At 38.7% G+C, this 116,573-nt stretch overlaps 2 protein-coding genes across 3 annotated transcripts; both read right to left on the minus strand.

Moving 5' to 3' along the window:
• Positions 1-23,148: 23,148 nt before the first annotated feature.
• LOC139719783 (lengsin-like) lies at positions 23,149-35,186 on the minus strand. Of its 2 annotated transcripts, XM_071631167.1 has the most exons (3): positions 35,042-35,186; positions 31,683-32,131; positions 23,149-26,967 (listed from the first exon to the last, which is right to left on the minus strand). In XM_071631167.1, the coding sequence occupies exon 3, from the start codon at positions 26,951-26,953 to the stop codon at positions 25,610-25,612; it is 1,344 nt and encodes a 447-aa protein (XP_071487268.1). In that variant the 5' UTR covers positions 26,954-26,967; positions 31,683-32,131; positions 35,042-35,186; the 3' UTR covers positions 23,149-25,609. The 2 variants fall into 2 exon arrangements, with proteins under 2 accessions (XP_071487268.1, XP_071487269.1); XM_071631168.1 differs by lacking the exons at positions 31,683-32,131; positions 35,042-35,186 and adding an exon at positions 30,928-31,671.
• Positions 35,187-46,262: 11,076 nt separating this feature from the next.
• LOC139719728 (inositol polyphosphate 5-phosphatase OCRL-like) lies at positions 46,263-91,964 on the minus strand. Its single transcript, XM_071631120.1, has 24 exons — positions 91,600-91,964; positions 84,021-84,118; positions 78,693-78,790; positions 76,336-76,464; positions 71,569-71,786; positions 71,325-71,427; positions 66,249-66,344; positions 65,211-65,391; positions 62,874-62,996; positions 62,130-62,346; positions 60,560-60,676; positions 59,024-59,205; positions 56,347-56,458; positions 55,848-55,957; positions 54,882-55,017; positions 54,130-54,240; positions 53,355-53,520; positions 52,420-52,544; positions 51,589-51,699; positions 50,765-50,872; positions 49,740-49,824; positions 48,251-48,378; positions 47,677-47,788; positions 46,263-46,817 (listed from the first exon to the last, which is right to left on the minus strand). Exons 1-24 carry the CDS (start codon positions 91,660-91,662, stop codon positions 46,663-46,665), a joined length of 3,084 nt encoding a protein of 1,027 aa, XP_071487221.1. The 5' UTR covers positions 91,663-91,964; the 3' UTR covers positions 46,263-46,662.
• Positions 91,965-116,573: the final 24,609 nt, after the last annotated feature.

The raw sequence follows: 116,573 nt of genomic DNA on the forward strand, positions 1-116,573 counted from the left end.
ATAAGGGAGTTTTAGATTTACGGCGCGGACGTTTCGAGACGACGAGTGCGTTGCACGTTCTCCTCTCTCCCTGCGTTGTGCTGAAAAGTAGCTTTAGATTACGCTAGGATGCAACGTATAAAAAATAAAATGGCGCCCCCAGATGATTGGTGCATCAAGTAGCTCTCTGTGTCATAAATTTAGTAGACCTAAAAATAGCCCAGAACGCATAGTGAAAAACTCAGACGACGAGAGCTATAAATAGATCGACTTGAGAGCGCTTTTGGCATGCTCAGAACATTTTTTTTTTCCTCTGTACATTGTACGTCCCCGTCGCGAAAATCTAAAGCTCCCTAATATCATAATTGTCGTCAAAAGCAATTGAAAACTTGGAATTTTGTATCCTGGAGACTGAAAAATAGAGTTTGTTGTATTGGGCATTTTGTTATATCAGGGCTCTATTGCATATAAAGATGCAAGCAATCAAACATAAGCCAGAAAAGCAACCAATCAGAATTGAGTATTCAGAGATTTATGTTTGATTTCTGACTTATGTTTTGATCTCATCTTCTATGCAACAGAGCCCTGGCCCCTTATTGTGTGCCTCCCGTGCATCATGCCCTATGCAGTTCTGATGCCAAGAATGTACAGCATAGTGGAATAAAAGAAGGGGGAGGCTTTTTACGATTGAGATTCAGGTTACAATTGAGATTCAGGTTTTAACTTTGTGTGAGACAATTAGAAACCACTTACATGAAATATTGAAGAGCGTACAATTCTAAGATTAATTAAAGGGTTTATATATTTACTCAAAACAATGAATACCTCTGTTTGCCTCAACCATGTCATGATCACCAACTCTTATATTTCATTGTCAAATCCTAAAGGAAGTGAAATCCTCATTAAGATATTCTTGGGACCAGGGTATGCTGTAGTCATTGGGTTACATGTATATGCCAAATAGTATTACCTTACCAGTTGTCAAAAGCGATCAAAAACTTAGGATTTCTTATTACAAAGACTGAAAAATAAAGTTTGTTGTATTGGGCATTACTGTAAAAGTGGATATTTTTGTGTGAGTAATATTTTGCGCTTGGACGGGTAAGATGAGTTTCGAATGTTTTACATTCCGCTGAATCTATTCACAAATAACTGAGACCTATAGCAAGCAAATATATTGCATGCTTTTATTTTCACGCTGGTTTGTGGTTGTGCAAAATGGGCGAAAATTTCAACACTGCAGAAATTTTCATTTTAACAGTATATCAGGTCCCTAATTGTGTGCCCACCGCCTGCATCATGCCCCTTCTACAGTAGTCTGATGCCAAGAATGAACAGCTGAATGAAGTTGAAAGGGGGGGGGGGGGCTGTCGTTCCTTAGTGACTACTGTTATAGCAATGAATTTTCCTGTACATGGTATAGAATTTTGATCGTTTGTTTGTTTGAAAACTCATCTTGTGAGTTTCAGTCCCCTCACCATTCTTATCATATCAATTCAAAATTTCAATGCTAGGAAAGAAAGCGGTTAAGCAGGAAGTGTAGAATGATGCAAACTCAGAAATGGAAGCACAGTAGTGGATATTGTATAAGACAGGTAAAAAAGGACATGCATCATTTAGTTATCTAAATGAAATCATAAATTTGACTGTGCAACAATGTCTAAAACAGGCAGCAATATGCATCAATGATGTGCAGTGCTAGAATAAATGCCTTCCTCTGCAAGAAAGCAGTGCAATTCAAAGGATAATGCTGTTTTGTGTGCCTGTTTTGTATGTGGATATAGTTCAGGTCGGTTGGCCTCGGGGAGTGAGTCTGGGCAAGATCAAGTCAATGAGAGTGCACCCCGTTCTTTGTGAGAAGTGATGTAGAAGGTTTTCTGTTTGATTGTTTGTTTGTTTGTTTATTTGTTTAGAGTACCTGCGTGAACTTCAGCTCACTCATTCGTGATCGTTTATCCATATGTATGTCTCGTCTGTGGTACAGAGTGCTCTAACGTTTACATGCACTTTAGAGGGGAACTTTCATTCTACAGTGCCTCAGCGTGCCTTTTTGTTGAGTCTTGAACCAGTGATATCTTGTTCATACAACAGACACACATACCAACAGACCCATTGCCCTACCTACTTGCATAAAGCAATGTGTACAACTGTGACGCAAAGTAGGGGTTGTGCTTGTCAGTTTATGAAAAAAAAAATACAAAGGATTCTTGCTACCAGTAAGGATTTTTCCAGTTACTTCTTGAAAGAAGAAATGTTAAGAAATCCTCAGTGAGTATAAGTACATTCATACAGTATTGCAGTGTATTGATATTACTACCAAGATAATGATATAGTGAGAATTTAAAGTGCGATGACTCTTATTAAGAAATTCTAAGGTGAAAATTATCAAGATTCTTTTTTTTTTAAATCTACATGTAAAGAAGCCGGCAAAACAGCATGAATCGTTTGTTGGAGAACTACATTTCAAAGCAACTGTCCTACACACACAAATGCATTGTACATGCTCCCCCCCCCCCCCCCCCCCCCCCCGAGTGATTTTTGATCTAACTGGTATTTCAAGCAAGCCAGGGTTTTATTATTGCCTGATACATCCTATGTGTGCATGCTTCCGTTTGAAGTATGCAATTTCCTGTCTGCCATTAGAGGAATAGGCAAACGTTACCAGATGGCAGAGAGCTGGTCACATGATGTTCAAAGATCACATGATGTTTCCTGCAGAGAGCCGTTGCACAAACATTTTCATAGGTGTTTGTTATTTATTTATTTGTTGCTGTCTTTGTTGACTGGTTCAAGTGTCAGAAATATGGGCTGACTAAGAGGTCCTTAGACAGTGGTTACATTATTTTTTTGCCCTGGCAAAAAAAAAAAAGAAAAAAAAAAAAGGAGTGGGGTGTTGGGTCCACTATTTACTTTGCGTGTCTGTCCATCCACACACCACAAATCACATCACGACAATACCAAAGACAAATGAACAAATGAAAAAGATAAACAAACAAACAAACAATGATCTTTGGTTGATTTACTTGATACTTTGCTGAGGTAAGCTACAGACCATTTGGTGTACAATGTAGATAGGCTAATGAAAATTTGGACAAAAATCTCTCACAATCTAAGGTCACTGAACTTTGGCCCACCACATAGTTTTCCATTCATGACTGCTGGCAAGAACTTTGAATGAAAGAATGATTAGCAGAAAGAGTAGACCATTCCCATTTTCCATGAATATCTCTATTTCCTAACTTTTTTTACTCCTTCGCCATTTGTAACCCGATTTCAATTCCGTTTGCTTTAAGTGATGGCACTAGGTGAGGGCTTCAAAACTTCTACACAGAATTTTGACCTTTGACTTCTTTGACCTTTGACCTTGATTTTTGACCTATATTGTACATTGGCTACAAAATGCTACTCCTTCGCCATTTCTAACCCGATTTCAATTCCGTTTGCTTTATGTGATGGCACTAGGTGAGGGCTTCAAAACTTCTACACAGAATTTTGACCTTTGACTTCTTTGACCTTTGACCTTGATTTTTGACCTATATTGTACATTTTGCTACAAAATGCTACTCCTTTGCCATTTGTAACCCGATTTCAATTCCGTTTGCTTTAAGTGATGGCACTAGGTGAGGGCTTCAAAACTTCTACACAGAATTTTGACCTTTGACTTCTTTGACCTTTGACCTTGATTTTTTTACCTATATTGTACATTGGCTACAAAATGCTACTCCTTCGCCATTTGTAACCCGATTTTTTCATTGAAATTTGTCCAAATGTATCACCAAAAATATGCACAAGATCACTTAAAGAGGAAATCCAGTCCAAATTTACATTAGTCTGATAAAAAAGAGTGAAATCTTGCAAGTTCAACAGTAAAAAAAATTTGACAGAAATCGGATGAAAAATAAGGAAGTTATGATATTTTGAAGTTTTGCTAATTGCTGCAAAACAGTTCTCGTACAGTGGATATAACTGTGCAAATGAGTGAGCTAACCACATGCCATACCCTGCCAATTTTCCATTGATCGTGTACAAAAAAAAAAAAATGACGAAAACGCAATGTTTTTGTCGTTGAAGTCTGAAACATGACATTATTCCTAGTTGAATAACTTCAGAATAGTGATCATTTAGACATACGAGGATTTGAGCCTTGGGCATAATTGCGTTTGAATGAAAAACTGGAAATTTTGAAATTTTATGTACAAACTATATGGTAAGTTGTGAGGGAATGACTGCTCACTTTGCCATTTGCATATTCATATTGACTGTTCAAGAACTATTTCCCCCCGAAACAGCGAAACTTTCAAATGTCATAATAGTCCAGGCTAGAAGGCATCCAACCTTGTTTTTATGCCTCCGCCACGAAGTGGTGCCGGAGGCATTATGTTTTCGGGTTGTCCGTCCGTCCGTCCGTCCGTCCTTCCGTCCGTCCTTCCGTCCGTCCGTAATAAATTTTGTGGACAGGGTAACTATCAAAACCTTTTAAGATATCCTAATGAAACTTGGCATGTATGTGTATGAGGGGGTGAAGTTGTGCCTATCAACTTTTGGGTGCACATGGTCAAGGTCAAAGGTCAAAAGGTCAAGGTCAAATACGTAAAATTTCACTATTTCCTCCATATCTATGCAATGCCTGAAGATATTAAGAAGAAACTTAGTGTATACATGTATTACCCAATTAAGATTCTCTGGTGAAAGTTTTGGGTCATGAGGTCAAAGGTCAAAGGTCAAAAGGTCAAGTTAAAATATTAAAACTTCGCTTTTTTTCTCCGTACCTTGGAAATTGTTCAAGGTATCTTCATGGAACATAGTATATAAACATGTACTGACTGGCAGTTATTATCTAGAGAATCTAGGGTTCATAGGGTCAAAGGTCAGGGGTCAAAGGTCAAGTGCAACACTTCAAATTGTTACTATTTCCCTCACATTTATGTAATGCCAGCAATTTTTTTTTTTTTTACACTTGGTGTATGCATGTATAACCTAGATTATCTGAAAAGTTTCTTTTTCTCTTTTTTTTTTTGGGGGGGGGGGGGGTGGGGGTTTGCCTCAAAGGTCAAAAGATCAAAGATCAAGGGAAAGTGCTGAACTAACTTTTTCCTCCATATCTCAGAAGTGGCTCAAGTTATCTTGAAACTTACTACATATTTATGCATGTTCTGCCTGACAGTGATTATCCTATGAATTTTAGGGTCAAAGGCCAAAAGAAAATGGTAACAGTGTACTTTTCAATACAGAAATTACACTTTTTCTCCATACCTTGAAAATTACAGTATTCATACACTTATGAATGGGTCAAAGTCAAGTTAAAGTCCTTGAATCCCCAAATACATGCTCTCCTATTCATCTAATTAAACCTAGGTAAAGGAAGGTGAACATTCAACACATTTGTGACAATATTGCCAATATTGTGAAAATGTAATTATGCATTGTCCTATAGACCTATTAGGAGAATCATGCATTATGGCGGAGGCATAGCAGTCGCCTTAGCGACATTTCTAGTTTGATATATACAATGTTTTTTGACGGTTTCTTGTCAATTCGAGGGTGCTGATTCCAAATTCGATTGATGCCACTCGCGTAACCTTGAGCATTTTCGGCAAAATGCAGAAATCCAAAATGGCCGCCAGATATGCTAATTCAGCCGTGATAAACACAAAAATGTGCATTATATGACCAATTAATCCACCAAACTTTCTGTTCCTAGAGTTACTCAATCTGCATTTGCAAGAGAATGTGCATTTCATATAGGTTCATTTAGTATTTAAAGCTCATTTTTTATTCAAAATGGCCGCCATTCCTATGCTTATGTACTATATATGAATGGCAAAACATATGCATGGACATATAGAACAAATTTACTGTTGCAGTCCCGTACCTACGCTTTCATAAAGTGTTGCATGTGCAATACTAATGTGTTGGGTGTCACTTACAATATTGAGGGCCTACATGTATATTTGAGCATTTGATATTCATAAACCTTACGATGTTTAACACAATTTCTTATATATTTCACTTTGTCTCTACAACGAATATAAGTTCACTAAACGTCTCGCAAGAAATCAATATACCATCATATTCTACATGCAGGTTGAATATTAAAATGTAATACTAACACTATATATTAAGAAGCCTAGATGCATGGTATTTATCAAATAATATTGAAAATGGAGGGGAAGCTAGAAAGCAAAGTTTCTAATATGCATTCCCCTAAAACCATATTAACAAAGTACAGAAAAATCCTGTACAGTAAATGCAGAGATACATGGTTGCAGACAAAAAAACATTGGACATTAATGACACAGCTAAAAAAACCTTTACATTGTAGATTTGTTTTTTTTTTTCAGCAAGGAGTTGGGGGGGGGGAGGGAGGAGTCCTGAGGCGAGTTTGAAATGGATCATAACCTCCATCACTTTGATATGATATAATTTAAAAGTACCGCCTTGATATTATCGAGCAAACTTGATTTTCTTCTTGAATTAAAACAACAACAAAAACTGGTGAAGGCATAAACGAAACTGTCCAAACGCAATACAGTACAAACTATTCATTAAACATCAATCAAGGAGCAATGTGAGATACCTCTTTCAGTTCTCTCACAGTTCCCAGGTGTTCACTTTGACATCATGATTTCATTCAGTCTTGTCTTAAAACTAAAACTGTCATTTTTATTGTCTTTAAAGAACCCTTTAATTGGATGTTTGGCAGCAGGCGACATCAGCCCCAAATTTGCAGAATTCTCAGGCTAAAGATGCATATTAGTCCTGCAATTGCTTTAATTGCAACCACATCTTATGATGTTCAGCACTTCCTCAGGGGTCAGAGGGCGATTATTTGCCATAGAAACAGAATGAAGACGTGAAGACTGGCTTGATCACCACCAGTTGAAGCCCTATGGCCTGTTGCCAGGCCAGAGACAGTGTTGTAGGTAACTTGGGTGGTATCAGAGATGACATCAGACCAGCATCTGCACCAACCTGTAAAATGTTTTGGAGTCAAAGCTTTCAAGTTACAGGAGGGAAATCTAGGCTTGTGGGATTTCAGACGCATTGATGGCAGGTTGTTCAAGGGGGCATTTCATGAAGCGTTTTGTCTGATCTTTTCTTATTGACAAACTGTTATAAGCTACTAAATCCTTGCATCTGATTGGCTGAGAGCAAAATTGTCAGACAAAACGCTTCATGAAATGCCCCCCCCCCCCCCATGCTATCGTGTTTGGAAGGTCAGGGTATGCGTTGACGGCACTGGTGACACTTGCCATCATTTCCTTCCAGCGTGAGGGAGAGTGATCGAGTGCCAGTGAAGGAGGGTGGACTTCCTTAGCCTATGCTTGGAAGGCTTGCCACAGAGGGCTACCTTGAACATAGCGTTGGCAAAATGGTTACGAAGATGGAAGGCATGGGTCTGATGATAATCTTATAAAGGTTGGGGCAAAGTCTCCAAAGATGGGTCAGTACTCAGCTCATGTCATCCAAGGACTTTCTATGAGACGTAAAGGCAAGATCATGTGCAAACTTCCTACGTGAAGTGAATGTTATATCACCATGTATCTAGTGGAGTTAGTTTACAGCCACCTTAAGGAGGCCATCATTCAGAGTCGTAACACAGCTGGTCTGGTTACCTAGAGCAATCCTGAATCTGCAAGTTCTGTAGATTAAAGACAAGCAGTGTGAAGGGGTGCACGTCACGAGACCGACACCCACGAGTCATACAGCTCACGAGTAATATAGCCCATGAGTTATACAGCTCACGAGTCATACAGCCCATGAGTTCGTCACTAAGCTAACAAGGCCCACGAGACCGACACATTAAGCCCCGTGTTGAGTCTGTCGAACTCGTGAGCTGTTTTTGCCTATTGTCGAACTCATGGGCTTTATTTGCCTAGTGTCGAACTCATGGGCTGTATGACTCATGGACCTGTTTTCAATGTCGAACTCGTGGGTGTCGGTCTTGTGGGATGACCCCGTGTGAAGTTGTTATAACACTGCTTTCAGAATGAGGCAGCACTGTACAGATCTCAGAGTCTCCCTTGACATCATATTATACGCAAACACATTCACTCCGAAAAAAAAAAACTGGTGGTAAAATTAATCTACCATATATAATTCATCTGGGTTAACATGAAAAACTTTTGGCAATTGTTTTCATTTCAGAGATTTGACGACAGGAAGTAAGGTGGTCCCTTTTTTTCCAATTTCCCCTGCCCCTTGTTCTTTCTCGGATGAGGGGACTGAAAAGTTGGTATAATATAGCTTTTAGAAGAACGGGACAGTTAATAGGGAATTTCATTTGTGTCATCATCTAGGATTCAACCTTTTAATTCAGTAAATCAGAGTGAATATTATGATGTTGAACATCTCAAGGCAAGTAAGTATCAAACGTTCATATCTAATAATTCCTGATAAACGATTTTGATGTTGGCGTCAATTCAAGTTTTGGTGGATTTTTCCAAATTCCTAGGGGAAAATTCAGATTGAGGTAGTAAATTTGGATGTTTGCATCAAAAAATAAAACAGCTTTTGTTAGGAACAACCTTCTGATTTATAATCAGTACACAAATTGATAAATAGTGTACCTGAGTGACAGAAAAAAAAGAAGAAAATTTGTTTATTTCCATGTACACTTTGCTGTTCATAATTGTGTAGGGGTATATGAGTGGCATCCATTTTGAAGTTTTGTATTAAGAAGAATATAATAAGCCTAAAAACAATAAATTTTCTGTTTGTTTGTTTGCTTGTTTTGCTAGTGGCACTCATCAGATTTGCATTGCACATGAAAAACTTGATAAAAGCGTAGGTATGTGACTGAAAATTCGTCTTCTATTTCTATGCATATTTTTTGCCATTCATATAGTACATGAGTATAGGAGTGGTGGCCATTTTGAATTGAAAATAAGCTTAAAATACTAAATGTACCTCTTCAAAAGAAAAGTTTCTTGCATGTGCAAGTAGAATTACTCAAGGAACAAACATTTAAAAAACTTTGATGGAATAATTGGTCATAAAATTGACATAACTGGGATTATCATGGCCAAATTAGCATATCTGGCGGCCATTTTGGATTTTTGCATTTTGCCGAAAATGCTCAAGGTTACGCGAGTGGCATCAATCGGATTTGGAATCAGCACCCTCGAATTGACAAGAACCCATCAAAAAACATTGTATATATAAAAAAAAAAAGGTTAGGTGCACTTTCTATGGAGCCTAGCCTGGACTATAACTTCCTTGTTTTTCATCTGATTTCGATCAAATTTTGTTGAACTCGTAATATTTTACTTATATTCAAGCTTATATTTGGCCAGGATTTCCCCTTTAATTTCAATTCTATAAATTATGCGAAAGCTCCCTCGTGTGTAAAGGGGTCATCCCCCTCAACCCCGCTTTGAAAGTTTCTCACTCCTCGCATTTTTGTGTAGTGGGACCTTGCACAGCTGAAACATTGTGAAGGTTGTGATGTCATAATATATCGCTTCATTAATGCATTACTAGTTGTACGAGGAGGAGGAAAAAAACCCAACTGATTGAATGGTGGCTTTTACTGTAAGCACAAACCACAACCTTGCAGTAATGCTATTACAGTGTCAACGGCAATGGAGACCACACATTATTATTATTATTATTATTATTGTTATTATTATTATTATTATTATTATTATTATTATTATTATTATTATTGAACGAGTTCGAGCAGGGGACTATGAAACGGGCTCCGTACGTGTGTGTGTCTGTCCGTCTGTCCGTCTGTCTGTCTGTCCGTGTGTGCGTCCGTGCTTGATCAAAATCTTCAATTTGCTACTTCTCTGTCATTTATGAGCCAATTTTGATTTTGTTTGCTTTATATGATAGCACTACATAGGAGCTTTGAAACTTCTACACAGAATTTCAGTTGTGACCTTTGACCTTGACCTTTGACCTATATTGTACATTTTGCTACAAAATGCTACTCCTTCGCCATTTCTAACATGATTTCGATTCCGTTTGCTTTATGTGATGGCACTAGGTGAGGGCTTCAAAACTTCTACACAGAATTTTGACCTTTGACTTCTTTGACCTATGACCTTGATTTTTGACCTATATTGTACATTTTGCCACAAAATGCTACTCCTTCGCCATTTCTAACCGATTTCGATTCCATTTGTTTTATGTGATGGCACGCACAGAAGTTTCTGACTTCTTTGACCTTTGACCTTGAGTTTTGACCTGTATTGTACATTTTGCCGATTTCGATTCCATTTGTTTTATGTGATGGCACTAGGTGAGGGCTTCAAAACTTCTACACAGAACTTCTACACAGAAGTTTGACCTTTGACTTCTTTGACCTTTGACCTTGAGTTTTGACCTGTATTGTACATTTTGCTACAAAATGCTACTCCTTCGCCATTTCTAACCCGATTTCGATTCCGTTTGCTTTATGTGATGGCACTAGGTGAGGGCTTCAAAACTTCTACACAGAATTTTGACCTTTGACTTCTTTGACCTTTGACCTTGATTTTTGACCTATATTGTATATTTTGCTACAAAATGTTACTTCCGGCGGGGACATATATTACGCATCGCGTAATTTCTACTTTTCCTTGTTATTATTACTATAATTATTATTATTATAATTATTATTATTATTATTATTATTATTATTATTCATTTGGCTTTCAATCACAAACATCAATATTACATAATACAAAATCAAAACATACAATGGAGAGTTATGGGTGCACCATCAGGTTGGGCAGCCCGGGTCTGGAAAGAGCCAACTTAATAACCTGGGCTCTCGCACCATCCTCCCCAACCCACCTGGTGCACCTAAATTAGTAACAATACATTAATTTCACAGTTTACATAATAATCATTACCCAATACGAAAAAAAAATATATATATACATGTATACACAAATTTCATAAGAGTCACATTAAAAAAAAATCAAAAATTTAAACAACTGTTGCAGTATAATTATTAAATTGACATATGTAACTTCCAATCTTTCTAACTCCATTCAAATATCAAAGAGCATTTTGTACATAACAAAACTTTAAAAAAACCTTGCATGTGTATGTCAGCTCTTTAATGCCTTGCTTGCATATAACTTGACTCACTTATAAATGCATACAATTGGTGTACAATGTAGGTTTAGAGATTCCATATAAGCCATATTCCCTTGCAGCATTTAAAGGGGCATTCCGGACGATTTTCATAATTTCACATCATGAAGTACATAAATCAACAGCTCCATGTATAGATTCGTGGTATTTATTGTGGTCCATGAGCAGAGAAACCAATAGATAGAAAATCTTAAACAAATTACACTGAACAGTGTTGATGACATCAGAGCCTCATATATTTCATAAATGTAGCAGTGTAATTCCATTACAATACCACTTGCTCAACAAGTTCACCTGTGAAAAATCTATGCATGCCTTCTTCTTTTGTTCTGCTTCCTTGAGCTCCAACTCATGCATTCTTATCATGCTTATGGTGAGGCTGGCATGTCATCATCCTTGTTCATTGCAATTTGTTATAAATTTTGAAAACATTCTCATTCCTTATCCCAATCACTATAGATTCTGAAACTCTGTACTTAGTTTAACTGATTTATAGCTGTTCAAATGTAAAAGTCTGAAAATCATCCAGATGTCCCCTTTAACATAAACAACTCAATATGTATTGACACAATTAACAAAGCAGACAGCAAAAGCAAAACAAAACAAAACAAACAAAAAATCCGTACAAATTGTGTGAATGATACGCATAGGCCCTACTAGAACAGACATTGCGCCTTCAGTCGTATCACAAGCACAATATCTGTGCGCAAGTCCGTGGGCAGCTGATCTCATAAAATGGGAAAAAGGAACATTGTCTTGAAAAGTCTTTGTGTGCAGGCTTTCAGATGCTGGTACATTCAGCATGTTCAGATACATTCATAACGACAACTTGCCGCCATTGATAAGCTTAGTCTACTGCACCCTCGCCCCCGAATATACATCTGTGTGTGTATCGATACACTATAAATTTGTGTGAAATTGAATCAATGCAACACATTTTGTTGTTGTTGTTGCTGTTATTGTTCTTCCGAAGCTTGAGATTGTGCTACTGTCACACCATTGAGATCAATATTATAGTAACAATAGTTTATGAAAAGCACAATGGGTGTAAAGTTTTAAGCAGACGTGTGAATGCCAATCCGAAATGTACAATTTCAAGGCTACCACTATCAACGATGACAATCCGTCGGGACAGCACTACAAGAACCAAGGGGGTTCGAGAGCTATGTAATTCCAACTGGCTGTAATTACTGGGATTCAAACAGCTGTCAGTTTTGCTTTTCTAACGATAGACAAAGAAATTTCACAGGTGCATTTGTGCATTTGATCTCGACCTTTAATGCCGCCATTTTCCCAACAATCTTGAGTTGAATTTGAACTCTTTAAGGCACTATTTACCATTTGCTGATGAACACAAACACAGCTATAGTGCTTCAATACATGTACTTCTAAAATGTGATATAGGGATAGAACAACCATTGTAAAATGTCAATCAGTATAATTAATATTGAGTATTGTTAAATACATGTATACAAAATGTGAGCAATAGTTTCATTGAAATTGTTTCTAGAATAAACCATCAAAAATAATAATTATGGCTTAATGAGACATGATACTTGCTCCTGCGACAATTGCTCCCATGAAATATCTGCATGCTTAGCCAAACATAAATTCTACCCACAAACACAACCCTTACCCTAATCTTAATCGTCACATCAAATCTAACCTTTAAAAAAAATCTCTTTCAACCCTAACCCTATGTTCGGCGGGAGTTTAAAAATAATTACAATGTATACAGGTGTATAAACAGTCTTCTGACTGTTTTCAGCATCCCGGGGCGTGATTTGCTCTTGATTTTATTCTCGAAAATGTATTTAACGGTTGGTCATAATGTGCACGACATAATAAGTACTCGAGACGTGCGAAGTGTTTGCAAAATCTTCGTAAAATCCGAAATATATCCCGACTGCTTTCGTTTGGAGACTGTCTGGCTTGTGTATTAGTATTGTAATAAGATACAATAGTAGCACACACACACAAACGCGCTGTCGCACACACAAACCATTTCTAGAGAATAAATTTACGTAACGATGATGGCATAATACATTTAAATTACTGTATAGAGAACGCCATACGACCGTATCTTGATGGGTAAGGAAAGCTAGAACGGCAAAGCAAATGCTTGTTGTGGTATAAATAAACGGAAACACACGCACAGAATGTGTGCACCACATACACACAAATACACACAGTAAGAGAGCGTTCACAAACCATCAGAACATCAGGTAGAAATAAAAAAAATCGAGGGAGAAAAAAGAAGTAGACGAAAAAGAACAAGAAAAAGAAACCAGATTTGACATCTATTCTAAACAGGTAGGCTTATCAACTCCCTCGGAAACATTCTGCTCGTGGTTATCGGAACATTTACCATTGCATTTCAAAAGTCGCGTGTTCTTGTTTGCATGCTGATCATACAGTGCATAATTCGCACAAACATGAACGTTGTGACAGCCATGCACAAACTGAATAGCACAAGAATAGTTCAGAGCCTATGGCTCACGACATAAGTCGGGACACATTTGAAAAAAAGGAAAAAAATCACTGAATATTGAACTTTGTACTTTTTTTGAGACATTCGCGTCCAACGGAAATCAATTGCTCGCTCAATGAAAACAGCCTCAAATACAAAACGTTGCATAAAAACATGCAAGTTATGCTCAGTTTGTAGGGGAAGCTGCATTCTAATGCATTTTGTCAATCATATAGGTTTTCCCGTTCATTTTCAAACTTTTTTCTTTCATTCAATAAAATAGATTTGTAGTTCAATTTCGTCCAGAGAAATCTGGAATATGCCAATCCTAGTTTCAAATTCATTTTTGTCTATCATTTTCGAACAAAGTCCATTCAATTTTAATCTTTTGTCCAGTGATCCACGATTTCCAGACACTTGATTAAAGATAGTTTTACATGTGTATAGTGTCAGCCCGTTTTAATGTAAGAGAAAAAAAAAATGAGAACATTAGACCTTTGTTTCCTGCCATTTTCCATGTTGAATAAAGTTTGTGTGTAAGTGTGTACGTAATGTATATGTGTGTCCGTGTGTGATTTTTTTATTTTGTTTTTGTTTCTTTTTTGTTTCTTCTCTTTTTTGGTATGGGGATGGGGTACACGTGTGTAAGTGAACGGTTGCAGGAAAATTGAATAACCAAGAAATCACAACAGAAAAAACATGAGATGAATTTGAAGAAAAACTTGACAAAAATGATCACTAAAAGACGAAATTGCTTTTGCTGTTATGTAAGCAGCGAGTGTAACGGACAAATTTGAATTGTAAATAACGACTGTGTGTGACAAATTATTGAAATGAATAGACTTTGTTCGAAAATAATCCGAAGAGACAAATTTGAAACCAGGATAGTCATATTCCAGATTTCTCGAGACGAAATTGAACTACAAATCTATTAAATTGAATGACAAAAGTTTGAAAATGAACGGGAAAACCTATATTAGGCCGATATACTCTAGCACTGATTCACATATGCATATCATCTGATCAATAGAATAATATGGAAGTTATCTGAAGAAAAATAGAATATTTCTATGAAACATATATAGGACGTACATTCAGATATTTTTTGGAAAAATTATCAGGGTATTATAAATCAACAAGAGTCAACATAGTGATTTGTAATACCTAGGTCGACCTATATACAGTAGATCCTTTACGCAAACTCTTATACAAACCATTCAAGGAACCTTTGTTGCAAACGCACGTTATAATTGATTCGTGATACCCTCAGCATCGTTTATTTTCGAGGATCGTTACTTCAGACCTTGATCCTTAACCTCGAGGATACGCAACTTCTAGGATAAGTTTTCTAGGCGCGCCTAGTGTTGTCGCACGGTCGATTTCGTTACGAAATCGGTCATTTCGTCGACGGAATGACTTATTTCTTTGTCAATGGCCTCGGAAGGACTTTGTTATAACGACAATTTCGCTATAACCGTGTTTATTGTAGGCATTCCTTACATTTAATGGTGGTAATTTTGAGACCTAAGGGCGTTTCATCAACGATTTCATCGGAGGTTTTCACCGACGAATTTGCTATCAGCCAATCAGACGCAAGGATTTCAGTAGCTTTTAACAGTTGTCAGTGTAAATCACTGACAAACAGTTTCATGAAACGGTCCCCTGATCGTTGTGACGAAATTTCGGTTGTTGTTGTTTTTGTGTGTCCTTATCTATAATGACGGCACCGAAACTTTAAACTTCATATCTATGAATCGATTGTCTGATTTCTCTTAAATTTTCACTGAAGTGTTCTACTCAAATTTCTGCTGATTATTCGATCAACACAAATATCTATAGGCTTTGACTGCATTCAAAAGTGACGGGAAACAACAAGCATGCTGCAACAAGCATGCTGTTGTTGCTCTAGCTTTCATTGTCATGTATGCTTCCTACATGCTTTTTTGACATGTAAGTTTCTTGCCTTACGTAAGTCCTCCAACAAATGCTTAGCAAGTCTTTGAAACGACATGACTGATACGCATTCTTTTTATTGACCCAATACCCAGGTTCAATCTTTTTTGTTCCCTGTCCCAGATTTGTTAAGTCTTTTGTTTGGCGATGTCGTAGATTACCGGGTTTACTTGGAGTTGTTCTGCCCATCACACTTAGTTCGGAAGTATGTGGTTCTGCAATTTTAAAATGGTTATTCTTTTCTGGCTATTCATACCCTCGTATCCTACTTGTTGACACCTTCCCTTCTAACATTTTTTTCTCACTCTCTTTTGTTCTGTTTTCCTTTATATTCTTGTCCTGCGTAAGTCCCTGACCCTGAAGTTAAGTAAGTTTTTGAACAGCTGCACACTGATAGAATAATCGTTGATTTATGTCAACACATCGACAGAATATTCAGCTTTACGTGCATTATCACAAAATATATGTACATTTTTTCTCTTTCTTGCTGATGTTTGTCTAGCATTCATTCTACACTTACCACTCGTTTTGATATGCAAGTTTCTTGTCTTACGCAAGTCCTCTGACTAAACGCTAATGCTTAGCAAGTTTTTGAACCGATACACATTCCCTTTAATAGATTCAATGTTCAAGTACAAACGTTTTGTTCCCTGTCACAGGATTTTTTCTCCGATTTTTGTTTGTCTTGTTACAAGTTAGGAACAGATCAAATTCCCTCAGTTCATTATCCTTGTTAAGTCTTTGTCGATGTAGCAGATTACCGGGTTCAATTGGTGTTGTTTTGTCCACACCCAGTTCGGAAGTATGCGGTTCTATACGTTTTACTTGCTGACACCTTCCCTTTACACATTCTTTTCTCTCTTTCTCTTTCTTATTTTTTTTTCTTTCTTCATATTATGTCTTACGTAAGTCCTTGACCCTGATGTTGAGTAAGTTTTTGAACAGCTGCACATTGATAACAAAAATCGCTGATTGATGTCAACACGTCGATAAATTGCTCAGATGTACATGTTTTATTTCATGATATATGCACATCTTTCTTAACCTGATCTTCTGTTTTTATTGAATACGTCAAAGTCTCTCAAATCTTTACCCTTTTGAAGCTCTTGGGTTTATTCGGTTTCATTCTGCATATTTCAAGTCCACTGAGACGAGACTCTCCCCGCCGCACTTATTTCTTTTCAAAATACAAGGTGCTCTGATAATGCTCGCTCACTATTCACCCTCTTGATCGATTATCCCACTCTCTTTTTTATCCTTTTCACAAAGGCCTACCTCATTCCGTGTACCTCGTTATAAATCAGCTGTTGATGTTTTTTTAGCACTTATTGGCGGGAGCTCTACCCGCAACTGGGATTACACCCTCGTTTCATACGAGAAATTTACCTGTACTGTAGTGTATCGTGTAAGATCATTGTCCATTATGTGTATTCTCAACATTTTGTTCTCTTCTTTTCTATGTATGTTGTGTTTTATAACGAAGTGTAAGCCTACAGAGACATTAGTCATGTTTTATGTTTTCTTGATTGTTCACTGTTCCTCTTATTTCCTTGCCTCTAACTACTCTAGTACCCCTGGTTTTGCTGACAGCCAACTAGCCCGAACATTTTGTTTGTATGCCCGTGAGAGGCACTTACCCTTCATTGTCACACATGGCGCCAGCCTACCTTTTCACTTTGCGCAGAATCCGGTGCGGTATCTGCCGCGTCGACTTTGCTGTTATGCCTATGCTGGTTTCTTCCTGTTAGCATCATTTGCGCGCTCAATTGTCAGAGAATTTCTCATTCAAAATGGCTGAGGGGATAAATGCGCCTTTTCGTTCCGTATTGGATGATGAGTTTTTTGATCTATTTAGACCTACTACACCAGAATTTGATTTCCTAGATGATGTTTCTAATTCGCGTACATCTTTTTATGATAAGTTAGTTGCAGATAATATGAACTCAACAGCTGAAGAAATGCAGTATGATTTTGATGATTTAACCCAAGCCCCATTATGTAGTTATGTTACTATGAATCAATTTAAAGAAATTCGTAAGGGTTTATGTAAAGACACATTTTCGTTGATACATTTGAATATAAGGAGTTTAAGTAAGCATTTTGATGAATTACAGTTATTATTGGATAACCCAAATAACCCTTTATTTACTGTGATAGGACTAACTGAAACGTGGTTATCTTCATGCCCCAAACGATCTTTCTCGCTTGAAGGATATAATGTTTTTGTGAATAACAGACCCGATCGTTCTGGTGGTGGGGTTGCCTTGTATGTTTCAAGCAGTTTTGAATGTATTGTTTGTGAAAAGTTGAGTAAAATGAATGACATTGTGGAGTCCCTTTTTGTTCAAATTAATGTTCCTGGTAGTAAAAATATTGTGATAGGTATCATTTATAGACCCCCAAATTCTAATAACAAAGATTTTTTATCATATCTCACCGAGTTGCTCACAGATCCTTTATTTGCTAACTCAGAGTCCTTTATACTCGGTGATTTTAATATAGATTTGTTAAAACATACAACAGACAATATACCGGATGAATTCCTTGATACATTCTTATCCTCTTCTTTTTTACCCCTTATTTCCAAACCAACTCGTGTTTCTAGTCATTCGGCTACTTTGATTGATAATATTTTTTGTAATGTTTTAACTCTCCCAGATTCTTCTATAATTTTGTCTGATATTACTGATCATTTTCCTGTTATGACGCATTTTAAGTATAATCATATTAATGTTAATTCATTTCATCGTCAGGAAAGGCGTAGAGTAACTCAAGAAAATTTGTTTTCTTTTTGTGCTTCTTTAGATAATGCTACTTGGGAATGTGTGTTTGATACAGATGACATTAATTTGTCTTTGAATAATTTTTTTGATGTTTTGAATATTCATTTGGATATATGTATTCCCAAAAGAAAATACAAACGGGGGAATTATAAAACAACACCAAGGCTTCCCTGGATTACAAAGTCCATTTTGCGATCTATTAATAGAAAAATAAATTGTTTTATTCATTTAAGATGAAAAGTACTGAGCAAGCACGTTTGAAATACACATCATATCAAAATACCCTCACAAAAATATTACGTATAGAAAAGAAAAAGTATTATCATAAGCAATTGCAGAGATATAGATATGATATAAAAAGTACGTGGAATGTGTTAAAACAAGCTATGAATACATCTACCGAAATCTCTGGTATATCAAAAATTCGATTTGATGACAAGATTATTGATAATTCTCAAGATATTGTAAATATTTTCAATAAATATTTTACAACTATTGGAGAAGATATTGCTCAAGAAATTCCCAATACTGATAAACATTTTACTGATTTTTTGAATCAGTATAATACACATTCTATATTCTTTACTCCTACCACTAGGTATGAGGTTGTTGATATTGTTTCTGGTTTGAAAAATAAAAAAAGTGCAGGTTATGATGATATAAGCAATATGATTTTAAAAGGAGCAATATATTCTATTGTGGATCCTTTGGTGTATATTTTCAATTTGTCAATGTCAAACGGTCAGTTTCCGGAACAAATGAAAATAGCAAAAGTTATTCCTATATTTAAGAATGGTGACAACCTGGATATTAGTAATTATAGACCTATTTCTTTATTATCTTGTATATCAAAAATCTTAGAGAAAATTATGTATAAAAGAACAATGAATTTTTTGAAGACGCATTGTGTTCTGACAAACTCCCAGTTTGGTTTTCGAGAAAAGCATAGCACCTCTCATGCATTTTTGAATTTTATGGATAAAGTAGCACATGCTTTAGATAATCACTCTCATTTGATCGGTATCTTCCTGGACTTCTCCAAGGCCTTCGACACTATTAATCATAATATATTGCTTTATAAGTTGTCCCACTATGGTATACGTGGGAAGGCCTTGGAGTGGTTCAGGAGTTATCTAACTGATCGTAAACAATATGTTTCAATAAATAATTATAACTCTGATATGAGAGAATTAATGTGTGGCGTGCCACAAGGTAGTATATTGGGGCCGTTGTTGTTTATTGTTTATATTAATGATTTATGTGCTTCCTCCCAAGTGTTATCATTCATACTTTTCGCCGATGACTCAAATGTGTTTTATTCACATGAAGATCCAAATATTCTTGTGCACACAGTAAATGCGGAGTTACAAAATTTACGAGATTGGATACGAGCTAATAAGCTGTCCCTGAATATCAATAAAACCAAGTATATGTTTTTTAGTAACACTTTAGATAATTTGAATATGGATATTTATTTTGATGACACTGTTTTAGAAAGTGTTTCATATACAACATTTCTTGGAATCACAGTAGATGATAAACTTTCTTGGAAATTTCATATAGATTATGTTTGTAAAATTATTTCGCGCAATATAGGCGTCATTAACAGGTTCAAATTGTTTCTTCCCCAACATTCATTATTCATACTGTATTCGTCTTTGATACTACCTTATTTAAATTACGGAATCTTGGCATGGGGAAACACGCATCAAACATTATTAGATAGGGTTTTATTGTTACAAAAGAAGGCACTTCGAATCATTTGTAATGCCGCTCCTTGCTCTCATACAGCTTCTTTGTTTTCTGAAAATAAGATTCTGAAAATTAAGGATTTGTTTTTATTTCATTTAGGACAATTTATGTATAGTTATAATAATAACTGTCTTCCGCTTATATTCGATTCTATGTTTCCTCGTAACCTGACATACCATAGTTACCCAACAAGACAGTCTAATGAATTTCATTTGCCCCTGCTTAGAACGGTTTTAGCTCAGCAGACATTTATATATACAGGCCCAAGATTCTGGAACTCCCTTAGTCCAGACATAAAAAATGCTCCTTCTTTGTTTTCATTCAAAAAAAGATTGAAATCATTCCTTCTTAAGTCTTATAATGTAACAGAAAGAAATTAATTTTGTTTGTTTATTTTTTTCAGTAAGTAGGTTTTGTAAGCACCAGGATGCTATTGATTTTTCATAGGCTTGTTAGGTCGCGTCTTTCGCGGAATTCCGCATCGCATCCCCTGTTTTTCCTATTGCAAACTTACGTGCCTTCACAGAACAGATAATGCGTTCTGCTATCAGCAATTCCATACAATTGTATATATCACTTTCTCGTCGCTTTTAATGCTCTACACTTCTAATATGGCTAATAGTCTCTGTTGGTTTGATCTTGAATGTACCGATTGATCTAGGCTTTTTGTTCTTAGTTGTCTCGTCTCTTTACTTGTATTTATGCTTCTTCCCTTTCCCCTTTTCCACTTCTTTTTTCATCCCGCACACTTGTAGTTAAGTTTTCACCTTTTTTTTTCTTCCTGTGAGGTGCCCACGTTGTACAAGCATAGTCTTTTGAGTGGGTACCTCCACTTTTTTTGGCAGAATGTATAAATATGTCTGTATGAAAAATGCCTAAATTTGTAATGATTATTGACAAATGCTATCCTTTGCTATCTATGTATCATTCCTTCAAACGTATGTCGAATTTATATTTTTTGTACATTCTGTTGAAAGAAGTGAAAATAAAACCTTTGAATTTGAATTTGAATTTGAATAAACATAGCTTCCCCATGAATTTGAATGTGTACAATCACAATGGCCGACCATTGTGTACGGTGCACGTGAAGGGTTCGTGGGACCATGGTGGGACGCACACAAACAGATAATCGTATGCATTTGGCACAGAGCCACGTACACAAGTGTCTGCATGCAACATTTCAATTCGCAGACGTAAAGTCAACAAAACGCTGAGAATTAAACCTCATTTCCGATGATCACGCAGTCATGTCTAGTCTTTGCAAGGAGGTACTAGGCAAGCTCGCCTATAGATAGTAGGCCTACAGTAGGCCTACCTCCTTGTGCTATCAAGTAGCCGCAGCGAGAACACCTCTGACTTGTAATACGCGAGGTACAGTTAACATCAGATTACACAATATTTGGACTACGAAATCGTGTTACATGTAGGCCTACCAATTGCGATTTTTGTCAGTTTATGAAATATGAATTCGACTAACACGACGAATCCACTGAAATAACATGCTCGAAAGCAAAACAGTTGTGACTTAATTTTTGATTTCCGGCAACTAAGGCGATGTCTTATAATTATATCCATCAACCTTAACCCCCCCCCCCCCCACCCCCACCCCTCCCTGACACACACACACATGCATACAGACTTACAAACTACACTGTATACTGGCAATTCACTACCGATTAAACCACCATCCATTATATCACTGAACTTCATTCAGAATATCTCTTCTCTCCGTGTTTGATGTTTTAACATTCAAGGACAAATTTTGATACTTTTGACCACAAAAATAGGAAACTCAATGTTTTTTGTTATGGTAACGGATATGGGTTATATTCTTTATTAGCCACCAGACAGGCAAACAAAATCTTATCTTGCTCCACAGTTCATTACCTGTGATGATAGGTGTTTCTTTTATTATCACAATTCTTACTTCTATTGTCCGGGATCATCGTGGGTTCATTCCTTTTGGATCCAATGAAGTTTTATCTCTATAGGGTTGTACAACTCACCTCATACAGAGTTTGCGGTTGGCGAAAAAAAAAAAGAATCCCCCATACTATCAATACTCCCTGCATGATTGGGCATTTTGTGTATGTGTTGGCGCCTATGCTATTTAATTTTGTTGAATCTCGACTTTACTGTTTGCTCATAATCATCACAATGCATCCTCATCTAACGCTACATGGTATTCATGTCGTTGTAATATATTTCCTTTGTATTCACATTTCCATGCCATCAACCACATAGCAGGGGATTCCTTAACAACACTGTTCATTCCTGCTCTGTAAATTCAGTTATTGGTACATGCGACTTGACAAGGGATTCTGCATTAACCCTAAAAGGGCCGGAATCCGCGAAAAATTTGTGAGGCATGACATCATCGACTCGCTCATTTGAATAATGGTCGAGAAATATTTTCAGAAGAAATGTAAAATTTCCAAATGAATGTCATATACCTTCCTTATTTCTTATCCGATTTTTTTTCTTTTTTTTTGGAGGAGGGGGGGGTGGGGGCGTTCTGTGGGTTTTTTTTCTCGTTCTTGGAGTTCATTTGTTCTGGAATGGATTTCCTCTCTACGGTATAAAATCTGCCAATATCGGTCTTCAAATAATTAAACATGAAGAGAAGATAGAATTGGGAAATGAAGTTCAGAAATGTTGATGGATGGTGCATGGTTCGTAACAATGGATCCCAATTATGCAGTGCATAGTTTGGTGAGTGTGTGAGTGAGTGTGGGTGTGTGTGTGTAGGGGAGTGGTGTTTGGGGGTGGGGCGTGTCTGGTCAATGGATACACACCTTATGAAAATCCAGAAGTGGTCATCATCGCTTGGTTGGGAGATTCAAAACATATGTTACGATGAGGTCTTTCCGCTGGCTCCACGACTATCACATCCGACGATCTCTCCTCATCAGATCACGCCTGTCACGTCTGACTCCGACCAATGATTGGTCGATCGATACAAGACGGATTCATGGGATTGTGATACGATACACATCAGTGGGTTACAAAAAGAATTAAAAAACACAAAACTTCCGACGAGTGACAGAATCTGATGATAAGAAAGCATAATAGGTAGGATGCACTAGGCTAATAAAAGTAAAATTTGAAGAACATGTTAAATCAACAGACATATCGTCTTTATTTTCTCCTCAAAATGATTCAGTATACAAAGATTTAATTTGAGACCATGGACATAAATACACTTTGTACTACACATAGACAATCATCTCTCGTTAAATAATTCATGCATCTGTTCTGTCAAAGGTGTTACAAAAACATTTTTAACGTCCTCTCTTCCTTTAATCTCATCATCACCGCCGACAGCAAGCGCGTATAAAAGCAAGACGGCACTTCCGATAAATCTGAAAAACCAAAGATATTCATTCTCTGAAATCGAGAATATACATGCAGTTGTACTGTATCTTGGGAAATCATCGAACAAGCAATTTAATTTGCAATATGCACAAGCTTACAAGGAACAGCAAATTTTTGGCACCTTGAATTTGATTTGTAATCTCATTTTCCCCATTTTCGCGCATTTTTTCGGTGCTAACGTGAACAGTAACGGTAGACGACATGTAAGTCTGACCATTAAGTAATATAACACGAGTGTCCACTTTAGTAACTACCAATTTTGCAACACAAAATTTGTCACGTTTTCAGGTTTACTCCTAACAATCATTGGTGTCGATTCAAATGCACTCGTTCGAGTCTGAAAAGGCACCTCGGTCAAATAAGACCGAAATGAGGGAAACGGTTCTTTTGTCAATGACGATGCACGATTACGCAACCGCCATTGTCCAAACATACTCGTTAAGGTGCACTTAAAGAACAAGTTCACCTTCATATACATAAGGATTGAGAGAATGCAGCAATATTATTAGAACACATCAGGGAAAGTTTGAGGAAAATTGGACAATCCGTTCAAAAGTTACGAATATTTTAAGTATCTGCGCAGTCACTGCTGGAAGAGAAGACTACTACAGTGTATGATGCCACATGCGTACAACTATACAAGGAAAATAAAAAGAGAATTTCACAAAACTTTACTTTTTGAATAAAGTACACATTTCTTCGACTTACTACTTACATATGTTAAGGGTAATATTATTCCCCCTGCCTTCTTAAAGAGAGAAGTCGAGTGTTCTTTTGTTATGCGAGAAAAATGGAAATATGTTGAATTTTCTTTATTCTTTCTTTATATCGTTGTACTCATGTGACATCACCAACTTTAGTAGTCTTTTCATCCAGCCGTGACTGAACAGAAACTTCAAAAATTCGTAACTTTTCAACGGATTGTCCGATTTTGCTCAAACTCTCACTGATGTGTTCTACTAATATTGCTGCATTTACTCAACCCACATGTCTATAAGATGAAGGTGAACTTGTCCTTTAATAGGTGGCGGCGAAAATGATGGGATCAAAGAAAGCCCTCAGTTCGAAGTCCATTATTATGTATGGTAGTCTAGATCCTTGGCCTAGAAAAGGAACAATGGTATTTTTGCTTTTGTTACAGTTCCTTTGCAGTGAAAGTCATTTATGCTTTGTCTTTCTTTTGTGCTTTCAAACAGCTCTCTTCATTTCTCTCTCCTTGTATTTGCTACCATTCTAGAGCATTCCATCAATTGTTTCCATGTTGACCTAAAATTCTAGATAAAGCTCCACATGTACATTAAGGCCCCTTCCTTCATCCTAGTTTTTACATTCGGATTACTCCTAACGAGGGATCCTAACAAACCCGCAAACCATGCTCAAACCCTTTTCCTATTATTCACAACATTTATTTTCAGAATGTTTGTTATTTAATACAAACTTGAGACATCCCTGAAAATAAAAATCTCTGTATCTCGCCGAATGACCACAATAATCCATCGTCTGTTCCCACTATTCTATCGCAACCTACTCGTAATGTACTATACGCAAAGCAAGGCGTCTTTTTCGACAGAAATTAAAGATTTGATTGCAGTAATATCGCATTTGTAATCATAATAATGATAATAGAAGGGAAAAAATGCCACATCCCTGAAAGAAATATAAATTCTACACGGCCACTACAACTTTTACAAGGCACACAGCGTCTGAATTTCCTGAGAGACAGAGAAAAAAAGAGAGAACATCACTGAAAGAGATAAAAGTGAACATCTATATACCAGCTTGCTCCCACGACTGGGACAGGCATCCCGAGTTTCCATTACCTGTTGCTCTACACGATATGCCGGCATGTGTAAACATATTCATGTATACATACATCATTACACACATCTTTCAATTCAAACAGCTGTGAATACACGGTATACAAGATATATACAATGCGACGTCTACACAATACACAGGTTGTATAAAAAAAAAGGTTTCATATGCTGACATGCTGAAAAATAGTAGAACATTGAAGTCAATATTATCATTTCCTGTTTGTACTTCATACGTTGTGAGGATAAGCCGTTACACGTACATTTGCCTTTATTCTCCATACCATAGGAGGAGTGAAAAAAAGTAAGATGTTCGATAAAACTATGACTTCAGCCTAATACTGTACACCCATACATGCATAGGCTCTTTCACGATGCAAATGATTTGACCCTTACAAATATTCAAAGTAATAATCGAAGTCCCAGTTCTTTTCCCCTTCAGCCAGAGCCTTACGTTCCATCTTTGCCTCATGGATTTTGACGGCCGAGAAGCATTTGATGAAGTCGTTGCCGAGCGCCTCCCGGATGACCTGATCACTCATCAAGGCTTCCAGGGCGTCCTCCATGTTGATTGGTAAGGCTGGAGTCTTCGGAGGGAGGTCGTCTGCAACGTATGCCACTCCGGTAACCTCAGGGGGAAGCTTGTACTCGTTCGCAATGCCGTCCATACCGGCGGCCACCGTCGCAGCTAGAGCCAGGTACGGGTTGCAGCCAGCGGCACCGGCACGATTTTCAAGGTATGTACCCTTGTCGCCGTTGACTTTTACCCGTAGCAGACAGGATCGGTTGTCAATCCCCCAGGTAGCGTTCACAGGACTAAAGGTCCATGGCTTGACACGTTTCATGCAGTTGACCGTAGGTGCCATTAGAACCTGGATGGCACGCGCATGTGCGAGGATACCCGCCATCCAATGCTGCGCTACTTTAGACAGACCGATAGGACTTCCGGCGTCGTGCAGGACGGGCTCTTTCTCCTCCGCGTCCCACAGGGAATGACAGAAATGACAGGAAGACCCTGACTTGTCAAGATAGGGCTTGCTCATGAACGAAGCCATTAAACCATGGCGGAGGGCGATCTCTTTGATGGACGTTTTGTATGTGTGAGCATTATCAGCAGCTCGGATGCCGAAAGCCGGTTTGTAGCTTATCTCTATCTGTCCGGGACCATACTCCGACTCTACAGCCTCAACATCCACGCCAACTTCCGGTAGGTCGTCCATAATCTGCTTCACAAACTTCTCCACCGGAGCCAAGCGGATCGTAGCGCGGATGTTATAATCGTCGTTGAGAGGCTCGCGCGTCTCCTTGTCAACGACGTAGAACTCATGCTCGTGCGCTGAGAGTAAAGAGTACCCCATCTCCTTCAGCTTGTCCAGCTGTCTGCGGGCCAAGACGCGAGGATGCCCCGAGACATACTCCCCTCTGAAGGTCGGCTCAATCAGGATCCGCCCCATGTTTTCGAGCCACGGAATTACCTGGAAAGTATCCGGGTCAGCAAACATCACGCCGTCTGCAAAGCCGACCTCTTCGTTGTATCCACTTCCAGAGATGACAGTTGCTTTAACGTCCATACCAAGATGGCCGAGATAGAAATTGAGTCCGCCTGTAACCTTCTCTTTGAAGTGGCGGGCGGGAATGGTCTTGGAACGAGCCACCCCGTTAATGTCCGTCTGTTCAAATCGGACATACTGTATGTCCTTTTCCCTCATCTGCTCTAAAACTTTGTTGAGATTCATCTTGGAGCCTATACCTGAATAATAAGTGAGAAACGAGATAACCATAATCACACACTTACGACATTCATGAGACAACAGACAAATAAAACGTGAAAAGTAAACACATTCTTCGACGAAAAGAATGAAATTATGCACCATTAAGTATTGTGCTTTGCATCACACTGTGTTAACCCATGCTTAACGTAACATGGCCGCGGAACCGCGAAGGGGGGGGGGGGGGTGCAGCCCCTATACAGTGTCATTTAGATTACAATCTTTGATATTCATAAAGAAGTATGTGACACACAGTTGAATTCACGCCGAAAGGAGTTAATTGTTATAGTAGTGCATTTTCCGTCTTTGTTGGTTTGTATTCCTTTTCCCCAGAACGGAATGAAAGTCTCTTTGAAAATGCGTCATTTTCCTTTCGCTGAGTAATTCCGTCAGCATTTAAAGCGAAACAAAAGGCAAAGTTTGACCAGTTTATGTATTGCACGTCACGATGTATTTCCAATAAATTGCTACCGACAGTGACTATTTACCCTACATATGCATAAAAATAAATGCTGACAGCTGAAGAATTTAAACATGAAATTTAAAGCTGCTATGTATTATACAAAGTTATGTTTTCTCACTTCTCTGCATCACTAAGACAATACGAAATTGTAAAGTGATTATTTTTTTTTCATTTTCTTCAACACAAGGAAATTCAATCGAGGTTTCTATGTGATATGTCAATGAGAGAATAGTGCGGCAGCAACATCATTATTGCTTCTTGTCATTGTACCCAATGTTGCTGTTAAACTCTTGAGATGTATGGATTTCTCATTATTTTTTTCAACATTTCATAAAACTTTACAAATTCTGTGTAAAAGTATCATGTTCCTTAATTTGATGTTATTGTATGAACTGAGGTCAGCTTGATCACGGTCTCCTTTCATGGGGCAGATTTCGCTCGAATTCTCACAGAGCACTGACTTACGTTTGGTTTCCATAATATATCAATCGATGCGAAGAACTCCAATTGCAAATTTGTTGACTATTTTGTACAATTATCTTTCATTGTTCTGTCCAATTTCTGTTATGAACCAATAATCAATTGAATATGAAACACGATATCTAAATACTCGTCGACGAGTTTGAACGCATGCGCAGTGGCACAGACAAAATATGTTTACATCTACAGTGCATGTATAATCAAGGAGGTTCGAGAGATGGAGTTACAACTGACTATAATTATTCAATCAGCTGTCAGTTTTCTATGGATGGACAAAAGAATTCCACAGGTGCATTTGTGCCTTTGATGTTCGATGCTTGAAGCCGCCATCTTTCTGAGCAATCTGAAGATTCATTTTTAACGCTAACATAATAGCGGGTATATGCTGCTCGTTTATATATCAAATGCAATGAAATTTCACCTAATGATAAAGCATATAAAACAAAAGTCAATTCCGTTCGAAAATATGTGCAAAAGTGTAAATCTGAGCTGTATTTTGTGAAAGTGTTTGAAATTTTACCCTCATGGAAATCCGGTTTTATCACTTTTCTCCTTATTTCCGCAAAATGAAACTAATATGGTATCATCTTCAAGTATAGTTCTTTATAAATTGATATGTCAGATTAGCGTACAATCACGTACATTCGAGTAACTTTGATATCTATTTCAGCAATATTTGAGCAATTTTTATTCCTTTACCATTGTCTACCGCCCATCGTCTGTAAGTAGGGATAGCGAAAAGCAATTACCATCACATATCTTCCTTGGAAAGTGGCTGGTGATTATGCAATGAGACACGAGTCAATTGTCTTCGCATCTGAGCGGCAGATCCAGTTTGACACACGTCTTCAAATATTTTTGAGTGGCGGCTTCGAGCATGGGATCAAAGCGAATAACACTGTTGTGACTCCATTTCTCGAACCTCCTTGGTATAATCATTACGTAGAGCTGCATAGGGTCGAATCTAATTAGATATACGTGATCGAGGAGTGATTTCAATTTCTTTGAAAAGAGAATTATAACTATTTTTTAATGTTTCTCACAATTCTTCCATCTTCACATCAAACGTTGAAGTCAAGGCAATTAAGTAATCAACAACCCCATCCACAGCAAACACGTTATTGAACAAATTAATGTGATCCAGATTTATTTAATCCTCTCACACCCACAGTCTCAAGTTTGCAGAGCCGTCACACATGATAGTCTTGCTCGGGTATGATAGGGTTACTCTCTCTCTCTCTCTCTCTCTCTAGAATGTGTGCGACACGCATACAGAAACACACACCCAAACAAGGCCATATGCTCAAACCAACATTCCGCATTTAGATCTATAGGGTATCTATAATCTCTACTTTAACAAACTACTCTTCGCCACGTAACCAAGAAAAGTTTTCAGCTCACCTAAGATAAAGGCTATTGAGCCAGCACCAATTTAAGGAATCTTTAATAATCTTCCTCTCTAAAACCGGAGGTACTTATAAGTACATTATTTCCTGTAGTTTCAAGATTATTCATGGTGGATCAGAGGTGCTCCCTCGGAGCCCAATATAGCCAAATTAAGACTTTTTACGTTTCAGCTTCTCCCTGAAAGCCTCCTGTAGAATTTTCACCAATCTTGGTTGGCAACTCTAGCTTTCCTATAGGGTGGTATAATCTTCATTCGGATGGGCACCGTGCCCTCCCCCGTCCCATCCTACGGGGGGGGGGGGGGGGGGGGGGCAGAAAGAATCTCAAGAATTTTTTTCTTTTGATATTTTCTACAAACTTAACAGGTATTATTGCTTGTGTTATTGAATATACGAATGGACACCATGCCCTCCTGAATGTCTCAAAAAGCTCCCCAAGTTTTCTGTATTCTTCTTGGGTGATAGTCTGCAAGAATGTGTAGAAGGTGAACTTACGATACTCAGGTGCGCACAAGATCGCCGGGTCTCTCTCTCTCTCTCTTTTTATCCCCCTAGCAGAAACGTTTTTAGTTTTGAAAGAACCGTCATACCAGGGTGCTGCGTTATATAAAGAAGCTAGGCAAACAATGTGTTTTTTTTTCTCTCTCTCTCCCACTTCCCAAGACATGATTGAACCTAGCTGAATGCATGCACAAACCTCACATGCCTTTCTTTGTTTATCAGTTCTTACACCAAGAAAATAATTGACATTATTCTCAGCAGTCGTTGACCGTAGCTTAAACCTTGACCACTTGTACACGTGCATATCCTCCATCTAGGACGAGTCTAATTAACGTAATATACGTCCTGGCCTGCCTCCGAGGACAACTAGACAGCATGCGCTTAATTCGCTGTTTGAAGAGAGTAATTCGAAAAGTTTGTATGAAAACAGATCGAAATCGACAAAGCAAAGACAAATATTGATTGCAATGTCTGCATGGCACATGTTGGCAAATAGTGTATACACTGGCGTTTTAATAGGCCGACGAAGGAACAGGATGTAAATCACAGGTTTTAAATGGGTCGAGCTCGGCAACACTATTCATTTACACAGAATCATATCACAGGCCGCCTACAGGAATCAATGTTACAAACACAGTGTAGGCAGTCTAGTGTATAAACACGTATACAAGTAGTAAAGCTTCCATTAAACAATGAGAAGATTCATTTTTATGAAACCGCTTCGGGGAGAATATTCCTATCAGTATGTATTGCATGAATACTACACGCATCCACCACGCACCCGATATTGCACCGGCCTTGGCTATAGCACGTAAAGACGATACAAGTGTATTACAAATTCTCTCTCATAGCCTTCAGAAATACAGTTGAGTAACAGTTTTTGTGTAGGTCAGTCTGGTCAAAGAGGTATGAAATGTGTCCATGGTTTGGTAGTCCGTTATTCATGTAGCCCGACCAGACGCTGTTACGCTATGCGAAAACAGCGTCTGACGAGCGCGGCATGCAGCCTCGAAGTGAGGAACCTCAACACAACTACAAAACTTAGGAAAATGTATAGTACTTTTCTCCTTTAAACAGAATACTTTACTCACGTTAAATGCATGTTTCTATTACAGAAGAATAGTTCGCCACACTGGGTCCATGGAGACCACTTGCGATAAGTCCGTGGAACAAATAAAATGACACTTTCTGGCGCAATTCCTGACCGTCGGGCTTCGTCGTTGCAGGATTCGCGACGTACCATGTACAGCGACTGGGCTGTGTATAGTTATTATTCATGGAGCTATGGGAGCCCCATGGTCAGCGGCCGTGGAGGAGCTTTGTCTCCGCGGTCTAGTTGGTCTGGTGGTCATGGACGGTAGATCCATGGTCTGGTCAAGCAGACACAAATTAGTATACACATCCCAAGCTCCTTGGTCTATGCATCAGCACTTTAATTCTTTTACCCAAGGAAGCGTTTAGGATTTCGAAACGATTGCATAATGCTTGTTGTCCTACTGTACGGCACCGGATTGACAGCCTCCTGTAAAACAGCGGGACCATAATGGTCCTCTTCGCTGAGCGAGGCTATCCAGCCGTATTATTTATGAGTTTTTGTATCACATGATTTGTAATGTTGATTTTTATATTTACGGAAATAAATTACCATACCATACCATAAACTTTATACACACGCACCACAATCACAGCTTCACGCACAGATATATATCGACATCAAAATCGCTCAAAATCAACCACACAAGCTTATAGCTTCAATTAATGGCTCGCAGAGTCTTTTGTAAACACCTATATACGTGGCCTTTGACCACTAATAGATTACAAAGAGCATAACCGTTGTAAAGCTCACCAGCAAGGCACGTTGTCTTGGCCGCCAATTATCAACCCGAGTGTTGTTCTTCCACGAGCAACTGGAAGCGATGATGCAAGCTTCAAGCACCGTATGTGGCGGTTTGACTGAGAAGCGAGGGAGCACAATAACGCGCTCATATGCGATCAAGGCGGTGGCCGCCTTTCCAGACCTTGAGTGCGATTCTTTACCATAGATATGCTTTTGAAACGCATTTAATTCAAAACACAGTTGCGTCTAAGTTCAGTTTGATGGAAAAGCTGCCATCGGGATTATTTTCTTCAAGGTTCAAGGTCCCGACTCATTTGTACATATAAACGGCGTTTCAAAACGCCGATTCAAAACGCATAAAAAGTGCGGTCGCGGATTCTCTCCAAATGCGTGTAACGCGGAAGCATAATTGCAAAATCTCACGTATAAATACATTTATTCTAACGTCGTCTCAGCCACTGGCGTAGCCAGGGGGGGGGGGGGGGGGGCGATGGGGGCGGTCGCCCCCCCTAAGATTTGGACCGGGGATTTGGGAGGCGGAAAAAAAAAATGCGTGTATACTGTATGCATGCACATGAAGCGGGTCTCCTTTGCAACCTTTCATCAAATAAGATATTTTTTTGAATATTTCACTCAAAGTGTGCACCAGATCGTTGAATTTCAATTCAAAATATGCAAAATCTCTCGTGCTTGGGAGGGGGTATGCCCCTCCCAAACCCTCCCCCTCTGTGCCTCTTTCCCTAGCTTAGTACACTTTTTAGATTTACAAAAAAAATTATGAATAATTCTGAGTGCACAAGACTTATCACATACCTTCCAAAAACTCAAGGTTCCCTCATGTATAAGGGGAATTTCCCCTTTTAATCGACCCTTTCCTCCCTCAGTCCCCTCCCCCCATCAGTTTTTTTTTTTTTTTTGATTTCCCAAATGTTGATTCCATCAAATATGCGTATACGAGATATCTCAATATCAACCTTAAAAAGGCAAAAGCTCCATCGGAAGGGAAAGGTGGAGATAACACTCGCCCACGCCTTCTCCCTGCTCACCCGCCTCTCCCCCCCCCCCTCCGCCATGCATATAAGTAGACTGTGGCTATACCCAGATCGCTTTATTTCAATTCTAAAAACGCAAAAGCTCCGCGAGCGGGAGGCGGAATTCCCCTTCCCCTAAGCTCTACCTCACTAGACTTTATACACTGACACACAGATGGTGCTCATTCGGAATAAGAGCTAAATTCCGTGATTTTAACACTTCGATGAAAAAGTATTGCACCAAAAATTTGCACCAGATCGCTGAATTTCAGGTCTGAAAACGCAAAATCCCCTTCGTGTGGGAGGGGATATGCCCCTATCTACAACCTCGTGTGCATGCTTTTTCTGTTTGATTGCTGAACAGACAGCGTTCATGATATTCAGTGGAAGAATTAATACAAGAAGTGTATTTAAATATAGGCAAATTGTTCAATAATAATCTACACTAAAATATACTGCAACCTCAAACAAGTGGGACTGCTTCAACTCGTTAAAACACGCAAAAACATGCATCAAATTGCACCATTTTGCAACATCAATATGCAAAAAGTTCTCACCGTGGGAGGGGGGACACCCCCCTCCCACACCCTCCCCCTCCCCCTTCGCTCGCTCCGCTCGCTCGGGTTCAGTCGCTTTCATGATATTCAGTGAAAAGAATTAATACAAGAAGATTATTCAAAATGATACCATTTTATAGGCAAATTGTTCAATAATAATCTACATCAAAATATACTGCTACCTTACACTAATGTTACTGTTTCACGTCGATAAAACGCGCAAAAACATGTATCAAACTGCATCATTTGCAACATCAAAATGCAAAAAGTTCTCACCGTGGGAGGGGGGACACCCCCTCCCACACGTTTCCCTCTCCCTTCGCTCGCTCCGCTTGCTCGGGTTCAGTCGCGTTCATGATATTCAGTGAAAAGAATTAATACAAGAAGTGTATTTAAATCATACCATATTATAGGCAAATTATTCAATGATAATCTACATCAAAATATACTGCTGCCTTACACTAATGTTACTGTTTCACGTCGATAAAACGCGCAAAAACATGCATCAAATTGCACCATTGCAACATCAAAATGCAAAAAGTTCTCACCGTGGGAGGGGGGACACCCCCTCCCATACCCTCCCCCTCCCCCTTCGCTCGCTCCGCTCACTCGGGTTTAGTCGCGTTCATGATATTCAGTGAAAAGAATTAATACAAGAAGATTATTCAAATTGATACCATTTTATATGCAAATTGTTCAATAATAATCTACATCAAAATATACTGCTACCTTACACTAATGTTACTGTTTCACGTCGATAAAACGCGCAAAAACATACATCAAATTGCATCATTTGCAACATCAAAATGCAAAAAGTTCTCCCCGTGGGAGGGGGGACGCCCCCTCCCACACCCTCCCCTCTCCCTTCGCTCGCTCCGCTTGCTCGGGTTCAGTCGCGTTCATGATATTCAGTGAAAAAAATTAATACAAGAAGTGTATTTAAATCATACCATATTATAGGCAAATTGTTCAATGATAATCTACATCAAAATATACTGCAACCTTAAACAAGTGGGACTGTTTCAACTCGTTAAAACACGCAAAAACATGCATCAAGTTGCACCATTTGCAACATCAAAATGCAAAAAGTTCTCACCGTGGGAGGGGGTACACCCCCTCCCACACCCTCCCCCTCATCCTTCGCTCGCTCCGCTCGCTCGGGTTCAGTCGCGTTCATGATATTCAGTGAAAAGAATTAATACAAGAAGATTATTTTAATGATACCATTTTATAGGCAAATTGTTCAATAATGATCTACATCAAAATATACTGCTACCTTACACTAATGTTACTGTTTCACGTCGATAAAACGCGCAAAAACATGCATGAAATTGCACCATTTGCAACATCAAAATGCAAAAAGTTCTCACCATGGGAGGGGGGACACCCCCTCCCACACCCTCCCCTCCCCCCTCGCTCGCTCCGCTTGCTCGGGTTCAGTCGCGTTCATGATATTCAGTGAAAAGAATTAATACAAGAAGTGTATTTAAATTATACCATTTTATAGGCAAATTGTTCAATAATAATCTACATCAAAATAGTCTGCTACCTTAAACAAGTGGGACTGTTTCACGTCGATAAAACGCGCAAAAGCATGCATCAAATTGCACCATTTACAACATCAAAATGCAAAAAGTTCTTACCGTGGGAGGGGGGACACCCCCCTCCCACACCCTCCCCCCCTCGCTCGCTCCGCTCGCTCGGGCTCGGTCGCTTCGCTCCCTCGCAGACTAACCGCCCCCCTAAGATGAAATCCTGGCTACGCCGTTGGTCTCAGCACCTCTCTGGTTCACGTGAAGTAAACACGTATGCTGAACAGCTTGATACAATAGGGGTTTCTATAGTTTTTCAACAAAGCGCATGCAGTGCGTGTTCGCGAGATCAGCTCTTCGAATAGTCGTTTTCGATTCGGCCTTCTAAACGCTGATTCTGCCTTCGCAAATTGAACATAAAGTTGAACATAAACGCACCCAAAAGCTTCCAGTAAACTTTTCAAAGTCGATGTTCCTACTTGCCAGGGAGTCAAAAGAGGAAAAGATCGAAACACGCCACCTTTCATCACGTGCCGCGTGGAGAAGTTATATGCGTTCTATATAGCAGGTGTTAATCAATTGCTTTGATAACAGACAGCTTGAAGTTATATGCATCAATTCTTTAATCAAACTGAGCGAGCAGCAGTTCGCTGCCTCATCTTCCAGTATTTTTGGCAGCAATTATCAACTAGTGTGTAGAGAACGGGATTCCCACGCGAACAGGCAAAATTTATACCTTTGCATAAATTTGTACAAATTGCGAAGAGATACCTCTTCTCCAACACTTCCCTGGTTTCTACGTAGGCCTATATTAGCCATGAAACTTTTTTTTTAGTGTTTGTGTTTGTGCTTGTGTGCCCGTGTGTGCCCGTGTGTGTGTGTGTGTGTGTGTGTGTGTGTGTTGATGGGGTAGGTAAAGGGTCATGGTATCCACCTCGCCCCCCCCCCCCCCCCCCCCCCCCCGTTTCGACGGGAATTATATACACTCCGGGCGCGGAACCCTCAAGAGTGCCTTTGGTTTTGTTGTGATTTTTTTATCTTTCCGAATTTGTTTTTTTTTTTGTTTTTTTGTCTGCTTATCCCAACCGTATAAAACACAATGTACGTATAACGAGCAGTGTGAAAATAAATATTGTTTGATTTCCCCCCTCCCCCCCCCCCCCGTTCCTCGGCCCCTGTTTCTGTTTGAAAGTGATTCGCTTTGATAGATATAGGCAGTTTGCTATGATGACATTTCTGACGATAAAAATGATCGACCGTTTGACATAGCATTATGCCATTTGCTTACATAATAGCATGATACCTCTCGGATCGAAGGGAGGGGTATTAACGTTGTAACCTGTCAAATGAGGAATGTAGGTGTGCACACATTCAGCCCATTTACAGGTTGTATATCCGTCCAGAGATCAAGAACCGCTTGAAATGACCACTCAAAGTACACCTGTCACACTGACGTCTTATGAAGAATAACAATCTTGAAATGAACTTCCAAATTTACATTAAACGTCTGAAATGGAGATACATTGTATTCCATCCCAAAAATAAATAAACTCTAAATGAAAGCGATAGAAAATCCCTACATAACGCTCCTAAAATGACAAAAGTCTGATTAGAAATGAGGAAGATACGGCAGTTTGAAATTTCACATTTCTCCTGAAAACATTTCTTGACCAGTCCATATAATATTCACTTGAGCGAGTTAATGATGTCATGCCCTCATATTTTTTTCATGTATAATTGTATATGAAATTCGGAGTCAAGAAGTGTTTCCCGAAAAGAAAAATGAAATTTGAAAATATACTTTCCTAATTTCTTATCCGATTTTGATCATTTTTGTACTGTTCTGCAGGGATTTTTTCCTCTTTCCTGTTAAATTGATACAATTTTGGAGTGGATTTCTTCTTTAATTCTCAGTGCTCGTGTGGTAAGAAGCTATTGCAGTATATATGTGTGTGCGTGTGTGTGACACGTATGCCTACACACACACACACACACACACACACACACACACACACACACACACACACTGAAACCTGACATAAATCTGAAAGATATCAATCAACTTGGGGATAAATGCGAGGGATCACCGAAGTGATGCAGCTTTTTGAATGTGTAATAAACACAAACAAAGGGAAACTGTCCAGAAATGATCAATACATTCATTTCTGGTCAGTTTTTCTTTCTCCCTCTCGCTTTCTCGCTCTCTCTGAACGTCCGCGTCGTGAAAATCGAAAGTTCCCTAAATTCAGGGGACACAATCCTGTCCAACCCGCGTTATGGTTGAACCAGTCTGATTCTTGACACCTGTCACTTTCCTGATGAGATTTCAATCTAATTGGGTTGGTTAATTAAAATTCCTTCCATCCATCTTTCCGATGAATTGCAAATATTGTTGGAGTAAATTAAGTGAGGGCTTCTTTCTGGTATAAGCATAGCCGAGCTTGCACTCCTGTCTCACACGGCAGTCACGGGGTGGGATGGCGGCAGTGTAAGTCCCTAGCTATGACTCATTTGCCTGGCAGACTCTGAAAACTTTTGCTGAAATTATGAAAGCTCTAGCAAACATTTACTGGTGCCAGCAGCTTTTGCCCCGACTTGTGTCCAACTGAACAGTGCTCCAGTCACCCAAGGTAACATTCACCGCGGTGCCAGCAGCTTTCTTTCACCAATTGACAACCCTTTCTCCTCCTGGTAGAGTAAGATGGTGGTGGAATTAGTGGAAGCCAGCAATCGGGTAATAAGGAGAGTTTATTCATAAGAATATTAAGTAAAGTTGACGAGCAAATCCGAGAGAGGGGAAAACCCCAGCCAAGCAGCCATGACTGACATATCGTCATTTCTTCAAGACAATCATCTATAGGGATATAGGCCTACATCATACATTTGGTGAAATCTGATCATCCATTCGAGTTTTTGGGAAATTTAGCTTTCTTGTTTTCATTGTTTTATTTTATCAGTGATCAATTCCTGCCTAAATTACGTTCTTTGGGCAGGAATTCACATAGTTGTTGCTAGGTATTGTTAGGGCAAGCCTCCGGCAAGCTTTGAGGTTGTTACGGGCAATATTTGTGAAGAAAGTATGCATAAAATCTGAATACTTTACAGAACCTGTCTATTGGGCCCAAAGAGAAGTGAAATAATATTCAGAATCACATTTGCAGAAGGTTAAAAGAGCAGATCGATGATTTGCAGTGCGTTTACTGCCCTCGGAGTTTAGCAATACAGACTGCCGGAAAAAAAAAAATGACGCTGTACGATGCTAAACAACAGAATATTGCATCCTCATGTCGAAGACGGCCTCCTTTCTCTCTTTTTTTTTTCAAAGAGGAAATCCACCCTAAAATAAATACACTCTAAAAGAAAGAGAAAACTATTCCATACAGAACGATACACAAATCGGACAAGAAATAGGGAAAATCAGATATGTGAAATTTTATATTTTTTCGGAAAACAATTCTTGACCATGCGGTCTTTATGAATATTCAAATGAGCGAGTTGATGATGTCATACCCTCACAATTTTTCATGTATGTCATACATGAATTTCGGAAAATTTCTATTTTTAGCTAATACATGTAAAAACATGTTCGCATACCAAGATTTTAGGGTGCACGTCACGAGACCGACACCCACGAGTCATACAGCCCACAAGTCATACAGCCCACAAGTCATACAGCTCACGAGTCATACCGCCCACTAATTATACAGCCCACGACTCCGGTTCGACACTAAGTAAATAATGCCCACGAGTTCGACATCAAGCAAAATGAGCCCACGAGTTATACAACCGATGAGTTAGACACTACGCATAGAAGGCTCATGAAACTGACACTACGTAAACAAAGCCCACGAGACCGACACTACGCTTAGGTTCACGAGACCGACACAACGCAAACAAAGCTCACGAGACCGACACTAGACAAAAGAGGCTTACGAGACCGACACTAGGCATAGGCGGCCCACGAGACCGACAGAATGAACAGCGCCACCTATAGATCAATTAATTGTATAGGGTGTCCAGATAATAGCATAAGGACGATAATGAGAGATGGGAAAGGAGAGTTGTTAGGGTATTACCCTGTTAGTTGCCCTCCGTTACCCCCTGAACTGTTCAAGATCTTTGTGTTTGCGGCATGTGTGAGTGTTTGTGAAAAAAATGAACAAAATTCAGTAAAAGTGTGCATGAGATCTTTCCACATTAAAGGACAAGTTCACCTTCATAAACATAAGGATTGAGAGAATGTAGCAATATTAGTAGAACACATCATTGAAAGTTTGAGGAAAATCAGACAATCCGTTCAAAAGTTATGAATTTTTGAAGTTTTTGTGCAGTACCCGCTGGATGAGAAGACTACTGCAGTGTATGAATAACTTAGATGTCACATGCGTACAACAATATAAGGAAAATATAAAGAGAATTTCACGAAATTCCATCTTTTGAAAAAAGTACACATTCCCCTGACTCGTTACCGACAAATGTTATGGGTAATATTATTCCCCCTGCCTTTAGAAAGAGGCAAGTCAAGTGCTCTTTTATTATGCGAAAAAAAGTGAAAATATGTTGAATTTTCTTTTACATTTTCTTTATACTGTTGTACGCATATGACTCACAAGCTGTAGTAGTCTCCTCATCCAGCGGTTCCAACACAAAAATTTAAAAAATTCATAACTTTTGCATCGATTGTCCAATTTTCCTCAAACTTTCACTGATGTGTTTTACTAATATTGTTGCATTTTCTCAATCCTTATGTTTATGAAGGTGAACTTGTCCTTTAATTTCGAAAATGTCAAAACACCCTCCTTTCCCTTTCCGTAAAACACTACCGGTACACACCTACTTAAAAAAAATAAATGAAATGAAATGATGTGGCCATTCAGATCAACCAACTCGAAAAATATCTGGCTGTATGATTGTCTGATGAAGTTTACAAGAAAATATTTAATAAAATGATCAATGTTGCAGTGCACACCTGCTTTACATGATATGGAGGGAGGGGGTATTCATCTGCAAAGGTGTCGATTTAAACCCTTCAAAAAAGTTGACTTCAGACAGTTATAAATTTCTCCAGTTTGTAAGCACTATACAATACATGCTTGATATCAATGGAAAGAAAATTATATTCTCTTTAAAATGATATCTTAATCATTATGATTATGTTATCAAGTAAAGAACAGGGCTCAAAAGTGTCTGATAAGGTGTGCATTGAAAAGTTGCAAAACGAACAAGAACTGTCCTTGTGAATGAGCATGGTCGTGAGGAGTACATAAAGAACATGTTCTTTTGTGTTATGTCTTTTGTTCTCAACTGGTCAGCCATGAAGGCAATTTTCAATAGACATCTTAACTTCACATTCAAGTTTTCAGTGGTGGCATGCCAGGCAATTTTGATAGCTCATCAAGTTTTATATGGTTGTACATCATGCCACTTGTAAGTAATGTTCAAAAACCCCTCGCCATAGGGCAAGTTTAAGGTGAGATGCTTCAAAAGGATGACAAAGCAAAATTACATAAAGCGAGACATGTCCGCAACTTCCTCGAGGGAGTGAGGGCATCATTAGAAATAGACTGGCCTGTATCCAGCCCCAACCTCAACCCCATAGAACATTTTGGGGATCAACATGGTCGAGCAGTGGGGAAGCGGGTCACAAATGCAACGACATAAGGCAGGACTCCGTCAGATACTGGTTGACGCCAATCAACAGCAAAAATGGGGACACGGTGCCAGGCGGTGGTGCAAGAACTTGGATCGTCCACCAGATGCTGAGCCCCGATCATGTTCATTGACGATAATAATTGTAAAGACAAAGCAAACGTAAAGTAAACACAAAATAACGACAAAATGAAAACAAAATGAAGATGAAATTCCAATAAAATCAAGACCATGTCATTTCACCTCTTTATGTCTTTGTTGCGGTTAATGTGGCGAGGTTCTGTGAGATGAAATGGTTTGAGTCGTGATCGTTTGTGTGTGTGTGTGTGTGTGTGTGTGTGTGTGTGTTTTTTTTCTGTTTGGTTGAACGCATACATGTTTCACTCCAAAAAAAAAAATGCTGATGTTACAGTAAATGGACACCAAAGAAAAAATGGGGAACTCACTCATCACGAGGAAACTGCATTATGGACATAAAAAATTGGGCCATTTTGCAGCTTTTCAATTCTGACTTTACCTCATATTTGTAAGCACTGCACCTCAATGGATACGATAATCATAACAAGTATGGTATCATTTTAAAGGGAATTAAACAATCTTTCTGTGGTACTAAGCACAAATGAATTATTAATAAGGAAAGATGAGAAATGATTGATCAAACTCAGATTTCCAAACTTTTTTCGAAGGGCTTAGTATAAATTCACAGAAAATAATGTGATCGTCTACAATATTAAGGTAGCGTTAAGGATTCGGAGAAAGAAGATGCATCCATGAATCAAACAGCTATTCTATTTCATGAAAAATGTACCGTTTTGAGAAGAATAATTTTACAAACACAAGCCACAAATCGAGGTGAATCGCTGCGATATAAAACGTTTTTATCCGTTGAATGTCATACATTATAGTTACAGAGAAAATTACAAATTGAACTCTAAGCAGGCGGGTATAAGCAGGCGGATAGGATATCAAATAAGGCCTACTTAACTAGTGAAGCAAAAAAAAAAAAAAAAGGGAGAAAGAAAACTTATATCCTGTCCACCGTCTATCTAGAAATTAGGAAAGCCTAATAAAAATAGCACGATGGCATCTAAAATTAAACCATATACACTGTACATCGTTCTTGTCCTCTATTATTTGTTCAAACATTTTTTTTTTTTGAGGGGGTCCCATGAAGTGGACAAGTTTAATTTTTTTTTTATAATAACAATGTCGCCCCCCCCCCCCCCGTAGAGTGACAAAACTGCCCCAAAATGCCACACGTGTAGAAATACATACTTGATGTCGTTGATATGTAGATGGTGCTGCGCAATTGGTTACAATCTCTCGCTCGATAGCGTGACGAAATTGCACCAGCCAGTATGTCTTTTCCCCTTCATGGAACACCCTGAACAGTTACATATTTGTAATTGATATGTAGATGGCGCTGTTCATTCTATCGGTCTCGTGAGCCTTCTTTTCCTAGTGTCGGTCTCGTGAGCCTTCTTTGCCCAGGGATGCCAAGTTAAAAAAAAAAAATTATGAGTGAGATTTTCATGACTCTGCATCTCGGCGCGCGAATGTGCGCTAGCGAGGGTGGGAGGGTTTTTTTTTTACCCCTCCCACGGTAGGGAGCTTTTTCAATTTTTAACTCTTATGGTGCGATCAGGTGGTACTTAAGTGACTATTCTTACTTATTTTGAAAGACAAAAGGGAAATACACCTTCAATTGCAACTATCACTTTTATCCTTTGGGCTATGCTCATTATAGGCCTAAGTTGCAGACTTTTCCCAATGCGTGAGAAAAATGGATGCCATGCGTGAGATCGTGAGATGGCCCCTAAATGCTTGAGTCTCACTCAGAATGCGTGAGACTTGGTAGCTCTGTTTGCCTAGTGTCGGTCTCGTGAGCCTTTATTGCGTAGTGTCTGTCTCGTGGGCTTTCTTTGCTTAGTGTCGGTCTCGTGAGCCTTTTGTGCGTAGTGTTGAACTCATGGGCTGTTATTGTATGATTCGTGAACCGTATAACTCATGGACCTAGTTTTGATGTCGGTCTCGTGGACCGTATGACTCGTGGGTGTCGGTCTCGTGGGATGACCCCATATCAATGGCTGCAAGTAATCGTTATGAAAGATCTGCATGTACCAGCATCTGAAAGCCTGCACACAAAGACTTTCCAAGACAGCTATGTGCCTTTTTATGGGATCCCATCGTATGGGATCAGCTGCACACGGTCTTGCGGTCTTTTTTTTTTTTTTTTTTTTTTTTGGTGTTCTGCTTTGTTAATTGTGTCAATGCATTATGTTTATGTGAAATACTGCAAGGGAATATGGCTTATATGGAATCACAAAATCTACACACACCTTGTACATCATTTGTATGCATTTGTAAGCGAGTCAGGTTATATGCAAACCATTCATGAGCTGAGATACATATAATCATTTTTTTTTTAGTTTTGTTATATAGAAAACGCCCTTTGATATCTTAATGGAGTTAGAAAGGTTGGAAGTTACACATATATTAATTTGAAAACTATATTGAAATAGTCTAAATTTTTAATTTTTTTATTGTGCCTCTTAGTGATTTTTTTTTTAAATTGGGTAATTATTTTTATGTAAAATGTGATATTAATGTATCAGTACTATTTTGGGTGCACCAAGTGGGTTGGGGAGGATGGCCAGGGCACTCCCTCCCCCCCCCTTTTTTTTTGCAAGGGCAAAAATATCCATTGTATCAGGACCTCTTAGTCAATGCAGATTTCTGACACTTGAACCAGTCAAAAAAGACGATAACAAATACATGTAAATAACAAACACCTATATGAAAATTTTTATGTAGTGACTTTCTGCAGGAAACATCATGTGACCAGCTCTCTGCCTTTTGGTAACGTTTGCCGATTACTCTAATGACAAACAGAATATTGTATACTTCAAACGAAAGCATGTACACATTGGATGTATCAGGAAGTAACAAAACCCTGGCTTGCTTGATATACATTGTACCTGCGTCCACCGCAGAGATTTTCTTGTGAGCGCTCTACTGGCTGCAGTTCTTATCAGATTTTCTCAAAAATTTGGCATGAAAGTGTACTATGGTGAAAGGAAGAAGTATAATTGGTGATGGCGCCCTCACTTGTTCCGTCTTTATACATGAAAAGGTAAATTTAACAGGGTCTGCTTGTATGTCCTTGTGAGGCCTTGTTTCTCGACCGATTTTCTTTTTTTCTTTCAAAGTTGGTATGTAAATGTATCATTATAGTCAAATCTATACACCTATACCTATTGATAATGCTGCCCTCACTGTACCACCCTTACCCTGATCATGTCAAAATTTGCAAAAGTGTTTTTTTTTTTCATGCAATAACTTGATTGTTACTCAACGGATTTTATCCAGACTTGCTTAGGAGGTGAATGGGTGGTCATTTTACATGAAGGACACAACATTTTGTGGTGACGGCGCCCTCAGTGTTCCGACTTGGATGCCATGTCACAATTCTTGTGTGCGCTCTATCAGCTACATTTCTTATCAGATTTTCTTCAAATTTGGCAAAAAGGTGCATTACAGTGAAATGAAGATGCCTAATGTTTTTTTTTTTTTTTTGGTGGTGGTGGCGCCCTCACTTGTTCCGTTTTTATACATGAAAAAGTAGGTTTAACAGGGTCTGCTTGTATGTGCGACGCCGGCCTTGTTTCTTAAAGGGGATGGCTAGTAACTGATCAGTGGGAATCAGTGGGAATGCTGAAGGATGATTGTTCCAATCCTTGTGCGATTAATTTAAGAGTTCATCATATATCTATTGTTGACTGAAAATTATTTGCTTCAGAATGGTCTCATATTCACGTAATGTGCAGTTTAATGTTTCCAGGTTAGCGTGCCTGGTCAGTGACGGGGCATTAATCTGCACATTACCTGATTATGAGACCATTCTGAAGCAAATAATAACACAACAGTAGATATATATTGTACTCTTAAATGAATCCCTCAAGGATTGGAACAATCATCCCTCAGCATTCCCACTGATTCCCACTGATCGGTTACTAGCCTTCCCCTTTAACCGATTTTTTTTTTAATTTGGTATGTAAATGTATTACACGTATAGTTAAATCCATACACTTATACCTATTGATAATGCTGCCCTCACTGTTCTACCTTTTACAGGGTCAAAGGTCACCCCGATCATGTCAAAATTTGCAAAAGTGCTTATTTATGCAATAACATGATTGTTACTGGATTTTACTCAGACTTGCTAAGGAGGTGTATGGGTGGTCATTCTACATGAAGGACACAACAGTTTGTGGTGACGGCGCCCTCAGTGTTCCGACTTGGAGGCCATGTCACATTTCCTTTATCACAATTTGCTCTATAAGCCACATTTCTTGTCGGATTTTTTTTTCAAACTTGCTATGGAGGTTTGTTGGGGATTACTTTTGGTAACAAGAGGGGCCCACATACTACAAGGCCCACATAAGCTCTGTCTTTTTAGTGGGTCCCTCCATTTGTCGCACTTTAAGCAACGGTATACTTGTACTTCACTTTGATCACTTCTGTTTCTTTTTTACTCTACAATGTATGATTACTATAGGTCCTCAATTGCTGTACAGTCTTTTCATTCCACTACGTTCTATTTACCTTATTCTCTGTTATCAAAGGAAGTGAAACATATGTTTTGTCGAAAAATGAAATAAACTTTGAATTGAATTGAATTGAATTGAACAAAAGTTTCCATTGACAGCGCCCTCATTGTTCCAACTTTTAAGGATGCCTTGTCATATTTCTTGTAAGTGCTGTACTACATGTAACCTCATTTCTCATGGGATTTTATTCAGACTTGCTGAGGATCAGTGAACGGATTGTCATTCTACATGTACATATAGGACACAACAGTTTGTGGGTGGTGGATGGTGCCCTAAGTGCTTCAACTTGGATGCCAGTCACATTTCTTGTGCATGCTCTATCAGCCACATTTCGTGTCGGATTTTATTCGAACTTGCTATTGAGGTTTATGGGGAGTTTTTCTAGGTAACAAAAGTTGTCATTGCCAGCGCTCTCATTGTTCAAACTTTTATAGGATGACATGTCATATTCCTTGTATGTGTTATATATAACCTTATTTCTCGTCAGATTTTATCCTGCGACAGTTGCCATATTATACAACATGCTGGCCTAAAAAGTAATCCAGATGGGGTATGGGAGACGGGTTCGGGGGATGTGCTCGAACGGGTCTCCTGTGCGAGTGCTCTAGTTATCTTGGGAGTGATATCAATACACCGCAATACTGTATGAATGTATTTATACTCACTGAAGATTTCTTTACATTTTTCTTTCCAGAAGTAACTGGAAGAATCCTTGCTGTATCCTTTGCATTTTTGTTCATAACCTGACAAGCACAACTACTTCGCGTCACAGTTGTACACAATGTTTTATGCAAGTGGGTAGGGCAATGGGTCTGTTGATATATGTGTCTGCTGCATGAACAAGATGTCCCTGGTTCCAGACTCAACAAAGATGCCATCAGCTGAGGCACTGTAAAGTGCATGTAATACTCAGACGGGACATACACACTATGGATAACCGATCACGTATGAGCGAGCTGAAGTTCACGCAGGCACTCTAAACAAACAAACAAACAATCAAACAGAAAACCTCCTACATCACTTCTCACAAAGAACGGGGTGTATACTCTCATTGACCTGATCTTGCCCAGACTCACTCCCCGAGGCCCATCGACCTGAACTTTATCCATATAAAAAACAGGCAAACAATTAAGCAGCATAACTATCCTTTGAATTGCACTGCTTTCTTGCAAAAAGAGATGATGTAAGCTCTTACACCATCGTACCAGGATTCATTTCTGAGGATTCTTGCCATATTTCATGTTGGAACACCTCCCCTGAACTTGACGTCACTTTGTGTTGAAAGATTGTTACAAGCTGGGGCCAAAAAACTAGGCTGTTTCTTTCTGTTGTCAATTCGATCAACAATCATATTACGCTCTGGTCTACTGGCTTGCCAGTCCTTCACGGTTACGCAATATGAACTATAAAATGTATTTACCAGGAAAATTGTACTGTACAATGATAGTTCATGAATAGATTCACCACACTTAGTATCCCTTGATTCTTCAATGATTTTCAAAGTTCGCCATTCTGATGTCCTCATGTAATCACACGAAATGGAAATGTCGATGGCTCACTTGCGCCTCCAAATAACAGAAGTACAAAGTTCCCCAAGCAGGTCGTGGATATCAGTCATCGTACTCGTTGATGATGAACTGGTAGACGAAAGTAGCCTTCTTGCGCGTGATCTGCTGCCGATTTGTGGTCCTACTCCTCACTGCCTGCTCCTCCTTCTCGCGATCCTCCGGAGGACAGCGGAGGAAGAGTTCGCCAAAGATGGTTGCTGTCATAAATAAAAACATACAGAGAGAAAAGAATAAGGGATAAGGTAACAGATGGCTATCATCACATAGGTATGAGGCAAAATTCTAAGCTATTAATAAAGTGCATCTGTTTTCCACAATGAACAGCTAGGCAAAGAAGTGGTTAGGACAGTAGAGTCTCTGCCTTGCAATTAAATGACTCGTCTTTGAGGCCTGTGAGTCTTGATGAGCAATGCTGTGTGTTATCATGCCATCCCCTTTATCAAATAGTAAGAGGTGAAAATACTTTGTCATCGAAGTCCCGTGTGTGAGACAGTCACAACTCATGCAGGTAAAAAAAATCCCGCTTTATTCCTCGAAAAGAGCAGGGTGCACACCCAATGAAGTGGTCTGCCCAAATATATACAAGAAATTGCACCATTCATTTTTGGAATGTTCTGTGGGGAATTTTTTTCTCTTTCTTTGAGAGTTAATCTATTTTTGGGGTGAACTTCTTTAACCCGTTGAGGATGGTTTGATTTTTGCTACAATACGCATTTCCCATAGACACCTGCCCGCATACATTTGGGACTCGTCCTCAACAGGTTAAAGGAAAACATGTGTTTTCACAGAGCTCCCAGCAGAATCGGGGAGATCTAGCAGCTTTGGTTCTTATAGGAGATACATGTGTTTTCAAAGAGCTCCCAGCAGGATCAGGGAGACCAAGCAGCTCTGGTTCTTATAGGAGAGGGTACAAAGAGATAGCAGACCTGGACCCCGTTTTATCAAAAGATAAAATCAATTTTAAATTTCCTTACCACGCAGGCTGCTTTAGACTAACAGTTGAAATCAACTATAAATCAATTTTAACTCTTCATAAAACAGGCCCCAGGACCTCACCTAGTGTCTTGGCATCCAGTTTGTTGTCGTCATTGTGCAGGAGGAGTTCCCTGATGAGGGCCGTCAAGTACTTGAAGACGTTCCGATGACACTTCGGGAGCTGCTTCATGATCTAGGAGGAGATGGAGAAATTGGCCATGAGGCCTCAAGTCTCGTGTACTGTACACAGACTGTGGGATGCTTTTAAGGGGGGGGGGGGGGTTGTTCTGTGGGCCAATGAATAGTCAATGGTCAAATGTAACCTAGGCCTGTCTTATAAAGACTTGTGATAGAAATCAATCACAAGTTTTTTGAGGGCTTCAATGCAAGTTGCGATTGATTTGGGGACTTGTGATTGATTTGAAGGCTTTATAAGACGGGGCCCTGTATTAATGTAGTTAATCAAAAACTGTATATTACAGGGTTTTTTACACTCATTTTATTTAAAAGACATGATCCTGAAATAACTTCATGATACAAGTTCACTTTATTTTAACTTTCTTTTTGTCTTGTAACTTCTTTTTCTTTTTAGGCTAGTATAATTTGGACCATCTTGAACAACACATGTTAAGGGTAAAATCAATGCACTACTAACCTGTTTGCACAGCACAAAATTGTTGGCCCCGTCGAGACACTTCTGGTAGCACTTGTACGGGATGACTGGTTCCCTGAGGCTGGCCAGGAACACCAGAAGAGACTCCGCTACTGAGTGGATGTTGCCAGCTGGGGGTTAAAGGTTAAGGGTCATGACACTGTGCGGTTGATTTTAAACTGTCACGAGACTCATCAGTACAGTATCATTCATAGAGTGATGTGTGTATGTTCAGACCACATGATCATCATTAGGTTATCTCTGTTGCATCATTCATCTTTCTAACCCTATACTTATATAATATTGGATGCACTTGAGTGGTATATCAGATATATTGCATTCATCAACATGAATATTGCACGAGTCGAAGACGAGTGCAATATTCATGTTGATGAATGCAATATATCTGATATACCATGAAAGAAATCCAGTATTATTATAATTATACATACAAACCACTTTCCACTACAACATCACATTCAATTTTCAAAAAGGAAAAAAAAAAATGAAAAAGGGTTTCACTCACCAATTTATTGTTTACAAAATCTAACCTTTCAACTTGTATACGTACGTGTATCTACGCACGGTAATGGCATGCATTTCTCAACCTTATCGCGCATTTCTCAACCCCTGCGCGCATTCTCAACCTCATCGCGCAATGCCACTGCACTTTCTTACGCGAGGACGCGATACTGCGCGCGCGCGTATAAAGAAACATTTGAGTACGATATTGACAGCAGAGTACAATATTGGAAACAATATTGTACTCCTTTTCTCCATTGATACGGGTAATGTAAAATGCATAGGACAGGTATTATGCTAACAATATTGTACGTCATTAAGTAAACCCCTTGCAGGAATATTGATACATGGTTTTATTGTATCGAAAAAGTGGCTTGTATGTATAATAATTAGTATTATTGTATCTATACACTTACACTGTAGCTGCTGTGTAAGCAAGTCGGACATATTCATTTACGTGTAAAAATGCAATAGTCCCACATGAAAGAAATTGTGGGACAACAGTGATTGGATAGGTACAAAAATAAATTTCATCCTTATTCATTCAAGGATTAGCTCCAGTTCATCTGTGCCAATTTCTGAAGGGAGTAAAGGGGTCTAGGGCAATTACCCCCTGGACAGCTACCACAGACCCTTCCCCTTCCCCTGGCCCTAATCCTAATCCTAATCCTGAACCTAATACTAACCCTAACCAAAACTCTTGACCATACACCTAACCCTAACCCTAATCTTTGGTCTAATCTCACCACTAGACAGTATTTAGCATGGGGGTAATTGCACTCTGGGGGTAATTGCCCGGATACGGTTCAAAGCAGTGAATGTGTTAACTGGTAATCAAAGAGCATAAAAGCCTAAGCTAGATAAATATGTCTTGATTCAAGACCCCAACCATGTTTGCACTAAAAAACAAACAATTTTGAGATGAGAATGGGTGTAGGTGAGCAGCGCCCCCTAGTGGTGGAAAGGATACGAATCTCCTCTGGGAAGCCCGTATCCAGGAAGTCCCTGATGGCCAGCACCTCTGCATGTAGACCCTCCTGGCTAAACAGGTTCTCCTGTTGAAGGGGTAAGACGAGCACAGGAGAGGCGAGGGGGGGGGGGGGGGTGGGAGGGGAGGTGAAGAGGTGGGAGAGGTACGTAAGGGGGAGAATGAGATCGATACAGAGTCAGAGAGAAAAAGAGATAGAGAGTTGTAGATGAAAGGTAGGAAGATAGCATTGGCAGGTAGAAAAAGGAACAATGAGAGATAGTTGTGTGAGAGATAAATGAGAAATAGATAAAGAAGAAGAAACGCAAGGAGGAGGGGAGATGGGTGAATACAGGAGAGACAGAGAAAGAGCATTCACATCACAACATTACATATGGTTACACATACACATGTACATACATGTAAAATACACATTTGAAAATAAAATGTACGAAGCACAACTGTAATAAAAACAATGCATATTAGATAAATACATGATATAAATAGCTCAGATATCTTTTCACCAAATATGAAGAATTTTTGGTAGAGTCTTTGATAAGATACTGTATACGCCATATATTTAGCGAGTCTACATTTTCGCAAATCGGAACTTCCGACGATTTTGCATCGTGGAGTCTGGTACCAAACAACGAAATGTATACTCGTACGTCACATTTATAGTGTGATCAGAGTCAACATTTTCGGGTGTCTTTAATTTTGCGAATAGCACCTGACCTGCAAAATTCATGAAAAATAAAAACCTCGCGAAATATTCAGCATATACAGTAATCAAATAAACTTTGCCTCACACATCACACATTCTTGTCTGTCTAGCATGAGGATTTTCTAACTCATCTGGGATCTTACCATCGGTAAGGTAGTAGCAGCATCAAATTTATTGAACACAGGATTGATTTAAAACCACTGAATGAGTCACATGATACTTGCAGTCATCAAGTAAGATATGTCCATCTTCAATAATGTTGCAACTCAAAGAGAAGAATCACTGATCCAAACGGCGCCCTCACCTGTTGAATGCCGTTCCTGAAGAGGTAATCTACCAGCATCCAAATCTCCTTTGGAATGTCATAACTCTTGAAGTCTGCAGCACTCTCCTTTACCTTGGCATTTTGTTCCTGGCACACCGAGAAAAAGAAAGAAAGAAAGGGGGGGGGGGATTAATTATAGAGTACCCAATGCAAGCAGCGCTGTGCAGGTAAAACACCAGCATTTTTGTCAAAAGCAAAACCATACGGCTACTGCTGGTAAGATGAAAGATGGGAGTCTTTCATATTTTCTGGTCCATAAGGAAAATGAGCAACCGAGGAGCAGCCAAATCATGAAGTGCGTACTCGCGTAAAAGTTCAAAAGTTCGCATAATACGGGCTATAAAAATGTTTCTTCAGTACACAAAGTCCACCATTACTAAGTGGGTCAATGGCAGCCCCCATGAAATCACTGACCCCATTGTAGAGTCCGCCCTCTAGTGGTGGGGAGGAGAAAAATCTCTTTGGGTTCAGTTCACTTTGGTTCCCTTTAGAGCACTACTCAAATGCACCCATGGACTATCAATCACAAGGTCCCAGGTTCAAATCCCCTGGCTGCCGCGGTTGTCTCCCTCGGCAAGGCACTCAATCCTCTCTGCCTAGTCATTCAAAAGTGACTTATAGCCATGGCTGTTTGCATACAAGCATTCACTACTTCCTTGGTGGTCACATGAAACAAATCAATTTAAATCAAATCATTTCAAATCATTTAAATTAAACAGTAATCCAATCTCTGAAATACATTGTACACGCAATAACCAACAGCAAGGTTGTGATGACCCCTATAGCTTGACCATTCAACTCACCAGGTCCACCACTTCCTGCATGGTCATCTCACTGATGGGCTCGTGCATCTTGACCAGCGCCTCGATGGACGCCCCGAAGCAGCTTGGCCGATAGCTACCACTTACTGTGATGTGATCATGTGGTCAAGGATGTCATAACAAGTGGAATTTTGCTTCCTGAGCTCTAAACATACACCTTGGAACAGTTTCAGTAGCACACAATTGTAGTCCCCGTTACACATGCTGACTTTCAACGATAAAAAGGGGAAGTTTCCCAAAACACATAATGGATTGACTAAATGCAGAAAGACTACTGAAGCAGTCATTGACATCCGAGGAAAACCTTACCATCCTGCAAAAGCCATTAGTTCTTGAAGTTTTATTTAATTCCATATGTTGCCCTCCTTACAATGTAGATGACAACACTACAATTTGTGATGTAATTACTTCAGAAAACGTCCCCATTAAGATGTAAACTTTTGATTCCAACACTGGCTTAGAAAAACATAAGACATATGCAATGCATCCTAGTGGGCACAAGAATAAAAAAATATTTTTTTTTTTCAGTTAGTTCTACTTATAAATACCTATGATAGGAAATCGCAATCACGACAATCAACATGGTTTCTACAGATTGCTACCACATAAGAAATCTCTCAACATCTTCCAAGAAACCTCTTTTTCTTTTTTTCTTTTGACTGTTGAATTTTGATGGCCAAAGTTACCAAGGTACTGCATAACGCTAGAGTAGATCCAGGTAGAGAACTGAGCAAAAATTTACAAATACACCTATGAAATTGCACAGACATCAGCTGACAAAAGGCAGCAGGTACTTCATGCTGTAAAGGATATATAGTAATCTTTGCCGTTCTCCAGGTGAAGAATCAGTATGTCCTCGGCTTTGTCGTGGCCGGTGTTGAACGCTGACGCCGTTGTCTTGTCGATGTATGCTGTAACCTTGACCTCCACCATGTCTCCTGTGGGGAAAAAAAGGAAATTACAGTGTCAGAGGAAGCAGCTAAAGAATGGCCCATTTAAGATCAATGCAGTCTTCTGAACAACCACAGAGCACTGCCTGCATTAATTTTCATTGCTCATACACATAGATACAACACAATGTGACCCCAATGATTTCCTACCACCAAATTTTTCCATGATAAGCAATCCGTGTCCATCCATGAATCAAGCTAACACATTGATCATGGAAAGAGATGGATACATCCACAAGAAAAAAACTTCAGGACATCACTGCACAATACCAAACACAAAGGGTGATTGCATAACATTAGTGATGAGAAAGTAATAACCATTTAGACATTAGTATGATAAAGAAATTTCACATAACATCATAAAAGAAACATCCTGCACAGGTGACAGAAAGGCCAAGCACATAACAAATTTGTTTAACCTGACAGATCCCTTAAATTCTCCTATGTCTAACAGTTTCCTTTTAGTGGTCACAATTACCAACCCATTAACATTCAGAGAGGCTGCTCTTCCAGTCATCCGAGTGATGCAGCCTCCTGTTGGGTCACACATGCTCTAAGAAAAGATGCATGTTTTTTTTACTAGCACTATGCACCGTCACTTTTATTGTACATTAGTGACATTTAAAATCATCCTGTTCACCATGTCACCTCTCACTGACGCACGACACTTCTACCATCCCGGGATAGTTTCAAGGAACTGCTGAAAGGGATTACTACTTCAAGGTTCAAGGTTCAAGTAAACAGTGCCTTTAAGGTCAATAAGGCAGAGCATCCCCCCGGAGGAGCTGACCAGCCTACCTGGCATCATGAACGTAGACTGGGGCTCCACCTTGAGCCAGGGCTTGCACGGCGACTTGTCATCCAGCTTGGCCACAAACTCAATCAGCGTGTTGACCTGTCCCGTGTTGGCCACCTCCACCATCTCGACCATCTCCTCCATGAAGCGCAGCTCACCAAGGTTCAACTTCACCATGGCAACGAGATGCAGAAGAAGAAAAGAAAAGGAAGATGTGACAAGTCACCAATGTCATGTCAGACTGGATGACTGCAAACGGTACACAGGATATTCTATTTAACTACTTTGACATTTTGGGTGTTTGACTGAGCACCACACGCAAAGATATTGGAAGATGGCGGCGGCACATTTACACACTGTTCTTTGAAACATATTAGGTAACATCTTGAAATGTGATTAGGCAATTATCAAATGAAATGTTAGGAAAAGCTTGATAGCATCGGTTGAGAATGATAAGGGCATTAAGTTGTCACTAAAGCCATCATAGTGTTAGTGACACCTTAATGCCATTATCATTCTCAACTGTAGATAGTTTCATTATCTGATCTTTGGTGGTGTGATACAGAGGGCAGCAAACTAAACAGATATGGCCTGACTCACACTTATACTGGCATCAGTAGAAGACAGATAACATTAGTTGTGGTTTTTCTCAAAGAAATATGATGCTTGATGGGCACAAATATTCTGAATATCTTAATTCCTAAGGACATTTCTTCTCATGACAAGAAGAGGAACAGATAATTGACAGACAAGGTATGGTAGAGAGAGAAAACTCACCTCATTCCTCCCAAGGGTGACTTGAGGCAGGGCCTCATTCTCCTGCTTGTCCAGTTTTCGTATCTCCTCCTCCACCACTTCCCTGAATTTCTTCTCGTCCACAACTTTCACCTGCAGCACAAGGAAAGAGGAGTAAATCATATTTGTATTCATCAAATTGATACTACCAAATATTCTACAGTTATAAAAGAATTGCTTTTACTATTATCAGACAAAGCTTTTTCAAGCACATAAAAGAGTACAACATCAGTGAATTACTAAACATCAGCTTGCTCCACCTGATGAGCATTTCACAAATTATTTGGTAGTCCAGCGGAAACTACATGATAGGTGATACATGGATGAAAAAAAAAGAAAAAAAAATCCCCAAATTATCTAATCTATGAGATTCCTTCACAATGAAATCTGCATACATTCACTAGACCTCCCAACCTTTCTGACTAAAAATAGGGATGATCTGGCTCAGAAGTAGGAAAGGGCAATTCCCATAGGATTGTGTAGTAAAATTATCAAGAAAAATAGGAAACACCTATCAAAACAAACAGTTGGGAATGGACAAAATTCTGACTCTTTCCTCCAAATTCAGAATGGTTGGGAGGTCTGCACTCAGCCAAAAAGTATAAATCAAATGTATACTTGTACCATTCAACCTCCATACAGAATTTGAATCCTCATAGTATTGCATTCCATTTTTTAACTGTACGATAGGAAATAGATGTTACAAGGAAAAAACAAATCTCCCAAGTTCTCACCCCTATATCATAGAGGGCGCTGACGGGTTTGTGGTCACTCAGCTTCAGCTTCATGTGACTCCGGTAGACCTTCTGGGCGATGCGGTCGCCACGGTGAAGGATGCGATCACACCAGGCAGGCACACGCTGTTTCTCACTGGATTGGAACAAGGATATAATGTTTATGTTTTATACAAAATTACATGACAACTTATCAAAACACTTCTTATATTTGTCCGTCTAAATTCTCCTGAATGAGCACACCAACTCATCAATTGTATGGTTTAAAGCATTGTTTCACAACAAATGCCAGATGCTTCAAAGTATCTGCAGAGCTTACAAATTCTATAACATGTTATGATGCAGATCTACATACAATGTACAACTTGTATGTACAGACTCTTCCTACGTCCAACACAAGTCTTTTCTTTTTTTTCTCTCTCTCTATTGCTGTTGATGATTTTTTTAAAACCTTATATGAAAGTTTGTCATGGCTGAGAAAGCACAAGAAGACATTAGTGAGTCAGGGAAACAGACTGAACATTCCTCAACTTATCAACAATCCTTGAAGAAATTGAGCTCTCACGCCAGTTTCTTTAGAATGAAAACTTTAGACTTTTCTCCTTAGGTAGAAAAGTTGATTTGTAGTTGTGTTGTTGTTTCTTCTTGAAATTGAATGCAAAGAAAGGACCCAGGTTTCTCCCTCGTTCTTCTTGCTTTTGGAGCTCCATGCTTGAAAAAACAAAACAAACTGACAAAAAAATACACACACACACACAAATAAACTAAACTGCCCTGACACATCTCAATGAGGGGAGTTCTAATGCAATTACAATATTTCACAAAGTAACTCTTATTCATCCCCCCCCCCCCCCCCCCCCATGGAGTACTACCTCTTATCCTTTTGTGTATGTCTTGATTTTTTTTTTTTTTTTCTGTTCCTGGATGACACCATTAAAAAGGCAAAGCAGCTCCGGAGTCCCTTACCTGTTGTCCCACTCATCTGATCCCGAGTTGTACTTGTAGGTGGGTCTGAATCCTATGGGCCCCTCCTGAAAGCCTGCAAAGACTCTCTGGTATTCCCGCTGTCTGTTTAGCTTCAGGACAGGGGTGGATAGAAAAAAAAAAATGTCAAGTTTGGTTGAGAGAAGAACACACATAACACTACATTACTACTCCCCTAGTAATTGCTCAAAGAGGGCATGTATGACAAAAGGTCTACAATTTGCTATGCAACTAAAATCCTCCAGCAGGAATTCACACATTTGCAGTTCAAAGCCGTTGTCCATCATGTGCATGTTCCATTCTGCATCACCTTCCAGTGGTGTGCTATTATCTTTCTTAGGGCCTTGTCTATGCAAATATTTTGTTCATAAATTTCAACAGTTGCGAACGTGCAGTCCATCATTTCACACAAATGCAAAGCACAGTAAACAGTATTTCACACAGACGTGGATGAAAGCAAAACCATCCCTTTTCTCCTTACCTGATCTTGCATCAGCAGCTCTTTGTATGAATTCTTTTCCACTAGCATCTTGACTGATTCTACTGGAATGTCGCTGATGCGGTAGTTCAGGTCCCCCATCCAGATGACAACACTGCAACAGAGAGCATGAGCGGCATTGATCACTCTACAGTATGTCCCCCAAAAAATTACGATCAGATTTTTGCATTGATAACTCCCAATATGATTAAACTGTCTATATGCTACTTCAGGGTCTTAAAATGCAACATCTTAGCTCTATCTGGCAGAAAAAAACTGGAAATGTCGCTATGGCGACTGATGCCTCCGCCATAATGCATGATTCTCCCAATAGGTGTATAGTACAATGTCTTTACAATGTGTGATGACAGTTTCACATAACTGGCAAAATATTGAAATGACAGGTTTGTCAGAAATATCTTGAATGTTCACTTTCCTTGAACTAGGTTTGCTATAATTGTCTATGAAAGAGTTCAGGTACATGTATTTGGGGAATTGAGGATTTTTACTTAACTTCTGACTGACCCTTTATAAGTTTATGCATTGGGTAATTTTAAAGGTATGAAGAAAGAGTGTAATAACAGTGCCAAATAGATTTTTTTTTTGCATTAAAGCCTTGCTTTGACCCTTAACCTTTGACCCTCTGGCAGGAAATTTCCAAGAGAATCTCCATTAGGTAATACATGTACATATTGTATATTGAATTTTAAAAATGATAATGCAAGCATTGCATATACATACTAGTTTATGAGGGAAATAGTAAAATATTGAGGAGTTGACCATGACCTTTGACCCCCTGACTATTGACCCATGACCCCTATATTCCCTAGATAATCCCTGCTAGTCAGTACATGCATATGTACCAAGTTCCATGAAGATACATTGAACCACCTGCGAGAAAAGTAAAATTGTAACATTTTCACCTTAACCTTTAACCTTTTGACCTTTGACCTTGACATGAAACTCTCTCTGGAGAATCTTTATGCAATAGTATATGTCTACACTAAGTTTCAAGAAAATACCTTTGGGCATGGCATGGATATGGGGGAAATAGCAACATTTTTAGCATTTGACCTTGACCTTTTGACCTTTGACCTCTTGCCAATGTCACTAAAATCTACTCAACTGATTGCCCCATCATAAATCATCCTTGGACCAAGATTGGGGAAAGCTGCTCCATCCAGTTTTGATTTATCACATAAACAGATAAATTTTAGGATTTGACCTTGATCTTTGACCTTTGACCTCTGTCCGATTTCACTCAAAAATCAGTCAAGTAATTGTCCCACCATACATTATCCTCGGACAAAGTTTGGTAAAATTTGCGTGATCCAGTCTGGAGTTATCGCGTATACAGATACAATTTCATGATTTGACCTTGACCTTTGACCTTTGGTCGATTTCACCCAAAATCTAATCAAGTAATTGCCCCATCATACTTTATACTTGGACCAAGTTTGGTAAAATTCCAGTCAATATTACTCAAGTTATCGCGTAAATGAATGCGGACGGACGTACGGACGTACATACGGACGGATGGACAACCCGAAAACATAATGCCTCCGGCACCACTTCGTGGCGGAGGCATAAAAAACATTCAATTTGGTTAAGTGGTCACAGAGAAATGTGGATTATTTTAAAGCATGTCATGAGTCTGATTCTTCTAAGTTTAGCACTTGGATGCTCGAAACTGCATATCAATGTGTGAACATAATGGACAGAACTTGGAGGGAAGGGATTCCTGACATGCTCTACAAAACTCCTCATTTCTCTTTGACCACTGAAGCAAATTGGATGAGGTTTTCTGGAAGATGTGGGCAATAAATTATATTACCCTGAAATTGTATTTGGATTGATTCACTATTTTTAAAGCTATCACTGTGGAGGGTCTCGTTATAATTTTTTTTTTTTTTCTTGGGGGGGGGGGAGATATGGTATACTAAAATATGTACTGCATTGACGCTTACTGAACAGAAGCCATCTCTGGTCTGTAGAGATTAAATGCGACTGGAAGAAAGCAGAATTCACATTGCACTTTCATCCTGGGTTAGGATTTTAACTAACAATAAGAGTACAAATACGAAATAATACATTTGACAATGATGATGATGACGATGGCAATGATGGCGACAACGACAGCAACAACAATGAAAAGAAGACAAAGAAACACATCAGTCATTCCTGGTGATTGTGGTACAACAAGTATATCGATATCACACGACTGACAATATGAATGACATGGTCTGTGGTAAATACCAGACAAAATTCACATCACGGTCACGTTATGCTATCTGCCCAATTGATCAAACTCACTCTAATCAACTGAAGCTTATTCACTTAACAGTTTGAGGTCTGTGTGACAATAATGCAATGTGATGGTATCTTCTAGTTGAAAGCACTTTCATGCTTCCATACCCCTGGTTCTTTTTGATATCATCCTTGTAATCATGCCACAGCTATCACTTTAGAAACACCTGAGTTCTTGTTGCTTTAATGAAAAAGACTAGGGGAAATGTAAAGGAAAAAAAAATGCATGAAAACTCCTGAGAGCAGGTGGCAAGCCTAATGCCTGTCATGAATATTTGAGCGACGAAGCACAGAGATGGAGCATTGACATAACGAGGGCGACATTCATGAGGCCATGAAAGAGAGGGGAGATGGTGTTGCCATGGCAACTCACTCGTGCTGCATAACGCCCAGGGGCTGGCGGTTCTCCCGCTCGAACTTCATGCGGGCGCAGATGTCGTGGTAGTCCTGGTTACGCCTCTCGAACTCCTCCATGTGGGCCGCGAGATGCGAGTTGATGAAGCAGAAGGAGGTGTTGTGGAAGTTGAACCTCACCGCCACAGCTCCCTTGTTACCCTGGAAGGAAAGGAGTTTAAAGGTACAGTCACATCTTCAGAGGTTAATCAAAGAAGAAATATTGCTCCTCAGTGTTTTCTTGTCACCCTGAGGTTGCCTCAGAGCAGAGAGTCCAATTCCTACATCAGGCACCAATACCTGATGATGATGATTTAAAAAGAGAAATGAAATGCACGGGAAAGAAACAATACTGAACTCCTTTAATTACAGACAGCTCACAACAGCCATCATAATGTACAGTATTCATGCCTGTGTTTATTACCACTGCACAGTCCATATATATCACAAGCAGTTTTGTTTTCTTCTTCTTTTTATTTCTTCAATAAGGACTATATTAAAAGATTATAAGTGTATGATCTAATATTATGTGTATCAAATCAACGATGCAAAGTTTGATGATAAAAACGGCATTTCCCCCTTTTAAGGGCACGAGGACTTTTTTTGGAAAAGCAATCACCTGATCACCAATGCCTCTGAATTTTTAATTGGCTGATGCAGGCAAGCAGTATGCGTGATGTCAACTTGTGACCACAGTCCACTGAGCCTCCAAACACTCATTGCAAATTGTTCACTGCGTTTTTGCACATCTCCTTAAATATGAATATGCATTTTAAGTTTTCCCCTCCCATCTCATTAATATTTACATTTCTCCTCACAACAAGCAGGCATAGACAGGAATCATTGTGTGAAGAGCGAACTCTCTAATTCAGCTTTATTAAAGAAACTATGAAAATATGACAAAACCATTACAAATTATATGTAACGGGTAAATAGGAGTCACTTGGTGACTAATTTTTTATAATAAAACTATTGTGATGTAATTTTACCATGCACACACACAAAAACAAACAAACCCCAGATTGCGCAAATCTCTCATCAAATTCGAGTTTCCATCAACTAACGATTAACACTCTAAGAAATCACTACTCCTCATATCATCACATAACACAACGCATTGAAACAAATAAGAATAACACAAAAGATTTATATTGTTTGTTTTATGTTAGTATTGTCTGGGGCAAATTATTTGTTGTATAGGGTCCCAATTTTTTTTTTTCTCTCTCTCCTCTTTCTTTAAAACACACACACATAACACAAAATGACACACACACACACACACACATACACACACACACACACACACACAAAGAAAAATTATATGCTCTGAAGTTTTATTTTTCATCATTTTCATCTCACATGATGATAATACTTGACAATAGTGATAGCACACTTACAGAGCTCTTTTAATGTTGTCTGGGGTAAAGGGGGTGGGGGAGATATTTCTGATATAAGTGGTTATAAATCCTGGAGTTCAGACCTGATGTTTCTCTACTATAAGTACATCTAAACTCACCATTTTACCCATAATGCCTGTGCCCACAGTTTCCGCGATGACGTCGTCAATGTAGGGAAAGTGCCTCTCCAAAATGAATACAAGCAGCATCATGCCCACGAGACGGATCAGTTTGATCTGATGGGACCATCAAAGGTGAAAGGTCAAAATGAAATCAGTACAAACGCAATGGCAAGCACAGTGCCGTGAACACCAAAACCACCACAACACTTGAAATAACACTGTTAGTTTTTATTCGGGTTTAGTCCTGCTCAAGTACCATTGAGCATGATCCATATATGGCATATGGCATCAGCATCGTGAAAGTGAAATTGCATGTCAAATTGATGCATTGGGATAGGAACTATTCTAGATGACAACTCCTTTTTGTTTGTATGCGGACAGCTTGTTGCCTCATTACAGATGTATTTATGTCGTCAGAAAATGTTACATTGCAACAGTGAATTCTAATTCTATCTGTGAGCGTCAGAATGCGTGTGTAGCTAAATGTTGGCAAATTGAATGTCATTAGGGGTATACTTAAATTTTGTTCAGTGTTAATGCCTCAGCCGACAATGTGTTGCACAGCTCAATTAGATAATGTACTGGAGGATGATGTAGTACAAACATATGTGTAGAGTAATATGCATAATTGATTCATCAGGAACGATTATCAAAGTGGATACAAGTTTAAAGGTAGGGAATCCCATTTGCATGCCTTAAATGAAGAGTTGTATAAACACAGTGGTATGTTTAGGAGAGCATCATTTTAGAAACTCCCATAAAGTATTGAAAGTGGAAGCTAACATTTAGTACATTTTTATTGACCGTTAGATTTTGAATTGAATTCTTTTCGGGGCTCACCGTAAATTCCAGTACATTACTAGGCTACCTTTGCAGACCCATGCACTGCATGTGTGTCCATCATGTATATTTTGTGAATAAAGTTCATCAAAACGTACAAACATTTCTATATACATTCTTGCCACACACTCTATATGTTATTACATCAGCTCTCATACTTTTAGATTTGTGTTTATAGATAAGAAAAATACAGAAGACTGCAACAAAAAGGCTTGAGTGTGGCTGACACATAGAACTAGTGAGTAGTTGAGTTTTGTGCATTATTCAAATTGTAGATAACTGTTGACTTTCAAATTTCTTAGCAGTAGCCTAAACAAGTCCCGTGAGGTTCAAATTTAATGTTTTGCTGCATTTTGGGAGTTCTGTAAAAGGTATCCCCTACCTTTAATATGGACTAAAAGGGTATTGGTCTGAAAGTGTAATAATTCCGAGAGTCAATAGAGAAGGGGCTCATTTTGTTTTGTTTTGTTTTTCTCTTGTCATTTTCTATCTGACAAGATGGCTGGATAGCCCATATTCAGCTGCACTAGCTGGTCTTCCATGGGGTCAAGTTGTATAGTATGTACGTACAATACTTAGGGCGGACCACTTCCACAGGCTAGTATACACCCTGCCCCCTCAATGAACAAGGCGAGATCTTTTACAAGACAGTGTGGGTTGTAGATCTCACACATGGGACCTTAATTTTATGTTCTGTCCAAGGGGCTGGAAGCTTGGGGGACATTACCTTGACGTAGATCCCGTCTTGGTGGAGGCACATGACGACCCTCTTATGCCACTCCTCCTCCCTGATGGAGTCGTTGAAGAGGAACGCCTCCTTGCTCAGATCCAGCTCCTGGAACCCAATGGCGTACATGTCTGGGGGTCGGGGATCGGCAGCCAGCCAATGCCGCAGGTCCTCCGTCGCCCCCTTGCCGTTGACATTCCACGTGCCGACAAACACCCTAGGAGGATGATTTTGGGGATGACAAAGGCTTAACTGGATAGAGATTTGCAGTTTACAATTAAACATGCATGTGGCCTCTTACCATGTCAGATTCATAAAACAGCCTGGCATAGGTCTTGTACTTTCAGCATTTCTGAACATTCCAGACCATATCCCACATTTTCTAAAGACATACATGTATCATTTCTCTCACATGAATTTTAAATACCTCCACATAAACATTTGATAAACAGTCGAAAAGGTGGCTACCAAATACACACTGCATTGAGAAAATCAGCTTTGAAGTTAAGATTCAGTTAAATGTGCAAAAGACTGTGCATAGAAATAGAATATATAGGTCAATTTAACCCATCAAGCAACATTACCACGTTTCACAATATCTAAAGAGCTTCAGGTTACAAAATGTTTCCGTCGTTGAAATTGGAAGAAGATGAATTCAAGATTTCAAATTTTTGATCTTTGAAGAGAAAATAGGATTGTTTCCATCCGATGGCCTTCATGGATCTGTTGAATCACACCACCTACCTGAAATCATGAGGAAAGGTGTACTCGTCCTCTCTCCTCTTCAGAATCTCTTCCCGGATTCCTGCAGGCTTGAAGGGTTTGATGGAGGCATAGCCCTGCTTGTCTATCTCTGGGTTTGAACTCCTGGGGTAGAGATTGAGAGAGGGAGAAGTAACATGGGTGTGGTGGGGGAAGGGGTTAAAGCAGGGCCCCATTTTATCTACAGATATAACTGATAATAAATTTCCCTTACACACAGGCTGCCATAGACTAGTGATAGAAATCAACTATATAATCAATCATAACTCTTCATAAAACGGGGCCCTGGGGCCCTTTTCATAAAACTTGGTATCACGGACAAGTTGTCATAGTTGTTTTAACCCTATTCTAACTGGGGGGTCAAATTGACCCCCCCCCCCCAACATTTCGCGCCACGATTCCGCAACGCGCAAAGATTTTGCCGTGGCGTTTCATGACTTTTTTCATTGAAGTCTCCCGCATATTTTGAGACCAAATTTGCGATGTCCGGGTACACCGTTCTGAAGTTACGCATTGTTTTGCATATGCATGTCAACCCCAAAACAGCTCAAATTCATGATTTTGTGTGCAAATCCAATGCAAATTGTGTTTTTTTGTTTAAATGATATAAATTAGATTATTTCAACTTTTAACCATTGAAATTAATCAATTCTAATGTAGATCAGCTTGGAAAAGTGCCTGCAACAAATTTTGGCCAAAAAACAATAGAAAAGGAAAGGTCGAAAAAACAATAAAATACACAAGAAATTAACAAAACAATACAAAACAAAAGAAACTGATTTTGATTGCGCTATTTTTTTATAAGAAAATTGTTCGATATGTCTTGAGGAACTCTGACATAAAAATTTAGCAATCCTTCAATCTTTTTAATGGAGTTATAGGTGAAAATATGATTTCATGCGTAAATTTGCATAATTAATTTATCAAAAAATATAAAATCAAATTTTTTCTATTGTATGACCATATAATCTTGTAGTTGACATCCGGCTCTATGTACAGGCAAAATTTACAAATTGACCCCCCCCCCCCCCCCCGTAAAAACTTGGTCTCAAATAGCCCAGTTAGAATAGGGTATAAGCTACTGAAATCCTTGCATCTGATTGGCTGAGAGCAACTTTGTCACAGAAATGTGGCAGTTGTCACTGATAACAAGTTTTATGAAACGGAACCCTGGTATATCAAGTGAACAGGGTGTGATGACAAATATGAGCATGGTCTTCTTTATCAAAGGTAGCATGTTGCCACTGCTCCATCAGAGGGCCCTGCCTTGTAAATCACTACCCTAGTCGTTTTGAGGTACCTGTTCACATACCTGGGTTGAGAGGGACATGGTGGGTATAAATATCTTGTTCAAGGACGTATGTGTAAGCATTAGATGGGATTTGGATCTTGGACCGAAAGTCAAGTGTTTTAATCCGCCATGCCACAAACCCCTCCCCCCCCCCCATATCTATGAATGGATTTATGATGAATGCAGATTGTAATACTCCATGTGAATCACCAGATGTGGCTCCTGCTGTGAATCCTGGGATGGCTTCATTTGGGGACTCCTGGTTCTGCCACCACAGCAAGACTACTTCACCACCAAATTCAAATTCGATGCCGACATGTACCTTTCATAGGTTTCACAGGTTCTTCATGACAACCACATAGCTTGCCCCACTCTTGTCCACCATATCGTCGGTTGAGAATGAGAAGGGCGTTCAGTTATCTCAAACACAATGGCCCGAATTCACGAAGGTGGTACAAATGAAACCGTGATTTAAATCATGGACAAAAACCATGGAGCCTCAAGTGTCGCATGGAATATTTCGGTACGAAATCAGTCATTGCGTCGATGAAATGATTATTTTGTAACGAAATGACAACATTTTGTAACTAAATGAACATTCCGTCCACGAAATGACAATTTCGCTAACGAAATATTCCATGCGACACTTGGCGCTCCATGGTTTTTGTCCATGGTTTAAACCATGGTTTCATTTGTACCACCTTCGTGAATTCGGGCCAATTGGTTTAGTGGCGACTGAACATCGTTCTCATTCTCACCTGATGATATAGCAAAAACTAATATTTGTACAGGCAAACTGGATGACAAGTATCAAAATGCACTTGGTATCTACAGGCAGATGGAACAGCTTGTTACCTGCTCCTCTAGAGGAAAAATATCCATAAATTTGAATACATCACTTAATCTCGACACTCTTTATCCAGTGCCTACAGCTACAATTGTAACAATTATTTATGAATAACTTCTTTCATAGATCCATAACAAATCTTAACATCATCATGATGGGAGGAAAAGCAAAATTTTCTTACGTCAGTAACGACGACTTTGATGTCGTCTCCTGGAATTTGTGCCCATCCAGGTCGGTGTAGAATGTACTATTCGTCGGCTCCTGGAAATGGTCGTCTTGAATGAGCATGCCGCCGTTGCTGTTGAGCACCATGCCGGCAAAGTTGTCCTCGAACCCTGGCGTCACTCCGACTTTGTCTACACCTTGGTGAGAGTAGAAGAATGTGGGCAGGCGCCACGAAAGTGCACATCTAATTCTGAATCTCGACTCACGTCACACAACTATAGACTCATAACAGTATGGTATGTGTCACTACGCACAAGATAGATCAACTCACTAGTAATTAAGGTAGCATGTAAAAACATTCAGTTTGTTACTATCTTGAATGTAGAATACCATCTGGGATGGTGTATCACAAATCTTTGATGTCACAGGTGTATAATGATGAAGGCATTCAGAGCCAAACTGATCTTGCTCTATACATTTATCACAAAATTTGCTGTCAGTGGATGTGAAAATTGCAAATCTTGAGATAAGGTGTGAATCTGTTTCACTGAATTGAGACCAGCTTTGGATAAATCACCATGGTAACACAAAATAACCATGCAAAACATGAAAAGATGAATGATCAAATACCTTTATGCCCTAGACTCTGACTTACCAGCTGTGTCTACTATTGAAGCTCCCTCAAGAAAACATCACTTCTTAAAGTTGTTTTTTCCCCCTTGCTCTTGCTAGATTTTCTTGAAATATGGTCTTTTCAACATGGATGAATCTGCCAGTTTGCAGAAAAAGTTGCATTTGGATTGGAAGCTGCCATACACAAGGCTCTGAAGCACAGGAAAACCACAGGACAGAACATTTGATGACAATCTATGCCCAAATAACTGCGAGGCAGTAGCTGAGACAGAAAGGAGAAGAAGATTTATGTAGTCCCACTAACAGATATTGATGCTGCCCACAATGCTTTGTGTGACACAGGACAAGTGAGAGACAGAGAGAGTGGAAACACAGCATCTACAGGAGACAAAGCATAGAGCACCGCCTTGTTGCTACTTACTAGATGTCGAAGATGATGATGAGGATGATGATGAGGATGATGTCGAAGACGATGACGACCCCTCGTTATTCCCATAGTCCTGTGACACGTGCCAAGCTATAGAGAAAGTTGATAGCACATTGTCTTGAGAGTGTCACCAGTTTTTATGAATCTCTAGCACCACCCGCTAAAGCTTGTGATCTAAGTGAAAAGTCATCCACCTCCAAAGTGGTCAGGCCTGAAAGCCACAACCTTCACTAGCAAGTCTGACCTCATGCACTCTGTTGTTCATCTACATAGATGGGCTTCAACGCTTCCAAAAGTATGTAATTTTTTTTTAGGCAGGTCTAACATTGCCCATTACATGTGGGTGACCTGACTGGGAATTCACCCGTATCTGAAATTAACAGGCTTGGAAGTCACACCCCTCCCTAGTGGCTTGACTTCAATCATCACTTGCTGTTTCAGAAGTTTGGTGTGGTAAAAACTTTTGAAAGATTTCATTCAAATCACTAGCTTAGAGTATGATAATGAAGCTGGATTACAAGAAGGTTGCTATATGTCTGAAAAGCTGGTAGCTTGAATGACCAACTACTTTGAAGGTAGATACAAAGTTTTGGGATTTTAAAAAAAAATCCATAAATGGAGTGACAGTGAAAGACTTTCTTCATACAAGGCATCACAACGGAGAGCTGTAGACCATATAATTTTCAATAGATTAGAATTCATGCTAGAAAGATGTTGTACATCTTTATGTAAATGATTGTGCTATAAGAGGTGACAATGGAATAATTCTTGACCTAAAGTCATCATGGCAGAAATTAAAGGCAGCCTTGGCGTTACTTTACATGAAGCATGCAGCATAATATACATGACAAAACATGCAAGCAAAGAAGATACATGTACATGCAAAATATGTAAGATCAGATAAAATATGTGCAATAAAGAAGATGTACATGCAGCATAATATACATGTTAACAGACAAGCATAGGTCGTGAAAAATATCAAGAACATGTAACAGCATACAGCCATTATAAAAAAAAAAAAATTAAGCAAGAAGAGCATGTATTATTGACATAGAAAACTGATAAAACATGGCACAAAACAGAACAGTGAAAACACGGAGCAGAGTGAATACATGTAAGGAATTTCTTTTAAGTAACGATTCACGACCCGTACGCACACTGTGTACAATGCTCTGTTTTGGCTGATAATCCCAGGATAACAGATCTGTGATGATACAATCATATCAATGTGATGTGTAGTGTCACACAAACACACAACAAAATCCAACTTGATCTTCACATGCGAACCTGTCTTTACAGAATGCATAACATATTTGAAACTAGTGGAATGAGATGAAAAGGTATCTGGATTACAATACAAGAAAAGGTCCATACTAGAACTGTTCTTTGCATTCCAGTATATCATCCTAAGCCATTCTTGGCAAAAACATGTTTTTTTGTTTTTTTTTTGTTTTAACAAAACAAAACAACACAACACAAAACAGAACAAAACAAACTATATCTGCATAAAATGGACCTCACCAACCAGAGGGCAGATGAAATGTTTTGACAAGTTCTGATTCACAGTCATAAAGAAGACTTCTTATGAACAGAAAATGAACACACCTTTCCCAAAGGTCACTTGACCCTGAGCTGACCTCCAACACTGGCATGGGTCACACTCCATAATGTTTAGCCTCTAGTCTTGTATAGTTGGTTAATCCACCTTCTGCAAGTAACCCCCTCCCCCAACACGTCATCCACAAAGTTCTTTGTGGCAACCCATGGTCCAGCCACTGCTGACACATTGTCCACTAATCTCCATGAAGATTAACCCATTGAGGAAGGGCTGATTTTGCTAAAACACGCATTTGCCTGAGTATGCTCGGGACTCATCGTTAATGGGTTAAAATTACTAGCTCTCTCTTGATAACTGTGTGGTGGCAGTCATACACAAGCAGACTATGATCAGTCGGTAGTGTAGCTGATAAGTGCAAATATGCAAGCAATGTCAGCATGATCTTGCACGATTCGACAATAGACTCAATAGGAATGATAGCATCTCCCTGGACTCATTTCATTTTGCTTTGCAATTACCCTTTCAGCCTAATAGTATGATACAACTCGCATATTCAGTTGCCATGGCAACAACTGAAGAGCTTTCAGCTGATTGGTTGTTGCCCAGCTGCATATCATAGAAAGCATTAACACTGTATATACATCACATCGCATATGTATTGAGCTGTTTCATGAAGTGGGAACAAGTATGCCATGGCATTACATCAATATCTGCTTGTTATCATCAGTATGTGTAGGGTGGGGTGGGGTGGAAGAGGTGGGGGGGGGGGGGAACACATTCCCCACCCAAACAAACCTCAAGGGCCCATCGTAATAAAGACATGTGCATCTTAATCACTGAACCTTGGCATAGCATGCACACTCACATTTCCTGAAGTCTCCTCACCAAAACAAACTAAGCCATTCCTCATCCCCAAACCCACCCTACGGAACAAGACAGCAACTATACCACTGACTAGTCTCAAAATTTCCCCTCTGTAGGACCAAATGTGACCGCAAAACTAAAAACCCACAAAAAGTCACACATTCGGATTCTTTGTAATGTACAATTGTACCAAAATGTGCGTCACTTGGGTTGACAGAATCAAATACTTAAAAAAGTTTGCCTTTTAGCTGGGAAAGTAATCTCTTCTCTACCTACTGTCAAAATTTGGCTGCTTCAGAAAAGACAAAATTGAGATATTAGCAGTTTTTCTGAACCATATATTTACAGACACGTCTGTTAGGTCCAATGTGAATAAATAATAGCAACATAGCAGAACAGAGAGAAACATCATATCAAAACTTGTTGCACTCTTCTCTCTTTCAATTTATCTCATGTAGGCCTACATACATGTGCATGTTCTTAATTGCAGACTGTGGTATGATTTTACGACATATACCAGAAGCTATGGGTACATCCATGCAAAATACACTCAATATATGGGGTGTCCAACTTTGCAGGGGAAAATTCCAAACAAATGAGCATGATGAAAGGAGGAAAAAAAGAAGAAGAAAGAAGCAAATAATCTTCAAACAAAAGGTTCCCTGGCAATGTCTACTCTGCAAAGAATAAAAGTGGTAGTGATCACAAAACATGGACCATAGTATACTGGAAGAAGATGTCTTTAAAACCTTGTCCACATACTACTAGTAGACAGACCACAAACTCATAAATCCATGATGCAAAGGGCCATAACTCAAATATTTGACCTTTCTTTAAGATAGGATCATCCCAGTATATGCTGCATATGAGTGTGATTTATTTGCAGGGTGCATTCAGAAGCTCAGTGAAGCAAGAACATTCCAATACAAGGACATACAACCAGCATGCACAACAGACAAAACAAAATGAGCAAGTTCTGTGAATAGGAACAAGAACAAAATGCACTGAAGGAGTAAAGGGGAAAACAAATGGGTGAAAACTTGCAGGATGCACTCAGTAGTATGACTTGTCAAAGGAAGGTCTTTCTTTGGATGTGCGCATGCTTGTGTGAGGTGAAGAAGAGCGTATGTAGCACAGCAGGCACATCCATTTGCTCAGGCTTTGTTGGTTCATGTGTGTGTTCTTGTAATCAGCTTCAACTGAGGATATTTGTAAGTTTTGCTCCGAGCAGTCATCAATACATTTCACACCATTAAACTGGGACAACTCTAAAATTTTGACCCATATTCTGAAACATAACTGTGTATTTACCGATATTCTGCATGATACCTAAATCTTAAACTTACTAATCTGAATTAAGATACTTAATTTGATGGTTTTTACATTTCAATTCATCAATCTATAAAACATATAAGGATGTTTTTCAGACATAAAAAATGGAATATGTCCAATTGCCTAGAGCAAAATATCATATATCCAGGTGGAAGCCTTGTACAAAAATGTATGCATGTGTGTGTGACTGTGCATGGATGGAAAGGGTAGGGAAATAGCAAGAGAAAAATATGGAGCTGTGGATGTACAGAAAGCTCTAGGAGAAAACTCTAGGACGAAACACAATACAATGATACAGATATGGGGAAAGGTAGATTGCTAGTTTGGGAAAAGGACAATGTTGTAATCTAATATTCTCACATTTAGTAGCACATGACATTTTGCCTTGTACCATACATTTAGACTTTTAACAATATCATCTGCCTATTTATAGATGTACATAAATCACAGGAATCTATCATGGTTGATACAAATTTTAAGAAGACTTTTTTATTTTGAAATGTTGTGTGCTTTACTAGTGAGAGACTTTCTGTTTAGATGCTGCAGTTGAAGCTTGGATGTATAAATCTAATGTAGTCTAACACTGGCACAGATTCATTACAGTTCATACAAACACAAATGACCACACTAATAAACAATTGATCCTGTGGTGCCAGTGTGTGCATTATCAAAATTCAATGGACTCCATAAAGGTATTGCTTAAGAATGGCCACGTAACCTGATAATTACGCAAGTGCCAAGTTTACCCTAACAACAAAACATGTCCCAGTAACTCAAGTCTGCAACTGGAGCTGGAACTTTTAATAAGATTTTTTTACAATTCATTGGTAAGTGTATACTGTTTCATCAGAGCTACAGTAATTTGTCTCTTTTATACTAAGATTATTTGTTTCAGCTGTATAATTTGAAAGGCTCTAATTGCTTTGTCATTTTGCCTCTGACGAAAGATTCTGCTAGGAATGAAAGCTCAGGTCCCCTTTTGACTCCAAGCCTCAAATTGCTCACAATTAATTAATTATCACATTGGTAGAACATACAAGATGACTTACATTTGTTGTTCCCTTAAAAACTGGTGCTTTAAATCAATGACGATACTCTGAATATGATGATTCTAGTGCAGCAAAATTCCCCAATAACTTGAGAAGTTTACAAACAGTCATGTCTGGATAGGCAGATGGACAAATGGAGGGGTGACACACATGCCTTTGGCACCAACTTGTGGCTTGGTGATAGAGTGAGTGGGGAGTGGAAGGGAAACGTGATTCAGAGAAGATGGAAAGAGGGGGAGAAGGAACGACGACCAGCGATGAATTTACCTGACGAGGATGACGATGGAGGGGCGGGGATGTATCCATTTGAGAGGGAGGGGGTGAAAGGGTCAGTACTGTCCCAGTAAACTCCTTTCCCCTTCACGTCGCTCTGGGCCCCAATATTGACGTAGCCATTGCGTGATGGGGGTCTGAGACTCCCCTACGCATGGTTGGCTTCCCGGCTGTTGATGCCGGATTCGCCGCTTCAGGTTGGGCAGGGTCTGGGCGTGTGGCAAGAAGGGGTTAGTACTGGCAGTGGTGGAACTCGGGGGACGACACGGAGGTCGCCGACGATGGCTGAAGGAGCGAAGGAGGTCATTCCGAACGGATCCGTGGTGGTCGGTGAAGAGAGGTTTAACAGGTTAGCTGATCGCTGCTGCTGCCCCCCACCACCCTTGATCATTTGATGGTATCGTTGCAGCCAGTAGAACCCGGGAACGACTCCATGTTTGACCTTCTCTAGGCATGCTAGCGGACGGAAACAGTGAAAAAATGAAGACGACTTCTCTAAATGAGTCTGCTATTAAAATGACGGGGAAAGAAAGCATTGGTTTTGTGTGAACATCAAGTAAGAATGACCAAACATGGGTGGGTTTGGGTGACGAGACACAGAAGGCTGGCTTTGGACACATCTTCGATCTGACTTTGCCTGTATCATGAAATTGCTCTTGAACAGAATAGATTACGAGACACTCATAAGATCTACATGTACATCTCTGGACTTTGTTAGTGCAGAAATGTTGTATGTACCCATGGTGCATGTAATGCCCTTCTATCAGAGAAAGACTCCTGACCTTCTCTGTGATGAGCACACTGCTTTCCTTCACATGTATGCATCTTGAGTTGTCTTGAGAAGCAGGAGTACTATAAGCAGGGAGTTGCCAATATGTATACGTATGTAATTCATATCAGCATACATATAAGGGTGCTGATTACATACCCTTGTACGTATGCAATTCTCATGGTCTTCAGTCTATTCAACTCTTTAAAAAGAAAAGAAAAAACTAACACTTGGATCAAATGCTTTCTACAAGGAGCATAGAGTCGGTCCACTCCAAGAACAACCCTCACCACTTTGCACAAGGTTGTAAATTGTGAGACCACAAGAACAAGGACAATCTAGTACAAGCAGGATACAAAGAGAAGAGACAGCACAAGTCTAATCGCAAAGACCCCGTTGACAGTAAGTGAAAGGGCCGGGCTCGGCCACGGCCGAGCCCGGCCTTCATTCCACTGTAAACACGCAAAAAGTCCAAATGCGGTACCAAAATCGGCCGCGCATTTGGCCAAGCCCTGGAGGTAGTCTTGGCCGCGGCTCGGCCTGACTTGGCCCGGGCTTGGCCTGGCCTTTTCTCGCTGTAAACCGAAACTGGGCCAAATGCGGCACCAAATTGTAAAGCACTCCCCGTAATAATCGTTTGTTTACAAGCAGAGCGCCACTACGACAAAATATTGAAAGGTTTGTTTAAATGCAACTATGCCCCAGCCTTTAATCCTAATATACCCGAACGATCATTATTTTGAAGTTATTCATTCAGGACTAACATTATGTTTTACACTTTTATAGTAAAAAAAAGAAATTTAATGAATGAAATAAAACATGAAATATTCATCAGGTTTTTTGTACATTATAAATGGAATAAAATCTGAGTTGATATGACCAACTCACTCATTCATATCAGCTGTTCAAGAGCTGTTTTACAAATATTAGCAAAACTATACAATTTCATGATTTTGCCAAATTTTCACTGTTGTTGTGCTATGAAGATTTTACTTTTTGTTCTGAGATTAACGTTTACCTGGTCTGGAATTCCCCTTTAATTATTGGCCTCAGACTTTTAGCTGCATAAAGTCTAAAGGTAGATGAAATACACTCAGGCTAATTACTGTACACTCTCAACAAGCTCAGCATTCAGGCTGTTGCCTGATAATGCCAGAATAGTTCCATGCATTATATGTACACACACCTTGTGCCAGCATATTTTCAACAATTAATTTAAAATCTGACAAATTGATCAAGGTGCAATGCAAGAACAGAGATCAAAGTTCAACATGAAGAAATATGGAAGTGAAGAGTAACCCAGCCCAGTATGTATGCTCACTTTGACAATCTACAATGTATCAAGCATTATCTGCTGCACTTTGTAATCTACTGTAAAACGAGGAATTTTCGCGTGCATTTTAATTTCGCGAATTTCGCGAGCGCCAAAATTCGCAAAATTAAAATGCACGCAAAAGCTTTTGTCTACACTACATGCATTGAATGCCAGCAGCAATTCGCGAAAATTTCATGCCACAAAAGAGGCTGTCGGCTCCAATTCGCGAAAATTTCATGCCGCGAATATATCATGTTTTACAGTAATTCTTTGGCATATAAAGTGAGGATTAGCACATCCCAGTTACCACAATAGGCATGCTGTAGTAAATTGTTTCTATGCACTTTAATAGTCTAGATTCCAGACTGCTGTTCTTGCCATAACAGTGCAAAAAGCACCTACGAATCAGGCTGAGTGGATCTTGGATCTTGGATAAGTAGACCTCCTAAACATCTCCTGTGGAGTTTTAACTGGAGGTTGCGTAGAGGGTGGACTTTCAGAGAAGGGATGAGAGGGAAGGGTCCTCAAACAGGGCATGTTTGAACTTAAGGGGGTCCTTTTGGGAAATAGTAGATGGAGCCAAGTTGTTCCATGCTTTTACAGTGCCTGGAAAAAAAAGAAAACTTGTGCTCTTGTGCTCTTGTGTTTTATGATTTTCCCTAGATATTCTCTAGTACAGCTCTTGCAAGTACTCCAGTACCCTCAGATCCCGTTGAAAAACAATTCTCCTACTAACTTCTTAGCCACGCAGTGGCTGAGATGTTTTCTGTCAAGATGCTTTAACTTTTAAATGAACCAGTCTAGAATCTAGACTATGATAGACTATACTTCATACACTGTACCTTTGCTGTAGGAAAAGTTACTATTAAAGTGCTAATGTTTAGTATTAGAGTAAAAGACAAGATGGAATTAAGTGACATGAGAAGTGTTTGCACAAGAGAAATGCAGGTTTTAATAGTAATGCAAAAGTCCAGAATTCTGCATGAATGAAAGGTTAAAGGTCATTACATGAAGAACTCACACGCTGTGATGTTATCCCCTGCTAAAAAGAATGTCTCCCTCAAAACCTCAGAGCAAGGGTATGGCAGGAGAAGAAATGTATGGACCAAACAATTTTGGTATGACCAAATATTTCCCTTTCACATAATGGTTGGTCAAAGGTAACTTGTTCTTTTACCAGAAGAACTGGGCCAAGCAGTGTGGACTTTATTCACAAAACACAGAGAACAAACTAGCTGCTCTCATGTATTACAAAATTGTAAGTAACCATTTCTTCCGTCTAAATAATGGTGTCTTTGTTTTAAAGTGATGTAATACCACATTCCTTGAAGCTTGTTCACACTATTGTTACTCCCTGGGTCATCTCCTATGGCTCAAAAAACTCTTTTTTTAAAAAACATTATGATACACTAGAATCTTGTTATGAATATCTAATTGGTCATTACTAAAGTTCTTAATGGGCACTACTGTTTTCTGTTGGGCATCCACCTCATATCAGGATCCAGCTCTAGGCTTGAAAGAACTGACATCAATAAGGCCTTGGGGTTATTCTCAATATAATAAGGACCCCCCCCCCCCCCCCCCCCCCCCACCAATAAGAAAGCATAAACGGGGTATTGTGTTTTCCTTCAACCATATACTTATTGGTTGGACTATCTAAGAAAGACCTCATATTCCATGTTCTTTGGTATGATTTGATAAACACCGACTACTGTAGAAAGAGATCATGATGCACGAACAAAACGAGGATCTTCCCTTATAATAGACCTTCATGGTACATTGTAGTTGACAATATTACAACCACAACCATGATAGATCTATAATCTTGTACAATCTTTCATATCATCAATTCCCTATTTCTACACCATACCCTTTGCTTAAGACAACAACAATAACAGCATACTTGTCAGTGACGCAACAGTTATCAAAGCTTCTCAATCTTTGTACTAGTTCAATATACTCAAGCCCATTTGACCCGTCAAGTTCAACCTCATAGGGTGAACCTTGGACTTGTCAGAGGACATCCCTGTACCCCTGAGTATTGACAAAGCTAAAATCAGATACGACAGTACACATGTGTTTCACTGTGCTTTATTTCGATACCCTTGTTGCTTTTTTATGCATTAATTGATCTGGCATATGCTGTCAATTAGCCTGCCAAAATGGGACTGGGTGTGAGAGGGAAGGAAGGGGTAAAGGGGATGGGATAGGGAGTGGAAAAGGGGCAAGAAAGAGGATGGGAGGGGAAAGAGATTGAGAAAAAGAGGAGGAGAAGAAGTGGGGAAATGGTGAAGACGGGAAGCGAGTGAAAGGTGGAGAAGGAGGAGGGAGAGTGGGGGAGGCAGGGAGGCTGAAGGGGGAGGGGGAGGGGGAGGAGAGGGTGGGAGGGTAAAAAAGGACTGAAGTGGAAAGGGAGGAGAGAAGAGGGGAAGGGGGAATTTCAAGGGGAGGAAGAAGAAGAGATGAAGAGTAGGATATGGTTAGTGAGAGTATGGTAAGTGGAGAAGGATAAACAGAAGATGGGGAAAGAAGGAGGGGGAGGGATGAAAGGGTAAAGAGTTTAGGAGAGACTAGGGGGAAAGGGGAAAAAGGGGGTGAGGGAGATTGAAGAGGGGGAGGGTAAGGGGCAAGGGAAGAAATAATAAGACAGATGGGAAGGAATACTGAGGGGGCTGAAGGGGAACAAGAAGAAAAAGGGGGTAAGCGAGATTTAAAGGGGGGGGAGGTAAGAGACATAGGGAAAGAGGAAAATAGTAAGTTGGGGGGGGGGGAAGGATAATGGGGGGGGGTACTGATGAGTGGGAAGGGCAAGGGGCAAGGGGAGATATGGTAGGGCAGAGAGAAGGAAGGGGAAGGGGGGAGTGGTGAGAAATGGAATAGGGGAGATGAACACTCAGCTGTTACCTCAGCAGCCATCTTACCATTCATAGACTTCTTGACATTGTTGAAGAAAGCGGAGGAACGCTGGGCGAAAGGCACCTCTATGATGAGACTGGTATCAGCTGTCTTGACGTGTGCTCTCACCATCCCTTGGTCACGGGCAATGGTTTCTGGGCACATAGGACATTAAAAGTGGATCTGTTTCAATACTGCATTGATGATTGTAATGACACGGATACACCTTTTACATGTATAATGCCACTTTATACTGAGTGAACAATATTAGCACGTTGAGGACAAGTCCAAAGAATACTCGGGCAAGTGTCTATGGGAAAATGTGTGTTATGACAAAATTGGTCCGTCCTCACTGGGTTAAATTAATTACATCCAGAACTCTCCATTCATCTTACACTTCTTTTTTTCCCCTTTATATTCCAATAACAAGATTGCTTTCATTAATTAACTGATGATCGCTGCTTTTAGCCACATGAAATGAGTTTCTTTTCTGCCTTACACTTGTGATTAGTTTCAAATACGTGGAAAACTTCTTCCTTTTGTCTTTATGTTATAATGTGAATTTGAGTATTTCTTTGATCAGTGATGCAAACACCTCTACACCTTTAATACAAACATTGACTTGCCAGACATGACTTATCATTTACTTTGTCTGAAGCGCAATCTTTTCATGAACATTTACTTGAGATTTGTGTTTTCATGAAAACTCTTGCCAACAGTGATATGGTTTTAATGTTGAAGTTCCAATACAGTGTACAAAGGGCTCCTCCACAAACAGTTAGGAGAATTAATTTTCTCAGCAAATCAGAAAAGCTATTAAATAAGAGTTCCCTGTATGATGAACAAGGAAAATGGTAGCAAAACAACAGAAGCAACTAACAACAATAAACACAGACCTTGGGAGAGATTAAAATTTGGATGTGAATACACAAATATGGGATTTAAATGTCACATGATTTTCTGCGAAATATGTGAGGGTCTTTCAAGGATTCTCAAAATTGACAGAAGACTTATAACCGCCCCCCCTAAAAAAAATAAAAAAAAAATAAAAAAAAAAATAAAAGTTTGCAAATTTACATCAAGCTTCTCATGCATGGATCTTCCAAAACAATTCTTGCACAACATAGCATCCTTCAATACCATTTAATTCAACACCTGGGGTCGGTAGTGTATACTGTGAGAAATTTGACAACAAACTACATCTCTAACTCAGCCTCTCCTTCTTTCTCTATCTCCTTCCCTTCAAGAAAATCATGACTGATACCCTTTACCTCCCTCACTTACAAAAATAAACCCCCAAAAGTCTATTTATGCACTAAAAATAGTTTTTCCCCAGTTAAAACCGTGGTTGCAAACACTGTATAGTGATTCATAACCTGCCCAACTCACACCTCTTTTCTAATCCCCTCCACCACACTAAAGCTTATCCTCATGATTCAGAATCATTACAGCTCTTGTGTATTGAGGGCAATCTCATCATAAAGGAATATGTCACTATTAAACAGGCCCCTGTTCACATTAATAAAATAGGATGACTATCATTTAGAGTTGTCACTTGTCATGCCATACGTTGGTGAAACATTAATGAAGTTGTAATCGTTTTAAATGACTTCTTATGTTCTATAAAATCCTCTGACACCCAGTAATTTGATGGTGATACAGCAATAAAGATTTATATTCATAATCAATGTCGTCATAACTGCCATTACTTTCATTCTTAACTGTACGTCATAGGCAGTTGTCTATAAACACAATCTAGCAGCTCCATTATTTTACCCCTTTGTTCTCATAAGAGAAATAAAAAATTATTACAGTCTTCTTCTTCTTGTCAATTATAATCAAGTGATCAATCAAGGCAGGTAAGTTTGTCCCGCCTCAAGTTCTAGAAACCGTTTTGTGAAACCACCTGACATGTTAGATAATTGCCCTTTCACTTTCGCAGGTACTCGCCATGCTAAAAAAAAACCATCATCGCAGTAAAGATGTAAAATTGATGGCTTCCAATGCTACTGTGACAACATTTCATTAAAATCTGACTGCAAAGAGGAAGGATCATCTCCTAAAAATTTGTGATCTATTAACATAATTAGTACTTGCATGTGCAGCAAGACTGTATCAGATTTGAAAGTATAGTAAATCCATGTCTTTACAGTGTGGTGCTGCAACAAAGAACCATGGATGCTCTCTGTGCTTCTATTACCTACAACCTACAATTATCTTTAATACCCCAGTCTACGAGACATAAAATGCAGTGAAATTCAGAGATGCCAATCTATGACAGGATAGTATTTTCTGCAGCATAATTCCCATTATATTTTTGAAGACTTGATGGGTTCGATCCTGAGCCAAGGACATAATACGTATGCGACCTTTGAACCCTTACCTATAGTGTAGCTGAAGTCTCCCTTGATAGGTAGCGCCCTCAGTAGTGTGATGTCACTGCTTTGCTTTATGACGTCTGGTCTGGTGAAGATGAACAACCTGAAATGAAAATAAAATAATGCAAAACATAAAACTCTTATCGAAAATCCATTATCCATGAGGTGACTCACTTATGTCTGCCATGCCAACACTAGCATGCTAACAATGAATGGGTAAAGTGAATGTGTGACTTCGGGTTAATCTTTTGAAAACATTCCCCTTCTTTATACGTTACCCAATTAACAGAAAAACAAACCCGCCTTCGTAACAATGACATGGTACAGGTAGAGCAGAATTTTCATACTGATCTTCATCAACGTCTTCAAACACAATGGGAATTTAAAGAATGCAGCTTTCGTTTCATTCAAACAGTCCCAACATTTAGACTTTCAGACTTACCAATGAATAGGGGGATTTACACTTGCTTGGAAAAATTGTGATATTACTAAAATTGCAACATTTGGGTGCAACTTGCTAAGCAACTACACCCAAACGCCCTCGAAACATCGCCAGAAAAATGGCCAGCCGGAGTGTGATTTTTTGAAACATCGCGATGTTTCAGGCGAAGTTTCACGATTGTAAACCCAATCTGCAGAAATATCACGATTTTTCATCACGTGACTTTCGGTATCGGATTATCCCCCTTTGGAAAGTGTAGAGTACGTCGGCTGCTGGCCAGAGTAAACGGTATACATACTTTACAGGTACTCAGTAAATGGCTGATCCTCGGCTCAGCCAGCTAGCTGTGAGCAAAATAGACTGCACTGTAGTGAATACGAATAGCGCGCGCTTCCACTCGTCTACCGCATTGAAGAGAGCTAAATTACACATGCGCACTACCGACCAAAAAATCATGATGTTTCGTGAAGATTAAACTTCGCATGCGTTTGCGCAAGTGTAAATGGTGGAACCAAAATATCGCGATTTTAAAAGTCGGGCTGTTAGTAGGTGTAAATGTGGCTAATGAAGGTTGATATCTAGTATTGTCAAGAAATATGTAACCCACAACTGCAACAAAGATATCACTACAGTTTACCAGTGATGAGACTCAAAACATCTCTCCTTCCACCAATAATGATGGTGATTATACACAACATGACAAGATGATAGCAAAGACAAAGGAGAAGGAGGAAAATGAGAAGATGGAGAGGAAGCAACAGTAGTAGCAGAAAAAGATAAAGGAAGAGGATGAAGAGGAGAACAAGAAGGAGAAGAAAAGGCAATGAAAAGAAAGAAGATAGAGAGATGGTAAAGTAATAATAGATGAAGAAGTAGTAGAAGAAGAGGATGAAAGAAGAGGCAGAGGAGGAGGAGGAGGAGGGAGGAGGTGGAGGGAGGAGGAGGAGGAGGAGGTGACCAAAGGAAGAGAGTGAAGCAGTGGAGGAGAACAGGATGATGATATCAATGATGGTGGGGAATGAAGACCACACCCTATAATTCATCTGCCACACAAAGGAATGAAAGGCAGCAAAGAAAAAAAAAATCCCTGCCCGTCATCTCTGCCTACCACATTTCTCATGGAGTCTACACCATGTTCCCATACTTCAGTTTACATTCCAAATTGGTGTTTCCTTCATCCATGAAGACAAACCACTGTTGCACTAATAAATACATCTTAATTTGTTCTTGTGAAGGATACAGCAAACAACTGACTTTTAAAGGTTAAAGAAACCAACACAACAACAACAAAAGCATCATTCTTGTGGTATTCACCAGTAAGGGGCTTGCTACTCTTATTACTACCAGACAAGCAGTATCATCCTTCCTTTTTCCTCAGGAGTGATTATCAATAAAAGATTGATTAAAGGAACACTAGATTTTTCAAGAAAGAGGTATAAATCAATACAGCTGAAAGAAGCACAGCTTCATTAAACTCTTTTAAAGAATAAAGGGGGGTTGAGGAACTGTTCCAAGGAAAAGTGAGATCTGTAAATACTACAGTTGTTTTTATGCAAATTAGATTAGATAATGACATCATTACCTCACAAGTCTCCCACAAACTTGCAAGCACATCTACACTTCAGTTCATTTCTTCTTTTCATGTGTGTGACTGAAATCAAAACATATCCATTACATTCTACTGCACAATCTAATTACAAGCGATAGGAGTTTCGCAGGGATGATGCTGCAGTTGCTAAAACTGTTTTGATTCAAGAGTATTTATCACCAGACTGATGGGAGAGTGAGTTGTGCGATGACATCACTAGCTCAATAAACTTATCCTGGCTATGCCCCACATCAGTTTTGATACATTTACCTTTGAACTGCAGTACATGTAACTTCCTTATTTAATGTCATCTTTGATAAAATTTGTGCTGTTGACTTGTTTAACTTTGTATGATTTTAAAGGTATTGTTTACCATTGGGAGCAGTGATCAAATTTCTCCATTTTTTTTAAGAGTTATATCTGTAGGTCAGTTGTATCATAAAACATCCTACCACATAGAAATTTTGTAATAAAGCTTAAAACATAAGGAGATATCACTGTTTTTCCCACTAAACCATAACTGTAGACAGTTTAGTCTAGAAACATTTTTATTATAACCATTGTTCACATGTTTAATATTTCACATTAATTATACTGATTCTATTTTTTACATCACAAATTTGTTTCTATCCCTAATTCCCCTTTTAGAACTATTTTGAAGGACTGAAGCTGGGTTTTTATTTCATCTGCAAATGGTAAATAATCCCTTTACAAGTGGAGTGGATTTTGCACTGACTCTCTATAGGCAAAACTATTGATGCCTTTCACAAGTCCCATGTCAAGGGTGCACCATTTATGAGACACCATGTGTACACAATGTTGTACAAAGTGGAGAGTAGAAATCACTGCAGGACTCTGATTTGGATATTGTAGAGCATGCCATACTAAATACTGTGGGATTAAGCTTTTATTTTCGAGGGTTTAATTTTCGTTATTTTCGAGGGTTTAATTTTCGTTATTTTCGTGAATCACAGTTAGATCGCAAATTTAACAACATACGAAAATGTCTCCATGCGCTCGGGTTCAATAGTGCATAACAAAGTTAGCATCCGTGTCAATTCGTGAAATCATCTTGCAAAATCATCTATGACCTCCTCATTTGCAAAAATACCTGTACGCAAAAAATAACAGTGTTTACAGTATCAACAGAGCTACCAAGTCTCACGCATTCTGCGTGAGACTCAAGCATTTAGGGGCCATCTCAAGATCTCACGCATGGCACCAATTTTTCTCACGCAACGGGCAAAGTCTGCAACTTGGGCCTATAATAATGAGCATAGCTCAAAAGATAATTGTGACAGTTGCAATTGAAGGTATATTTCCCTTTTGTCTTTCAAAATAAGTAAAAAATAGTCACTAAAGTATGCACCTGATCGCACCATTAAGAGCTAAAAATTGAAAAAGATCCCTACCTTGGGAGGCCACAGGGGGGAAAAACCCCTCCCACATCCTCGCTCGCGCACACATTCGCATGCCGAGATGCCGAGTCATGAAAATCTCACTCATACATTTTTTTAAAACTTGGCATCCCTGTATCAATGATGCATGAAAACATATAAAACTTCATGATTTCATGACTCTCTTTTCCTTGGTCTGATTTCAAGACATCTCAACCATTCTTTTTGACTGATTTTCCTGCATTTATTGAAGCAAACTCAAATACGATGCGGAAGAGCAATTGCCTTCATTGTCCTCAAAGACTTTCATCTTTGTGTCGTCTGCAAACCAAGTCTGGCCTTCTTGTGACAAAGACCTGCACTGTGCATAGAATAATGTGTCTTACCTGGGGTTTGAACCCATGACCTTTTGAGCATGAGCCTACCTAGTGCTTTGTGTATTATATATAACGCACAGATGATGTGGGTAGTGTTCTACATGAACTGTGCAAGTTCAAGGGAGATTGCATATTTCCTATGTGTGCTGCAGTCTCATTAAACTTTTTCAGATTTTTGCAGACAAGCCCACACAGATTTGAAGTCAGGCCAGAATTCCATCTTAGACATTAATGGAGTAGCTGGGCCTATTAATAACCCCTCAGCTGAGATTTCGCAATTCTGTGGTTTGCGATCACGTCAAGAACAACTCCCACTCAAAACTCGTTTGACATCATTACCGCTCGCCGCTCAATCCTGATTCTTTCCTTCGGCGAAATTGGCGTCAGGAATTGGCCTATTAGCAGGGCTGCTTGAGCGGCTACCGAAAGTGACATAGGGCGTCAATCCAAGCACACGAGTCTGTGTACACCGCCATGCACCCTCACAGCCCGATACATGCACCCATACTTGCCGGTTTGGGCAGTCTTTCTTCTAACAAGCACCTAAGGATTACTACTACTATACAGTCACCATGGTATGATCCTCAACAAGGTTTAAAGGGGCAAGTCATCCCAACAACATTCACAAAGAGATATTCAGTATACTGTATACGCCAAATATTTCGCAAGGTTTTTATTTTCGCGAATTTCGCGAGTCAGCTGCTATTCGCGAAATTAAAAACACCTGAAAATATTAACTCTAATGCCAATATGAATGTAACGTAAGTGTACATTTCTCTGTTCAGTACAGGACTCCACAAGCGCGAAATTAACCACTCGCGAAATTGTCGGGAAGTCCTGATTCACGAAAATCTAGACTCGTGAAATATATGGCGTATACAGCATGTCACTGCCCAAAAGAGCACTCAAAGCTGTCAAACGTGGCTTCCCCTGAAACAATGATATTAAAGTCATGATCCTCAGAAAGCCAATAAACCATTTTGCAAGCCATTATCCCTCAAGTTGAGACATGGGATATTGATCACATGACTGCCATAATATCTGTAATATGACATTCTATCAACATTTTATACATTGTAGCAATTTTTCTTAAACACCCTCAGTGTAATTCCCTCTTTCTACTCATGGGTGTCTTACACCTATTTCTCATTATTAGAAGTTCCAGAACTTTGACTTTTGTAGTCTTCTCATCTTGTGAAAGCTGCACCAAAACTTTAAAAATTCATAACTTTTCAAAGGATTGTTTGATTTTCGTCAAACCCACACTGTTGTGTTCTACTATTATTGTTGCATCTCGGCAATTCACACAGCATGGATTTGGGCATCATTCTCCTTTAACAGAAGAAAAAGATCCAAGCTCCCTGCTATAATCATGCTTATCAACCGGTCGGCCGTGATGCCGGCAATAAATAAAACAAAAAAGATTCACATTGGATTTAGAACTGGGTCTTGAAAAATCCTATAGGAGCCACAGCGGGCGGCAGATTGAAAAGGTTGAGAAAGGGTCTAGAAAGATGTTGTATACTCACGCCTGTTCACCAATTCCCCGAGCAGCAGTGGGGCAGTGGACCAGGGCTAGCAGCCGTCTCCCCTGTAGCCAGTCCGGAACAAGTGTTCCTTCCAAGTAGTGCACGCAGGAAAGGTTAAGGAAAATTAAAATTCAGCTGAGCTGTTGATCTAATACCAGCTCTGATCTGTACTTTCGGAAGCTAAAAAATATTGTTGGACTGAAAGTAGTGTGGACTCATTGTACTTTGCAACAGAAATGAATATGGCAAAAATACGTTGTATGATCCATTTACAAATATGATGGCATATTTTCAAATAAACTGGATGTTTTCAAGTCTTAAAGTTGCCTAGTAGTAAAGGGTCTAGAGGGCACCTCTTGGAAAGTTCATATTTGCCAGTGCAATGTCAACAAACTTTTGGCAAAGATTTTCCAAGCAAATCGGCAGTTCAATCACCTTCACACTTTGGCCCAATGTGCTAAATACAGGTTGTAGCAACATACTGCATTTGGCAATACACCAACCAATGCAGTGCACCCAAGATCAAGAAGTTACAGTGTATGCACAGAAGTACATAGAGCAGAAAGTGAACCAAACATATGACATATTTGAAATGCTAGAAGCTGCTGCAGCATCTGCAAATGTTTGTATGTTTGTATAAAACCACCTACAAATTGTGGCACTTGTACAATGTATGGATACATTGTACTTCAAATTAAGAATAACACTGGATCCAATAGCTGAGTTACATTTTACGGGATCTCCAACAGGACCAGTGCTATTCTCCTCTTGTGACACACCAACTTTAAAAATGGAGGCCCTCTTCTAAATTTTCATCATAAATTTGGACTCTTTCAGCTTTAATAGGTACCGGTAACATTCTAGGCTGTTATACTAGAGTGGAACTGAAAATGCTGCCTGTGTCAACCTGTTAAATACACACATCACTATCTATATAATGCATCATGATGTTGCCATGGTTACACCAGGGAATGAACTCTGCTCCCTTGGGGCTACTGTAGGGTGGCTTCAAAGAAATATAAGGAGTATACAAAGTTCAGGTTTCTTTCATGACAAACCCATATGTACTACACGTATGAACAGTAGGTAATGGATCTATTCTATGACACAGTCTGGTGCCAGTTATAGTAAGATTTACGTCATGAGATACACCTGTAGGTGAATCATGTGCAGAATGGGATTGTACAAGATTGCTATTACATCCGATGTTGTGTACAGGAATGCCTCGAAAACACATTTTAGCTTGTATGTACAATGTACTTGTAGTATACCAGGAGTGTAGCACCATCTTGTGTACCTTTACCAGAGACTCCAACCCCCAGCACCTTCCGATATGGGGCAAGTCCAAGATAAGGTCCCCTCAGAAGGCAAAATTTCATCTTTGCTCAATATTGACATGTTTGGTATCATTTTGAAGCTTATGAGTTGAAGTTTTGATTTCCGTGAAGGAAATAATGATATTATGTAAATTTATGCAAATTTCAAGGGCTTCATTTGCATAAATGTGAAACACAGCGTTACGTATGGGACATTTATAAAAATTCATATTAATTCAAAGGAAAGCAAATAATATTTGATTAATATGTGGACATAAGAAGTTCATCACATAGTTAAACTTGGTATGAAAATTTAGGGATTATGCAAGTGATTATGCAAATTAGCTCGTGTCCTATCATGGGATGTCCCATACGTAACAAAATGAGGTCATTTTTTTAGGTTTGTTCTGAAATTGCTTAGGTTATTTTAATGCCCTTTTGGAAAGTTCTAATTTATTGTTTAAAGAAATTAAATACCAGAGAAAAAAGAAAAAAAAAGTAAAAGAAATATTTTTTATTAGGCATTGAAATAATGTTACGTATGGGATAAATGCGTTACGTATGGGACATCCTCATACATATTGCATGTGAATGCATGTAGCTAGCTGGGAAGGTCTCTCAGTACACAAATGGTCAATCATCCTGAAGAAAGCATCCCAACATTGTAGCTACTTTTTGAGTTATAGACACTTGAAACAATACATGAACTTGACTGAACAATTTTCAGAAAGGGGGAGGGGAAAATGGCAAAATACACAATGAAAAATCAACATTAAAGGGATGGTATAGTTTTTTGTAGAAATGGGGATTCAATTTTCAACATTTAAAGAGATGATTGGAAACCAATTATATGAATTACAGTACTTAAGAGCATAAAATCCTAAGACTAGAGGAATTCAAAGTTTATGTGATGGAGATCCAATTTGAAATGGTTGTGATATATATATAGAAGAAAAATAAAGTAAAATGATTTTTTTTTTTATTGCAAGTGATACACAAATTGTCCTTATTCAGTTTTCAGTAGTAGCCACAACAAAATTCATGGGTATACATACTGAGGTGTGACTCGAATCAATGACCTGACTGCTAGGCAGACATCATATATCTACTCGATCACAGGGGTTCCACGCAGCAGGTATTGCTTATTTATTAAACTTAATATTTCTTGTGTCAAGTTGTTTTTTTATTGAAACTAAATGGCAAACTGCCCTTCATCAGTGCAAGTAAACACTTTAAACTATTCAATTTTTCAGTTGGTCATAAAAAATATATGATTGAATGTGATTATGATGGTAAATATCTGAGGAATATTGTTCCCTTGTCAATCTGGATCAGTATTTGAGTAATTTCAACTGATTCCACCTCAATAATTATGCAAAAATTTGTTTAAATGGGTATTTTGCAAAATTATTTTGCAAAATACCCATAAACATGGTTCTCCACACACTAAACGAATGGGGGACAAAGGGCATGCATACCCAGGTTGGTCATAAAAATATAAAAATATGATTGAATATGATTATGATAGTGAATATTTGGGGAATATTGTTTCCTTGACAATCTGGATCAGTATTTGAATAGTTTCAACTGATTTTACTTCAATAATTATGCAAAATACCCATAAACATGGTTCTTCACACACTAAATGAATGGGGGACAAACTGTCCCATACGTAACTGTCCCATACGTAACACGTCATGTCTGTCTTTAATTAGAACCTGTAATTAGAGCTTTTTGCCTAATGACATGAAACTTACCTGTGATAATCTTGAGTGTTGTGACTTTCATCACAGTGAGTTACAAGTTGTAGAATGATATACTTTCAGAGAGTTTTGAGGTTGAAAAAAATGTTCCAAAAAACAAAATTTTTCTGGTCCCATACGTAACGGCACATATTTTCTCTTCTAGAATATAATTGTCAAGGTCATTTTTCTCAATTTTTTACATGATTATACTTCTTCTAGATATCAATCACCATGATGAAGTTCAATATGATCAAAGGCCATTAACACTATTTTTCAGGTCATAAAAGTCTCTGAATGTCCCATACGTAACGTGCGCGTTATCTTGGACTTGCCCTATGGCGATTCTCCCACCTGAACCCCTAGAAAATGGGAGACTCCAACTCGATAATGTGCGCGAAGTCCCTTGGGTCATTAGGCTCCAGATATCATTCATATGCTCTCTTGTGCTATCTCAGGCTTGTTAAATTTCAACATACCATGGCACAAAATAATTCAATGATTCAAATCATACATTTTGGCTTAATAAAACTTAATTTCATGTATGCAGATTATATTCATACATGTTGAATATTATAACATCATCATTCCATTGCAATTGATTGACAAATTGCCCTTCATCGACGTAAATAAGCACTGATTGATCAGTGTTTTGGTAGTAGCTATAGAAATCATGGGTGTATGCACTCGAGCAGGATTCAAACCTACATGTACTGTATGACCTCCATGAATTTGAATAATTACGCAGTACCTGTGGCATGCTACTGTATACGCCGAATATTTCGCGAGGTTTTAATTTACGCAAATTTCGCGAGTCAGCTGCTATTGTTTATATTCGCAGAACTAAAAACACGAAAATATTGACTAAATGCCGATATGAATGTGACGCACGCGTCTGTTCAGTACAGCACTCCACGATCGCGAATTTAACCACTAGCGAAATTGTCGGGAAGTCCTGATTCACGAAAATTTAGACTCTCAAAATATGTATATGGTGTATACAGTATAAGGATTACAACCAACACTTGCTGTTGGACGGAAGCGCACTCTAGTGGAGATGACGCCTGCCCGGAGATTGTAGGTTCAAATCCTGCTCGAGTACGTACATCCATGATTTCTTTTATCATGGCCACTACTAAAACACTGATCAATTCAGAGCTTATTTGCGTTGATGTAGGGCAATTTGTCAATCAATTGCAATGAAAAAACATCTCCACGAATGAATTTCATGAATTTGAATTATCATTCCATGTCTGTTTCTGTCTCTAGATTTTTAGAACTTATCCTTTGGAAATCTATTGGAGTGGTCGTATGTTCATTGTGATCTTTAGAATAACACAACGAGTGGAAGATCTACTAAGTAGAAGGAGAATTGTACGACTGTTGTCATAATACAGGGTAGCGTCCTCTCTAATATCTCACATTACTCAATGAGCTAGGAGCCAGATATAGCAACATCAACATGGCATCAACTATCTAAACATCTATACCCAGCACGTCTTCCCTTTTAACGTAAACAGTAAAAGCTAAATCCTGGAAGCGAGGAAGGAACGTCTGTGCTGCTTGCATTGGACTCACATAACATCCCTATAATGTACAATTGCTGCATCCAGTTTTGGAATGTATGACAAAGATCTAGGCATTTAGATCAGAGCACCAGGGTATCAAATGATATCCAACATGACTCTTGTACTCTGAAACGCATTCTACTTGGTTTCTCTTTCCTACAAAAGAGCTTCTGATATGAAAGAAAACAAAACCAAACAGCTGCATGAAAGCTAATTGCCTGCAAAAGGTCAAAGGTGAAGTGTAAAACATCCCAGTGTCACAATTTTGTCTAAATGGGAAAAAAAAATCCAAATTACACACACACACACACACACACACACACACACAAAGAACACTGCCATCAAATCATTGCCTTCTGTTTTTTTTTTCTTTTCCACAGAAAATCATACAAAAAGAAAAATTTACCTGGGAGATCTTAAGAATTAATGAAAAGGTTATGATTACATCATATCCCATTGCCCATGTTGAGTTTGAAATTAATGATTTCCTAGTATCTTTTTAAAAACAGAAACTTACTTACGTGAAATTCATTGGGATGGGGCTAATGATCACACTTTAACCTATCAAGTCCTACAGATTTTGTTGTTGTTGTTGCTGTAATTACACTGTATTATTCTCGTATCATCTACAGATTAGTACACAGGTCTCTGAGTATCTTATCCCACAAAGGAATCACAGGAACTCACCGAATTCATTAAATCAGTACAAAATCAGAATTTGAAATCATTTACACATTTTATACCACTTGATAGAGAAACAGGAAATAATTCTCCTATTAGTGTTGTCAACTTTAAGAAGCAGCTACGGGTATGTAGCAGTTTAGAGGCTTTTGAAATTTCTGAGACCGAAACAAACAATTACAATCTTACACTGTATACTTTAAACAACATTGGGCTGAAATGAAAAGCATAGTTTGCTCTATAACCAGAAACGCTTCCATTGGTATAGTACTATAACAGTATGTATACATTAAAATAAAAACAAAAATAAGAAAAGATAGATCAGCTTACAGTCACAGAAGTATGGTTTCTGTGACATGAAGGGATGTTTTTCAAAACAGCTTAGTGATCGATGAAATTGAAACTTGTCTGTCATTGAGCCTGGGCATGCTTCAATAGCTACAATTTGTAGGACAACCATGTACTTGTGCACGTCGCATTCTGCAAAAGTCAAGAAATTTGCATGGTTGAAGGATAATGTCTGCCAACATCGTGCACGAAATTTTATAGTGATATTGTCTATCTCTTTCAAATTGTCTTAGCAACCACCTGTCTATGGCGGCCCACCTGCCGTATACCACCACTAAAAACAATTCGCTTCGAGAGAAAAAGCATGTTAAAGAATCAGTCTACAGATATCTCAGTTACTTATCTATAATGGGCACGTTTTTGTCTCCCTTAGGTTGCCCCTGTAGACAGGTTTGACTGTACACTGTACATGTATTGTGTAATAAAGCACATCATACAATGTGTGTGGGCCATGATTTCTGGTGAAATGATTTGTTGTTACAGTTGTTGTAATGTTCCCATTTGATGTACAAGCATGTTTAATACAATTTTGACAACCTTTTTGTTTTCACTTCATTCATACTGAACTTTGTGAATGGTGTTTCTAACTCAAATAATATCGATGAAAAATGCGAGGAAGTAGAAAAACTGATGTTCAAGATTTCATGGGATGTCCTTAAATACACTTACTGACGATTGCCACTATATCACTGTTTGTTGTTCTTTTCAATTACATGTAAGTGTGATCCCATAGATGGCGTACCACATGGTACACAGTGAATGCACAGTCGTGAGCACTGCACAAAAAACTGTACATCATAAATGTACAAGTATGTCACTTTTGGACGTTGAAGTAATCAAATCTGCAGTAAAACATATATACCATGTACATAATGGGTCCCAGTACCAAAGCAATATAGCGTTTCACTTTCAGTGAGCTGAACATACCCGTGAAGTTTCCTCTGGTTTTGAGTTTGAGAGCATAACCGATACTTATAATTTGATGGAGAAAACTGCGGAGCATGCAAAACAAAAGATCATCCAGCAACAACTCTGCTTCACAGATAACCTCATTTTGGACTACTGTACCCAGGTAGTTTTCTCAAGTGCTTGCAATAAAAATTTAATGTGACGCTTTCATCAATCATTTTTCTCTTTTAAAATGTCTGAGTATCCTATGACTCTACATGCTGTCACACCTACAAGGAACATGTACAGAAACTTCCAATCAAAACATTGTATTTCATGCTCATTCATCATTTCATTTTTCTGTCTGCCTGAATGTTTAAAGCTGGAATTCTGTTTCTCCACAGAAAATGTCTCAAAAATAGCATTATAAAATACAATCCTCAGAAATCACTATCAACAGTAACAAATCCCTCACTAATGTAAATCTCTTTGGGTGCCGAGTCCCATGATATTATTACTGCAAGAATGTGTGTGTGTGTGTGTGTGTGTGTGTGTGTGACAATGATTTTAGAGTTTTTTTAGTACTAGTAGTCAATATGTAGTTAGTGTGAAGAGGAAATTTAAACAGAGTGCTTTCTATAATCTGCCAGCTAGTTTTAAAACTTCAAGACCAATTTTGATTTGATAGACTGTACAGATTACACAACAGAATTACATTGTAAACCTGTTGAGGAAGAGTCCCGAGTATACTCAGGCAGGTGTCTATGGGAAATGCGTGTTGTACACTTGTAGCAAAATCAGTCCATCCTCAACGGGTTAAACAAAAATATGAAATACATAGACCCTCTTTTCCACAAACATAGAAAGTCTGCAGAAACATTCTAATGTTACATTAATTCCAACGAAGGTTTACAGATGTTCTCTCTATTCCTCACTTTAAAATTCACATTGAAAATGTCATCATTCACACACATCACATCATCATTTTTAGAGACGAAAACTGAACTCCTTCAATTTTAAAGGGCAAAAAGGATATGTCGATACATTGCTCCCCAGCACTGGTGTTCAGCTTCTCTTGCACAGCCACTTTAATTTCCATCGTGCCAGAATGTAGACTCCCAAGGATTTCTCGATGATTCTTGCTGGTGATAAAGATCACTTCAGAATAGCGCCATCTACCATCGCTTGGCGATGCACTTACCCCTTGCGTCGAATTTGAACGCACCTTCACGATGTCCTAAATCAATGTGGTCGCCCTCCTGGTATTTCTATCACACAGAATACAATCCAAGCAAGGTTTGCAGTACTATATTTCACTGGTCCTTAGCACCCAATGTTGGAAATCCTCCTTCTAATCTTTTACAGTTGTCACAGAAAGTGTTGTATTCATCCATAAAAACATTGTACAAACCTGTACGTATGCACACAAAAAGTATATAGCTTGAATGAGTCTACAGTTTGTACACAATATGTGCAATAAGCCGTAGAGTCTGTCCGACACCAATGGGAAGTCAAGAGTTGTGCACTACAGTGTCTGGCACAGTCGAAGGTTTTCTAGCGAAGTGGCTTCAAAGAAGGTCGGGAATGAGGCAGGCGGGCGGGGAAGTTGATGTCAAACACCTCCACACACAGCCCTACTCTGAGTCTGACTCATGTGCCGCACACGTTGTGCGCCCTGGCATGATTCTCCGTAATTGTGGGCTGGCTTTAAAAGTCAAACCCTCGTCCTGTGAGCACATGTGTGTGACTAAACTATCACACTTTGCCCTTTTTTGCACCTCTATCTTCTTCTCTTTTTTTTTTTTTTTTGGGGGGGGGGGGGGGGGGAGGGGGGGGGGGGTCAACGGAGACAGAACAGAGAAGTTGCTGACAAGAAGTTGGCTGTTGAGAAGGGTTGTCGGAGAGGTTATTCCTGTGATTCCGCTAGCTCAATTCAGTCAGATCGCCGTAGACGGTTAGCAGCTCATCCAACGACTTCCCAACGGATCACCCAGCTACGGCAACAGCAGTCCCCTTCTGCTGAACGCTGGTGTGCGGATAGGAAGGTGACAAGTTAATCTGCCGCTTGATCCGCTGCTCAAAATATTTACCCTGCAAGACAGTTCGGTCAAACCATTCATTTCCTCCCTCACATACACCGAAGCTGGCGGGAGAACCCTGCAGCGATTATGATGCGCCAACTGAAAAGAAAAAAAGGATACAAAAACAAAACTTTTCATCAAACAATAGGTTTGGTGTGCATTTGCAATGTATGTCACAATAGACAAATGATTAGAAATAATAGTCAAATACTGAACACAGAGCATACCACCACAGATTCAGCTTTACTTTGTATTAGTAAAGAAAGAAAGAAAGAAAGAAAGAAAAGATTGGTTTGGGAAATTTTTCTAAACAACACCATCATCCTTCCTCTTGTGTGTTTTTGATCATGACAACGTGAGTTTGAGATGTGATGCATGTACAGTGTACATACAAGTACATGTAGCTGAAGTGCAGAATAAAACTTGCACACCTTTGCAGAGTCACACACTATTAGCTACAATATTGTATGTTGTACAATTTGTACATGCAGAGTACATGTACACCATCAGCTGTACAAATGTACTGTGTATTTTTTTTTTCTTTGAACATCTGTGTGAGAGAAAACATGCTAACGTGTCTAGAAGAGGCACTGAAGAGCTCACTTTCACATTGTGATTTTTGACCTATAAAACTTTCCTGCTTAAAAGGATGGTACAAGCCCATAGTTTTGGTTGAGATGGGGATTCAGGTTTTAGCTTTTTGCAAGATAATTGACAGAAACCACTTAGTGCACACAATTTTAAAAGTAATCAAACATTTATTGGATGAAACTTGGTTTTAAAATGGCTGAGATACTTATACCCCAAAACCAAGTAAAACAAAGTGGTTGTAATAAAAGGTGAGTCTCACATTTTACTACAAACTCCTAATTTTTGGATAACTTGGCCATTTCAACACTAATTTTCATCAAATAAACTTTTAACTCCTTGTATTGTATTTTTTAAAAACATTTCATACGTGATGTTTCTAATTACAATGTATATCACCTTCAAATCTGAATCCCCATCTCAACCAAAACTACACCATTCCACTTTAAGGTTTCTGTTGTTTGTTGATTTGTCTTGCTCTTAAAGGACACCACCTCTCAACCAAGTACCGGTAAATGTTGGAGTTAACACAAAGTACAGCCTATACACTGGAGATCAATAAATTAATGCCAATGCACAGCTGTGCATATGACAAGTGTACCATGTAAACATACACTGTACATGTACACTGGTCTGTAAATGTCTGCATTGTTTTTACTATTTTGTACAGTGTATATTAATTTAACCTTTATGTAACCCAGATAATTTTTACCTGAATCTGACCTACAGGTATTCATCATAGCGTAAAACTATCATTTACAATGAGACAAGGCTCCATCTTGTAACAGAATTTGAGCTTCAAACTGGGAGATTTGCACCACCAGCTTTAAATCAGACTGAACAACAGAGAAATTTCATTAACATTGTTTTGGTTCAAATTTTCCACACTTGACACAATCTAATGTATATTCAGTGAATCACGCAACCAATATTACACAACAAGCTCTCCCGTACTGGGCATCAGGCTAATTGAAACCAGATCACCATATTTGGACGGCTTCAGAAAAGGTAAGGATTTTACCTCAGTACTGGGTTCCTAGTGCAATACATTATACAATTGTACAGGTCTATCTAGTTCCATGACATCACAGGCTACAAAGGAGCACAGGAAATGGAGTGTAGCTTACACTGATTTTGGAATCCCATGAACTTTACATTATGATGACATGCTGTACCCTCAACTCAATGTCGGAATTGCCTATAACTGCAAAAACCAAGTCAGGAAATCACAGTGCTTTTAAATGTTTAGACTGTGTCCAAACAGTGTATGCATCTAAATATTGTACAGCGGACTCCTGTTATAACGAAGTCCTCCGGACCAGCAGTTTTCTTTCATTATATCAAAATTTCATTATAACCAAACAAATAAACAATACAAATACAGCGAGTGGATAATGTTGCAGCCTGAATTTCTACTTTGTTGCAACTGGAATTGCATTATAACCGTGTTCGTTACAATGGGAGTGCACTGTATATAGAGAATAAAATATGCAAAGTTGTACTCGTAGAAGTCTGGATTAAGCACTGGAACTAGATTGTACATTGACAGCTCAATTAAATTTTCATGAAATCATCCAAGATACAGAAGGATGTAAACAACATGAGCAAACACACAGTCAATACGCTGTGTTATTTTGGTACCATGTATTGTATCTTAGGGAATTGTTAGTCATTTTTGCTTGTGCGCATATATCTTTATAAAAATTTGTTTGTTTGTTTTTGTTTGTTTCTTGTTTGTTCTTTCCACAGTAAAGTCAAGAGCTTACCAAAGTCTACACTGCATGTCTTCGTAGATCTACACGTATTCTACAACTGTATGATATTTGCATCTAATTGTTCATAATCTTAGAAAGTACTCCCAAATGTCAAAGTTTACCAGCAATGAAACGGTAGCACTACTACCAATAAGCAAAATCATGAAAAATTCATAATTCACTGCAGACCAGAGCATTCAATAATTCACATGTTTACACACATCGAATGGTGAACATACAATTTGTACAGGTTTGTACAGTGTAAATTGCTCCTGAATGGCATACTTGTACATTTGAATTGGCAATGTGCTATTTTGACAGGGGGAAAAAAAAGAAGAAGAAGATGTCTGGTCTGTTTTCAAAAGTTTCTCCATCTAGCTAGTGGCTTTTAAGTTTAACTCTGCACAATGTTAAAGGGAAGGTAAACCCAAAGAGCAATGTGGATTGAGTGAAAGCAGCAAAATTAGTAGAACACATCAGTGAAAGTTTGAGGAAAATCGGACAATCGATGCAAAAGTTATGAATTGTTAAAGTTTTGGTGTTGGAACCGCTGGATGAGGAGACTACTAGGGGATATGACGTATGAGTGGACAACAATACAAAGAAAATATAAAGGAAATTCAACAAAAATTCACTTTTCTAGAATTATGAAAGAGCAATGAACCAACCGCTTTCAGAAAGCAGGGGGAATAATTGCTACCCTTAACATATGTAAATATCAAGTTGATGGAATTTGTAATTCTCATGAAAAATGGATTTTTGTAGTATTTTCTTTATATTTTCTTGGTATTGTTGTCCACTCATACGTCATAACCTCTAGTAGTCTCCTCATCCAGCGGTTCTAACACCAAAACTTTAAAAATTCATAACTTTTTGCATCGATTGTCCGATTTTGTTCAAACTTTCACTGATGTGTTCTACTAATGCTGCTGCTTTCACTCAATCCACATTGCTCTTGGGGTTTATCTTCCCTTTAATGTTGGCTTTGCTGGCTTGAGCATAATCACAAGCACAGATTGATAGAGATACCTCATACTTCAAAACTGCACAAACAAGAGATGTTCATAAAATTTGACATGCCAGGGGTCGTGTATAACATTATTATTATTATTTTTTTTTCTGGAGGGGGGCAGCACTGGCACTAGCACCTACATGTACATGGTACATGTAACTTGAAATCACCAATGTAAAGTGACATGTATTTGAGTACGGTATCTGAATATAACAACGGCCCAAGTCCATGGAAGACCATTTCGAGTAAACTTAAAAAAACTTCATATCTTTTTTTATTTATCCAATAATATTCTATTTAACTGTGATGGGAAGGCAACATTGGACATACAAATTAGAACATATATTATTATGACAATTAACATTTACATTAATTGTGGAGAGGTCATTTTGTGTGATGGACTTGGGCCGTCCTTTGAATCATATGGACTTGGGTCGTTCTTTTGAATAATATACATGATATTCTGCTATATAGAGATGAGACAATGAGAGAGGGCGCTATAATATGAATGTAAGAATGACCCAAGTCCTTCATTCTTATATTCATATAAGATTTAACTCATTCATTTCAGGCACTTCCGGGGGTAATTAGGATTTATCATAAAAACCTACACAAGATGAGTCCATGCATAAGCTACAATTTCCCAGGCATGTCAAACTGAATTTGGCCAAAAATTGGACTTGGGTCGTTCTTATATTCAGGTCTTCATTTGTAATGTGATCTGTAGTTGTTTTTTAATGTTGTATGATGCACAATGTATTTCTTTTATTGTATTTAATAGAGAGGATTCTTTCCTATACCCCCCCCCCCCCCCCCCCCCCCGGAGGAATGACAAACAAACAAACAAGCCTCACACAGACAGGCAAGAAAACAAACAAACAAACAAACAATCAATCTGCGAGGAATGAGGAAGTAAACAACGTTGGTCACTGGGATAAACAGTTAGCACATTACCTTTCTAGATACAATTTTAGTGTGCCTAGCTTCACATGCAAAGTTGCATTCACACAATTAATGATATTTGTGACTACAGGCATACTTGTCAAACAGCGTTTCACACAACAACTGAAAATTGCCAGCTGCACAGTAGGTTGTTGTTCATGGGACACATATACCACTTTGGCATGTGAATGTGGATTGAAGTGGGCATTTCCACAGTAAAAGGGTACTTTTCAGGGATGTTGTTAGGTGATACGCTATCAGCGTATCACCTATTGTGATTGTCAAAATTTCTCTTTTTTTTTATTCTTCTTTCTTTCTGCCACATTTTGTGTCGTCAATATCTCAACAATGACATTACGGAATAACATAACATTTTCAGTCAACATGTCTCATAACAATATCTAGCCACAATAAGGTTTTCATGACAGTAACATATCTATGACGTCATCTAGGCGCCATTTTGTGATTTTCGGACCTTGTCACATGATCGATCATAACTTCATAACTAGATATCATTTCTGTATCATTTTCGGTGGACATAAAGTTCAGGTCACGCTCTATCTTACATTTTAAACGCTAGTTACCCAGGTCATCATTACGCGCGCGTTTGCGCGCGTCAAAATATTAAAAGGCTCAAAACGACTTCCCAATGGGAAATCTCGAAGTTTCAGACAATTTTAAGCGTTTCAAACATTTTCTCGCGTGCGCGTCCGTCGCGCAATTTCGCGCGCAGAGGGCGTAACTAACATGAAAATGCAATTTTTTTGACCGATTTGGATTTCTGATACTTTGAGTAACAATATTCATTGATTTCCGATCGATTTTGACCTATAACAAAGGAATGCACTGGCGTCAAAGTTGAAATTCCGCGCGCGCGTCTTTCTGCAAATATAGTGAAAAAACATGTCTTTGTTTATTTCGCCATAGCTCTTTAAATCGTCCATTGACCCTATATTTCTCTTGCATATTACAAAAGCATATGAATTGGAAATAACGTTTCAAGTACCGATATTGCCAGGAAAACTCATGACGTCATCATATCATCATCTGAAATCAAAAAAGTGGAATTAATTTTTTTGAGGTACTGTTTCTGACATTCATTTGCTCGTATCTCTATTGTTTAAGCTTAATATTACCCCAAATTCAGATATGTTTTGCTTTGAACATTTGCCTTTCAAGTCCATGTCATGGTTTTAAAGTTTGATGATGTCATCATACTTTAAATTGTGATTAAAAGTAAAGACACAAAATCGGACAAGTTTACGTGTTATGTCTATGGGAGGTGATTTTTTTAAAAACCATGCATTGACTTGACAACGTTTAAGCACCTTTATCTCAGCTGATTTTGCTCCATTTCCTCTGAAACTTTAGTATGTTGTAGCTGAGACAATAAGCTGCAGTAATCATGCATTTTATTCTTTGAAATCTTCTCATCAGATTGACAATTTTGCAGTTTAAAACTGAAAATGAAAATGGAATGTGGACAAAACGATTCCTCATGTATCTTTCACATACATAAGTTTACTTTCCCCATATTTTCTCGTCGAGACGTATGGCCGAGTGGATAAAGGCGACGTCTCAGAGACTTGAGGTTGCGGGTTCGAACCCCACAAGATCACGAAACAAAATACTTAGCTATTTTACTTTTTTTTCTTCAATTTTGTATTACATATTCGTCCATGTAGAAATCACGTTCGTATATAAACGCACCTATACACACACACAGACACACACACACGCCATATCCCTCTTTTTTGTGTGTTGGAGACCACATTGCTTCGAGTGCAGCAAAATTTTCCAGGTTGACTTTGTCAAACCGATCATAGTATGTAATGACGACGACTGAGGTGTTGTGCTTTGAACAATTGTCTTTCAAGATGATGTCATTGTTTTGTAATTTGATGACGTCATTACACTGAAAATTGTGATTAAAGGCAAGGTATCAAAACCAGCCGATTATAGGTTTGATGTCTGCGGGACGTATTTTTCCCAAGTTGCCAGAAATGGCATAGCGACCTCAGTCGTTATAAGGCCGCTTTTCCGTCTAGCAATGCAATAGATGTTCACACGGCCACGTTAGTTGAGTGGGCATTGACTTTCCCCCTGTTACATCTATACATTGTTGTTGTTTTTTTTTGTCTTACCATTTCCGTGGATGACCCGTGGCCGAGTGGTTACAGAAACGGTTTCGCATGCACGCTCAATATAACTTCAAGGTGCCTATATCACATTCTTTTCTTGTCCATCACAGATGACCGTCATCTGATGACCACAAGCGTATCACCTAACTCGTCCTCAATGTGACGAGTTTTCATGTCTCGTTCTTCTTTCTTTCTGGCACATTTTGTGTCGTGAATATCTCAACATTGACATGACGGAATAACATGACATTTTCAGTCAACATGTCTCATGACAATATCTAGCCACAATAAGGTTTTCATGACAGTAACATATCTATGACGTCATCTAGGCGCCATTTTGTGATTTTCGGACCATGTTACATGATCGATCATAACTTCATAACTAAAGGTCATTTCTGTATCATTTTCGGTGGACATAAAGTTCAGGTCACGCTCTATCTTACTTTTTAATGCTAATTACCTAGGACATCATTACGCGCGCATTAGCGCGCGTCAAAGTTTTTAAATGCTTAAAACGACTTCCCAATGGGAAATCTCGAAGTTTCAGACAATTTTAAGCGTTCCGCGCGTTCGCGTCCGTCCGCGCATTTCCGCGCGCAGTGCGCGTAAGCAACATGAAAATGCACATTTTTTGACAGATTTGGATTCCTGATACATTAAGTAACAATATCCATTGATTTTCGATCAATTTCGACCTATAACAAAGGAATGCGCTGGCGTCAAAGTTGAAATTTCGTGTGCGCGTCTATGTGGAAATATAGCGAAAAACTTGTCTTTGTTTATTTCGCCATAGCTCTTTAAAACGTCAGGTGACCCTATGTTTTTATTGCATATTACAAAAGCATATGCATTGAAAATAACGTTTCAAGTATCAATATTTCCCTAAATACATTATGACGTCATCATATCATCATCTGAAATCAAAAAAGTGGAATTAATTTTTTTGAGGTACTGTTTCTGACATTCATTTGCTCGTATCTCTGTTGTTTAAGCTCAATATTATCCCAAATTCAGATATGTTGTACTTTGAACATTTGCCTTTTAAGTCCAAGTCATGGTTTTGAAATTTGATGACGTCATCATACCTGAAATTGTGATTAAATGTAAAGATGCAAAATCGGACAAGTTTACGTGTTATGTCTATGGGAGGTGATTTTTTTTTAAACCATGCATTGACTTGACAACGTTTAAGCACCTTCATCTCAGCTGATTTCGCTTCATTTCCTCTGAAACTTAAGTATGTTGTAGCTGAGACAATAAGCTTCAGTAATCATGCATTTTATTTTTTGAAATCTCATCATCAGGTTGACAATTTTGCAGTTTAAAACTGAAAATGAGAATGGAATGTGGACAAAACGATTCCCGATTCATCTTTCACATACATAAGTTTACGTTCCTCATATTTTCTCGCCGAGACGTATGGCCGAGTGGTTAAAGGCGACGTCTCAGAGACGTGAGGTTGCGGGTTCGAACCCCACAAGATCACGGAAACAAAATACTTAGCTATTTTACTTTTTTTCTTCAATTTTGTATTACATATTCGTCCATGTAGAAATCACGTTCGTATATAAACGCACCTATACACACACACAGACACACAGACACACACCATATCCCTCTTTTTTGTGTTGGAGACCACATTGCTTCGACTGCTGCAAAATTTTGCAGGTTGACTTTGTCAAACCGATCATAGTATGTAATGACGACGACGGAGGTGTTGTACTTTGAACAATTGTCTTTCAAGACCATGTCATTGTTTTGTACTGTGATGACGTCATCACATTGAAAATTGTGATTAAAGGCAAGGTATCAAAACCAGCCGATTATAGGCTTTATGTCTACGGCGCGTATTTTTCCAAAGTTGCCAGAAATGGCATAGCGACATCAGTCGTTACAAGGCCGCATTTCCGTCTAGCAATGCAATACATGTTCACGCGGCCACGATTGTTGACTTTTTCCCCCTGTAATATCTATACATTTCTTTTTTGCCTTACCATTTCCGGGGATGTCCCGTGGCCGAGTGGTTAGAGAAACGGTTTTGCATGCACGCTCAATATAACTTCAAGGTGCCTATATCACATTCTTTTCTTTGTCGATCACAGATGACCGACACCTGATGACCCCAAGCGTATCACCTAACTCGTCAGCGTGACGAGTTTCATATCTCGTTTTGTTTTCTTGTTTCCAGTGTGCATTACCCCTGGGCAATACAATAATTATGATCTTCTAGAACAGATTCACAACAGAAATCTGTGTACTAAAGATATAAAAGTCAAATTATGAATCTGTTCTATGAACAGATTCATAAATTTGATAGAAGCGCTCCAGCGTCACCTCCGTTGCGATTGGCTGCACATGACACCACAGTGCTGAGTGATACTCTATCCAGAGTTTTTCAGCATACCTTGGTATTCATCCAGAACACTTTAATGAGAGATAATTTTGCCCCTAAATTGCTTCACATATAAGCATTCTATTAAAATTTCTGACAAATGAAAAAAAAAAAAATTGGTGAACATGTGACACTGGACAGAAAGCTGTGTACTATTAATGGAGGTCAAATGAATGCTCATTGAAACATTGTTGTTTTTCAAATGAATGGCTTAATTTTGATGAGAGAAGATAAAACAGCTCTAAAATTCTGTTGAATACTGTGCTTTATACCAAAAGTTTCTAGACTTAGTGGTGAACGCATGCAACATGGACAGACCAACTTGTCGCATTTTGGTCTGTCCATGTTACACACATTCACCACTAAGAATCACATATCACAGCAGTTGAGTTGCTAATTATTGCCCAACTTAAAGCTAAAACATACATTGTACAATGTACATAGTTCTTAGAAGGGCTCAAAATTCATCTTCCACCATTTGGAATTGGCTTGCCATTATGTCTTATTATCATAAGGCTCTACCAAGAAACTTGTCTGGCTTACATACCCGGGTAATGTTAAATGAAATACAAGAGTTGTTGCCAGTTTTGGAGTATTTTGAGATCAAAGCTGTCAAGTAATTTTGACCATTAATGCCTGACTTTTATTCCTGAAGGACCCTCCCCACTCAGCAGTGGGCTGGTAGAACCCTAGGCAACTAGCAGTAGTATTGAATCACATGCAGCAAACAGGCTGCTACAATTGTACATGCAATTCACCCTCACAAGACTGCTGAGGCCCAATACTGTATACTGTAAGATGAGGAATGTTCGCATGTATTTTAATTTTGTGAATTTCGCGACCGCCAAGATTCGCGAAATCAAAATGCACGCAAAATTTCTTGTCTACACTGTATGCATTCAACGCCAGTGGCAATTCGCGAAAATTTCATGCCACGAAAAAGGCTGTCGGCTCCAATTCGCGAAAATTTCGTGCCGCAAATCATGTTTTACAGTATGTCATTCATACATATTGTATTTAGTGAGTCTAAATATTTGTGAATCAGGACTTCCTGATGATTTCACGAATGGTTAAATTCGCGATCATTAGAGTACTGTACGAATGGACAAATAGATATGTGTGCGTCACATTCATATCGGGATCAGAGTCATTATTTTTGCATCTTTAATTTCACGAATAGCACCTGACTTGCAAAATTCGCGAAAATAAAAACCTCACGAAATATTTGGCGTATACAGTATAATGTAATCAATGAGATCGAATATAAAGCATCACACAGCAACCATGATCGCAGATACAGCTGTACATTTTCAGTGAATATTTCGCATCTTCTTCGTTACACAACTGAAAATGTGTCGGGGAATCACAGCATGAGCTCAAACATTTGTTAAATGCATTCTGATAGCGTGTAGATTGTATGTCTCCATTTTTTTTAGAGTGAAATTCGACAGTTTCTGCAGGCGTACATGAGAACTACAGTAATCATAGGATGTACAAAAGTAGAAATGCTATTATACACAACTACTGTACACTTCACCGTTTGTTGATCAAATTTTATGCAACTGTTGGATGTGCTGAAATGGACCATATTTACAAATATAGGAATGCAGAGTTTTTGAGGAACTTGAAAGTCAAAAAGAGTTACAATGTAAATATACATCCAATGAGAAAAAAGGGGAAATATATTGGTTCAAAGTGAAAAGTATGTTGCATCGGTCATGAGTTGTCTCGACTAGTATGTAATGCATCAATTTACAGGGCATGATATTAATATATAGTATAATATGGACTGGCCTTGAGCCTGGGGATACAAAATTTATTGCCCGAACTAGAATTGTATTGCCCGAGTCGAAGGCGAGGGCAATACTGTTCTAGTGAGGGCAATAAATGTTGCATCCCCCGAAAGTAGACAGTCCATATTATTATTGTTACCTGGTACTATTTTCAGGCATTTCAGACATCTTCGAGCAGTAACTTAAATCATTACAATGTAAACTTCCCGATTCACGGTAACAAACTCGACTCGGCGTCAGGTCGAATCCTACACGACTGCCCTCAACTACACCTACATGCTTGCACACAACTCCTATGCACAATTCAGGTATGCCGCATGCTCACACAGTCGCAGCGATCGTCTTCGTTTTTCCCCTGCTAACGTATGGGAATTTGCCCTTCATCGCGAAACCTCTCCGCGAGAAACTCCTATTTCTTCGTGTGTATGACAAACCCGGAAGAAGGATGATACCCGCCAATGTCGCCCGCTGGAAACTGGCGGTTTGTGTATGTGTTTACATGCAAATTTAATGGCGAAACCCGGAAGAAGGATGATACCCACTATATTGCCCGTTGGAAACTGGTGGTTTCCCGACCGATGAAAATACCAACTACGATTGCCCGGCAAAACTACCTTATATGGGTAATAATCACCATCATAATTGCTTGTGACAGGATGATGCCAAATGCATTTATTTCTTTGCTGCAAGCAGACGTATCTCATAAAACATTAAACTTTATTTTTTCATTATTCTTTTAATGTTCATAAAAACATCTATCCTGTATCAAACATGTATACTCAGTTCAAAAATAAGGTGCACTTGTACCATCCCCGTTGAATGTCATAATTCTTAGAATTGCCATGTCTGTAGACTTTAGTGAAATTATTATTGCCAACTATAAATTTGATAAATATCATACTGAAGTGTACTCTTCATCCTGTCATATTTACGATCATTTTCATTAACTAGCACATTCAACATTATCCTTTGATCATTAACAGCAAAAAATGTTGACAAACATCTGTACAATCACATTTAAAGGGAGACAAAAAAAGATATGCCAGATTCACCTAGAATGTGTAGATCACTCCCTTTCTTTCCTCTTTAATTACACAATAGGACCCTACTGTCGACCAAACATAGCACAGTTAAAGGCAACCTGTTATTTCAAAGACTATAACAATTGACTATGACTGTTTTCTCGCTTTTCTAATCTATGAACTGATCACTTATGCACTTGTCAATGTAATGACGCACCCCACTACCCCCGGACATGGGTGCGTCATGGTCATTTTTTGACTGACCACACGGGGTTTTTGACGGACACCACAGTCACTTTTTTGACGGACATAACGCTGCAAGTGACGAACACCACAGTCACTTTTATGACGGACAACACGTTGAAAGTGACGCACACCTCGGTCACTTTTTTGACGGACATCCTCGGTACATTTGACGCACCCCCGTAAATACTGAAACGATTTTTGCATACGTTTTATTCAAGCAATTTCATTTTCTTTTGGTTCGTACACATAATTTGTAAAAGTTTCGGCACGTTTTCCTTACCATGTAAGCACCGTATTGTCATTCACCGTACATCACGCTGCTGCTACGATATTCCGTACAGTAGTATGTATTCTGTGCATGCAATCCATACATGACAATCACATGTGTGCAGAATGCGCTGAGTGTGCGCGGCCATTGCTAGTGCGGTGGATGCATACTGCTGCAACGCAGGTAGGTACACACCACGCCACGGCATTCATATTCCCGCTCGAGTACTGCGTAACTACAGCCTAGTCGCGGTACGTAGAGATTCGCACAGCTAGCTAACAGCGTCACGCACGCGTCTGGCCAGCTGGTCGGGCTATCCCGCGAGCAGAAAATGGCATGCGGCAGGCAGATCTTCTGCTGCCGTTTCGACAGGAAAGATTGAACTAAGTTGTTACATCGCTGAACAGTCCCTGGTTTGAGATTGAGTATGCATGATTTCATGGGTTTGTTGGAGGGAAAATGTAAGGAGAAAGGGTGGCTTTTAAATTCTTTGCTTGCCAGATTCTGGCAAGCATTTTTTCCTCTTATTCCAAAACGCTTCCCGACTTTGATTTTCACTTGCCGCGGGAAAGCGCTCACTGTAATTTCACTCGCGGTACGTGTATCCGGGGCCGGTAGCGTGCAAAAATGCGTGCAGTTTTCCATAGCCAAGTAACGTACATTGTACCATGACCCACCCCTCGGTTCAAAATAATGCGTGTTATTTTCCATAGCCAAGTGACGTACCATGACGCACCCCTCGGTCAAAATTTTGACCGACAATGATGGGATTTTGACGCACCCCTCGGTCAAAAATTTGACGGACAAAGCTGGTAAAATGACGAACACCTGGGTCACAAATTTGACGGACCAAACGAGGAAATGACGCACCCATGTCCGGGGGTAGTGGGGTGAGTCATTACATTGACAAGTGCATTAGAGTAAGAAGACAGAAAAATCTGTCTGTCCAGTTGAGTTTTATATAAACATTTTTTTTACTTTAATGGTCCTCCTCCGGAAGGGATTCTGTGAAGCCAGATGTAGTCTCCATGGAACATATCCTCAAGAATGAAGTACAGACTGATCTTTCGGTCAATTGATCGGTGATCTATCATGCTATAAAGTCGACACAGCCCACATACCCATATGTAGTATACACTATGTACGGGACACTCACAAAGGTTCGACCTCCCCTGCAAAGATTCAACTGTGTGCAAAAGCATTTCTACAAGATGTAGGTTTCTAAATATGCAGCACTAGCAGGTGGTCGAATTTTGGACGACATTGCGTTGTAGTTGAATTATGGGTGGCTTTGTGTTATATACTGTATACGCCATATATTTCGCGAGTCTAAATTTTTGCGAATCGGGAATTCCCGACGATTTTGCGAGTGGTTAAATTCGCGATCATGGAGTCCTGTACTGAACAGAGAAATGTACAGTTAATTGTACATGCGTACGTCACATCCACATCGGGATCAGAGTCAATATTTTCGCATGTTTTTAATTTCACGAATAGCACCTGACTCCCGAAATTTGTGGAAATAAAAACCTCGCGAAATATTCGACGTATCTAACGTTACAGTAGTAGTCTCTATACTGTACTTAACTGCGACAGCCGCCACACGCAGTGTGGCGGCTGCGCCGTGCTCCCATAAAAGATCTTCATGTTGAACAAACGGGTGCCTTTGCGGCGCTATATTTCCTTAATTTTTCAACAGAAACTACTAGGAATACTTACATGGGTCGATGAAACCTAAATGACTATCATCGGCGACTGTTTGATGCATTTCATTGCTTGTGATGCACAAAATGATGTCTTATAAGCAGCTCACCGATGTTCACAGAATTCACAATCACTTGCGCACAAGCGCACAGAATACTTGAACTAACATAAGCGAAACTGCGGGGAAGCCGCCAGGACCGCGCCTGGCGGCGCGGTCTCCGGGGCTATACTGTACTGTGTACACCAACACAGTAGCCACACAGTCGGCATCAGAATTCTCTACTTTTCTTTCATAATTAGCTTTATCTTTGAAATTCTATGATGGCATGAAACCATCACTAGAGTCTAGCTCTTTCTAGATACAACTTATTATGCAATCAAGGCCAAGAAAGGGAAGGATGTACATCTGTGTGCATGGACACAAGCCTCAAGGTGTGCATTTTAACATTACTTTGATGCATGACACTTATGCTATAAACATATTAGATCTAGATGAATACTATGATGGTGAATGGTTCACTACAGAAACACTCACCCTCAACAAGGCAATCCACTCTCATTGCATTGTATTCACTACCTTAGGCTTAGCACTACAGTAAAACATCTGTACGATATTACTGGCCATGTTATTAGCAAAAACTACTGCTACACTCAGTACCCTAGCGCTAGCTATGCCGGGTACTGCCCACTATCTACATGTAGCACCGATACACATTGGTGGGTCATGGCTTTGCGTGCGTGTGAAGTGATTATGAATACCAGTGCAGTGGGAGAGTCTACCGATTGATGTAGCTGCTCAGCCCGTGAAATGCGGCCGCTGCGGCAATGCAATGCAATGGTCGTGGACACCATACGATGTTTACTGCACAACTCCCCTATGATGGGAGAAAACCGAAGCGGCTAGTTTCTCTGCTGTTATATTTACCTTGAGGCTTGAGTCAGCACTAATACAGCGACTTAGTATCACGTCCTATGTACAATCGCCAAATAGTGCCATAGGACCCATAGAAGCTGTCATTCCTTCAGTTAGATCTGTACCTCTCAACTACGATTTGCGGAAGAGTGACGCGAATATTGATGACATTATGGGCTTACGATATCCAATCGATATGTACACGACATATATGCGCTGCTAGCTGCATGCATGCATAGCGCATGCAACGAACAAGTTCATTTACGCCCTCTCTTGGCGAGGAGAGCTGCAGCTCCCTGTCAAGAAAACTCGCGAAATATTCGACGTGGTCTGTACCGTATACAGTATCCGCGTAATGACCGTTTGAATTCAATATTCGATCAATAGCTATCAATTCAATAATTTGAACCAATAATTCGTTGATTAATACAAAGCAGCAATATTATGAATAGCGTTGAATGGCAATTTGATGTGATAGATAGATTGCAATACAAGCATGTTTACATGACAAAAAGTGAATGATGGTCATTTACCTCGAGAAGCACAATGTAGGTCTTTAAAATAATTGGCGTCCAGTGACACAAATATGTTACTCACGTATACATAGTTTCTTTATTTGAGTGTTTATTTTATTTTTCTAGGACCCACAACACAAACACTGAGAATGCAAAGTAGACATGAGGTCTTTTCTTTTGGTCATTGGAAAAGTCCTTGCTAAAGAAGAATGATTCCAGCAAGTTTTCGCCAGACTACAAGGAAATCCATATTGCAAAGTTTTTTTAAATAAAAAAAACTATGAAAGTACTAGTAAACTGTTAGTTATTGCTGTTATGTTGTTTATGAAAAAAAATAATAATGGGAACATATTGAAAATAAGTTGCAGCAAAAATGAAATTAGCAAATTAATGTATAAATAATAATGTATAATAAACATAATGCTTTCATCAAGGACCTCCAAAAGAGTGTTACCGTACCATATGAAGAGTTTTACGAGCTATAAGCGAGCTAAAACTCAAGTTTTGTTAAGTTGAGCTGCTAAAAACAAAGAAAATCATAAAAATACAGGAAATTTTTAATCAGAACGTCTAGAATATTCCTTGTTATGTCATAAGTGAGTTATGATTAGAAAGGTTCAATTTTGCTCTATCTGACGAAATGTTGAAATGTTTAAAAATGGCGCTTAGCTCATTTTGCAATAAAACTCTTATGAATGGCCTTGAGAAAGATAAAACCAACTTCTCACTACATGTTAAAAAAACACGAAGAATAAATCGAATAAATATCATACCCTTTGAATATCATCAAAAACTTTTCTTGGAAATTGTCAGGCAACAATGTTATGAAGCAGTCACGGAACTTCACTTTCATTTCTGATGAAAGGGTTTTTGATTATGGTAACTTCCTGTTTTATAGTTTGTGTTGTTTCCCTTGAAACTGCCGTTTCTTCTTCTTTCCTCTTTCCCTTTCACTTTCTCTTTCTTCTGAGTGCCTAGATACATTTTTATGTGATTAAAGTGCTTCATAGATATCATGAATTCAAGTGTTGTTATCATTGTTACTATCATTGCCTTGTGTTTTCTTTTTTTATAGGATTTTAGCAATAGAAGTTAGTTTGCTCTCAAGGAAAGAACAGGATGAAACTGAAACTTTTTTCTTTTCAAACTTCCCAAACTAAGCATGAAAAATTAATCAGCCTTTGTTTGTAGAAATAATAAACATGAGGAAGTAGGTTTGATTCATTGGTGCTTATGTATGATTAGAATAGTTAATGTTAATAAGTGCAACATTTTTTCTTTTCTCACCACAATCTACATCACTTTTTCCCCCTTTCACATAGTGATCCATGAACCGTAATCAACTGATTAGATGCGAAGTGGGGATATGCCTAATTCCAGTGCACAAAACTCTTTTGACTCAAGTTATCTAGGCCCTACTTTTAATTTTCTCCATCCTACTCAACTTTAACTAGGCAAGGATGGTACATATCCCTCTGTCCAGTATTTTTAATGAATGGGCCCGAATAAAAGATTATATAGGCCGACATAATTTATACTCTCTCATCACATATAAACCCCCTTTCTCATACGAGTGTGAGAAGGGGTCATGTGGACCATGTAGGTACAGAACCAGTGTAGCTCCTTCATTAATTCAGTGAATTGAACGCTTTATCTTCTCGCATTATATACATGTATATCTATCTATAATATGTATATATGAAGAGTTTGTTTGCAAAAACCGATAAGTCCATATTTGCCAAGTGGAGATATTTGCGATTAAAGGTCAAGAAAAATAAAGAGAATAATAAGACAATTTTTGCTTCTTTTGACCATAACTTAAAAAATAAACCTTTATATGAAGTGACCAATATATCATTTTAAAGGTATTATTTTGTACTTTATGACAGAGATTGTACTTCAAAATCTTCAAAAATGGACTTCTCGGTTTTTGCAAACAAACCCTTCATATATATGAAGAGTTTGTTTGCAAAAACCAATAAGTCCATTTTTGAAGATTTTTAAGTACGGTCTCTGTCATAAAGTACAAAATAATACCTTTTAAATGATATATTGGTCACTACATATAAAGGTACATTTTTGAAGTTATGGTCAAAAGAAGCAAAAATTTTCTTATTATTCTCTTTATCTTTCTTGACCTTTAATCGCAAATATCTCCATTTGGCAAATATGGACTTATCGGTTTTTGCAAACAAACTCTTCATATATATATATATATATATATATATATATGTATATAATATTCTTATATATAATTTTATATATATATATATATATATATATATATACACACACACACATATATATATATATTATATATTCATATTTATCTATTTATCTATCAGGAGGGATGGGGACCATTGACCCATGTACTGCATCTCCCCTTCCCCCCTCAACCCTGAAAACGTTCTGCAGCCCCTGCATTATGTAGTTTTTGTGTGCATCTGAATGAATGACATTTGTAATATATTTATGTAATATGATAGTGTATATTCATATTATACACACACAATGTAAGTCTGAAAAAAATGAATGCTGACATAATACTGTTCATCTTACCAACTTATGATGTGAAAAAATGTGCACAGACAAACAGACAGACAGACAGACACACACACATACAGGGGCGGATCCAGGGAGGACCGCAACCGGCGCACGCCCCCCCTTTATTTTTTGTTGAAACAAAAGAAATAAAAAGAAAAAAATGGGGGGAGGGGTGCGTGTGCCCCCCTTTAATTTTGTAAACGCGCCCCCTCTTTACAGAATTCCTGGATCCGCCCCTGACATACACACACACTTGAGTTTGTTTACATCTATCATAATTGGTAAACTGAAATATGCCAAGCAATTTTGCATGCTATCATTAGACTCTTAGCAAATTGAAATTTCTTAGCTCTTACAATTCAATTACTGAGGTAAATTGCCTTCATCCCTAAAAGGGTTATCAAAAATTAAACAATTAGAACGAAATCTTTAAATTTTCCCATGTGGAAAAAAAAAAATATTGAAAGTAACAACACGATTGTCTAGTTAACAGCTAGCCAATATCTATCCACAAATCGAGAGATATTTTACCGGCAGCGGTCATCAACAAGGTTACTGGTGACTATTCACGACAAAGGGTAAATCCTGCACTAAAGGTAAATTCCAACTCTGAAGTCTTGAGCACGTTGTGATACTGTCGTTAGGACCATGGACCCTTAATGGAACTACATGTATACATGAAATATAAAATTAATGTATATTGACTATCTAAAAATGTACCATATATTTCGTAATTTTTCAACCATTTTTCTTCAGATTACTTGGATGCACCCACACAGCACCTTTCAAACCAAGATTCTGTCATTGATATCATCTGTCAATCACTGATAGAGTGCTGATATGATTCACAAAAATACATTGGAATGCACCCTCCCCTACACTGAGCATAACTTGAATGTTTCCCTGCAATTTAATAATCTAATAAACATGGAAACATACATGTATTATAACTTATGCTCAGTCTAGGGGATTCTGATGTCTTTTGTTAAAGGACAAGTTCACCTTCATAAACATAAGGATTGAGAGAATGTAGCAATATTAGTAGAACACATCATTGAAAGTTTGAGGAAAATCGGACAATCCGTTCAAAAGTTATGAATTTTTGAAGTTTTTGTGCAGTAACCGCTGGATGAGAAGACTACTGCAGTGTGTGAATAACTTAGATGTCACATGCGTATAACAATATAAGGAAAATATAAAGAGAATTTCACAAAATTTCATCTTTTGAAAAAAGTACACATTCGTCCGACTTGTTACCGACAAATGTTATGGGTAATATTATTCCCCCTGCCTTTAGAAAGAGGCAAGTCAAGTGCTCTTTTATTATGCGAAAAAAGTGAAAATATGTTGAATTTTCTTTATATTTTCTTTATACTGTTGTACGCATATGACTCACAAGCTGTAGCAGTCTCCTCATCCAGCGGTTCCAACACAAAAATTTTAAAAATTCATAACTTTTGCATCGATTGTCCAATTTTCCTCAAACTTGACTGATGTGTTCTACTAATATTATTGCATTCTCTCAATCTTTACGTTTATGAAGGTGAACTTGTCCTTTAACTGAGCATAACTTGCATGTTTCCCTGTAATTTAATAATCTAATTAACATAGAAACATACATGTATAACTTATGCTCAGTCTAGGGGATTCCAATGTCTTTTGTTAATCATAAATTACAGTCAAACTCGCATACCTCGACGTCAGATTAGCCGAATATCGCTTAACTCGGAGGCAAAATTAAAGTCCCGATTTTTCCTGGTGTATCCCCTCCTATGAAACTCATGTTCACATACCTCGAAGTTTGCATACGTCGAACCATTTTCTTCAGTCCCGACTGGATTCGAGGTATGCGAGGTTGACTGTATTAGTACCTTAGTTGTGATTGACAGATGCTGTCACTGACAGAATCTTGCTTTGGAAGTTTGTTCGTTTGTTTGTTTTTCTTTGGGTGTGTGTGGGAGTATACAATACTGTAATTTAAAGAAAAAATGCTAGAAAATAATTATAGAATACCAATGGTGTAGACCACATACACTGTACATATGTCTAGATATTCATTTGACAACAAAAGTGATGTCGAAGGACAATGAATCAACAAAAAGTGAACACGCATTTGCATTGCATCTACAGGTCCTTTTATTCAACTCCGAGGTTTCTGGCTTGAGTCTGCAGCAAAGACTAGTTACGTCTTTAGGCAGGACACTTTATCTTTCCTACCCATGTTCTTTGAAGGTGTCTTATAGCTATTAATCGCATGGGAGCTTACTCACGGAATTTCAAGGACAAGTCCATCTTCGTATACATGTGTATTGAGTGAATGCACCAATATTAGTAGAACACATCAGAGAAAATTCGAGGAAAATCGGACAATCCATTCAAAAGTTATGAATTTTTGAAGTTTCTGTGCTATCATTGCTGGATGAAAAGACTACTGTACTACAGTTTATGATGTCACATGCGTAGAACGATATAAGAACATTATAAAGAGAAATTCACAAAATGTCCCCTTTTGAAAAAAGTGCGCATTCCCTCGACTTGTCACTGACATCAGTATATTATGTTAAGGGCAATGTTACTCCCCCTGCCTTCTGAAAGAGGCAAGTCACATTCTCTTTTTTTTTTAAATGTAAGAAAAGTGAAAATACATTGTATGTTAAATTTTCTTTATATTTTCTTTATACTGTTCTACATGGGTGACAGCGCAAGCTGTAGTAGTCTTTTCATCCAGCCACGGAGGCACTGAAACTTCAAAAATTCCTTACTTTTGAACAGATAGTCAGATTTTCCTCAAACTTTCACCGACGTGTTCTATTACCATTGCTGCATTCTCTCAATTCACATGTATATGAAGGTGAACTTGTTCAGTGTTTCCTTAGAGGCCACGTCGAGTAAACCAAACACATCAAGATAATTTCACTTGGATCAATGCCCAGACTTTATGATAACACGAGTAATGTAGCCGGTGACTTAATTTCAGCCATCTATAGGATATCTATGAGAAAACTTCTATATGTGACCCTGCACCTCAAAACAAACAAAAAGTCGCCAGACAAGAATTTTTAGTTAAGACCATATTCTAAAAGAGCAGACTTTAAGCTTTAAAATGATGTATAACTCAAATCAAATAGACTCTCCTAACCTATCTAAATATTGGAAAGAAAGCACAAACTCAGGAAAAGTGTGAACTGAGAAAAGAGGCTCTGAAGTACAGTGTCTATTCAAGTGCTTAATCTTTACCAAACCGTGCTGGCTGTGCGATGAATGGGACAAAAAACAGGAAGTAAACCACCAGAGTAACAACAATGAAGGGATTATCAGATTAAACTGAAATTAAGCATGCCTCAATAACACATTCTGTCCATAATTAATGCCAACTTTCAAATCAGTAGCCCTATCTTTTCAAAAGTTATTAGAGTTGAAAGTGAAGAGTGTGGACAAGGTTTTTCAGAAATGAAAAAGGGATTCTAAAGACACACCTAATCACAATATTCTACCAAAAATGTTTGAGATAAACTGCTAAAAAAACACACATTCCTGCCCGTCTTATGATACCAAATTTTAGCGTAGTGTAAAAGAAGACCAGCTCTTTCAGGAAAATATGAAAAAGTCAAGTTCGGCCAGGTTGACCCATTTCACTTATTTTCAGTCCTCACGCAAAATCAGTGTGTGCGACTTTATGTTCGTTTTGAGATGCACGGTTACATATAAAAAACACTCATCAATCTCAAAAACTTTTACCTCTCAAACAACCACTTCTTGTTTATCAGATCACAAACACATCGAAACCAAAAAGAAATCACAGCATATGTGCTACATATGTCCTGCCCAGAAGGCGTTAACCTGTTTATTTAGGAAATGTTTTGCCACTACACTGTCGACAAAACAAGATCAAATTTAACATGTTTGTTTTCTAATATCTGTACAAAATATCCAAGTCTAATTACAGTGTGAATCTTACACAAAGAGTATTATAATAATTACAATTTTCAAACAGTTTGCTTTAAAAAATATCAACAAAAATGTAATAAAATTCTTTCCAACAGCAGTAATAAGTTAACTGTGAAGAGTTAACTGCAGGGTTGTTAAGGCAAGCAAATTGTACGTCTAACATCACAGAGGATTACTCTCACTGAGACGTGGTGAACATATTGTGATAGTTGCTGAAAAGCAGAAGGCACTAACTCTAAAAACTTATTTTACAGTGTTAGTGCTGTTCTGCTTCTCATGTGGTGGTCAGTTCATCAGACTTTTAGACTACTATGCAGTAATGTAGGTTTTTCGAAGAATACTTCTGCTTTAATAGCGGTATACACACACATATTTTCAGTCTGGAGAAACAAGAGACTAAATGAGCAGGTATTTACACAGGGTTGGTCTCTCTCAGTTGCCGGCAAAATCTGAATACACGGCAACAAATCCAACTGGGGAAAAAAGTATGCGCACACTGCAATTGCAGTCAAGTTCATTTTGCGTTATGTAATCATCTGAAAAGAGCACTCGATGACTCATAATCTGAATGCCAAATTAATGTTATGCCCAGAATCTTATCAGGCATTAGAACCAGAGTACAGACATTGGGAACACTGAAAAAAACAACCAACAACTCCAAATATAAAATTGCCATACACAATTAAACGTTTTATCGAGTATGACAAATGTGTTATTGAGGATCAGAAAAAGAAGACTTATTGATCAGAGGCTTAACACAGATGTACTTAACATACTATCAAAAAAAAAGAAGGAAAGAAAAAAGAATTACCAATCTTACATACCTAAATCTGCATCAGTCATTTTTTTTTTTCACATGCAGCTTTTATTGGTTTTTCTACATTTAATGCTGTCTGTACAAACTTTACCAGCCTTGAAGTATGTCAACTCGTCATGAGCAGTTTACAGCCAAGAGTGAACCTGCATGTAGGTAAGACAAATGCTTTGGTGTACACAGCTCAAGTTATTGTACCTCAAGAAGTTTCTGAATACCCTTTAAGCTGAAGGGCTTTGAAATGCTCTCTGCTTTAATAATGGTGTGACCATCTTAACGAGCTTCTGAGTGGTTCGGGTATCATGTCTCATACAGAATACAAAGTTAGTTAAATTACATACATCCCATTGACATTCTATCCTGGCTGAACATTGGATGGCTGAGGTACACACTGCTGGCAAAAAACTTGAATATCTCAAAATGATAGAATACTTCATTTCATCCGCATACCAGGAACACAACGAATACCAATAATCAGTGAATACATACCTAAGTCTGTGAATTCTGAATCAAAATGGGAATACAATGCAAAAGACTTTAAGGAGGATGAAGTAGATAAGAAAACTGTTGCAATTGAATACAAAGATAGCAGGCATGCCTGTAGAATTCATATTTCTTTAGGCACCTGTTCAATTCATTACATACAAATATCACTAATTTCATTTAAATAATAACATTTATGGGTTTATTGAATCAGATGGTATTCACTTGAACAAGGATATACATGTAGTGGTATCACAGACTCCCAGCTTAAAAAAAAAAAAGAACAATATCATTTACACAATGGCAGAACTGGGCATAAATTGATACGAGAAAAAGATAAATATACCTAAATATATAAATATTCAATTAGTTCGTTTTTCATGTTAGAGAACAGGAGGAAAAATAGGTGAGGGTGGTTGAAACAACATTCCAAAATAATACGAGCCAAAAATAAAAAAAAAACCTTTGGTTGAAAACTTTGGAATTATGTACAAGCAAAAGATCAATGCAACAACAATGCTTTTACTGAATAACCTGTATGGAAATAAACTACAGCAAAGAGAATGTAGGTTTTCAAATATTACCAATCAAGCAACAATAATACACAATCCTGCAGAATCACTCACTGTAAAACTTTCCACGTCACAAGATGAAATTTCATCAAATCCTCAATTTGCTAATTCTCTTTCTCTCCACATTCCATTTTGCAGGTATAATCACATAAAAGAATTAAAATATAATCTTTTCTTTTTTCTGCAAGCATTATTTCAACTTACAACATATACGTACCAGCGAAGCTATATTTACAACATTGTACATGGCAATGTAGAAAAATGTAGTTGATTAGGAA

The sequence above is a fragment of the Diadema antillarum genome, unplaced genomic scaffold (genome assembly GCF_040938485.1).
Source record: "Diadema antillarum isolate AM-2024a unplaced genomic scaffold, OU_Dant_1.0 scf00000114, whole genome shotgun sequence".
NCBI classification, from domain to species: domain Eukaryota; kingdom Metazoa; phylum Echinodermata; class Echinoidea; order Diadematoida; family Diadematidae; genus Diadema; species Diadema antillarum.

Excerpts from the sequence above, each read along its gene's own strand:
- LOC139719728 (XM_071631120.1), bottom strand. The coding sequence starts at position 91,662 with ATGGAAATTAAAGTGGCTGTGCAAGAGAAGCTGAACACCAGTGCTGGG. Across the intron at positions 71,428-71,568 it reads CCCGAGTTCCACCACTGCCA|AGCGACGTGAAGGGGAAAGG; the intron begins GTACTAACCCCT and ends ATTGGGGCCCAG. Across the intron at positions 49,825-50,764 it reads TCAGGAACGGCATTCAACAG|GAGAACCTGTTTAGCCAGGA; the intron begins GTGAGGGCGCCG and ends CCCCTTCAACAG.
- LOC139719783 (XM_071631167.1), bottom strand. The coding sequence starts at position 26,953 with ATGAATCTCAACAAAGTTTTAGAGCAGATGAGGGAAAAGGACATACAG.